The following is a 121,896-nucleotide window of genomic DNA, read 5'->3' as shown; positions in this document are numbered from 1 at the left end:
TATTATAAGTAGGCCTACAATTTCATGCCAATATACTTTTGTACTTTTACTCAAGTAAATTCAGAATCGTGGTATTGGTACTTTTACTTTAAATACAAATCTTGAGTACTTCCACAACCGCTCATTCTCTGCTGTAGTGTAGACTCTACTGACGCAGCGATGTTCCTCCTCCTCCTCGCAACATCTCTCTGTAAGAGCACTGCTTATCATTATGATGAACTACTGTCTGCCATACAAGCTTCAAGCCCTCATCGCACATATACAAGGATAAATAGGCCTTCAACTCTGCAGTATCGCATGGATCTCTTTACAGAGAAAGGGACGCCAAAGAATTAACGAGGAATACATTTTTTAGGCTATTTTACGCACGGGGCTTCGATCGTCAACTAACTTTACATTTATAGGCTACATAATGCAACACTATTTCGCTGTCCACGATAAGACTTGTACGGATTTTTTCTTTTCTTTGAGAAAGCAGAGCCTTTTTTGACCGGACAACTTTAAGAAAAAGAGAGTCAGACTAAACGTCAGAATTGCACATTTACGCGTTTTGTGAAGTTGGAACTTTGATTGGGAAGCATGATGGTTACTGCATTAAGGATAGTGCATCTCACCACGGGTATGGTGATGGCTTTACACTTCATTATCAGCCAGATGGAGATCATGTGTGTTTATGGTAAGTCTCAAAATCGCTCTTTTTTTAATCAGACATGGCATGAGAGGGCAATGTTGATGTGATCAACATTGCAGTCTATATAAGCCTATGGCCCCAGGACACTTCCATAAGAGTAAGGTACTGTAGGCTTCTAAAATGTATTTGATGATGTATTGTAGAGCTACACAATTATTGTGTTCTGGTCCTGTCCATGTTGCACCTCATTCACATCAAGTAAGCCTATCATATAGCATCATATTTCTATCGCATCTTATTTTTTTTGTGGCAAAAATGTTGCAGAGAGTTGAAATTTAACATATATATATATTTTTTTTTTATAAATATCTTTATTATTTTCAGTTAAGATTGACAAGTCAGAGCAGTTAGACATTTTTGAATTGTCTCCCTTTCCCCATCCCTCCCCCCACGTTGTTATCGTTTTCTTACTTTCTTTTCCAAAAAGACAATTAAAAAAAAATTAAGAATAAAATATAATCCAGACAAACAAACATAGGCCTACATGATATCAAGCTAGGTATATTTTGACCGTTAAGTCAATGGTCATATTATTATAAAGTTATTGCGCATAAATGTCATTCCATCATGAGATGACAAAATGTTTACTTTCTCCACCACCGTTTTAACATTAAAACAGTTGTTACTGATGTATAAGATGAAGTATAGAGCATCAGGCCTCATAGAGCCACACTGCTAATAGTGCCACTCCCCCATATCCCTTGTGCTGGGACTGTTGGTGTGAGGAATGTGAGACATTCCTTCACTCTCTGCTGTGAAGGAGAGTCTTAGCACACAGAGTTGTCACTGGAAGGGAGAATGATGGGGTGACCATGTGTGTGTTTGCCACATGGTGATGGTCGGGGATTGTTTTCGTCCCATTGCAGATAGCACCCACGATTGGAAGTGCTGTGTCTTCATCTAGACCGGGGGGTCTTCAACAGAGGGTCCGGGGACCCCTAGGGGGTCCTCAGAGGAGGGAGAGCTAGTGCATCTGCCTCAGAGTTACTACAGGGCCACCAAATCTTTGTGTGATAGGAACGTTTATTTTACATGAACCTCTTGAACCCTACCCTTTTCTATGGAGAACTTCAGCCAAAATAGCAGATCTACAAGCTCACAATGCCTGGCGCTGCGAGGCATTGTGAGCTTGTAGATCGGCATTGTGAGCTTGTAGATCGGCTTGTAGAATCTGCGACACAATTTTATACAATATGTAGTGGGGGTCCCTGCTTCATCTCTCTCTCAGCTAAGGGGTCTTCAAAAACATTGAAGACCCCTGATCTAGAGGATATCTTTGATATAAAGGGGCCTCCGCATTGAATAGGCCATTAAAGATTCCGCCAATTCTACCGCAGAAGCTCAAAAGTCCAGACGGTTTTACGCTTTAGGCAAATTTTGACCCTTAAAAGTTCTCTCAAACACAAAAATCAAGAATGGGTAAAAAACAAAAGAGGTGACTAAGCACTGTTACAAGAACATAGGCCCTCCTTTGTGATCCATAGGAGTCTACCAGCCTGAAACCAAGACACTGGCCCCTCCAGAAGTAGGGACTGACATAAATGAAGAGGGCCCCAAGATGAGGTGGAGGAGATGGGCATCAAGGAACAAGTCTGTGTCCCCTAGTTGGGCCGTTGATAAGAGGGGCCACTACCGAGATCAGCACCAGCTAGAGGAGTCTGACCCTGACCTGCTGACTGAGGAAGGACATGGCAATGCTACACAGATAGTGGTAGGTGAATATTGTTGTACAGTATGGTGCACTATTTATGAGCAGTTAGAGCAGAACTTAAACCCTCTAGACCAGTGATTCTCAAGCTGTGGGGTTGACACTGGTGGGCCGTGAGGATACTGCAAGTGGGCCCCCAAATATTTTGCAAAACAAATTGTAATCACACAAAAAGTCACAAAAAAAGCATTTTTTTTCTTTAAAATTTGAACAATGGACTTCCATAAGTTACTGTCCACCACTGGCTTCAACAATAGCGTTTTCGTTTGACAGGACATTGATCACATCTACTATACATCTAAAATGTACGGCTCAGGAGACCCTGCCAGCAGAGAGCTGTGGGTGGACATTGATGAGATGGAAGAAAGCAACTGGAAGGTCCATGGCTTCCTGTCCACCACCCACAGACAAGCAGCGGTATGGACTCTGTTCATGAGAATAGTTTGAATCATTGCTAGTCTTTATCTTCTGTGTATAAAATGGCCAATGGACGAATACATGAGAAAAGTGAAAATGTATAGAAGGCAAGATTGGAATCGTCGCAATCTTAATTCAGGGAATCGATTTTCTTCCAAACAGAATAGAACTAAAGACACACTGGGTCTGAAGTCTGAACTCAATACTTGTGTGTATTTTCTTATTCTCTTATATGCCTTCCTTTGCTTTCAGAGAGTGAATCTGTCCTTTGACTTTCCTTTCTATGGCCATATACTAAAGGAAATCACCGTGGCAACTGGAGGTAAGTGTTCTACGGCTACGCCACCACTCCATCTTTTGTCTGCAAATTATGAGTGGAGAATTATAAATGACTAAAATGTGTTGAGACATGGAATAAGGTACAGTGCAATATTTATACATTTTTGATCGCAATACTAATATACAGTAGGAAGCTTTAAGAAATTAACCTTTTTGTTTCAGTCCAGAATATCAGATGGAACCATACAATTGTAAGGTCATGAAATGGTTTATATCCAGTGTGTCTTCATGCCCTACAAAATAACTTAAGGTGACCTGTGTGTGTGTGTGTGTGTGTGTGTGTGTGTGTGTGTGTGTGTGTGTGTGTGTGTGTGTGTGTGTGTGTGTGTGTGTGTGTGTGTGTGTGTGTGTGTGTGTGTGTGTGTGTGTGTGTGTGTGTGTGTGTGTGTGTGCTTGTGTGTGTGCTTGTGCTTGTTTGCGTGCTCTCCTTCACAGGTTTCATTTACACAGGAGACATCATCCATAGGATGCTAACAGCCACTCAGTATATTGCTCCTCTGATGGCGAACTTTGACCCCAGCCTATCCCAAAACTCCACTGTGCTTTACTGTGACAACGGTAAGATTAATTTAACACATAAGTTGCTGGGAAGACCAACATTGAAAGCAATCCACCGAAGAAATACATTTGTACTGGAGAGGGTGATGCTGTACACAGTAAAACCGTTGCTTTACGACCTCAGATCAGACGAGACGACCGCTGAATTTAAGCATATTACTAAGTGGAGGAAAAGAAACTAACAAGTATAGGATGCAAAAAAGTGAAAATAGCCGATCTACAAGCTCACAATGCGTCGCAACATTAGATCGTCTATTTTCATTATTTTCAACATTTCCATTCCATTTCCTCAAAAGTTACGGTTTTATGGATCTATGATCTATGCAACGATGTGTACTGATATTGTGTGCATAGGTGGAAAAATTCACTGTAGGTGTGCTATCATTTCATTCATGCCTTTTCAAAGGAAATGTTCGCAAGCATGTTGGACAGTATCAGATGACAATCACACAGGCTGAGCAGCATCAAATGTATTTAACATTTAAACACTGACATTTTGGTCTGTGTGTGTGTGTGTGTGTGTGTGTGTGTGTGTGTGTGTGTGTGTGTGTGTGTGTGTGTGTGTGTGTGTGTGTGTGTGTGTGTGTGTGTGTGTGTGTGTGTGTGTGTGTGTGTGTGTGTGTGTGTGTGTGTGTGTGTGTGTTTAGGCACAGCGTTGGTGGTGCAATGGGACCATGTTCATCTACAGGACAGTTTTAACTTGGGAACCTTTACATTCCAGACCACCCTGCACAGTGACGGCCGTATCATCTTTGCCTACAAAGAGGTGGCACTCCTCTTCATCGTATTACATTACATTACATTACATTACAGGACATTACATTACATTAATTACTGTTATGTTATTTTTTCATAGATCTCCATTGACATCAACAACATCAGTGCAAATAATCACCCTGTTAAAGTGGGCCTCTCAGATGCATTTGTGGTGCTTCATGATTTGGAGCAGATTCCAAGTGAGTATAGCAGAATATAGAGATAAAAACTTTGATAATGTATCACTGCCATCAGAGGGAACCAAATACATTAATTAATCTTTTGAGGGATCAGTTATAAGACTGTTAATTCTGCAATTCTGCTAAATTCAAGGTAGAATTAAATTCAAGGTTCAAGATGTTCTTCTGTCAAAAGTGATGTAATACCAACACTAAGGATCTGCCCACTGTCATATGTTCTTGGTGCAGACGTCAGGAGGAGAACCATCTATGAGTACCACAAAGTAGACATCCTAAAATCCAAGATCTCCAATTCTACAGCCATTGAGATGCTACCTCTACCCAGTAAGTCATCTTTACTAACAGTTTAGAACATGGGTCTTCAACAGGGGGTCCGGGACCCCTAAGGGGTCCTCAGAGTTTCCACAGGGGGGCAACCAAATATTTTGTATTTACATTAACCCTACAGTACATATTAATAGAAAAAATAAACAAAAACTTGAATTTACACAACACTGATGATAGGGCTGTCAGACAAAGTCTATGAGGCTATCAATGAAATATGAAAAAGTTTAAATATGTAGTGGGGGTGCCTTCTTCATCTCTCTATCAGCTAAGGGGTCCTTGGCCAGAAAAACTGTTGAAGAACCATGGTTTAGACGCAAGCTGCACAGCTACTGTACACTATCTTATGCAAGGCTCTGTCCTTCTGCCTCTGACTCTTCTCACTCAGCCCATTGTATTTCTACATTCCCAGCATGTCACCAGTTCTCCAGCTGTGACGCATGTGTCACGTCTCAGATTGGCTTCAACTGCACCTGGTGTAGCCGACTGCAAAGGTACGCAGCAATTGTTTTAAGTTCAAATGCAATCACATATTCAACTCTCTATATCAACCCTGTAATTGTCTGAGATATGTTGCATTTCTATAGCATTAAAAAAGAGAGAGAGAGAGAGAGAGAGAGAGAGAGAGAGAGAGAGAGAGTCGATAGTTGCATGACTATACTTCTGCCACCTTTTGCTGCAAAAGGCTCTGATTATCATATTTCATTTAATTATAATACAAGTTACAACACAATTTATGCCCTGCTAGTTTAGAGAATTGTGTTTGTGTTCTTTAATTTTTCACTACAATAAATGCAATACCTTGTAGTCTTCAAATAATATCTACAATAATACACCAAGCGACACCAATGTCCTCTTCGCAATCATGATATCCTATGGTTTGTGCTTCCTGTTGTCAGATGCTCCAGTGGCTTTGACCGTTATCGACAGGACTGGGTGGACTCAGGCTGCCAAGAGGAGGTGCCCATTATTTTTTCTTAAATTGCATCAGCACTGGCTGTACCTCTCTACAAGAAAATATAATAATATAAATCGGTCCTTCTTTTTGCAGAGACGGGATCCTAGGTGCACCACCCCGGTTATGAACAAGTCACACAACACATTTCACAGCCTTGTGCACGTGACCACTCCCGTCATCTCGACCACGTTGCAGCAGAGGACCACCAGCACCACCTCCCTTCCCCTTACAAAGATCTCCACCACCAGCAGCCCCATCAGCAGCTCTACACCCAACAGATCTGTAGCTACTCCCCAGTCAACTACCAGCACACCTACGGAAGGTTGGTTCTTGTACTTGTAATTGTTACCTTACTGGCACAATGTAACAATTACAAAATAAAAATATGAATGTTATTACCTTCCATTATGCTTACCAATCAAAATGTCTGCAGTGAAATGGATCTGTTTGTCAGCAAAGGAGTCTATTTGTTTTTTCATAAGCATGCACTGCTTTGAAGAAAGTGTTTTTAGACAGTACACACATTCAGTGGTGGAAAGTAATTGCGTACTTACGGCGCGCTCCCACCAAAACATGGTCGGCTAGCGTTAAACGCAGGTTGTGCACGGCCACAGTTTTTTGCAGCCAGCGGATTCTAAAAAACGGGAGTGACGCGCCTGTCACTCACTTTCAGGACCCTCCCCGTAGCCCGCACCGCCTTCTGCCTTGAGCACTATGCTTGAGCACCATGGTGCCTCCTGAGTCTTGGGACGGTGCGCCTTCAACACACCCGATTGGGCAGAGGGGGAAAATCAGCTCCTGCCTCCAGCAAGTCGTGTAGAGCGGATATACGCACGGTCTGCGCGACAGGCGGAAAGATCCGCCTTTGCGTGAATCCACGCATTTACATTGACAAAGCATTGGCAGATTCTGCCCCAGAGGTAAAATAAAAGTGCGGTGGGAGCGCGCCCTTAAGTACAATTTTGGGTTACTTTTACTTTACTGGAGTATTTCCAATTCTCAATACTTTTACTTCTACTCGACTACATCTCTTCCAAAACAGAGGCAAATATTGTACATTTCGGCCATTTGAAAATAGCCGATCTACAAGCTCACAATGCGTCGCATCGCGACGCATTGTGAGCTTGTAGATGTGCTATTTTCAAAATATTTTTACACATTTGAAAACTTGTGAAACGGAACATTCTGCATAGTGAGTACTTTCTACTTTTGGTACTTTAAGTACAATTTGATGCCAATACATTTGTACTTTTACTCAAGTAAATGTAGGACTTTTACTTGTAACAGAGTATTTCTACATTGTAGTATTGATACTTTTACTTAAGTAAAAAATGTGAGTACTTTTTCCACCACTGCACACATTATGGGTATGAAGCTCTTGTGTCTATGGCTACCGCTGCCTTGTACCATTGGCATCACAGAAGTACACAAACCGTAAGCCCAGTAATGACTGCCCTCGCAGGTATTATTGCCGTGATGTTGTGTATGTTGCCTTGAGATCAATGCAATATAGACTCCATGAACTTGCCAAGTGATGCTGAGAATGTGTTGAAGAATGTGCCATAGTTACAGTACTGGACAGACGTGATTTGCTGAGGTTGAAATTAGTTTCTAATAATGTCTTTACCACCACGTAGCAACTCATAATGTAATAAAACTACATTATGAGTGCATAACGTAATAATGGCTTTTCGCATAATGTAATAATGTATTACATTACACATTCATTATTACAGTATGTAAAAGGTCATTACTACATTATGTGCTCATGGTTTTATTATGAGCTTTAATTATATCTTAAGTGTGCAGCAAGTATGAGTTGCTGCACACCAAGCCGGATCATTTTACATTGATGAGTCTCACTGTTTTTGCCCATGTTTATCTGTGCTGTTGTGAGACCATGCAGTCACTTCCTATTCCGGACTATTTCTGCACAGGGTAGGGCTACTGTTATTTATTTTCATCTCGTCAGTAACTGTTTGTTGTCACTGCATGGTATTCTGGCCCAAGTTATTCAGACTCCGTCAGAGGTATGACAGTTTGAGGGTCAAGTGGTCAGCTATTTGCCAGCCCACTGTTAACTCATAGATGAGCATATACAATGTCATGTTAAATACTGCATACTCTGCCCAGTTGCTGAGGGATGACGGTATGGATGTGTATCTGCCTGTGTGGCTGGGGCGGTTTGTTTTGACATGTGCTCTTTCCTGGAAGGAAAAGGTAGAGTTGTTCTTTAGAGTAATCTCAAGGTTAACAGCAGTTCGATGGTGGGTGGAGCATGGCAGGGTTCTGAATGCTACAGGGGGGGGGCATTGATTCTTGGTACTGTATGGCACTGTACCATACAGTGTTATACAGTACCATAGCACTGTACGGCACTGAACTGTACTGTATGGCACTGTGCTGCACTATGAATTATTATTTTTTATATATAAAATGACTACGTCCTCTCTCCTCAATATAACATCAAATTAAAGTCAATTATTATAAATAATTAAAATAACCTTTATGCTGATTAGGATGAGATTTTTGGCCTGTCCATCATTCTACTTCAGCAGGACTTTTAGTTTGTCAATTGTAAGCTAAATGTAAAAATATATATATATTTTTTACATTAAGTATGATCTTATTGGTAAACAGTGTTTTTCATATATCTCCAAAGTATAGATCAGTTTATCAGTGTCCCCATATTTCATGTCATCCCTAGTTACATTCATCAAAAAAACATTGTAAATACAGTTTAGAATTTGTAACATATAAATATAAACAATCATGTATTGCTCATAATATAATCAATATGTACACATAATAATAACGCTTCAAATCAAAGTACACAGCTTTAGCTAACATGTTTAGCAAGTACTGTAATTAGCAAATTAGCTTGAAATTATAAACCCTATTGCAGTCAACCCTGTTTCTTTTCCATAGTAATGCCTTGTAACGGGGTTGACAAAACTAATAAAACATGAATGAAAGAAAGTCATAAACTATGAAATTACACAGCCTGAGACGGCACAATACAATTTATTGTCATTTTAACGTGTGGTTATTCATTACTGTAGCTATTTAAAAAGTGATGATTCAAGTTATTTTACCGATGTATAGGCACCGATGTTGTGCTCCTTGAAATTCCTGTTATTTTAAAAAATCGGCATGGTAGAGTTTATTAATACATTATGTAGTACATCTGCAGTGGTTGGAGGTGGTCTCCCTACTCTTCCATTGAGAAATGTAGACCCTGGTGTCGGGTAGGACATCTAAGTGCAATATCTCTCCTAGCCAAGCAGGGATTCCATCTTGGGAGAACAGCAGAAATTTCGTCTCCCACGCAAGGTTTCGGACAAGACATGAAAATTACAGATTGCAGCTTAAACTCTAAAGCATCTTATGAAGGCCAGCATCCCGAAGAACACTTCAAAGTCACTATACGAGAAACCTGTAAAGTGTGTGAAAGTTCTGCAATGTGGTGGTGAGGTCATCAGACTTTGAATACAGAGATTCCTTGTTTCATTCCCATGCATTCCATGGAAGTTCCTCTCTTAACTACAGGTTCATGTTTTGAAAGTTAACACCAAGAAGTACTCTTCAGCACTAGGAGAACCTGCCTAGAGTGTGAAGTTTCTGTGTGTACAGTGTTGAGGTCCTCAGAACTTGAATACAGAGGTTACTTTTTCGATTTCCACGCCTTCCATGGTTATGCTGGTGAAGGTCCTCTCTTAAATACAGAGCATGTTTTGAAAGTTAATATCCAGAAGTACACTTCAAGAGCACTAGGAGAATCTGTCAAGAGTGTGGCGTTACCATTGGTGCAGTGGTAAGGTCAGGTAACCGCAGCCTCTGCAGGTTAAGCAGGTTCAAGTGCCCCTCTCTCCCAGTGTTTTAGTCTCACAAACCCAGAGAGGTTAAGTTGTGGCAAGAACATGCTCACCCTAATGAGCCTTCTATACTGAGTGATGATGTCAGTATCATGGTCAATATCATGTGACAAGGGCCTGATATCCCATCCCTGTGACAGGGCTGTGACAAGCTGTCAGGCTCTGTCTTAGCCCTGTCACAGGGATGTCAGGATCTGTCACAGCCCTGTCACATCAGGCCCCTCTCAAAGCACTGTGTGACAGGGCTGGTAACATGGTTACATGACAGGGGCCTGTGACAGGGCCATGACAGCCCTGCCATTCAGTGCTGTGAGAGGGGCCTGATGTGACAGGGCCTGATACCCATTTGCAAGTCTACTTTCTCCCTGGGCAGTAGGCTAATAATTGCATAATAATAATCACATCCTAACAGTTCAGTAAAATCTGATAAGTAAATCGATTAGATGTTTTCTACATGATATAAGCATCACAATACACAATAAAGACATGTCTTACATTTTAATTGGGTGTTGGGGGCGGTAAAGGACCTGGATATTGGATAGGGGCACTGGCCCAAAAAAGGTTGAGAAACATTGGTATCTTTTTACAGTGTTCTGTCAAATAAACTTCCACTGTCATAATTCGTCACTCATAAAATAATATGCAATCGATATGGTTATTTGCAAATGAGATTAGATGAAGTTCAGTAAGCAGTGCATTTGAACTGTATCTTCTGTGCCACAGCAACTGAGTTGGACGCCCCGGAGGGCACAGAGGAGCAGCTCCAGACTGGTCTCCTGGTGGGTGTCATCCTGGTGATGGTCATCATGGTGAGCGCCATCCTTCTGACTGTCTACTTGTACAACCACCCCACCTCCAATGTCAGCCTGTTCTTCATGGAGGTCAGTGTGTGTGTGTGTGTGTGTGTGTGTGTGTGTGTGTGAGCGAGTGAAAAAAGAAAAGAAAATGTTTGAAAATGTGTGTTCTATAGTCCAAAATAGGGACGCCAATTTGAAAATGGCTGATGAATGTATGGTTGTCTATATTCTCTATAACGTGTGTGTCACATGTAGACGGACGGCCGTGGATTCTGATGCAGTCGGGGTCCATCTATAATCTGCAAAAATATTCAGAAGTAAAATACTGTATGCTTAAAAGAACTGAATTTGAGGTTAAATGTGAACGCTAGGGGCGGCAGTTGCCATCCCCTGGGACCCCAAATGACGCCCTTGCGCAGAACAGGAACAGTAAGGTTCACGCAGTTAATATTCCCCCCAGGTAATGCATCCAATCTTCCCCTAACTGACCTCTCTATTTACAGTCTCCACCTTTCTCTTTGCCCATTTCCAAACAGAGGCGCCCCACCCGCTGGCCAGTAATGAAGTTCCGTCGGGGTTCAGGGAACCCCTCCTACGCTGAGGTGGAGGCCCCTGGCCAGGAAAAAGACAGCATTGTGGTCATAGACCCCAAACAGTCCTTCATCATATCAGGTAGAAGAGAGAGCGAACAAAAAGAAGGCTTTATCGTTCCTGATCAAAGGGAGCGTTTTCTGGTTTCAGACAACTCCTGACTAGAACTACTGTGTGTATCCCGGGAGTCTTTATGGACAGAGCTGGTTCTCTTTATGCGCTGGAGGCACGGAAGCGTTTCTTCCTTGAATTGGTTGAATGGTTCCTTGAATTGCTTTCTGTTCGTCTATTGCTTGAGTTGAGCTTGAGGACAGAACTGACTCATTGCCAGCCTGCCGGCAATGGTCGGTCAGGGACCAATCAGCAGCCTCAGTCATAAATATCAATACAACTGAAAAACACGTTTTTTCAATGGTAGTGGATGGAGAGAGGATTTTGGTCCAACAGCAACCAGTCGGTGCAAAGAGGGGTGGGACCACGGGCAGGACTTGACAAAGGGTCAATTGGAACTGGAGAAGGTGATGGAAGTAAAATGTGTAACATAAAGGTGGTGTAAGTGATAATTATTTGAGTGTTAAATAGCTCTATACTCCGATAGTAATCATTACTGGAGTGTTCAGTAACAGGGGTCTCCCGTCTCCAGCTCTTTATGAAAGATAATAATCGGGATACCAATTTTATCCAATCAGGAGGAGAGAGAACGTGTTATACAAGTGAAATTGTAAGTGATGAAAAAAAATGAGCAGACAAAATCGGAACTGGAACACTATAAAATATAAACTGATAACTGACCTATCCGTGGTTCTCTCTCTTGATTGAATAAAACGTGTATTTCGACCTGAAAAATGTATCATCTGTTTACTAGAGCTAGAGATATCGGGAGATTACTATCGGAATATAGAGCTTCAACTTTTAAACTAAAAGTTTGTTTTTAAACAAAGAAATATCACATACAACACCTGTAACTCAACATAGGATACATTTTTACTAATTGACTCAGCTACAACAATGTGGCTTCTTTTTTAATGTATTGTATGATTGTATTTGCTTTGAGCCATTACTCCTCCAAGGACTGACTGTGACTAATGAGAGGAAAGTTTTTTCTTTTTTTTTTACAGCATAAATCTGTACTAATGTAAATATTCCTCTGTCTGGTGACAGGTATGTGTGAAGACGTGGATGTCACAGAGTGACAAATCGACTGAAACTAACTTATTGTGTTGTTCTCTGCTCAGGTCATTCACCTGTGTTTACTGCAACATATCCTAAAGGATAGGCTGAAAATTAAAATGTTTTATTATGGTGTATGTTTGCCTCCAAAGACGGCTTGTTATTTTCCAGAATTGTTGTGTGTTGTTCCCACACCTCCTTCAGATTCAGGAATGTCGTACATGGATGCTATATCCTCCTCGTCTCAAAAATACAGACGAAATTCCGCACCTTTTTTCACCCACCTTCATGTACCTTAAAGGAGGCAGTGAAACGGTTTAGGTCCTGTGCTTGCATGACAACTAATGAGAAAATGTTCACCTTCAGTGGAACAAAAGTTTTAAACTTTGTCAAAATATACGTATATATTTGTATTTATTATATTCCAGTATAGTGGGAATAAACTGAAACGATGCAACCAATTTACTGATTGATTTATTGCACACATTAAACATGTACATTTGGAGGCTATAAAGACCAAACAACAGTACAGATTGCTGTGACATATTAAAATTTAAATACATGTATTATTATCTGTAGTCAACAATTACTGTAATCAATAGTTTTCAGTATAACAAGTTATCGATTTAGTATATGATAGTTTTTCCCACATCCTTAATATTCTTGAACTATTCACATTGATGATCTATAAACTGTTAATTTTGCAAACATATAAAATAAGTGCAGTTTTAATCACAGATTTTGTCCAGAGGCTACACAACTGGTTTGGGAAGATAACAGAACCGTACTGTTATAGTACTGAATAAATATGGCTTCTTTCACTAAATTGTTGAAACGTCAACAAACAAAACATGATTGACATCCCATAAGGTGCACACTATAAAAAATGGTAAAATCTTAATTTAAGTATACTATATACTAATTCCCAAACTATTTTCTCTCTGGACATCAATGACTAAGTTGAATAAGTTTCATGTCGGTCAGCCCCATGAAATCAATTCCAAACCCATGAGGAATTCTGAGGAATGTTGAATACTGAAAGTAGCTGAAAGTAAAGACTTTTGTGTCTGAAGATACAACCATATTTAGCAATGCAACATACTGTGCCATAGCTGTGTTCTTTGAGGTGTAGTGTACAGTAGATTAGGGCTGGGCAAAATGGACAAAATCAATTATCACAATATTTTTGACCAAATATGATCGTATTGTGATAAATGTGTTCCTTTGTTATTTGTCAAAAATATTCACATCGTGCCGCGTTGTGAGCTTGTAGATCAGCTATTTTTGAAAAAAGAATTAAGTATAAAATAGGGCTCAAGAGATGAAAAACAGGAAAAGACCACACTTATGCCATGTCACGATATTACAATATCCAAAATCCCAGACAACATCTAGTCACAATATTGATATAACATCAATATTTTGCCCAGCCCTACTTTAGATTTAAGGCAGATAGCACCAGGTCCCACAATGTGACCTACAGTATAAAGTCTGCAGAGTGACAGGGTCGAGGCACTGCTGTGGTTGTACAGTAGATAATGCAGCGGTTGGTTCCCATTTGGTAGGGTCTTGCACATGGCACTGTCTGGGTGTCATCCTAGATTTTCTTGCCTTTGGGACATGGTCAAGTAAAGATACGGTGCATTTGTGTTTCATTGTCTAAATGTCAATTTTTCTCTGGAATATAAAAGTGAGATAAAAATAACAACAACAAATAAACTATGAAGCTATCTCACCTCTGAAAGCTGAAAATGTCTTGGTGAATAGATCAAACTGGTGTAAAATAATTACCTTTCATTGGTGGTGCAGGTAGCCGTCTCCTAAGCTGTCTTGTTGAATCCAGGGTGATTGGCTGCAAGGACAAGCATTAGAAAATGTGACGTCCTTGTCTTAATCCAACACGTAGACATTTCTTACTAGCTTGCAGTTTAATCATAACATATTTTCATACAGTACCATGATTGGAACGGCCTTGGCCTTGGTTAAGCGTGGCCGAGTGTCCACATTTAACCCTGCGTTCTTCAAAGCAGCAATTCTAACCGAGATGTCAGATATCTAGACCACATTTGAGAGGATACATGTTAAAATAGCTGTAAAAGCAGTTATGTACACCAGTAACATTAAAAGCTCAGGGTCTCTTGAGCATTCATAGAAATATATTGTATATGAATGTGTGCAGTGCACACAAAGGGCAAGATAAATGAAGCATAGCGTTAGTTCATGCAGGACACAGAAGTCGTGCACGCCAAAGCTGTAACCAGCGGTCAGTCAGCTGATGTGAACATCAGCTTTCTATTCCCCATTCACACCTCAGCTGGTCATTACGTCACTCACTCATACTCCAATCACAGCTCACACATTAGCAGAAAGGTTCCTTTAAATACGGTTCAAATTCTCTAGGTCTCTGCTGGTCTTGCTGCCTGACCACTTCTGCTAAGCTGCCTCCTCCACCCCAGCCTCCACCTTTTTTGATAATAGTCTGGCATAGGCTAAAATACTGTGATTATCATGTATATCTGCTTGTTTAAAGTCTGTATAGGCTAAAATACTGGTGATTATCATGTATATCTGCTTGTTTAAAGTCTGTATAGGCTAAAATACTGGTGATTATCATGTATATCTGCTAAGTCATCTAATATGTCACAATACTGCTTATTGTTCACATTGTATCCCTATGGGGGATTTGCTTAAGCATTCTCTGAATATATGCTTAGCAGGCTGCTTCGACAAAATTCAGTGAATATTCTCCCAAGAGCGGAGCTTTAACGCCAAGTTTAACTGTATTCCATTTGTGGCAATAAATGGTGATCTTAATCTACTGAGACGAGAGTGTTTCTTATTGAACTGACTATAGGTCTGATCCTTAAACCAGCAAGGTTCCATGTGGTTTGGGGACATGGCCTTGATACCATCTCTGAACACAGTAGTATTAAAGATCACACTCTGGCAAATGCCTTCATCGCCAAAATAACTTATACAGGTAGCAGAATTATGTTATCAGATTAAGCTTGTCCCTACCCACCTGTAGTTCAGACTGTTGAACTTTGGCAGCTGCTGATGCAACCTGTTCTTCCAGGAATGACAACTCCTTGTCAGAAGTGGCATCGCTGACACCCCTGGCACACTCCTCCAGGTCACTCAGCTCTGCCTCCAGGCTGAACACCGTACCTGCAGCCACATACACCTAGAACAATAAGAGGTTAACACAGCTGAAAAGGTTTCTTTACAGAATGAGATGTCTTCCATTTTTAAAGGGTCTACACCATGAATTTTAACTTTTTCTTCATTTTTGTGTGTTTTTGGTCTCCCCCACCTCTCTTCTGTTCCAACAAATACCCGACTTCGAGCATGCAGGCTTTCATAGGCTATCTGTGGTTTTCATGTAAATTGGTCTGAAAACAGTCCGTCAGATTTGTTCCCCCACCCTACGTCACGTCTGGGAACAATTCCTCCCGTTTTTCAGTTCTAACCAAAAAAAAAAAAATCCTCAAAAAAAAAAACATTTTTTTTTTCATTTTTAAATTTTTTTTTTTTTTTTTACTTTTTCCACACAGAACCAGGACATGACATGCATACAAACTGGCTCAATAGCGCCCCGTGCCAAACAGGACAATGTGGTATTGCAGGTGAAAGTGCTTTATAAGCCAAGTTAGTTGGAATGAGTATATCTGAGGCTTGATTTAGACTCAAACCTTTTGAAAAACGTTTGAGGGACATAAACAATATGATATCAAATATTATTATTATTTTTTAAATTCATGGTGTAGCTCCTTTAAAGTATGAGTTATTGCTGATTATACGTAAGTGAAAGTCTTAGAAGGCTCTTTCAATATTAGCAAGTCAACATCAAGTAGCAATACCTTTCTACATTTTAGAATGTGATCCTGCAACAATACCAAGAACTATAGTAGGAATTCAACTGTACAGTATTCTCTTGTTGTGTCTTGTTGTGTCTCTTGTCTCAAAAGAACAGCATCAGTGAAACCCCTAAAATAAAGTATACAGCAATTCGAGTGAAATGGATTGCAAGTGCGACGTGTTCAGCATCCAAATTCTGGGAGCAAGATTTGAGGTAGACAGAAGAAAGCACAAGTACAGTTGCAACTCAGGTCAGTTTCACTAAGAATAGAGGGTTTAAGTGGTTAAACATAAAAGCAAATTATGTTGAATCCCCTCACATTCTCTTCCATCCTGGAGAACTGTTGGTCCAGCTTCTTGGGGTCAGTGTTAGGGGGCAGGGAGAGGATGCAGGGCTGGGTGCTACTGTCCTCTCGGCCCTCCACACCTTGTAGCAGCTCCTCTGTAGCGTTCAACACCTTCAGCACCTCAGTGGTGATACTGCACAGTGACAACGCTGAGTACCTCTGTATAGCACCGCACACATGCATGCATACACACACACACAAGCACATACAGTACAAATTACATTAAGGTACACATGGGGAAAGATCAAATGCCCTCAGAAAAAAAGAGGGCTAATAAGCCAAATATGCCTTAACCCATTGAGACCTGAAGCCGATTCTACATGTCTCCTAAATCTCAACAGTATTCTGAAAAATGTATGTTTCTTTATCAGTGGTGCTCAATATTTTTCATGTCAAGGACCGCCAAAATTATATGTAATTGGCCGCGGACCCCCATCAAAATATCTTGTTCCAGGGACCCCCCCAGAAGCAAAGATTTGAGTTAAAAATGTTCGCTTTAAAAAATATATATATTCAAAGATTTGCACACATTTTCACGATCTAAAAAAAAATAGCAGATCTACAAGCTCGTAGCGCGGCACTCGTGGACAAATGACATCATCAACTTGTGAAGGGCATTGTCCCCAAGCCCCCAGAACCTCTGTAGAACACGTCGCCTGGTGGTCAAATCTGAGATTGCAATACTTCCGCATTTAAAACGCTACAGCGCATGCTTCAATCGTCTGAAACGCTAGTACGCCTGCTCTATATTGGAGCCAATCCAGGAAGTAGAGGTACTTCCAGGCGCTTCATGCGCTTGTTAGCAACTTTCATTGAAATGAATTGGTGGGTGCCGAGCAGTCCGCCCTCTAGATATATTATAACTCTATGGTTGTCCCCTTTGAGTAGAACTATTTCTAAAATAAATAAAATATTTAAGGTATTTTTAATTTTACATTTTAGTTATAGAGGGCAATTATAATGCATTAAGGCATACTTGGCTTATTAGCCAGGGATCCTTTTAAGGTCCTTTCACACTGGAAGCGTGATGAATAAACGATCCGAAAATATTTCACATCAAAGTAATGATTTGGTGATACTCATACAGGTTGCTTTTATGTGCAATGAAAAATGGACCTTGTTTTGAAAAACAATTATAATAATTACATCGCCTTCTCACAGTGTAATATTCACATTCTGTGTGGATGTACCCGTGACACAAACAGCAGTTTAAATTCATTTGATTTATCTCACGAAATAAACGCTCCCAAGTCTAGTAAGAACCTTTACTATTAGCTAAGCAGAGTACTGTAGTGTGTACATTCTCACCTGCACTATCAATGTTGATATAAAGTGTACTGTTTTCACTACTGCTTGGTCTCTATCCTAACAGAGGCAGGAAAAATCAGAGAGGATTAATAGAGAGAGGAGTATAATAGGAGTATGAAGTGAAAAGTGTTAGTCGCTGCTGTTTAATTATTTGTATTGCAGACTTTATGTCTTGAGATCATGATACACAGAGCATCTCTTTAACAACCAAACGATCTGCGTCATCATTGATGCCGTAATCATATAAGCACCTTGTGCCACTCTTTGCCTGTTCTAAGGGTCTTTATCTGGAGAGATTGCTCAGGGTATCACCACCGTGAGAGAAGTCAAAATCCTGCTCTGATTTGCGGTCCTTACATTCTGGATCTCCTGAGGTGACAGGATGCCCTCCTGGTCAGTGGGGACTTCCTCTTCCAGGCCTTCCTCCTCTCTCATCGCGGGTTCTTTTTCCATCTCCTCCGCTGGCTCCTTTGCACGTGGGTCCCCTCCGCATTCCCCGAGAACATCTCCCTCCCACTTTGTCACTGGCTCCTTTGATGGCATTTCCTCTCTTGTCTCCTCCGCTTCCTCCTCCTTTCTGCTCCGTTCCTCCTCTGCAACCTCCTTGTGTGTCTTTTCTTCTCTTGCCTCCACCTCTATGTTTTGTTTGTTCACCCACTTGGGTTCATCCACCTCTTTCTTGTTCGTCACCCTGTCAGGCAGTGTACACTCCTTTGGTTGTGCATCAGTTACACGTTGATATGTCTCTAACTCCTGATGCTCACTTTTGATTGCTTGTAACTCATTCTCGTCTTTTCTACCAATCATTTCTTTACTTTGGACAGTTTCGTTCTTGTTCTCGTTTCTCTCCTCTGGTTCTTTGCTTCTCATCTTCATTTCTGCCGGTCTCTCCATCTCTTTGTGTACATGCATCTCATCCATAGAAAGCATCAGCATGCTACTGATGATTCTGTCAAACTCTGCATCTTCCTCATCACTTTGTGCTCTCTCCCATGTCCCCGTCCTCTCTGTGGATTCTCCTGTCTCTTCTTCCTCTGCCTTCCCCTCTTCCGCCATGACCGTTCCGTCCACAATGCTCTCTTCTTGGAATTCTGTTGCTGTGCTTTGAATCACCATCCTCTCGGCAGCTTTGTTCTCAATTTTCTCTGCGTGAACCTCTGATTTGGATGCTTTCTCCTGTGTGTCCACTGCCTCTTTCCCAGTTTCAACCTCTCTCGACTTCTCTGTCCTCACATCTTCCGTCTTCTCCCTGCTGTCCAGCAGGTCCCCGGTCACTGCTGCTTGCACGTCATCTCCTCTGGTTTCGTCTCCATTCCCGTCTGGCTGCTTCAGTTCGTCCAACACCGCCTCAAACATATTCAAATCCAAGTCAAACCCAATGCTTTCTCTCCTGGACTCAGTGTCGAACTGCGGCTCCTCCCTCTCCACCTCAGCCTCTCCACTGTTGACCTCCTCTCCCCTGCCTCCTTCCTCTCCCTCTCCCACTCTGTCCAGCTCATCCTCGGTGGAGGAGAACTGACAGGCGCTGACTAGACAGGTCAGCGTGTGCACCTGCTTCTCCCTCCTCCACAGGATTCCTTCATCGACCTCCTCATTCCTTTCCGTCGCCTCCTCCGCTCGGCCGAGACTGTCCAACTCATCCTCGGTGGACGAGTACTGGGTGGCGCTGACTTGGTGAGTGAGTCTGCACAGCTTCGACCCCAACTCCTCTCTCTCCTCCCGCTCTTCCTCGCCGAGGCCGATTCTGTCTAGCTCATCCTCTGTGGATGAGAACTGGTTAGCCCCGACCTGGCTCTCTAACACGCGCAGCTGGCAGGTGAGACGCTCTGTCCTCTCCTCCTCCCCTCCGTCCTCCTCTTCTTCCTCTCCCTCCCTCTCTCCCTCACTCAGGCTTACCACTGCCGGTACGCCCTCCATCACATGAATGTCGTCTTCACCCTTTCCCTCCCCTCTTCTCCACTCTCCCTCATAGTCGTCATCGTCCTCCGTTCCTCTGGTGTCCACATGCTCATTCTGATCTCCTTGCCACCCCCCGCACCTCCTCTCATCCCTCACTTCGTCGCTGTCGCTCTGGTCATCAGAGTGGTGGTCGTCTTCTGAGGTGGAGGAGTGGGAGCTGCTAACTTGGTCAGCTAGTTGTTGTAATCTGGAAATCAGTTCCTGACTCATTATGTGACCGCCAGTTACTTCACTCTCAAAGTCCACGGGTTCCGGGGTTGTGGCCCCTGAGGTCAAAGTGTCAGGAGTTGCAGCATTAGAGACCTGTTGGGAGAGGTTGTCCTTTTGCTCTCTGCACATCTGCATTGGTTCGCCTACAAGCACGCTGTTGATATCCTGTGAGTGTAAGAAAAAATAAGTGAAAGAAATCAGTTCAAGAAATGTACCTTTGTGTCAAACTTAAGACACATTAGGAGTTGTCAAATTCTAATATACTGTACATCTTTGGGTATTTCTCTAAAAAGTAGATTCCAGGATTCATTTCTTTATCTGCAGGAAATTACATACATATTTTTTTGCTTTTTGTCTTACCAAAACAGAGGAGGAAGGCAACAAATGCTCTCTCTTCCTACTCTTTCTTTTCTTTCGCGACCTCCTGACCTCTCTCACATCCAGCTCATCGGCCCCGCTGCTCTCCTCCGGGTTAAAGTTCATGTCGATGACGCTGGTCCGTCGTGACGACGAAGGCCGTCTGATCTCCTGGGGTACCTTCCTCTTAAACAGAGCCAGTAGCTTGTGAGGCTTCGCATTCCCCTCTGAGTCAGAAAATAGGCCGTCTCTGCTTCCACGCCGCGCACCGTGCATCTCCGGCGTGTCCTGGAGGCCGTTGTTGGAGCCCATCTTTCGGTGGATCTCCTGCAGGACGGCGCCCCACGAACTGTCGAACTCCACCTTGTCGTTATCAGAGCTCATGCCCTCGTACGCAGAGACCACTCCTGACTCCCTCTCCAGGGCGCTGTAGACCAGACTCTTCCTCTTGGTGAGCAGGCTGGGTCGTGACAGCTGGGCGCTCTGCAGCGCAATCCAGTTCCCGTCTGGGCTCTTCAGCACTGAGGACGACACACACACACACACACACACACACACACACACACACACACACACACACACACACACACACACACACACACACACACACACACAGTATATATACTATAATACAATATTGTTGCTCGGCTGACAAACAACTAAGAAGGACAGACGGAAAGAAGAACTGAGGAGGCAGGCTTCAGTCATGATGCGATCAAATGCTTCAAGCCTGTATTTAAAGCCTTGTCTTGTTATAATCGTTAGTAATGTAGTTATTTGAATAAGAATGCTTTTGTGATGTCTATTGTATGTCTTGTCTAAAAAAAATGTATGCATCATCTGTTGAAAGTAAACTCTTTGTTTGTTTGTCTACAAAAGAAAATAAAGTATGAATCATTAAAAAAAAGCCTGTATTTAAAGCCAAAAACACCTTACTTGAATTGTCTAAACGATCCACACTCTTCCATGTAGACATGGCAGACCCTGCACCTTCTTTCTTTAAACCCTGCAGATCCCGCAGTTGGGACACATCAGGGTTGGGTTCTGGTGGGTCGTTGTCCAGTATGGAGAAGGCAGAGTGTGACCTCTGGGGGAAGCAAATAACAAATCACAATTTACAACTGAAAATGAAATGTAGCTGTTGTTATCATGCTCATCACTTTCACTACCCTGTTGTGGTTCTATGACCATTGCTATCCCAGTTTCACGTTGTAGATTCAAATGTACAATATGTGCATTATACTGTACAGTATGTGGTCATATACTGAATGCTACCGAAATAATAATGCATGATGTTATTTTTAAGCATAGCCACTAGAGGTCAGCATATATCCACCTCATGTGTGAGAGGGGAAATCAAGATTACATGTGTAGTGAAGCATAGGCCTTGGCAGAAAAAAAACATAAACAAACACACACACACACACACACACACACACACACACACACACACACACACACACACACACACACACACACACACACACACACACACACACACACACACACACACACACACACACACACACACACACACACACACACACACACAAATCCTATCCTTATCCTAGATTTTTCAATATCATTTTGGTTATTTTTATTGTTATTTTATTTTTATTTTATTAAATAAATAAATACATCCAAGACACATTCAGGTCCACTTATTGGACTTGGTGATTACGGTGATTGTGCTTGATGTGATTCTTACCCAGAGGCCAGCCTGCGGGTTGAGAGCTCCGTAGGACTGGCTGTAGGGCAGGGTAGTTTGGGTGTCATAAGAGCTAGGAGGCTGGTGGTGGTCTGGGGGCCAATCCTCATCATACTGTTGCCTCATTTCATTCAAGCTTTTCCTCCTCCTGATGATCTGTCATAGACAGATAAAGGATTCTCACTGCATATCAAAGCACATGCAATCATTTGATTGAAATACGTTGATTCATTTCAGCACTTACTTTTTTCACGATAGTTTTGGCCAGTTCCTCAATGAGTTGTCCTTTGTGCTCCCGTAGATAGTGGGCCTCATTTTGCTTCGCCTGACCAGTAAACAACAACAACAACAACAATCAAACACACATGGGCAAATATATCATAGTCACACATGCTAAAAAGCCGATTACTCTTCGAAACATGCTATCCCACAGGGTAGGAATTTCACTGGCTGCCATGGCCCCTCAGTTTGGTCTCCTGCCCCCTTCTGTTTACCTGACAGGAAGTTTCCCTGGGAGGGCATAACGCAAAGGGAAAGGAAAGGTACTGTAGCTTTGTTAGGACCTTTGTAAGTCCGACGGGGGAAATTCCGTTTCAGATTCACCCATCTGATGGTTGCTTAGATGGTTTTGATGAGCACTTGGGGGGAGCATTTAGGGATTATAAGTGTCTTGCTCAGGGACACTTTGGCACAAAGACTAGGAAGGCAGGCCATAAAATGTCATATGTCCCTCATTTTGGGGGCCAAACATTAGAAACATTGATTCAGAGGTAACAGAGAGCACATGGCTAGGCCTAATTCATACTTTCTTGCTAGACGGTGTTGTGTTGAAAATTGCATAAAGTAAGCCTAAAAGCATCTCACCGTATTTTCATTGTCAATCTCAGCCTTGGAGATGGCCTCATCGATGGCTTCTTTTGCCACACGCAGGGCCACTGTCAGCGTCTCTTCCATGCTGTGTTCTGGGAGGGGGGAGATAAAGAACATTTAACATTTAACATTTTACATTTTAACCCGACCCTTAATGGAACCATTTGTAAGGGTCCATTTAGAACCCCCTCAAGGAACCCATGAGAGTCCCTGGACCCCACTTTGAAAACCACTGATCTAGAGCTATAGTATTCATCCTTCCTTCACCATCTATCCATCCATCCATCAATCCATCCATCCTCTCAACTGTCTCTCATGCCATCTGTCCACAAATACATCCATTAATTCATCCTTTCATCCATCTATCCATCATCATCTATTTGGTGGCACACATTGTGTCAATTTATCGGTGGTTCTGATTATATTTAATCACTCAGGAAGTAATAAATCAGAGACATGATTTTCGGAGCTGCAATTAAGTAAAGTGAGCTAGGGGAAATCGGCCATTCAATGAACTCATTCAATACTAATCGTGCTCGGTGTCCACTAACTCATTCATACAGCTACAGCTCTCTCTCTCACTAGGGAAAGAGAGAGAGAGAGAGAGAGAGATAGCGAGAGAGAGAGAGAGAAAGAGAAAGAGAAGAGGTAAGATCAGATCAGTAGAGGTTAATTCATGGCTGTCGTCAATCATCCTGTTAGTGCAATGGACCGAGGGGCAAGAGGGAATGCGTGGGAAAAGTGGGGGTGAGAGAGTGGGGAATGTCTGTGTCCCTTTAATGGCCAAAAGGAGTTCTGTGTCAGGCATGCCCAAAATTTGGAGTCAGGAGTTCCTGACATGGAACTCCATATGGGCATTAAGGGGACACAGACATTCAAATATGGAGTCCAGGCCAGTGTATCACGTCAGTACTATGACGTCATATTGATTACATCAGGTATATATGGGGATCTGCCTATCTATCGATATCTTTGGGAGATCCGCTGACTTCCGCCGACTCCGGAAGTGCAACTTACCACAGCTGGGGCTGGATATATGAACAAACGAAAACAGTTTCTACCATTGGGCTCGACTCATGAGCTTGCGCACAAGCTTGTGCACAGGGTTGCGCACAGAGGTGACACTATTGTGCATGCATCCATAGAAGTGAATGGGCGGGGATTTCCGGTTACCATTCTAATTCTTTTAGAACTCTATGTATCCGACCAACTGGACACCGGGCACCACACTCCCTTGCTTCCTCGGCGAGTTTGAAATCAGTCGGTCGGACAGTTCTCAAGATAGGTTAACCACAGGCACACGCACAGATTTCGCACGTTTCTATATAGGATGATAGTTGTTATTCAGATATATGTTATTTACTCGTTCACAGATGCTATGAACCTAGATGTATATTGTTTGCTTGCTACTGTACGTTAGTCAGATGCTAGGTTTGGTATCAATCTGCTATCCTAGTGACCTTGCAGCACTTATTGTACTTGATTTCTTGGCACTCTATTTTCACCCTGGTGTCAGCTGACTAGGGTTCATGTTGCTTAATCTGACCTTGCACAAGTAGCTCTGGATCTGAAGAGCATCTGCTAAATGCCTAAATTGTAAACTGCACACAGCAGTAGTGATATGTGTGTACAGCGATGCTATGGAGAACAAATCACAGCTGATTGATTCATTGGAAACAGCTCCCGGAGTGAGAGTGCAACAGCAAAGCGATAAGGCCAGCAGCATTCCCTACCACAGGAGACTTTCTTATTAGGTGAGAGTTAAGCACTTACTGGTATTAGCTATATAGTACTGTATGTGTGTCATTTCCTTAAGTGCACTGGAATGTACCAACTTAGTTTAAGCTAACCTGGGGCAGAGCTACTGTACAATAGGCTAGACTGTTAGACAAATGAATCTGGAAATAACAAGATTTAACAAAATCACTGTTGTTGTGTTATTCCTTAGTGGTAATTGTTTTCATTTAGAGGACATCCTCAGTTCTTATAGTTTACCACTGTACATTGTGTTCTCAATTGCCTTTCATAAATAATTGAAGATTATCCCTATAGTGTAGGAGATACAGTGCTCATAGAGTTAGCCGACATCACATGCATCATTTACAGTATATCCCTGCTGTTATTGGCACTGTAGAGAGCTGTGCGCTTTCCATGAACATCAGTGCTCACCTTCACTTTGTCTGTAGAAAGTTGAGTCGCTCCCACAGATGCTGCTCTCATTGCAGAGACTATCCTCATAGGTACTGCCTTCTGCATAAATAACAATAGAGACACACATGAACGCAGCACAGTGTGCATAATATTGTAGATATTTAACTGAACTGAACACACAGTAAAATCTAAAAGTGTTAAAGAGGCATTCTAAAACGGCTAGTCCCATTCCTTGATTCTTCTAATGGTTTCTGGTTTACGTGATAAAACACAATATAATCTACTCCTTAGATCATCTTATATCATTCACAGGTGTGTTATTTGTTTATACAGTGATCCAGCATATCTGTAGATGAAGGGGATTCCTTGTTTTCCTTACAAGCCCCGGCCGTGCAGGGCTTCTAAGCACCACCCATGTGGGACGGCAAGTGACTGAGGGACTTCGGGCGGGGCTTGTACGGAAAACAAGCGCTCCCCATTCCTCGCAAACCATCTGTGCTGGAAGGCTAAGTAGCTAGGCAGTTTACAACAATTGGACGGGGCCAAACGTCCGAACTGCGCTTTTTTCTAGTATTAATTGATGGCCCCAGTTTGACATGCGGACCCCCATTTCTAATATGATTTCTATCTCTGCAGGACTCCAATCTAAACTGTAAAATCTTCTGTGTTAATTTAACGCATTTGTGCACTCTCAGAGTTACAGACCTATAAGGGTCCATTTATTGTATCTGTAAGTATCAATTACTTTGCTTGGGACGCCCTAGAACCCCTCAAGGATCCCTGGGAGTCCCTGGACCCCACGTTGAGAACCACTGCAATATACAGTAGATGGCTATGGTAACTATGTGGTCTCAGCTGTTTTCATGTCATGTACAGTACATGTTTGCTCAACAATATAGCCATTTGTGGTTATGCAAGAGCATTAGAGCAGTCTCGTGTACAGTATTACCAGGGAACCTGATCCATGCACAGCAGACCAGAGTTAAGAAGTGGGCAGGGGATAGAAAACAGGGTCATTGTCTCCGCCAGGAGACTATGTTTTCACTTTCCGTCCCCCCCCCCTCGGCCAAGCTAACATTGGTCAAGCCTCACGTGACACGAGACAATACGTTGAAAGAGTGTGCTCTGATTGGCTAGTGAGACGCATGACGTATAGCGGCCTATAAATAGATGTGTCACTTTGAAAGAGTCTGTGTCTCTTTCAAAGTGAGGTAAGACAGGAATAATCACGAAATGGCTGAGAAATGGCGGAGCAATACATTATGTAGACACACTGGTGTCATCACAATACGTAATATAAATAGCTTAGACAGGATTAATCAATATTTGCTGGCGGAGACTTGTGCTCCGAGGAGCATATTTTCTAGTTTCCTATAATTTCCTACCATCATCCTATCATGGACTGTTCAGAGTTATTTTACCAAGCCTTTTTGTGAGTCAGTACATCCACTTAGGACTTGTGATGCATTCTTGTGATACATTCTAAGATATATTTTGCTTGTTAAGGACACCAGGTAGACAGTGGTAAGAAATTGGGAAACATCATCCGCTGCGTAATTGCAGATACTGATGTTGTAAAAAAAGAAAAGTCAAATAATGACCAACTAAACCTTGTTGTTTAACAAGGCAGATCAGTGTGGTATAGTATGTGTGTAGTATGTGTACTGTACGGTATATGTTTGATTATCCTTTTGAGATGAACTGTTTGGACCAACCAACAGAGCGACAGAGTGGCTTATACTAGTTGCCTGGTCGCAACTAATAACAGTTTTAGGTGTGTTACTGTAGAGACTTACCAGTGAGCTCAGACAGTGCACCGTGCTCTGCTAGATGCTTCTTATAAAGGGTCTTCAACACCTTGGCACTGCCAAATCTCTTGAAGCGATGCTTCACGTTAGTGTAGAACCACTCCAAGGACTGGGTGTTCAACAGCCTTCAACACAAAGACCAGTACAACAAGAATAAGACAGATGGTAGCAGCTGCTTTGAATTCAAATGACAGCTAAAGGCGTTAAGTGTCTTGCTCAGGGATAGTTCAACACATGCATTGAGTGAGCTGGGGATTGAACCAGCAGCCTCTTGTTACCAAGACAGCCTCTTTAGACCAGCACCCCCCCCCCCCCTTTCCCCACCCGCACACACATACACACACACACACACACACACACACACACACACACACACACACACACACACACACACTGTTCACACTGACACAAAGATGCGTGCATGCACAGCACACACAGCTTTTACACAGCTTTTAATTGATTCGGTGTAGTTCAAAGGATCTGATAAGAGAAAGATGTTCATTGATCCAAAGATCAGGAGAGATTAGAGGATCTATTTCCCACAACTGCTTACCACTAACATGATAACAAACGAAGGCCTATCGAGGCAAACACTTACCGCACGTCCATACTGGTTGAGTGGCAGAGCCTTGTTGCTTTTCACAGTCTGTTTTCCCGATTTATTGTAATGCCAATGCCTGTATTCATCAGGTGAATTGACGACAGTGTACAGTACGTAAGGTGAAATGAACCTGATTAAGCAATAAGCATACAATATATCTTCCTATTCTGCCAAAGCTACAGTCCAGCTGTGAAATATATCATTACTATTATTATTATCTCCACCAGGCCGAAGGCAAAGGGGGAGAAGTCTTTTCCCCATGTATGTATGTCTGTCTGTCTGTCTGTCTGTCGGTCGGTCTGTCTGTCTGTCCACGGCTAATCTCACAAACCACTGGAATGGTCAACATCATATTTCTTGGGCGCGCTCCCAGTAGACCAATGCAATAAACACACACTTTTTGTTTTATATATACATATATATGGTACTAGAGTTTCGGGGGGCTACGCCCCCCTCAACCCCAGCCGCGCACGGGGCCCAGCCGTGTGTATATTGGGGGACCCAAATCGCCGGAGTGAAACTGTGGAAAAATTTTTTTGAAAAAGGAAAAAATTTGAAGAAATAATATTTGTTATGTTTCAGGGGGTCCACAGGGGGTCCGCGGACCCCCTGATGGTCCACTGACCCCCTGTGGAGTGTTGGGACGCGCGGGGACACCCCTGGAACATTGCGGACCATTTCGGTGTTTTTTTTTTTTTCATGAAGGTGGTTGCTTGTTTCTGGCGCAGGCTGTGCAAACCTGGCAACCCAGCGCATGCTGCCGCACGTTTAAGTGGCGTAGCGTCATGAGGGTCAGTGGGGCCGTGGCTCGGTCAGTGAAGACCCTGTAGTGCGGATGATATGTGGCATAGAGGGGCAGATTGTAAATCCACAGAGGAAACATCCGTGGGCTACCATTGGTTCAGCGATGTGTGCGGTCGCCCTGCGGCCCCTCCTCCTCCACCAATGTGCAGTATTGAGAGCCCTGACGTCACAACAATTGGAGCGATGGGCACTGCACTGTGGTTGGTTAGGGTACACCTAGGGCCCAGGTAGAAGCCAGTTAAAGCCTGCATGGGCAAACCCAGTTAGGACCCGCCTTGGTCCCACATAAACATGGCTAGTTGGGGCCCACCTAAGGGCCAGGTAGAAGCTACTTATAGCCTGCATGGGCATCGCAGTTGGGACTGAAGTGGATGCCGCTGACATTGCTGACATGGGGTCCATATGGTTTAGCCCACCTTGAAACCATATGGGAACTACGCTGGCATGCTGGCTGTAATGCAAACGCTGCATCATACCTGCAGTGTGTAGTTTGATGTTGTGTGTGTAGCAGATATACCTGCAGTGTGTAGATCAATGTCCATAGGAAAGTCAATGCCCAGCAGTGTTTTTTTTCCCCAGCAGAGTTTCTAGTGTCTCTGTGTCTCTCTGGAAGAGGTTGCACATGAACTCTGCAGCCGCACTGAGGCGCTCCAACACAAACACTCTGACATTAAGCTGCTTCACACAACAAACATCAGCACCACGCTGCTGTTTGTCCAAAAGACACAATATCTGCTGTCCCACCAACGTCATGTGTTCATTTATCGACAGCCGTGCAGACTCCTTGTGACACATTTTACGTCGTTTATCCAGCTGTCACTGACTCTCCACATCGGGCTGTTATTTTGCTGCGATCAAGTCAACGATGTGAGAGATTAGCTATCACAGACGGACGGACAGGGGGTGAAACATAGTGTTGCGCCATGCCTTTCGGCCTGGCGGAGACAATGAAAAACCGAAAGTAAAGGAAATGGCCATTTCTGCAACAGAAGTAGTCAATAAACTATGCTATGAAAACATGGGCCACATTGGCAAAGAATGTAAGAAAGAGGCAATCATGTAGAAAATAGCCGATCTCCAAGCTTACAAAGCCTCTGAACGTGAGGCGTTTCGAGCTTGTAGATCGGCTATTTTCACAATATTTCACAATATTTCCCAGATCAAGTACGTGTATTTGGGGGGGGGGGGGGGGGGGGGGGGGGGCGGCGTGAAAGGGTTGATAAACACTGCTCTAATCGGAGCGAAATTATCTGAAATGACTACATGACCATAATGCAGCCTAACATCTGTTGCACGGGGCGGTCCTGCCATTACGTTAGTTACTGTAGTTGCTGTGGAGCGACATAGTTCTCCAGAAGACACACACAAACATACACCATCTACAATGGACGAACTGAGCAGCAATATAGACATTCACCACACGAACGTGCATTGTTGACAAAGTGATTGCACAGCCGCTGCAGGCATGACAACCAGGTTAGCGTTAGCGACATGGCAGCTATCACAGCGCCCGGTCCGTCGTGCTGCAACTGCCTGTGATGGCTACAGCAGTAACAGCAAGCTGTCTGCGATGCCATTGTCTGGAGACTGCTCTTAGCGTGACACGACCAATGAGAGTGAGCGCTGTAGTTGTTGCTAAGATACGGTGGCGTCTCTGCCCCATAGCTTGTAGATCTCTCACACATGATTGGCGTAGGCTGCGTTGCCAGGTCTGACTTTGTGTCTAAGCAATGGTCGGCTGATTTTGGCGCGCCTTTGGGCTCGTTTGCATTGTGCGCACGGCAGCGCTTGTTTAGCGTACGTCAGCGCGACGTGGCAACGGACGTGGCAACGTGAAAGGTGATTGGCTGGTGAAAAGAAACACCCGACGTTACACCAGAAATGGTGCCTGGAGAAAATGGTGACCAAAAAAAAAGTTTTGAAAAAAAGGAAAAAAACCCCGCAGCGGCTGCGTGCTGTTGTGGTGATGAGGTCGTGCGCACGGTAAACGGTACGAAGCTGCCTCCCCTTCCGTTTTGTCCGACATTTGGTGAGTAGAATTAATTATGTTGCGCGGTGGAAAAGGTGTATTGAGCAGTGAGATGTCCCCTACGCGAGGCGTAAATTCAGCGCGGCCGGCGTGGCGAGTCAGTTGGCGACATGTGGTCTGGCGGTGCGTTGTTTAGTCGATAACAGAGCTGTGGGGTGTGGACACCGAGGGTGCGGAAGTTGGTCGCCATTTATATAGTTAGATAACTGTATATCATTTCTATAACTAGATTATAATAGAAGTCAATAGAGGTCAGTTTGCCTATGGGGATGGCTGACATCATAGATGGTGACACTTCCTGGCGGAGAGGTGTGCTCCACTTTCTATTTACTATTAGTATTATTGCATTATCATCATTATCATCATTAGCCTTCATCTGGACTCAAGTTATGCATTCTAGCCGATGTTAAAATGTCCTTTACTGAGCAGGCTGACTCACATAAACACCAGACGCTGCGTGTCCACCACCCCCCACCACTTACACCCCCCCCCCTCCTCTCATTAGCCCCCTCATTAGGTGCTTAGCAACACATGCTGACAGGAGACTCGGTAAACCTCAAGAACTGATACTGCCGACAACTCGATGAGTGTAGTGTGTGCATGTGTGTGTGTGTGTGTGTGTGTGTGTGTGTGTGTGTGTGTGTGTGTGTGTGTGTGTGTGTGTGTGTGTGTGTGTGTGTGTGTGTGTGTGTGTGTGTGTGTGTGTGTGTGTGTGTGTGTGTGTGTGTGTGTGTGTGTGTGTGTGTGTGTGTGTGTGTGTGTGTGCATGACATGTGCTCCATTTGACCTGTTTTTCACAGATGTGTGCTGCTTCTGTGTGCTCGATGCACAAACATCGAGCACACATATGTCCCGATATATCCTCCAAATGAAGTTGCATAAGCGACCATAACTACAGCATAAGTAATAGAGGATATGCGCATGCTTAAAGTGAATGGCACATCGAGTGGCAAATCGAGTGGCAAAGAAACATGCAAAATGAGTTTAACATTGTTTAATGTTGTTTAATGCAATCAGATATGACTTTTCTGTTTGGATGCATGGGCTGTCAAGGCCAGAAAGTATTTTTTTGACACTCAGTAGGCATTGATGATGATGTCACACGCATATCCTCTATAGACCATGGTGCACATTGCATGGTTGTTTACAAGAACATATAGGGCAACAATCCAATGAATAAAATATGTGCTTAATGAGTGGTTAGATCCAACAGCCAGGTGTCTCTGGGGGTTGCATATGACCTATAACCTATAACTACAACTATACTGTGCACAGCTGACTGATATTAAATTATTTTAACGGTGTGGCTCTATAGGTGTGTGTGTGTGTGTGTGTGTGTGTGTGTGTGTGTGTGTGTGTGTGTGTGTGTGTGTGTGTGTGTGTGTGTGTGTGTGTGTGTGTGTGTGCGTGTGTGCGTCTGTCTGGAGCTAATCTCGCAAACCACTGTACCGATCACTGCCAAATGTCTTGTTCACACAATTAATCCACAGAAGTACATCCAGTATTTATTTAATATAATAATATATTTTTTTTATTTAACTTTCCTTGTATAATGGGGCTCTGAGCAGGCTGAAACCATGCCCACATTTTTCTTTTTGATTATTTTAAAACATTTTAAAATAAATACACAAACTAAATTAATAAATACATTTGGCAGCAAACTCGTAAAACATCATAAATAAATGATATTCCGTGTTAAAAAAAGTAGTACGGAAAAGTAAAAAATGTATCAAGTCCTCTCAATAAACTTTCTCTAAACATTTATAAATATCTTGATTCCTGGTGTCTCTGACTGTTGACAGCAGGTGAAGGTGACACACGCTGACCTCTAGGTGTCAGCGTATCTGTCTGTGTCTCCAGACAGTTCCTTGTCTGCACTGCCTGAGTCGACAGCCAGCGAAGAAGTCCAACATGACATAAATACTACTTTTAAATAAAAGATGGCCAAATTAAAGGCTTTAAGTCACAGTCATTTCATAACACGGTGGCTCTCAATAGTGTTTGCACTTGCATTTTACAATGATCCGAAAGTCTGGGGCTGGCATTTTACAAACGCACGCACACATACACACACACACACACACACACACACACTCACACGTGCGCAAGCACACACGCACACACTCACACACACACACACACACACACACACACACACACACACACACACACACACACACACACACACACACACACACACACACACACACACACACACACACACACACACACACACACACACACACACACACACACACGCCAAAGTCCTAACATTACAGGAACACCTACTCCTACAAAACTGCAATCATGCCGACAGCCCACACCCTCCTCCACCACTAATCCTTTACACCTCCCACAAAAAACCTTCCTCGCCACTCGCCCTCTCCCTCGTCTCTTCCACCGGCTGCTGTGTTGTATAACACACCCAACTAACCATATAACCACTGTCACCCCAAACACCACCACCGCCCGCTCACATGCACTTTTCACCCAGCCCCACCTACAGTATGTAGCTGCATAAAGGGCTAAGCTTGATTTATATTTGGTGTCATTTTGGTGTCACGTTGTAGATTATATATCATATATTATATATATTATATCGTTGTAGATATTTTGGGTGCATGACACCGACACACAACTAAGTATAAATCAAAATCAGGGATAATGCAAACACCCCACACAGTCCAGATGGTGCACAATCCACTCGTGCAAACACACACAGTAACAAGATGGGGTCTAATAACAGCGTGGCTGTCATCAGTACCATGTGGCTCTTGGACTTCATGTGGCTAGTCTATGACATTAGTCACCTATGACCTATCTATGACATATGACTCCATATTTGGGCACGGTTTAAGCCTGATCCAACCACCATTGACTTCCAGTATAAAATCTATGTAAATATATATTTATTTTTTAGAACATTTTGGGGAGAAGTTACTTCCTTTGGTCTACTTAGCCCTGGACAGACAGACAGACAGACATAGACACAGATACATACTGTATAGACTCACAAACCCATTTCTAGATGGTCTCTCTCCTGCAAATCCTCTGCACCGTATCCATCACCAGCATCCAACCACTCAACCTTTAACTCCACCACCACTGCCACCATGGATAGACCCCCCTTTCCCAATGTGAGGCTAATGTCCTAACGCACGTGTGAACAACAAAGTTTTCTCATTCGTTCTATGTGCCCTTGGGTCCATTTGGGTCCATTTTTACACTCTCAGACTGATATCGGTTTGGTTGGCCATTATTAGCCTTTTTTTTAATCAGTATCTGCAATTATGCAGCCGATGATGTTTCCCAATTCTTAACCACTTTGTACCTGGTGTCCCTATTTTGGGCATGTTATTGCAGCCAAAAAATCTTGAAAGTTTAATCTTCAAAAATACCTTGTAGATAAGCTAAGATTTTGGAATAGGACTTAAGTGGTTAAATAAAGTAAAATGAAATTTTTTGTATTTCATTTAACGGAATATCGGCCAAAACATCGGTAATCGGTGGTCTAGGGTTCTCCAAAATCGGGATCGGCATCGGCCCCAAAAATCGGGCAACGGTCGGGCTCTACTCAGAGTTCCAGGATGAACAGTCAGGATTTCACACCCTGCCCCTAGCAGCTTACCGTCTCTTCTGGCAGGCAGAGCAGATCCAGGCTCCATCCTGCTTGCTGTAGATGCAGCAGGCCTTGCACACGTTGTAGCGGCAGCCGCGGCACTGGCGCCTGGGATTGAGCAGGAAGGTGAAGGGAGTACAGCAGCGGATGCAGCAGCGCTGGTTGAACAGGCTCTGACGGGACAGCAGGAGGCAGCGGCTAACCTCCTCATCTAGCTCCTGGCGCAGCTCACTGTGAGGGAGAGAGAGAGTGAGAGAGAGAGGGTGGGATGAGAGAGAGGGAGAGAGAGAGAGAGACAGGTGAGATATTTAGTGGGGTGAGATGTAGGGATGAGAGAGAGATATGGAAACAGAGTGTGAGATGGAGTGGAAAGAGAGGGAGGATAAGATGGGGGTGTAAAAAACGAGACTACTGCTGTGTGTGTGTGTGTGTGTGTGTGTGTGTGTGTGTGTGTGTGTGTGTGTGTGTGTGTGTGGGGGGGGGGGGGGGGGGTCGTGTGACTGTGCATATTGAAGATAGAGATTTCATAGTTTAGCTAAAGTGCCTTAAAGACCCACTGGAAGGCTACAGTACCAAAACAGTAGAATTACCATATTAGTATATTATTATAGTGTGCTTATGACACACACACGCACGCACCCACCCACCCACCCACCCACCCACACCCACACACACACACACACACACACACACACACACACACACACACTACTCTAATTGAAAACAACATGTGAGGCACAGAGGCAGTTATTTGTATTTCCCACGCTGCGTGCTGTGTGTGTGTGTGTGTGTGTGTGTGTGTGTGTGTGTGTGTGTGTGTGTGTGTGTGTGTGTGTGTGTGTGTGTGTGTGTGTGTGTGTGTGTGTGTGTGTGTGTGTGTGTGTGTGTGTGTGAAGGTTAAACTACAGAGACTACAGTGTTGAATAATACATCACTGGGTTTTCTTCAACTGAGCCGGAAGCCTCCCTGTGGCTACTGAGCATGCAGGTATCACTCACTGTTTTAATAGCTCATTTAAGGCACAGTCTTATCAAGACTGACCGATAGTGAAAATAGCGAAATAACAACATCGATTGACCAAAGTATAAAATGTCGCAGAAAACATTTTTCCTAGTGTGTAGTGTCGGGGTGAAATTCATTTTAACCTGTTGTCTGGGTGTCCCTGTTACCCCTGTTGTCATTATAGGGAAATATTTTCAAAAATAGTGAAAATAACAGATGGACTGCATTTACAGTACCTGTATATAGCACCTTTCTGTGAAGCACTTCAGCCATTCACACACTTTCGCACAACGACAGCAGAGGAAACCATGCAGGGCACCAACATGCTCAATGGGAGCAGTTAACCCATTCAATCCGTCATTTTAGATTTTAGCTATAACCGTTATTTTTATACTTTGGCTATTAAATAATAGCAGATCTACAAGCTCATAGCGCGGGATCTACTATTTTTGAAAAATGTTTGCTTCTGGGGGTCCCTGGAACAAAATATTTTGAGGTGGGGGGGTCCATGGCAAAATACATATAATTTTGGGTGGTCCTTGACATGAAAAAAGAACCACTGATATGATATCATAGCAACATATATATATATTTTTTTAAACTGTTAGGATTTAGAAGACATTTGCAGAATCCCCAGAAGCAAAGATTTGAGTTAACGATGGTCGCTTTAAAAATATATATATATTCAAAGATTTACAAAAATGTTCAAGATTTTTCAAATAAATTGTAGATTTACAAGCTCATAGTGTGGCACTCGGTGGGGAACATTTCACACACGTTCATAATTGTCATGGGATGCAACCTACTGTAGGTCTGGCCTGTTTAGTAACAAAGTAATACAACTCATATTCCGTGTTGTCTGAGGCGAACTATTTCCTGTATGAATTGACATGTATAGTATTGATAGTATTTTTGCACATTGACATTCATATGGATGGTATGCATACAGTACCCTACCTACCTCCTAGGCCATACCCTTGACAAATAGGGCTTCCCCAAAGAGTTATGGCGCATTTCGAACACTGGTCAAAAGTATTTTTCAAAAAATACATAAACCAACATAAAAGCAGTACCCTAATGGCCCTGTCTGGCAGAGAGTAGTCTGTCTGACTAGTGCTGGAGCCATTACTGCAGAGTATGTGTGGTACAACACATACAGTATGTACAAACATAGACACGCAGACTCACCCACACAGTGTGTATAAATGCACACCACTATAACAACTAGTTGAGGTAAGATAGCATTTATAGCAAGATAAACGCGCGCGCACACACACACACACACACACACACACACACACACACACACACACACACACACACACACACACACACACACACACACACACACACACACACACACACACACACACACACACACACACACACACACAAACTCCCATTAGGAAGATATGGAGAGAGAGAGAGAGTGAGAGAGAACGAGAGAAAAAACGAGAGAGAGAACGAGAGAGAGAAAGAGAGCTATTTGAGTTTGGTCAGCCTCACTACTCCCCACTCCATCAGCAAGGATTACCACCAGTATGTCATGTGTGTGAGTGTACGTGCGTACATGCGTGTGTGGGCGTGTGTGTGTGTACATACAGGTCTTACTCTACTTGTCAGAACCAAATGTCCCCACAAGTATAGTAGAATTTAGCAAGTTGACATGAAGAAGAAATGGATGGATAAGAAAGATAAAGATAAAGTTAGTGTTAATTATGAAAAAACTCTAGGTTGAGTGTCACTGGGTAAGGTTAGTTTTAGGGGTAGCTTTAAGGGTTGCAAGGTTAAGGTTAGGGTTTGGTTGAGCCAGCATGTTAAGTAAAAATGGCATTTGTAATGAAGTGTCACAACAATTATAGTGTAGTACGACTTCATGAATGCTTGTCTGTGTCAACACTGCTTGTGTGCTCCGGAGGTGCTAGGTGCCAAGTAGTGTGCGCTCACGCCCACCGCACTGTGTCTGGGTGGCACTGCAGAGAAAAACATACCAGCCATCCAATAACTGAGAGAGAATAGGAACCCACTGCTTGTGTCAGTACTGAAAGACAGTTCAGTTCTAGCAGGATTTAGTGTAGTGAAGTTAACTCAGAGCAGTAGCAATGACCGTATATGACGTGATTATAAATATTAGCAAATTGACATTTAGGCATGAATTTGGTCATTGCTTATCAAAACAACAACCACAAGGTGTCTGTGTGTGCTACGTTGTACAATTAATTGAAAATAATTACGTTACTGTGAAACTTTCCACCTTATTTGGTTAGGTATTGCACCTTGCCCTCATCTCCGCACCATGGCACCAGTACACAAAGTTTAATTCAATGTTCTGTGTAATCTGAAAAGTGTGATCGCTAATGCCTTGTTTAAATTATGTTTGCATCACCAGACAATCAAAGGTTACGATTAGAAATGTGTCGGGTTTCTGCTGCCCCACAGCCGCTTTGCAAGTTATTAGCGGTGCCAACCGCTCTAAGCTTGACTTTGTCCGTATGTCCGTCCGTCCGTCCGTCCGGATGAGCACGGCAAAGAAGCAAACAGCTATAACTTCAGTGTGCAGCATGCCACCAAGTCCAAATTTGGTATGTGGACTTAGACCACCAATAGGCACGAGCATGAATTGATGAAGTTATCAAAGAGGGGTCCAGGGACCCCCAGCGCCCGTATGAGCACGGGATGAGCACGGGATTTTAAACAGCTATAACTCCAGTTTGCAGAATGCCACCAAGTCCACATTTGGTATGTGGACTTAGACCACCAATAGGGACCAGCATGAATTGCTGAAGCCCCGCCCCCTCTGTCTTCCCATTGGCTGGCCTTCAAACAGCCATAACTGAAGTTCGCAGCATGCTATGGAGTACAAATTTTGTACATGGACTAAAGGCAGCAATAGGGACTAACTGTCATTACTTAAGCCCCGCCCCCTCTGTCTGCCCATTGGCTGGGCTTTAAACAGCCATCATTCCAGTTTGCAGCATGCTACCATGTACAAATTTGGTAAGTGGACTCAGACCACCAATAGGGACGAACTGAAATGAGTTAAGGCCCGCCCCAAAGGCACCGCTTCCTTCACACAGGGTGTGATTTTTTTCCATGAGAGGAAGTACAGTAAGCACTGCATTGTACCTGACATTACGGCTACAAAAGTTGACAGTTCATAAAAGTGAAAAGTAATGGCATGTAAGGATGAGATGTACACAGCTAGAGTACAGTATATCTGAATGGTGGCATACCATGCCAGGAAAACGTGGAACATGCCAGCATTGTAATTGTCTAGTTAGTAATATAGATCTCATAAGACTGTTATGGGAGAACATCAAAGCTGTGAAAAACGAAAATTCTTTGTCAAATTGAAAAGCTGTGAAAAACAAAATTCTAATTGAAAACACATCTTCTGCCCACATTCCAATAACTGATGGCTAAAGCACAGAAATTATTGTCTCCGCTGAACCTGTGTTAACTCCCTGTCCTTCACTCTGGCCTTTCTAACAGGAGTTAAAACGCTGTCTGTTTTTCAAACTCTACTTAGAAAGGAGTTCTTGCATTTTTATCTCATGCCCTCTCGCCCTCCCCTATGGCTCCTGTTTAAGATGTCCTGATATTTGGGTAGTAGAGTTAGTTCACACATTTGACCAGTTGTGTCTCTGCTCTGTTTACTGCAAAGATTTATTTCTTGTTATTAAATATCCACAAAGACAAGTCAATCAATTTTTATTTACTTCACTCAGACACTTAGGACTATAGTATAGACTATAGTATAGTCTGTCCTGATGAAGGTCTAACGACCGAAACGTCGAAATAAAGAGCTACATTTTTTTGCAAGTTCCAGACGGTGTGTGGGTCCCATTCTTTGACTTAACCATCAGAGATCTCCTCCATAATTTATACTTTTTTGACTTAAGCACCTGTCGCCAACCCTGGAGGTGTGCATCGGCCTCCTTTACAACAGAAAGTGAAAGCATGCATAGTGGAATTTCCACAATACCGAAATAATAATAATAATAAATATTCAAGAACTGAGGTCATTGGCCTGCTGTCAGTGTGCAGACTGTGCACAAGAAAAATGACACTGTTCAGCCCGTTAGTATGCGAGATTAGCTAGCTACGGACGGACGGACGGACGGACGGACACACACACACACACACACACACACACACACACACACACACACACGGGCAAATGCCCGAATGTCCTGGTGGAGATTAATAATCAGGATTATAATTTTAGCATAATTTTGTGCAGCCCTTGTATGCGCGAGAGTGTATTTTGCTTAATTACAATGTCAGTCAAACACTGCGATGTAAAACAAATGGCATACAGACAGAGCAAGGGATAGCTAATTCATAAGTTATGAAGGATGACATTCATTATAAAGTGTGTGTTTGTCTGCATCTGTACATGTACATGCTAGCATGAATGCCATTAATGCAAGAGTTGCATACAACTGTTCAATGTGGCCCACTTTCAGAGATTATAGGCAGCATTGCTCTGCTCCATTCTGTACAGTACATTGCATTCTTCAAGTAATCTCTCACTCCACTGAGGATTACATCAAAAGCTTGGCTGTAAATGCAAGTATAGTTCATCATCATTATCATCATAGGTCTAGTAGGTGTAGTTACTATCAACATTAATTGAATTACCAATATAAAATCTTAGCTTTAATGTCCTGTGTTAAATTCCTTTCTTGGACACTAGGAGATTTAACAGAGAGTTCAGGGTAGTTCAAGGTAATTCCTCTGCTCAACACTGACCCCTGTCAGTCTGTAGTAATAATATAATGTTATATACTGTGTGTATTCATTCATGTTTTAGAATTACTGGAATTATCATGAGAATAATGAATATTCTCATGTGAGTGTATTTACATTGTTCACTATCCAGAACTATTTGTTAATACTTGTTATTTGCAGAATTCATAAAGGCATAGTGCTACTCTAGCTATCCAAGCTATAATGACAGCATCTAGGACAATATTAATTCATGTTAATGTGTGTTATTGCTTAAACATATCCTCCATCTGACACAAGGAGCTTTACAAACTCAGTACCAATATTGCAACATCGTGTTTACTGTGACCTACAATATAACTCATGACCCGATCAGCTACAGCTAATAACATACAGAACAATCTGCAGTCAGACTAACAATTCCATGCACATTAACTGTATGCTGTTTTCCTCTGCATTTATTGTGTTTTTTCTCTGCATTTATCTTTAATCCTCAGCTACGCAGCTCTCTAGGCTATGACCCTGGTCTTTCATTTGTTGCTACAGAATTTGAAATTCTGTGAGGGTGTTTAGGTCCAAGATGTTAACACTAGCTGACGCCCACCTGTGGGGATGACTGCTAGAATTGGAGGAAACAGAAAAGCACCCTGGCTGAATGACATGAGGGTCACTCATTATCACTGATCACTTGGATTCGATAAGAACACTTCATAAACAAGAGAGCTGGGCGGTCTGGATGTATTTAGAAATATTAGGGTGTCATGAATCCTTCCTGATCTCACTCTATTCACAATTCTTTCATTCAGTATTCATTTGTTTTCATGGTCACAAATAGACCCTTTTCACGGCAGCCATATTGGCATGAAATAGTAGTGTAAGGGCACGGTCACACATTATGCTTCAGTTCAGCTCCGGTCAGTTCCATTCTATGGGAGCTAAGGGGTGGAGAGTCCGGTTGCATCGCTTTGACGTGACGCTTTCAACGCTTCTGAACCGTGGAGTTCAACATTGGTGAAGTTTGACTGGGCGGCAACCAGTAGGAAAATAGCACCGTGGTTGACCCCACTTGGCAGGCACTTTACTTGTAGTTTTCTTTCAGTGAGCTAACCAACCACTCCAACATAAGTCAAACAAACTAAACACCACCACAAACCGGCATTGCCAAAATCCGCAAGACAATATGGGAAATTGTCACTTTTGATGCCTCATCACCTGGCCATTTCCCATCTCATTCATTAGTCATTAGTCAGCTCATTCACACCCAAGAATTTGGCACCAGTCAAATGTGACTTGCATACGAGTTAATCATGTTTAAAAGCAATACGGCATGACCTCCATGTCCAATCTTTAGCTATCAATAGCATTGCAAGCTACTGGTTATGCACTTTGTGAAGGAATTAATGCCATATGTGGTGTAAAAGTTAAGCAGCTTTCACATTATAAGCCAGGGATGCAACAAACATTACCTTCAGTACCACTTCCTGGTGTGTATACGATGTCCATACAGTATGTCTGCTGCAGCAGTTCACACCAGGCATGTGGGCACTGTTAAGTTTCTGTTTTGTGACATAGTGCATGTCTACCTTTGTGGGCATACAGACAACCGCTGTTCAAGGTGGCTTGGCCCTCGGTCATGAAAATAAATAATGGCCGAATCCCAATGTCCCCCCTGAACCCTCACAGACGTAATTGATGTCACCTGGTACCGTAAGTGCTGAAGCTAGGAATGGAACAACACTTTGAAGGTGAGTCCTTCATTCATGACCCATTCCATAACTTTTATTTTCCATTCCATGTATTTACTGTATGTGTCTCAGTCAAGAAGACAATGATTACATGGTATGGCTCACAAACAGAATATACAATAGTAACAAAATTATATCACACGGCATGACTTAAGTACAAAACTTAAAACTTAAACAAAAGAAGGGCATTCTTCACAAAAGGCACCTTATTGACAAATACTATTTGGCTTATCTGATTGTAATAACAAAATTAATTTAAACAAATGCGACGTTTGAATTTTGGCTGATGCCTTTCTCTATAATTCATTATGCTTACATTAAAACAAAAATATTATACTCATCTCCCAAATGGGTCATTACAAAGTTTGCAAATCCAGCCCTTTATATCTTCAAATTACCTTGGGAATTCTGGTGTTGGAGGACACAAGCCAGCCTTCACACTACAGCACTCTTATATATCTCAAAGGAATTGTCTGCAATTAATTTAATCTTGGGCGTAGTCAGGTCCGTTAAGTCAGTGTTATCTCAACCACATTCCCAAATTCCAGGGAAGTTCTTGGAAATGCTGCAACTGACATATGTGGACAGAATAACATTTTGTGAGGTAAAGGTCAGCAGCACTGACATTAGCACATGAAACGAGATGAAATGCTACTATGTCTCCACTCATGCATTGTGCAGGACAGTGTACAGTCACTGTGCAGTGATAGAGGATGATGACATAACCATGTTATTCTTGCCCACTGAACAGTTACTTCCTCCTATTTAGGCCAGGAAAGGTGGGAATTATCCTTTCTCACTCTGATCAGACAAGTCCACACACAGCCATAAAAAGCCACTGAAAGTCCTGATGAAGAATTTAGAAGGCATACTGTATTTCCATGGGTTTCTCCTTCCTAGAAGGCTTACTGATTACTAAACTACAGATTATTATTACACATACAGTACTGCCAGATTCTGTTTGGTTCATTGCCAGACATCATTGAACCATTTCTTACATTGAGAGATGCTTCTTATAAGACCAGTGCCAGACGTATTGTTATTTCTTCCAAAGATAATTTTACATCATCACCTTGGCGGTCTGATTGAGGTGCTGTAGATTTGTTGTTGAGGACTTTGCACCTCCCACACAAGGACATCAGTTTGCTCTTAGGAGGAATTATGGGATTTTCTATCATGACACTGTGGAAAATTACCAGTACGCAGTGTAATGAATGATGTCATTTGACTGGCCATGATTGAATCCACCTGCATTACACCCACTGACAATATAATGAGCTTAATCGAACAGGTATTCCACCCTTCTCCACTCTAGAAAATAACAAAAGTCCATCACCATGTCCCATCCATTGACAGTGCTTCAGATCACTTTGCCTTTTCCCCAAAAACAGGGCCTAAAGGGCTTGTTGTATCGATGGTTTGCAGTGTGAAAGTTGGATCATAGTTGAAAATGTATGGAAGTAAAAAAAGATGTTGTTAGACCAACATTCTTCTTGTGAAGCTCTTGTGTACTATACTCTAAGTTAAGTATTTATAAAGATGGTTATTTTTTATTATTATTATTATTCTTGTTTCTTCTAAAATAGTGTGACCAGGGCACATATGTTACCTATAAGTTTGCTTTAGATCTTTCCACCTCAAAGGCTTTTAAATGATAACTCCAATGGCTGACAGTACCTTACCAATCAATCAGTGCAAGTATGAGAGACAGTTCAGTACAGTTCTGCTGAAGGAATACAGCATGTCAAACATGGCCACCAATGTAGCTGAACGAATCTAAGGCTATTTTCTCCTTGCCTTTGAGACTAAATAAAGCAATGGATATGGTAAAAAAATGATCAATCATGACGCAGTGTTCACAAAAAAATAATTTTAAAATATCTTTCAATTTCTGCTTAGCAGCCAGCTAGCTAGGCTTCAACTAATGGTTTTGGTTTCTAGCAGGAGTTATTTACGCGACAGCACAGGTGAAACAGAAGTGGGGAAATGGTGTGACATCCGCTTTATTTTCATTTCCAGATTTTCCAAGTACTGTTAGGCAGAAGCACTTGAAAATTGTGGTAACCAACATGTCTGTCTTGAAAGACTAGGGGTTAAGTGTCTTGCTTAGGAACAAACAGACTGGGCAGCCCGGGGGGTGACCCAGCAAGCTTCCGAATCCCAGACGGCCTCTCTACCCACTCAGCTATGGCCGACCACAATGCATAATGCATATACCACCACAATCATGGTTTTGAGTCCCTGTCTCTGTGCATGTTACATACATAGTCCTCGGATGCCACTGCGGCTTTGACGACCCCACATACTGTACACTACAGGTCTAGAGAGGAAGTGAGTCATAATACAACAGGAAAGGGCAGTCACTTCCTGTCCAGTGTTCTGAGGACACGCCATGCAGAGTGCAGGGGTGGGATGGGAAATCTCCATCGACTTCTAACAATGCCTGGAATGCGAACTGAGCATGCTAGAACACTTATGGCACAAAATATGGCAAGTGTATAACATATAGGTTCTGTATTTATAATGCGCCCCCCATTCAGCTATTACACTGGCCCAGGGCACAGCCCCAAGAAAGAGAAAAGGAGTACAAACAAAACAAACAAACAAACAAGAGAGGGAGGGAGTAGAGAAACTAAATAAACACAATTTTACAACCCATATAAACAATGACAACAACAAGTGAACCAACAGTAGGTGTCACCCAGAGGAGGCAGACTTGATGCTCAAGGGAATAGTCCACTATCTGAGTTTGTTCCACATGTATAAACAGGGATGCACTCAATTATATTTAGTTTACAATGACATGAATAGTAAACGGGCACCTTGAAGGAGTAATGAATAAGTAGTGATCTGCATAAAAGATTATACATGTATTAAACTGGAGCTCTTTGACACTAATGATTCAGAAGGGATTCAGTGAGGATATTTGAACAAAACATAGCTGGAGAAGGCATTGTGGTAACGATGGTATTGCATGGTGTCACTAATCACTACAACACTGAGCCTGACTAATGACTATTGCATTGATTCACCAAGAAGTTCAGAACTCACCTGAGGCGTTCCTCTTCTGTCCTGCGTAACTTCATGTCCCTCTGCACCACCTGCAGCACATGTTCGGCCTCATCGTCAGTAAGTCCAGTCAGATCCAGCTTCCGACCCATCACTGTCTCAGGTTTATTGTTCATTCAAACCCTCTGGCCAGTCGATCCACTGTCTCCTATCACCTGTAAAGAGAGATAAAAATGAGATTCACCATGTACAACAAGGGCACAAACATCACAACAGGTGATAAAAAAATCAGCTTTTAGCACCAAGGAAACAAAAATAAGTTTTGAATTATTTATCAATATGCAAATCTCCTGACTACAGTTCGAAAGTAATATTTCCTAGATCTTTTGACAGTAGGCATAGGCTTACAATGTTATATACCCCTCTGTAGTAACTGATGCTGTTATTTACATAATTGAACACTCATAGACAGTTAATTCTGTCCATGAGAGTGGACTGGTGACTTCATTGTTCTTCGGTTATAGCCTAGTTAAAGCGTCAGATAGTAGGTTATACTTTCAACAATGATAAGCCACTCAAATAAATCAGCCAACACCACCAACAAGGATTTGCATTCCTCCATTTAAGACACTTTAAATGTCTCCCTCTTAAGACTGGTGGCATATATGGCATATGGCCTCAGTTTAGGGTTTTCGGAATGGCATCTACAAGAGCATTTATAATGTTACTAGACTCATTGACTGTGTAGCTAGTTGTGTTAAAAATTATATTGAGCAATTTATGTCCAGATTCAAAACAAGCCTACAAACAATATTGTGAAAACTTTACAACTGAGATATATTTGTATACTAAACAGCAACACCCAATAATAAAGCAGTATCCTCGTTAAAAAAAAGTTAATACAATTTAGACAGTCCAAAGATAAATGAATTAACATTATCCAGCGTTGTAAAGTAACTAAGTACATTTACTCAAGTACTGCACATAAGTGCTTTTTTTTAGGTGGAGTATTTCCAATGTCTTATACTTTTAATCCACTACATCTCAGAGTCAAATATTGTAATTTTTAATCCAACACAATTATTAGAAAACTTAAGTTACTATAGTTACTTTGTATGTTTGGATTATTATTAGGCTACAAAACATATAGCCCTCTTACCCCTCTATATACATTTCGGCCATTTGAAAATAGCAGATTGTGAGCTTGCAGATTATGCTATGAGCTTGTAGATCTGCTATTTTCACAGGATTTTTATATATTTCATAAATTTGAAAACTTGTGAAATGGGACATTCTGCATAATAATGAGTAGGCTACTTTCTACTTTTGGTACTTAAGTACATTTTGATGCCAATACTTTAGAACTTCTCAAGTAAATTTGAATACCGAGCTTTTACTTGTAAAAAGAGTATTTTTTACATTGTGGTATTGATACTTTTACTTAAAGTAAAAAAAAATAGGTCCAGACCGGTCACTCACCTCTGCTTGTCCCGAATGATTGTGTTGCTATTCCTCCACCTATTATCTATATCATTATCATAATCAGAAACACCTGGTTGTGAGGCTGCTAAAAGAAGAAATACTTATAATTCTGAACCTCGTAAAATAACATAAATCTCGTATGGCTCTTATTCTAGCGGATCTACTGTAGGTTATGTGTACCAAAAGTTGCCAAGTACCGATGTACACACAGCACCGTGCGCATGTCGGCTTACACAGAAACTGGTGACCTATGGAACTCTGTGACTCCAAAGACTGCCTTTTTTCCAAGTTGGGCATTTAACATTTTAATGGAAATCATGAATATTTCATTCAGATTTGTATACATTGTGAACTTGTGAAATGTGACATTCTTCATAAAGAGTACTTTCTACTTTTGGTACTTTAAGTACATTTTGATACTTTACTCAAGTAAATATTGAATTCTGGGCATTTACTTGTAACAGCATTTCTACATTGCAGTATTGATACCTTTACTTAAGTTATTGAAAAAAAGGAGAGAGAGTAGGCCTACTTTTTCCAACACTGGCCGTAGCCACCATAGCATAGAGAGGTATAAAAAGAGCCACCTCTGTGGTCACAGAATTCATTGGCTCAGTATTTCTGTGTAACACAGGACGGAGGTTCATCATCTTGCCTGGTGCCGTCTGCCAATCATTGCAATCAAACTGTTTCCAAGAGAAAAGTGAAATTTCTGTTTAATTTGAGTAGTTTTAAGAAGGCTGAAGCATGAATAAATCATCTGTGTTTACGATCACTGTACGGTGGACTCTGCACAGTGCACCTGATGATGGCGAAAGGTCACGAGCAGATGGTGGGAAAAGTACTCACATTTTTTACTTAAGTAAAAGTACCAATACTGCAATGTAGAAATGCTCTAAGTAAAAGTCCGGAATTCAAAATTTACTTGAGTAAAACTAAAGTACAAAAGTATTGGTATCAAAATGTACTTAAAGCACCAAAAGTAGAAAGTACTCGTTATGCATCATTATTTTCAAATGATAAAATGTATTAAAAATAGAGATGTAGTGGAGTAGAAGTAAAAGTATTGGAAATTGGGAAATACTCAAGTAAAGAATAAATACCTAAAAATTGTAAAAGAAAAAAAAAAGAAAGTACAGTTACTTTCCACCACTGTCACTCCATCTCCATCAACCATATCTGCAAATGTAAGTATACACTGAAACTTTCTCATGAATTGTAAGGCTTTATCAAAAACAGTTTTCCACCACTGTGTAGCCTCTAGAATGAGAATTAAGCTCTACAAATCCTCAGGATTTGAGTTTCAAGCCCCTCTCATAAACCCCAAGTAACTTTAAAGCTGTTAGAGTATTAGTGTGTGAAGTACAGGCCTAGTGTATGTATGTTTCTTCACCCCACTGGGCCCACTCCAATATAACCCCCCTTATTCATTTCACTGCATACTGTATATCTATTATGTATGAGTCACTCACTCATACATGTAGTGAAATGTTACAGTGTGACATGATCTGCAGACAATATATATAAGTAAAACAAAACAATATATGATTTAAAAAATATAAGAATTAATTCCATAATCATAGGATGCATTACGAGGGAATGCATGGGGGGCGGGGGTCAGTCAGTATACTGTAGGCTGGTGCCAGTTGTTTTATACAAACTGTTGAAATGTTTACAAGTCTTTTTCAGCCAGGAAGTCGGGAACCTACAGCACCTGTCTAATGTGAACATGTAATTGACAGGGAGGAACTCCCATCCCAGCCAGGGAAATAACCAGGGCTGTGCGTCACCCAGAGGGACCTATGTTGTAATTTAGTTGTTGTTGATGCAGAGATCGAAGTGTGGTGTTGGTAGTAGTGTTTGTGTTTGCTTGCTCGTGTGTGTGTGTGTGTGTGTGTGTGTGTGTGTGTGTGTGTGTGTGTGTGTGTGTGTGTGTGTGTGTGTGTGTGTGTGTGTGTGTGTGTGTGTGTGTGTGTGTGTGTGTGTGTGTGTGTGTGTGTGTGCGCGCGCGCGCGCGCGCGCGCGCGCGTGCGTGCGTGTGTGCGTGCGTGTTTGTGTGTGCGTATGTGTGTGTTTGTGTAAGTGTGTGGTGTGGGGGGCAGTGTCCCCCACACCACACACACACACACACTTACACAAACACAGTTTGTATTTCTCCTGTTATTTGTTCCCCCATCAGTCTCCTCCACATGGAAGTGCTTCTAGCAGCGGGTGTATAAAGGCTGGAGTTGGAACAGCCCAGCTCATCAGAGCATCACACCAACCATGGAGAGGAGGACGTTTCACCTGTTTGTGCTGCAGGCTGCCCTGCTCATCACAGCCCTCACCGCCTCAGAGATAGAGAATGAGGCTGAGCCTCCGACGAAGGTTAACAAACCACTGCAAATCAGCCTGGTAAGAAGAACTCAGGATTTTGTGTTGTGAAAAATAATGTTTCAGTTCAACTTTTGAGAAACTTAAGGAGGAAGAAACTTTCTGCCATTTATCTTTGAGATTGTAATCCTAAATAACATACAATATAGGCTAATTTCTTGGCCAGGTCTCCCTCGAAGGCTCATAAAAAGAGATTCTTAACCTCAGTTGGACTATCCTGGTTAAATAAAGGTTAGATTAAAAATAGACACAACCTGAACAATGCTACTATTTTAGAGGTTGGTGTTTTATGCTGAAAGATCCATGATTGAATCTCGTTTTGATATTAGGAAGAGGAGGAGGCTCCCACACAGAAGGAGCTCACTACAGAAAAAGAAGAACAGAAGACAGGGGTCCAGACGGGGATGAAGGAGATGAACTCGTGTCGTTTCAGACCGGGGGCATGTGGAGTCTTCAACTCGGTAAGAAGAGAACCATTTTTACCTCTCCATTCTGAAGATCAGTGGTTCTCAACCTGTAGGTCGGGACCCCCAGGGGGGTCCCATGATTTTTCTCGCAAAGCGAGGCGTTGTGAGCTTGTAGATCGGTTATTTTCACAATATTTATTTGTGGAACTGAAAATTGAAAGCCTCAACTCCTACATTCCAACTGCTTATCAGGGTGGGGGGTCCCCAGTTCAAATATAATTATTTTGGGGGGTCGCAGGTTGAGAACCTCTGCTGAAGATGACGCAAAAAGAAAAGAACTGTCAACATTTCAACCATTTTAACCACATGAACCACACTGTAGCTTTCCTAATCTGCATGGCTATAATAGGCAAACATTTGGTAAGAAATAGGCAAACATTTGGTGATAACAGCAGCACGTCACAAATTTGCGTAGAGGGAAAAAAGGAGGGGGCCAAGAATAGACCCCTGGGGGACTCAGGCCAATTAAATATATAGGATTTGAGTGTTTAGTTTAGTTTGTTTATTTGTTTTGAGTGTACAGTTTAACAATTCATCAGTTTAAAGTTCTAATAGTTCATAGTAATGACTTGATGTGGTCAAATGTAAGGCATGTACAACATGTGGCATAAAGCCAAGTACTGTAGGTCTGTGAAACCAAATGCAAGTTCACCCACGGCAGTGCTAATATTTTACTGTATGATCACTCTGTTCTCCTGTTTGTAGACTGAATTATACTCTCTCACCCTATCAGGATTCAAGAGCTAAGCGTGAGCTTAACGCACCCGCCCGCAGACGTCCAAAACAGCGCCCGGGAGCGCTGTCCTTCTCCAAAGACAAAGTGCCACCCACTGAGGTAGCATCAATAGTTAGGGTCATTGTTATTATTATTCAACCCTCTACTTATGTCGGCCAGTGTTCTGCTGAGCACGCATGCACGCTTTCAGCATCACATGCATGCTGTCATAGATTCAGTCTGGGGAGCTTCCACTAAACCGCAGCTTTCTGTTTGCCACCAATCCCAGCGCAGTATTTTTGGGGTTAAGTGCTTTGCTCAGCACCATGCTGACAGTAGTCGTTAAGGACTTACAGACCAATGGAAAAATGTTCCTCATTCACTTCCACCGGCCTACGTCATTTTAAACCAATATCCATGTTAATCTATGTATTAACTCTGACTTTCCACCGGCAAGATTATGACCAAAATGAGATAACATGTTAAATTTAAAGTTTGCCATATATAATGCATGTGGGTCTAGTGGTAGAAAAGAAATGATGGAATTGATGGAAATAAAAACAGATTTTTCTTTTCTTTGTTTTCCCTTTCAGCTGGACCCAGAAGTATAGAACGGAGAGGTGACTTGTTTGGGTCGACACCAGGTGAGAGGCCCTTTTGCTACATAAGATATACAAATTGGATATATCTTGACTGACTGACTGACTGACTGACTGTCTGTCATACATGGATATCACAGATTGACTGATTAGTACCCTACTACTGTACCATATCAATAATACTTGTAACTAATTCTTGGATATCAAGAGGTTCCCTGAATGTATTTGGGAATCACTTTATTTCTGCACTGCATTTCACTGATATACATCTGGTATGTTTTTAACAAAAGGTCCAGGATTTGTGAACTGGGGACAGACAGATGAGCCAACATGACTCAGACCGCCAATAACAGCTTCTTTCCTGCAAACAAGCTGCTCTGTTGTTTAAAGATGTTATCATTTTGCTTGTCATCTGACTTCATTTCAGCAGTAAATGTGTACAGCATTGGGTGATTAAGATCAGTTATGTTATCTGTTTATACTTGTATCTGTTTATTTAGTATAGGGCATGGTTTCCGAATGTAACTGTAATGCAAAAAAATAACAGAAAATACAACTTAACATATATAATATATATTATAATGTGGTAAAACAAAAATATTAATACAATTTATTGCTTTTGTTGTACAATATGACCACAAGGTGGCAGCAGTTAGCCATATTTTTAATGGTGTAATATGAGCATGGATAGTGCATTGAATATGGATGATGTTCTTAGAGCATCGTTTTCAGGTGTTAAATATTAATATCCTATGGTACATTAAATTGTATTTTACTTGTGTTTGGTTAACTGAATAAAGGTTTTGAAATAATGACCTAGAAAGGTTCAGTCTTTTCAATATCTTTCTGTGCTGACACATCGAACCTTTTTTGTTTTGTATTGGTTATGCATGAGCAACGACCAAAAGTATTTTGGTCTGACTTTTGAGGATTCAAGAGTAACTAAAAAGGTCGAACGAGGGAAAAAGGGGAATATGCAGAGTTATATTCAGTGCTATTACTGGGTGCTGCAGAAGACTTTCTGGAAGAAACATTTACTTTGAAAGAGTGTTGATCAAATTTAAATGTTTGTAAATGTACAAAATTGCAATTACAAATTGAATGATGTTCCCCCACGTGTTTTGGTAGATTAGAATATTTGTTATACTGTGTACATCTGTTTATTTGTTAATTTGTTTAGCTTAAGTGTGATTTACTGCTGCAAAATTACAGTTCCTTTTTATACGCCATACTGTGTTAATTAGCTTATAGAAATGGGGGCGAGTTACCAGCTTGAATAACCCCAACTCTAAATGAGCTCTATCAAATGACAGACTGTCTAATTATATAGCACACATTACATTTGCCCATTTAAAGCAGTGGTTCTCAACCTGTGGGTCGGGACCCCCAGGGTGTCCCCACATGATTTTTTGGGCGGGGGGGGTCCCCAGATGACAGTGGAGTGACCTTTTTAATACCAAAAAAAGAAAGAAAAGAAAAAATACCATTACTGAATGAAAAGTAATCAACAAACTATAATAAAAACTGGTCAAATATTGGCCAAATTGTCAAATAATATAAGAAATAGGCAAATCGTGAAAATAGCCAATCTACAAGCTCACAACGCCTCGCAACGCGAGGCGTTGTGAGCTTGTAGATCTTTTCACAATATTTATCTGTGGATAAATATATTTATTGTAGTTGAAGCATTACATTTTGAGTTGAAGCATTACATTTTGTTTGTGTATATATACAAACAAAATGTAATGCTTCAACTTCTACAATTCCAAGTGCTTATCAGGATGGGGGGTCCCCAGTTCAAATATGATTCTTTTTGGGGAGCCACAGCCTGAAAAGGTCGAGAACCACTGATTTAAAGCACCCTTTTCTTCTTGCTGCTAAATGTCCTTAGTTGTGTGTCACGGTCACACCCACCCAAGCTGTTGTCAGCTGTTAGGATAAGCATTTCCTCTGTGTGGACTTCACATCATTAAAGTAAACACATTTGCCAAAACAACATAAGTGACCATCTGATGTAAACAACTTGCCGAATACTATGAGGGCCTCTAATTGGGAATGTTGAGTGCCTCTCCCTGTCTAGTTCCCCCCCCCCCTCTCTCTCTCTCTTTCTTTTGTATCCTCTCTTTCTTCCCTCTCATCTTGTCTTAAGCCTTCCTTCCCATAAAGGAACTCTCTCCCCTTCTGAATGCAGCCCAATACATTTCAAGCAGCTGCTGGAAGCGTACCTACTACCCTCCATACTACTCTCTTACAAATGACAACACAGAGGAGGTAAGTCTGATTTCTATATACAGTAGCTACATTAATTGGATTTTGATGTGCTTTGCCGTCCATACCTGTGACAAATACTATTAGCCATTATTTGTCCTTGTTTGTTGTCGGTCACTCAGATGCCATATACTGTCGGCAGTTACTTTACTACACTATGAGCAATATAATTACATTAATCAATTAATTCAATTAATTGTTGCTAGAAAGTATCGAAAATTACAGTACATTATTTTGAAAGTCGATTTAGTATACTTTTGACAACTTTGACAACTTAAAGCAGCACTATGTAACTCTTTTAATGGATAAAATGTCATTTTGTCCAATCTGCATGGTAAAGTATGTTAATACAATATAACTTATATAATTGGGGTGGTTGTATTTTGTCTCCCTGCTCTTCAATTGAGACATTTAGATTGTCTCTGTCACTAAATGTTCCTATGAATTTAATACACAGGACCCCAATGGAAACAAGCCATAGTGCTTTCTTGGGTTCAATCCTTTTAGCATTCTATTTGTATTAAACTGTATTTTCTGTTTTTTTTTTTTGCAAACTGTTAATAAAGTATTCAATCAATGTCAAAGGTCATGTCTCACCTAGACACAGGATCTGACACGAAATTTGACCTGATGGTCAAGATTAAATGTATCCCCTGAGCAAGCAGGCAGGCTCTATTAGCTCAATGGTAAAAATGTCAGCACTTGCACAGGAAACCAGGTTTGAATCCTGGGCAGAAGAGGAAAGTTACATAGTGCAGCTTTAAGTGACACGAAAAATAATCTTTATGCAGTAGATGCACTCACTTGGTACTCAGGTCAGTTCAAACAAACTGAAATATGTTGCATATGGCATATATGTCTGGTTCATTCACAATCATTCATCATTATCAAAAAGGTTATTTATCTATTCTGTGATGTAGATTAATTTAAAAGATAACCACTATGTCATCCAGTCCAAACTACCATGGACTTGAGACAAAACTTTTATATTTTACATTTCCATTAAATGCGACAACAAACCTTCCACATTTTGTTTTGTTTCCCACAGTTTTATGTGCTGAAAGTTCTTCAGATCCGTTATGTTACCTCACGTTGTCTGTAAAATAAACAGGAACCAAAAAAATGTTACCTATGTTGAAGTCAGGTCAGGATGTTCTTACAGCTCATAGTGCATGTTTCATTACTGCCAGATGTTTGAAAATAGTGTACTGCTGTTATTAAAATAATCACTGCTGAGAGAGTGGTGGTGGGCTATACGTCTAAACAGTGGACTGCTTGTTTCAAGGCTGATTATGCTTAATTATTATGTTTTTACACAGTCTGTCCAGCAGAGGTGGCACTTTTAGATGTGCCCACCAATGCTGAATAAAGGAAACACTGCCTTGAGTGGTTCTTCACTCTCAATATGAAATCCTAACCTGCTCACAAACTAAAACACAACCATTGTGCACAAGCAACGCACAACACTTTATTAGAATCCGTTAATCCATCTGTTTCCTCCTTTGCCAGTTTCATAATGACAATGGACGTGTCAGAGGAGGAAGACTACTACTATTACCATGACAACGTGAGTCTGAATTACGAGGACTACGCCACCCTTTGTGAGAAGGGCGACCTCCGATCATTCAGCGGCCTCTTCCTACCCATAGTGTATACGGTGTGTCTAGTGGTGGGGCTGGCTGGAAACGCCTTGGTGGTGGCGGTGTACACATACCACAAGCACTTCAAGACAATGACGGACGTCTTCCTGACTCACCTTGCCGTGGCCGACCTTCTCCTGCTTCTCACTCTCCCCTTTTGGGCCGCTGACGCCGCGAGGGGCTGGGAACTGGGTGAGGCCCTTTGTAAGGTGGTCTCCGCCTGCTACACGGTCAACTTCACCTGCTGCATGCTGCTGCTGGCCTGCATCAGCATGGATCGCCACCTCGCATCGGCCAGAGCGCGGGGGGCCGGAGACAAGGTGGGCCCCTTACAGAGGGTCTTCACCAAGAAGCACTGCTGGAAGGTGTGTCTGTTTGTCTGGGTTATCGCTTGCGTCCTGGGCCTTCCCGATCTGGTGCTCTCTGAAGTGAGAGTGATGACGGTTGATAGGAGCGCCTGTCTGGCCATCTACCCACGCCACATTGCACGGGAGGTCAAAGCCTGCCTGGAGATAGCAGAGGTGCTACTGGGCTTCCTATTGCCTCTGCTGGTTATGGTGTTCTGTTACTCAAAGGTGGGTCAGGCGTTAAAGGGTCTCCCTGCCGAGAGCAGGGGCAAGAAGTGGAAAGCTCTGCGGGTTCTGCTCATAGTGGTGGGGGTGTTTGTTGTCACTCAGCTGCCTTATAACACAGTGAAGATCTATCGAGCAATGGATTCTGTCTACAACTTAGTGACTCACTGCGAGGACAGTAAGGCACTGGACCAGGCTGCTCAGATCACAGAGAGCCTTGCCCTTACCCATAGCTGTCTCAACCCAGTCCTCTACGCTTTTGTGGGCTCATCCTTCCGGCAGCACATGGTGAAAGCAGCCAAGCGATTTGGTGAGAGGAGAAGGGCTGACAGAAGAGGAAGGACAGCACAGAATGATGACCAAGGAATAGAGATGTCATTTAATTCTCATGGTGCATCTCAAGAGACCAACACTTTTTCCATATAAAATAGATACAATGAGCAGTAGCTACACCAGTAGTCTCGAGGCGATAGATTATCTGTGCTATTATCTGTGTAATCTGAGTAATCTCTAATTTATCTCTAACATCTCAACCCCCATACAATCTGTCAAGCTACTTGATATTCCAGTTTGGCATAAACACGCTATGTATTCAATGACAAACAACAAATACAAGTAGTACAGCTGTTTACTTTAAACAATACCTAGAAGACAATGTTTCACAGAGAGCAAGACAATAGAGGAAAGATTAACAAGAAAAATGGCACATGCCTTTTTTTGGATTGCACACAATCAATGTTGAAATATACTGCTCAAAGAAATGTAGGGAACACTTTGATCCCTTCATTATTTTGAGTTTTCATGAACTGTGTACATACTGCTAACAAAAACTGCTCAAAATAATTAAGGGATCAAAGTGTTCCCTTAATTATTTTGAGCAGTACATTATTTTTTTAATTTTAAGATTATTTTTTTAATCTTTGTAAAAGCATCTACAACCTATCTGCTCATCTTGTGTGAAAATATCTTGTTAATGTATTTTATTCCAGATAAATAAATATAACTTTTCACATTAAGAAATACACACGGGTATGTAGTCATTAAATTGTATGGGGACAACTGATATTGCATCTCTGAACACCATACCTCATTTGCTGTCGTGCAGACCCTGATCAAAAGCCAGGGAAGCTTTTGTTATAACAGACCAGTCACAACAACACCGATCTAACTCGGATCTATCCTCCTCCCCTTGCTCACATTTTCCTGCTTGATTAAAAGATGAGGCCTGCTTACAGTTCTGGACTGCTGTTAAAGTCTTGGGCTAAGTACAACTGAATGTCTTTTAAGCAATCATTCCCTTCTGATATGAGAAGCCATGTGTTTATGTGACCTAAATTCCTCAGGACATCTGAAACGCACATTTACAAATGTCTTTGGGCTATCTCAGATTCCCTATGGAGACTAATAAGCAGGAAACAACTGGAAACTCTTCTCGCACACACTGTACAACAACGTATAAGCTTTTTACGGGGTGAGGGCTAAGTGCTGTTGGAAGGGTGATTTATGTATGCACTTTCTTGAGATGAGTCACACTTGATGTTTCTAAAAAGGGAGGCTTTCTTATTTAACTATTCAATAATTTGGTCCCCTATTTTTCCTTTGCTTTTCCTTTCCTCTACACCACATCTCTTTGTCAAATATAGCGATCTACAAGGTCGCAAAACTGTGATGCTTTGTGAGCTTGTAGCTATTTTATTGTTAATTAGGTAATATATGACCAGGATCTATACCAGATCTATTCTTTGACTAAGTTCTGGGGTAGAGTACATTGCCCAGTGCCCACCACCACTGCCTTTGACAAAGCATTTGCTGCCACAACATGGCCATTACTACATTAAGAGACTCCAGAACTCCAGAACATCAACCCTCTTTAACAATTTTATATTGCTGAACATTACTAGCTTGGAGAACATCAATATAACTCCAAACACATGGTCATTGTCTCAAATAGTTTGAACCACATTTATGTCTCTGGTGCATCAACCCAGTAATTCCTCAGTGATGGCAGACATTTACAGTGTTTGTGTCAAATTAGGGTTGAGGTTGTAAATTTCTCAGCCAAATCACAATCATCCTTAACAGTCATCAGACCAACAAATGTTCCATTTTTACCGCCATTTGTCCTTACAAAAAAAAAAATGAAATTCTTTGTTTAAAGGAGTAGTTCACCAAAAGAAATACTTATTTTCTATCAATTACACACCCCATAAAGCCTTGAATTCATGGATTATTTTTTTTGTCGCATTCCTAAGCCAATAATTTGATTGCCGTCTCTTACCGGAAATACATAAGCCAAATTATTGGCTTAGGAATGCGAAAAAATAAATTAAAAAATCCATGAATTCAAGGCTTCATGGGGTGCGCAAATGATAGAAATAAGTAATTTTTGGGGTGAACTACTCCTTTAATATCAATACACAGAATTTCTTAACGCATTTTGGAAATTAATCTCAAATGAGAGTTGAAATTAAAAGACACAAGCTCTCTCAACGCATAATGTCAACACATTGTCTATTCACTGTTTTTCTTCTTTTAGATGTCTCCATTAATGTGCTTTGTCCAATTCTCAGAAGAGGTCATTCATGCTCTGGCATGTACGCCTTAACATGTGGAATCCATTTAACATTGGTTCATTGTTAATCTTTAACAACTGAGGAAAATACAGCTCAGAATCAAATGTAAAGGCTGTTTTGTGTCAACCAGGGCCACAGAGTCATTGTCAGAGCACACCTACAAAGTGCATTAAAAATCTTGTAGATTAGACTGCCAGTTAGTAAGTGGCATGAACAATTTTCTTTAACTATAGAAAGATGAATTAAGTCAGATACACAAGTTATGAAAATCATATAAGAATGAATACCTAATAGTGGGAGGTATTCTTTTTATGACAAGCCAAGTATTTCCTCATATCCACAGCATACTTTATCAGTTCAAATTTTAGCTTGATGTGATTTATCATTTATATTCCCAACGTTCTCATACAAAAAAAATCAAAACCCAGATATTTATTTAAGGGAAAAAAGGCTTTGGTCCCAAGTGTGCAAATAAACAAAATGTCATAGAACAAACTCTTACAATAAAAGAAAACTATAAATATACAAAGTGCTAAACCAAGGCACTTACATTTGGCCCATGAAAACACAGACCAAATAATCTGGTTGATTAGATTATGATTAAGGCAGTCAAACAATTTCAACAAACTAAACAAAATGTTCCTTTAAATTATAATTGTCGATCAAATACATAACTATAAATAGTTATTAATAATAACAAAACCTTGAAACATATTTAAACAAAACTCTGAAGCCAAACATTGGCAGTGTTACGGTCCATGAGGTTAAAGTTAGAAATGCAACCACGATATTTACTTGTTAAACACAATAACACAAGGTTGTGAAATATATATTATTGAGAGATTCTACCGGGTTTATAACAGATTGTGTGTAACACACGCCAAAGAAAATACCAATGTGCTAACATGCTCTTAAATAGAACAACCCTGTTTCATCTGCATTGTTAAATAAATATCATTCATTTCACTTAAATACTGAACAACAGTCTCAAGTTAAGTTATAGAAAAAACTAAACAAAAAAACACTGATGTAGGCCTAAGGTCTAACTATGTGGAAAATGCCTCCACAATCTTGAAATCGAAATTGGGCCTTTAACAAGGCTTCAAGCATGGCATGGAAGAATGCAACAAACACACAAACGTGCACTGGAAGACATACTGTAAAGATTTAGCCTGGATCTTTTCCAGCAAGGCACCTCATTTCTCTGGCATGTTTTAGATTTTCTCTGTGTAAACTATATGGCTCCATTATTCTCAAAGCACCCCAACTAAACTCCCCTGCACATTGGAGGCATCGTGACATGTGGTTACTGCAATAAATAAGCTACAGGCTCATTTATTTAGACACTATGTTTCATCATTGTTTGAGAGCTCAGACTTATTGTTGGCAGGCAGCAATGTACGATAGTATGAAAAAAAGGGGGGGAAAAAGAAATCACAGATGGAAAGGGCTCTTAGGTTGGAAACCATTACTTCTAGGCAGTGCACTTAGGATGATGAGAGAAATAACTTCACTAACATCACTGAAACAGAGAGAAGACTGTATAAACATACAGTAGTGTCATTGTCACCTTCAAGTTCAGTAATTTAGGATCTGCACATCAAAGAGGTCACACACTCCTTCGTTGTCATCCAGGTTGAAGTTGTAGTCCACCCCTTTAGTTGGACCAAAGCAGACCAATGGGAACAAGATGAAATGTATGAGGTGCATGAGGTTGAACATAATAAAGTAAAACATGACAGACAACAAAACTCCTCAACTGAGTCTCAAGTGCTTACCATCAGTGGACATCAGCTCATCAATTAGGTCAACAACTTCTGCAAGACAATTCATAAAAAGTTAACAGTCCGACTATTTCTCAATGAAGGATTGTATGTTTACTTTACTCAGGAATTCCTAGCCTCAAAATGATCCTGTAAACTGCAAGCTTCTCTGGCAAGTAGAAACAGACTGGACTGCTGATCCATGTCCATGTACCTCCCCTCACATTAATATCCTATCGCGTCATTCAAAGTAGTACATGTGTCGTGATCAATGTGAATACAACTCAATAACCACGAAACAAGACTGTGGAACTTTTTGGTAATCTGTGTAATGCACACGTGTATAAAAAAAGTTTTTTGTATCTAATGTCTTTTGTTTTTGTTTGTTGTCAGGAGAAGTGTTAAAAAATATCACTATTTCCATTTCGCAAAGGTGAAAGATGGGTAGCAAGAGGAAGCAAGGAATTCTTAATGAGTTGTTGGGTATATCCACATAATTCTTTACACGTAAATGTACAGTTTGTGGAAGGAAAACATATATACAGTATATAACATTAATACCCAATGATCACTATCTAGCCTCATTATCTATATTAACAGGCCTGTGGCACTGCACCTTTAACACATTACACAAACAATCTAACTCCTTGTTTTGCACAAGCCAAAGTATCACTTATGTAATCAAGAAAAGTAATACATAACCCTCATATAATATGCATGTATACATCTATTTCTATAGTTTGGGACTGGATAACACTGGCCTGACTGTTCCTAGTATTTCTCAGGACAAATGTCAATCCCTATAACTCAACGCCCCTCTTTCTCTCTCCCCCTCTCTCTTACCCTCTCTCTCCACCTTCATGTGGTCTCCAGCTGTGTTGAGTTTCAGCAAGCTGCCTATGTCCAGCATGGACTGGAGGTCGTGGCCGGCCAGCACGGTCTGCTGGGGGCCAGATAGCATCTGCTGCATCAGTGCTGGAGGCGACTGGTAGAGGAACTCTGCAGAGAGCGACAGCACATATGAAGATGGAGTGTATGCGTTTCCTGATAAATTACTAGATTAGATTCAACGCTATAAAACAAATACAATTAGATAAGTCTTTTACCTTCCATTGCAACTTCAACTCACTTTCCCACTACTGCTATCACAATTAAACGTTGGTAGAGGCTTTCTGTTGTGTAGTACTAGTTACATTGCCATGATATAACTCTAAATATTGGCCAGATTACTAGTAGTGCTCTGCAGATTAAACAGAGCAATGTTTATTACAAAACATGACTCAGCGTTTTGGGCAATAAAAATGTCTTATTGTTGATACGACAGTAAGACTTTTTGTTGATGTTACTACTAGAAAGAAGATCTGGAAGGTATGCATCCATGACCGAATCACCATGTTTGTAAGAAACAGCGATAGTACTGTACCTTTATAGTGAATTTGATCATTGTAAACAAAAACTGTGCAATGTAAGTCAATGGGGAGAATCTAGTGGATCATATATTTTCTACAATCTACAAAGCAACTATTGAAGAATTCTGACCAATATTTGGAGTTACATCATGGTAAGGCAATATACTGTACTGTATATATATCACATCTGGTTTGGACATTGTGTTTTGTAATGTGAGATCAACCTCACCCATCTGTGCATCAGGTGGGCTTGAGGATGGTGTCAGCATGCCATCATGCTCCGGTAGTGCCATCTGGTGGTCAGAACAGAAGGAGTTGTCCTGGCTGTAGGTGAAAGAAGAGTCGGTGGTGGCTGATGAGAAGGAGTTGCAGGTGGCTGGTAGGGGGACCCTCTGGAGGCTGGGTGGAGTGCTGGGTGGGGAGGGCATGGCAGAGAAAATGGGGGGCACAGAGAAGACCAAAGGCTTGCAAGACGACGACTCTCTGTTGATGAGCATGACCTGGATGGGTGCCGTATGGCTGCGCAGGTTCACCTGGTACTTCTTCTGTCCGCTCAGCCCCTGAGGAGCAATTAAGGACATGCGTTCATTTAGTTTTACCTCCTGCTCTTACAATGCACTCTCAGTGCATTCAGAGTTGGTGTCTTGCTCTAGGACACGTGGATCTATGTTGACAAAACATCTGCTGTCACATGGTACAATTTACGCAGGGGTTGAAATTCACATACTGAGGATTTTTACAGTGCATGCACCCCGCTGCTTCATCACCAGTTTTCTATGATTGGCTTTAGATGTTGGTCATTTATATTCACAAAATACTTGAAAGGTCCATAGCAAGGCCACATACTACAGCCTTCAGTATATGCAGCTGGTGCTGAGAACATGAAATCTCACTCGAGTCTGGTTTTCATTCCCACATTTGAACTTCACACTGGACAACATCACGTATGAGATCACATGCCTTGTTTGTACAACAGGCTGCTATGGGTCTATGCTTAAAGCAATTGGGAAATGCTACAGATTACAAGGAGGGAAAAAGAGGCAAATCTTTCAAACTCAAGACATGTTAGTGGCTGTGTCCAGAGAAAGTGTTTTTGAGCTGCCAGCACCTTTCTGCATTGCTTTTTTCCTAGTGCCGCACCTCGCATTTCAGAGCTCTCTGTGGCCTGAAATGCCAGGCCATCATTTTTTGGCAGATGGCCCTGGGTGCCTCAAGCAGAGAATAGTTAAACTTCTGGAGGGTAGAGCCACGGGAGCGTGTCTATGTTCCCCGCTGACAACCCTAACTCCTTTGGTAAGCGTTAAACATAGAAACCGGGGAAGATAGGGATGACCCCAGCGCCACTCATTAATGTCACATTTTTCAACCAACAGCCTAACAAAAAGTAGGAAGAGGTGGGAGTAAGTATTAAACTGCCTTCCAATTCGCCTCTCGATACCTCTATACCCAATATGCTTTGGAAACGATCTGCGCATTAAGGTTTTTTAAATATCCAAAGGAAATTAGCTGGAGCATAGAATGAAATGATATGCTTATTTAGAAGAGGGATGACACACCGTTTCAGGTAGTGGTACCTCCAGCTGGGTCCCCGAGGGCGCCACCACAGCCAGCAGAGTTTCCCCACTGAAGGCATTGCAGATGTCCTCATGCGTCACAAACTTATACGTGCGGGGACATTAAGGAAACAGCCAGCAATAGGATTACACAGCGTAGGAAAAGGGAGACAATGAACTGGAAATACAAGACCATGGGAACTGTTGGATCAGCAGAGCCATGATTTCAAATGGGACTGACATGGCAATTATATTTATAATACCCACCCCCTTGTACAGAATTTGCTCCATTCAATCACAAACAATGTGAAAAGGATAAAATAGGAATTTCTCTCTCAAAAGAACAAAAAGTGGGACCCCAGGAAGACTATAATTTTCAGCTTTTGCAGAAAAAGTAGACAGGATCAAGAATAGAAAACTCATTAAGTCCAGTTTTACTGTTCTACTGAAGTGACGTACACTGGGGCTGTTATTGTTAAGTGATAATATATGTAAGATTGACCTTTACATTATTGTCCACTTTTCATCCTAGCTCATTCTAATGCTGAGGTCTTTAGTTTATGTTGTTTTTATGTGCATATAGAAAAATAATTATAAAAAGTGTGTGTGTGTTTGGGGGGGGCAGTGCAGATAATGTAAAAAATATTTTAAAAAAAAGTAGATCAAGCTATCAAGTAGACAGACACACTAATTGTAGCGATAAACAAGGATATGCGCTGGTGATGGGGTCGTGGTTGAGGTGAGAGATGTTCTCCTCCAACCAGGCCTTCTGGTTGTCCAGCTCTCTCTCCTGGACCTCCAGCTCAGAGATCTGAGCCTTCAGAGCCTCCAGCTGCCCCTGCACCTCCTTGCTCTGGCAGCCTGTATTCTCCCCCCTGGAGGAGGAGGTGTAGAAGGAAAAGACAGTGTGTGAACATCTGTACAGTTTAAAGTCACTGTGAATATTAACATCAGTCACCTCCAGGTGAATGCTGGTGAATTTCAGCCCGTCTCCCAGCAATGTTGGCGGGCTGCTAGCCGACATTACCTGTAAAGAGGTTTGTTTTCCCAATTTTGAAAAATCATAAAGACAGCTCTAATCTAAATAAAATGCTTAACACCAACTCCAGTATGATTTTTGATTTATTGAATACTTTATTAGCAGTTTGCAAAAAAAAGCACAGGAAAGTACAGTTCAATACAAGGTCTGGGGATTTTAAACCCAAGAAAGCCTATGGCTTGTTTCCATTGGGGTCCTTTGTGATGGAAGCAGGTTCAAGGCTTTTGCTAAAGGTCATACATACAGATCCCCACCAAAGAACCCCAAGTTGAACGTTCTGAGCATAAAGACAGCAGGAGAGTCAATCATACAAACCTCCACTGGATCATGTTCTTGTTTTTCTTCTCAATCAACCCCACTCCTTCCAGCACGTTAGTGATGTCATAAATCCTCCTCTTCTGCCTCACAGCCAAGCTGTCAGCAGCCTGTCAATTCAAACGGAAGACATTCTTTAGAACAAGGACCCCATAACTCTCAGAGTTACAGGACATTTGGAACCGCCCCCCCCAAGGAACCTTGAGGGTCCCTGGACCCCACTTTGTGAACCACTGTTTTAGAAGAAAGGCAAAAGCTGCCACTCAGTGGCAGCTTTGTACAACAAAGTACGTTGTAGCTGACATATTAAATAGCCACCAGCAGAAAATCTAACTGAAAATTCCTCTGGATGGGTAAAAAAACATTAGAGAAGAAAGGCACACTGAAATGAATCGAAGCCTTTGGCAAATTAAGCTGCGTAAACAACAAAGCAATCGCCTGGTTCACCAGCAGAGTCAGACAATGGTAAGAGAAAGGAGCAAGGAGGCAATGGAGGGGGGCTAAGGAGCCTGCTGTGTAAACATTAACCAGCTTTGGCGGGCAAGTAGGGAGGGAAAACTCCTTATCAGAGAAAAGGTAAATGTAGAGAGAATACATTTGGCATATCTGGTGTGGATACAGACTCAGGTTGTCATGACAGTGAAGGCAGATAGCTGGTCATGGCTGGATGACTGTCAAAAGCTTTGTGTTTGGGTAGAAATTAACTATACTATTTACATTCATTTACAAGAGAAGCGGGTTTCCCTAGATACTAGCAGCAGGTGTGTGTGTGTGTGTGTGTGTGTGTGTGTGTGTGTGTGTGTGTGTGTGTGTGTCAGAGAAGTTTGGAGATGTTTTTACAGGAAGGAGACTTGCAGGAACTAATGCACTGCTGTCAGTGTCACATCTTAATGACATCTTAAAGTGTCCAGGATGGTGGTGATGAGGCATCCCCACTAATGCTGCATGTGTGCAATAATATAACCATTACAACATTTAACTTATCATTACAGACATAGTCCATTGGGTGACACTGTGTCTTTTATGAATGTTACTATATTGTTTGGAAAGAAACATTTTAGAACTTCCATTCTTTTTTATTATCTATTGTTTATCCTAATCGATTATCAAATTGTTTGACTCTCTCTCTCTCTCTCTCTCTCTCTCTCTCTCTCTCTCTCTCTCTCTCTCTCTCTCTCTCTCTCTCTCTCTCTCTCTCTCTCTCTCTCTCTCTCTCTCTCTCTCTCTCTCTCTCTCTCTCTCTCTCTCTCTCTCTCTCTCTCTCTCTCTCTCTCTCTCTCTCTCTCTCTCTCTCTCTCTCAGGAAGGCAATTTGATCCTTTCAATTCATTACATGAGGAACTGGAAGGTTGTTCTCTGTGCTGAACAGAACTCTGAACTAAAGCAGCAAAACATGACGGTAAATCAAAGCAGCAACAGTGGTGGAAGAGGTACTCACATTTACTTCAGTAAAAGTATCAATACTGCAGTGTAGAAATACTCTGTTACAAGTAATAGTCCAGAATTCAATATGTACTTGAGTAAAAGTACCAAGAGTAGAAAGAACTCATTATACAGAATGTTATACAGAAGTTTTCAAATGGATAAATCTTTTGAACCACAATAGCAGATCCACAGAACCACAATAGCAGATCCACAGAGTATCTGTAGATCAGCTATTTTCAAATTGCTGAAATGTAGGGCTGAAGTGGTTACTGTATGTTTTGTAATAATAATCAAAATCTACAAAGTAACTTGTAACTAAAGTTTTAAAATAATTGTAGTGTAGTAAAAGTAAAAGTAAAAATACCTCAAAATTGTACTCAAGTACTGTACTTGAGTAAATGTACTTAGTTACTTCACACCACTGGAATGGACACCTGTTAAATCAATGCACCTGCTTCACTAACATGAGCCCTTTGTTCAGTGTGCTGAAAGGAGCTTTGAACCGAAGCAGCAGAACATGACAGTAAATCAGAGGTGTTAAGTAACTAAGCACAATTACTCAAGTACTGCTGTACTTAAGTACAATTTTGAGGTATTTTTACGTTACTGGAGTATTTCCAATTTTCTGTACTTCTACTCCACTGTCTGCACCTCAGAGGCAAATATTGTACTTGTACTCCACTACAATTATTTGAAAACTTTAGTTGCTACTTACTTTGTAGATTTTGATTATTATTACAAAACATACATCAACCACAGTCATCCCTATATACGACCAAAATAGCAGATCTACAAATTGTGAGCTCTGATATTTTTAAAAGTTATTTTTATTTTTTTTACATTTTATACATTTGAATTTTGAAAACTTGTGAAACGGGGCAGTCTGCATAATTTAGAACTTTTACTTTTGGTACTTAAAAGTACATTTTGATACCAGTAACCTTTACTTAAGAGTACATTTTGAATTCCGGACTTTTACTTGTAACAGAACATTTCTACATTGCAGTTACTGATACTTTTACTTAAGAAATGTGAATACTTTTTCCACCACTGAAGAAACCACAACCACCTCCCTGTGATTTCTTGTCTCATGTTGAGACTTGAATGGACACCTGTGTTCAAATCAATGCACCTGCTTCACCCTTTGTTCTGTGTGCTGAACAGACTGAACCGAAGCAGGCTTTGATTTATACCGTCATGTCATGTTCTGCTGCTTCAAGCAGCAGAACATGACATGACAGTATAAATCAGAGACATGTGTGTGATCACTGACCACTTTGAGGTCCAGGACGCCGTCCTCGGCTCCTTGCAACAGGCTGACGAACTTGACGGTCAGGAGCCCCAAACTTTTCTCGTGTCGGCTCGGCGTCCCGACCGATCCGGATCCTCCGTGCGCGGCGGCCCGCTGCTGCTGGTGGTGGTCCGCGTGCGCGACGACGGACTCCACGGCCATTGTTGTCTCAAACTGATCCATGTTCGACCCAAACATAATCATCCCTCCTTCTTGTTTTTTATTGTGTACACGTCTCGTTTTTCTCGGTTCTTTCTTGTGTGTCGTTGTGTGTAAGATCACACGCCTCCATTCATCTGTGTTGTCACTCGGACGACGGTAAAATCATAGTACGGATTTTTTTTAAACGGATGTTACGTTAGGGTACGGTTGATTGCCATGGTAACCCTGTTGCCCCCCCCAGCCCCCCTCCTGTCAAGCCAAGGTACCCCCTTGTTGACTCCGCCCCCTCCCACCTGCTGCATCATGCCTGGCCTCACTGTCACCACTCAGTTTTCATGTTATTTTAGTTACTAGTGAACAGTGGTGGAAAAAGTACTGCTTTCTTTTCACTTATGGCATGAAAATATACTTATTGTACCAAAGTACCCACATTTTTCTTTCAAAGATAGCATCTACAAGGTTACAACGCGTCACATCACAACGGTTGTGAGCTTGTGGATGGTAGGGATGGGTCAGAAAGAAGAATCGGTCATTCAAATAATATTTTTTTGTATTTTTGCAAAGGCTATACTATCATCCAAAGCCTGCCCATAGTAACTTCATTTTAGAGCAGGGGAGGGGTGGGCAACTTTGATGATGGAGAGGGCCACTAAATTTCCTCCAGGGGGCCACATTTCATATCTGCACTGGATTTTATAAACCCTATCACAAGGGATATTCATTATTATTCAGTATAAAACATATTTAGTTTCAAATGCATTTAGTAATACTTAATCATAATAATACGTTAGTACAATTAGTCATGCATATTAACTTTATTAACTTAAATACAAATACATTGGACACTGGAGTAATTAAAACAGGTAAAATATAACATTAAATGTTATATTTTACGTGCTTTAATTACTCCAGTGTATACTGAATACATTTTATTCAGTAAGTGACACAAATACAATAATATTTGTAGAGTTGTTCTTCCTTGGCTTAAATTCAGTTCAAGTTATTAAATTAATATTCTTTACGAGAGAATGATGTACAATGTACATGATGTGCTAAAATACACGAACAATAATTCACTATTTCGAAAATAGAAACAGATAATAATACATAAAATGACAACCATCTTTCACAGGTTCTCTGTTCATATAAGCTCAACAATTGTGGCACAGACATTTAATAAAGTGACTTGGGACAGAAGTCATTTCACATGTCAAAAGTTTTTAAAACTGTAGTGAGACGTCTCATCTTCTCCTCCATGACTTTCTTATTAGTTTCTGTCTCTTCCAGGAGCTGACGCATCTCCTCTTCAACTTCAAACACCTGAGGAACAGACACACGCGCACATGCACACACACACACACACACACACACACACACACACACACACACACACACACACACACACACACACACACACACACACACACACACACACACACACACACACACACACACACACACACACACACACACACACACACACACACACACTGCTGCAATGAACACATTTCTTGGTGACATTGCATCACATAACAGAACCCAAATAATACTTATGTGTAAGGAAGCCAATATCGTACCCTCTGATTGGCTTGTTCCATCCGTTTCTGTTTCTCATTGGCCAGTTGTAAGAGCTCAGCTTGGTGAGAGGCCTGCACAGACTCCAGCTGTCCACGGAATGCATCGTCCACGCAATGCAACTTCTCCACTGCAACTCTTAAGAGGCACAGGAAAAATAACTCATTTGTGATTTGAACAACAAATAGCATTCAGGGGATGCATTTAGTTCCAGACGGGAAATTCCGTCCCACCTCAGGATGCACCTCTCAGGCAAATCCATAATAAAACCTTTTTTTTTTTATCTAAAAAACATTTTTAATCACATCACATTCACAGTTGATGACCTTGTACTTACTAGCTTTAACCACAAATATGTGTTTAGACAGTATCTGCCATTTAATTCCAGACTAAGGTCAACAAAACACTATCACATACTGGGAATAGGAAAAATATGTGTACCGATTTACGCCTGGTAGCCTCTGCAGTTGAGGCAAATAAAGGCTGTGGCCACTATACGGTATATATACGGTATACTATATACTGTAAACATATATACTGTAAATATTACATAATCAGAGAGTTCTGTAAGCCTACTTGTGTGCTTCCGTGGCTTTGTTCCTTTCCTCTACCAATGAGTGTTCCTTGGAGTCAAAGTTCTCCTTCATGCGCTTCACCTGGCTCTCCAGATGAGTCAACAGCTCTGCCTTCCCCTGCCACTTCTTATTGGAAGCGCTGGGAGGACAGACACACGATATAGAGAGATGGTTATATGAAAGACTTGGAACATGATAGGTATGAAGGTATAGAGTACCGAAGTCTGAAGATGGTTTCCCATTCAAATATCCAATAGACTTTAAATCACGAACTGTTTCACTTACTCATATGTTTACGAAACATCAACCGACGGTGAAAAAGTACAAATTGAGAATAAAATAAAAGGCCGCCTACAAATCGACTACAATTCTCAGCCATAGAATTAACCTTACCACTACATCTCCCATTAGTCATGCATGTGCATGCATCCGGTTCAACTGTGCTGCCAAGTCAATACTGCATAACAATACAGTTATGCACAGAGCTGGTGGGAGACAACGACTGTATGGTTGTCAGTGTAAACTGTGGTAGTGTGTGTCTTGCCTGTAGACCCGGTGGGCCTCCACCAGCTCCAGCTCCTTATCCTCTAGCTGTTGTTTGAGCTCCTCCTTGCGCAAGCTGAGCTGCTCCACCCGCTCCCTGAGCTCAGTCAGCGGCGCAGTCTCCTCCTCCAGCTGCTGACGGAACCTCCTCTGGGCCTGGACAGACTCCTCGCGCAACCTCCGTATCTGCTCGTCACGCTCCTGCAAGGCCTTAAGGAGGGAGAGAGACACCCACACAAAAAGAAAGAGAGAGAGAGAGAGAGACAGACAGACAGACAGACAGACAGACAGACAGACAGACAGACAGACAGACAGACAGACAGACAGACAGACAGGGAGGGAGGGAGACAGACAGGGAGAGAGAGAGAGTAGGTGGAAGGAAGTGGGTGGGCGTATGACGTTGCTGTATTAATTCAATAGTTTGTTGTGAGAGAAAAACACAGTTGCCATGAGGATGTCTCAGTATCTTCAGGATAAAACAAAATGTAAATGTTAAAATTAATTATTCCAAGTAATGATGTCTAGAATAAAAAGTTAACAGTGCCAAGAAAAGGAACTGAGGCAACTTCAAAATAGTGGAGGCATCTCCTTAGAACGGATCACCACTGGAGGGCAGGAGAAATGGGAGTGGGAGAAAAGAAGGAGGTCATGTGAGGTGGACGCAGCAGGTGAGGACGTGGTCGAGACCAGAGATGGACGAAAAAGATCACTGCTTTTACAAAGCAAGTATGACACTGAGTGAAAAATTGCAAACCTAACAGAACCTAACGTGCACTAACTTTTTGCAAGGCATATTGGTTTTCATTCTTTGTAACGTTATAGGCCTGCTACCTCTTTCAGCTTGCGGATGGTCTCTGTCTGGTCGTCAATGATCTTGACTTTGATCCGGAGGCTGTCGTTGTCCCTCTCATTCTGTTTCTTCTGAGTCTCCAGCTCCGTGCACAGAACCTCGATTCTGGCTTCCAGACGACCGCGATCCTGGGCCAGGGACACTCCTGCCAAACAGACAGAATTTTTGGTTATTTCTCACAGGGTTGACATGTCTGTCTGTCTGTCTGTCTGTCTGTCTGTCTGTGTGTCTGTGTGTCTGTGTGTCTGTGTGTCTGTGTGTGTGTGTGTGTGTGTGTGTGTGTGTGTGTGTGTGTGTGTGTGTGGTGTACTCCACATGCCCACTAGATGGCAGCTCTAGCTTTTCCACCCAAGAATCTTGATAATGACACTGCAGTGCAATATCTTAAGATTTTTGCAGTGCTTCGTGGGTGCTCCAATTGCTTGGAAGAAGCTCAGTATGCCTGTGCCAGTGGCCGATATGAAGAGTCCAAATGGCCTGAGCACGGAGCAGTCCATGTGTGTGACCGAGAGAGACAACAAGGTTCTTTGTCTACTGTACCATGATTACAAATTAAGTCGCTTTTACATGTTTATTGTGCTCAAGTATCAGCCTTTTATACATGTCGTCCATATTGTGTTTTATATATTATATCTCAACTCATCTATCAATGCAAGATACATTTTCTATATAAGAAAAAGAGGTTGCGCATCAACAATGGGTTCTCAGTGGAGTTCCAGACCCAAAGTCCAGTATACATATCAAAAAAAGGAATACAAAAAAATGCAAAAGGGTAGCACATCCAAAGATTTCTATTAAATGGAGTACAAATTACTCACATTTCCACTTTTTTATTGGCACACCAATAAAATGAACGCTTTTGATTGCGGTTTGTGATCAATAATGAGACACAGATTTTGACGTTCCAATGTATAATTGTGGGGCACGACATGATTATTATTTGTTTGTTAGTATTTTATTTTTATATACTGTGTATGTATGTATGTATGTATATGTATATATACCCTAACCCTATATATATATATATATATATATATATATATAATTATATATGTATTTCCTCTTAACAGCAACCCCATTCAGGTAGGGTCTAGAAATCCCTACACTACACAGCAGACAGTCAGTTCACATGGAGTCGGTATGTAAAAGAGACATTGCTATTATCCTAGGAGGCAAGCCGTCTGTGCCTGCCTGTCTGTTGGCTAATCTAAAAAAGAACACCACACCGATCAGCACCAAATCTATTTTGCTCACTGGCAGTAGGCCAAGGAAGTAAATCCCAGAATATTTTCCAGTGATTTCTTTTGTGTGTGAATATTTTTCACATTTTGTGAATTGATGAAAGGAGCATCAAAGTTGAGTGCTGTCTATGACACTTTAATTTCTTTCTTTCTTCAAACAGTGTTTTCTATGATGGCATTCTGCCAGCCGAGAATTCACAAGATGAATACAATATTCCTTTTAGATATATTTATTATGAACTCAGATCACTCAGCGTTAACAACAAATACTCGACAGAGAATGACAAAATGGTTAACAGTGTGCTGCACTGTTACATAATCTAATTGAACTCCTTCCATGAAAACAGACAAAGAACTTTCTTCCTAAAATGGCTGACCCTGTCTGGACATTATCAAAGCTGTTCTTCACTCTCTTGAAAACTTGTTTTGGTCACTTGGAAACTGGTTGCGTGTTCTGTGTCAACAGGTCAATAAGGTCATACTTGTACGCACTACGCAGTCTCCCCCAAGTATCCTACATGCTAGATATAAATTGTATATACAATGTATATCTGTCTGTCTGTCTGTGTGCCTGAAAATAATTTTGCAAACTGCTGGACTGATCAGCGCCACATTTCTTGTACACACTGCCAGTAGGCCACAGAAGTACCTCCAGTCCTCCACTAATCCTTTTCTCTGTGTTTAATATGTGTGTATGTGTGTGTGTACACACACACTGTATGTATATATTTCTATATTTAACTATTAACTAAGATTAGTAAGCAGTGTTCATACCTTGCTGAGCAAGCTCCTGACCCCAGATCTTCCTCTCGGCTCGGAGGCCGTCTATGACCGACTCCTGGGCTGTGAGCTGGGTCAGCAAACGCGACTTGTCCTTCTTCAGCAATTCTAGCTGCAGGCTGAGACGGCTATCCTGTGCCGCCGCGGCTTCTAGGGGCCGCAGACGGCCCTGATGAACAGACGGACAGACAGCGGCAAAGATTTACTGAGGTCAATGGCTTACAGATGGACTGTTATTCAAAGGGTCTGAATCTTTTTGCCGGCATGTATTTTAGATATTGAAGAGACTGTAACAGATAGACAAATAAAAACAGATATTGTTGCTGTCGGGTGGAAACCTTGTATGTCCAAAACCATTTAATTACTCTTTTTTTTTTAAATAGTGAAAATAGCCGTGCAAAATGTTGTGAGCTTGGATATCTGCTATTTTCACTACTTTGTGTGACACTCTCGAATGATGAAGTAGGGCATTCATTTATGAAAAAAACATTAAAAGTTAATGTTAATGAAACATGGAGATACCAGGTTTCCACCCGACGGCGACGACATCCAGCACTCTATCTGGGCCTCTTATCTCAGGACATTTTGAAAAGGTTAGTCTTTATAACCAAAGGGTAACACATCTTTGTAGTACTAGAGGTACCGCTAGAAGATATGCAGTCTCGCTATACCTTCAGTTCAGTGACAGCATCTCTCTTAGATTTGATAAGGTCAGCGATGCGGCTCTTCTGCTCTTTGACCATGGCTGTGAGCTCCTGCACCAGGGAGGCAGACTGCGTCTCCCTCTGCTGGGACAAGCCCAGGCCTGTCTTGAGCTCTGACAGCTCAGTGCCCAACTGGTCGCACACCTCCTTCACCTGTACACAGTACAGTGGTGGAAAAACTACTCCCATTTTTTACTTAAGTAAAAGTATCAATACTGCAATGTAGAAATACTCTGTTACAAGTAAAAGTCCGGAATAAAACATTTGATTGAGTGAAAGTACAAAAGTATTGGTATCAAAATGTACTTAAAGTACCAAAAGTACTCCATTTAAGTAAAAAATACCTCAAAATTGTACTTAAGTACAGTAATTGAGTAACTGCGCTTAGTTACTTTACACCACTGACAGTATAGGCGAGAAGTAGGGGTTAACATACACAGTAAAAATAGAGTGTGCAAATGATGTATACACTTTCTGAGTTACAAATATATAAATGAACACTTAATTTAAATATGAGGAATGTACTGTGTACATGGCCACAGAAAAGTTTGAACAAGGAGCAAAGAATCTTTGGTACTGTCAAAAGCGTATCACCCGACCAACAATTTAATCAGTCAGTGTCAAATTTGAGATCCAACAGGATTGTCTAGTTTAATTGGTTTACCGGAGGCAATCTGTAAAAAGCCACATGAATTTGAGTGGCAATCTGTATCTCCTTCACACTCTGCGAGGTTAAAAAGTTAAAGTTAAAGCGCATCAAATTGCTCCGACATTAGCACTGAGGAATGAGATTACAATTCTTGCAGAGTGCAAATTAAATGTGTGAAAGTATCAAGGTAGAACAGACCGATTAAATTCTAATCCTTTTATATAGCAATTGTCCTGTGGCAATGACTGACTTATCCAGTCAAATTATCCTTACTCATAACTCATTCATAGCCCTCACCCATCAGCTGGTTGAAAAAAATATATGGGGAATGAAGTCATTTATCCACAGGATTGCAAAAATAATTTTAACCACTTAAGCCCTCTTAGTCGTTATGACAAACAGCGAAAAAAGCCAATCTACAAGATTGACTATTTTTATTATATTTTTTTCAAATTTTGAAATTGTTGCATATGACATTCCCAAAATAGGGACAATATCGGGTTAATATTGTTGAATGCCATTTGGAAAGGCCATGCCTCAATTATCGACAAAAGTGGTTCTTAAAGTGGGGTCCGAGGATCCCCAGGGATCTATCTATACGCTATTCAAAAACAGTCAACCTACAAGCTCACAGCGCATCGCGATACGAAGCGCTGTGAGCTTGTAGATCCGTTTTACTTTTTTAATTTGAAATAATTTGGCCAAATACATCCGTGCCATGAAAAAGAACCACTGGTCTACAACACAGTCCAAAAGGCAGGCGTCTCTACTATTGTCCAGACCTCAGAGAAGCGAGTAGCCTCGATGGTTAGTGCCATGCGGAACTCGTCCTCCAGGGCGCCATACTGCTTCCTGCCCTCTGCAAGTCTCTCATCCAGCTCTGCTGCCCTGTGGGCATGTCTCTGTTCCACTGACACCACCTCATTCGCCACTGCTTCACGGAACTCTGCCCCGCTAGGTGTTAACCGTGCCTCCAGCGCTTTTCTGTGGAGCCAACAGCAGGGATGGAATGTTCACATCTGGACACTTTGCCAATTTAGAAATTACTGCAGATAAGATTTGAGTGTTATGTATGCCCTCATAAAAGACGTGCAACTAGAATTCCTATTTGATTGTTTAAGTTTAAAAAACAGACCCTGATCCTACTACTTCTTTTTTTTTTTTTTTTTTATATATAATTTTTATCCCACGATTTTGTAACCCACATTTTTTTCACCCAGTGCCAATTGCCTATGTAATCCTGGGCACTACCTACCCTCTGCCAGCCTAGGGAGAGCCCAAGCTGAAGCTCATGCCTCCTTCAATGCATGAGGAGCAAGCAGGCCGCTTCTTATCACCCGACAGGGGGGAGTTTCCCTGGTTGGACATAGCGCGTGGAAGGAACACGTTATTCCAACCAGTTCCCTTCTCCTCCATCAGGCGCCCCGGCTGACCAGGGGGAGGCAGTATAGTGACCAGGATTACTACATGTTTTTGTGAGGGTATTAACTACCCTAGGAGACACGGGGAGAACATGCAAACTCCACACAGAGTAGGCCCTTTCGAATCCTACTACTTCTTACTATAAAATGAAGAAACCCCTGTCTGGAACCTCGTTCTCCTCAGAAACTTGCACACGGGCATCGAAGAGAGTGACGAAGCCAATTGTTCAAATCTAAGCTGTTTATTAGCGTTTATGTGAACGGTCGTCGCAGATTATGGGATCTGTAGGCTTGGTTGCAGTCCCATAGCCCGGATGGACAGTAGGTGGAAATGACGCAAACACCCACCGGATCGTAGTAACGTAACTTGGTGACGCCCCCTTCTGTGATGCACGCCGCTCTCTCACATGAGCGGACTGCGTGTTAAATGTAGGTATTGTAGGGCCAAAACCCCTACAATACCAGATGCTCTCGTGGCGTGCAACGCTAAACAACAGACTACCAATCCACAAGCCTCGGGATCGAATCCCTCCCCCGGCGCTGCTTATTTGGGATTAAAGATAGGTTTAGGCATAGTTTTTGTCACCCCCAGCGAGGCGGACCACTCGGCCCACTTGGTGAGAACAGACTACAGCCCCTAATATTAAGTTGGGAAGTAGTTGGGCAAAAAAACTGTTACAACGATGGAGGTGCGCCGGCTCTAGTCTCTACTTGAGCAACGAGAGGCACCGCCCCAGGCAAGTGAGTGGCCGTGCCAAATGTTGCGAAGCCCACTAGAGCCGACTCAGCGCCGTTCCAGTTATGTACCGATACTAGGGACTGGGGACAGAATCGTAAATTATCCCTCCCCCTCCCCCCCTACCCCTGCCAGCGCCGAGCACTATTTTCCACCATGGAGGAAAAACGGGCAGTGCGATCCTCATGGAATGTGACGCATGACTAGGGGCAAAGCAGTTCCGCGTGCGTCACAGAAGGGGGCGTCTCCAAGGGTATGGACTACTAGTGAATAATGGTTGCGCAGTTTGTTATAAAATGAGATATCGCTCTTGTGAAAAGTGAAACACCTGGTATGAAAAAAATCATAGCATGTGAGTAATAAATACTAGCGACAATTGTTGAAATTATTACCTATCATGAGTGAGTTCCTCACAAAAAGTCATATTTTAGAGAAAGTAATTAATCATACTTTTTAAACCTTGACATCCGACTTTTTTATGTTTACCAGAATGATTGTATATCATTTTGAAGTGCACCTGTGTTCTTGCTCCCTGGATGCCAGCAGTTCATGGACTTGCTGCAGCTTGTCTTTGTGCTGGCGAACAGAGGCTCTCTGAAGATCCACTTCTCTCTTCAGAGCTGATACCCTGTTCCCCAGCTCCTGAGTTCGTTTCATCTGAAAGATCAAAAACATCACCTGTTTTATAATTTCTTTCAACAATTCAGACAGAAAATTGGCATGGGCACATTTACGAAAGGTGATTAATCATAATCACACTGAGCGAACAGTGAGAAAACTAATATCCTTTAAGACATTCAGAGAAAAAGTTGTGGGGGAAAAAAAAGAAAATGACCAAAACAAACTCCAAATAAAACAGAACAGATTCTGATTGACTTCCACCAACTAGTCTTGTACAGTACAGTATCAAAAGCTAATGCTGCTAAGCTAGCTACCTCCTCTGCCTGTTGGCGTGCCCTGAGAGCCTCTCCATGGGAGATGGTGTCCTCCAGGCTGCGCAGTGCCCTCTTGTGTTGGTCCTCATTGTCACGGGCCTGCTCCAACTGCTGGGTCAAGGACTGACACCTACCCTCCATCTCCTCTACACGGGTCTGTAGGCCAGAGTGCTCCGACCTCTCCTTTAGCAACAACTCCTTAAGCCTGGAAGAGTAGAAGGAAAGAATGGGGGGGGTAAATGTGTAGAAACATGAAAATAATTCATGGGCTCCCGACCTAGCACCACGATAAGAAGAGTAGTATCCATGTTAAAAATAAGCAACATTGTAAGGTGTGTGGGAAATAAGAGAATTCTGAAAATTAAGTATTTTCTGAATCGAACATAAACTAAGAGGGGAAGGTTAATAGAATAGAAAAGGATTCTTTTTTTTAAAACAGCTCAAACAAAAAGGGAAAGGTGTGGTGAAGTGGAAAATGAAAGAGTATCGAATGAAAAGAGCAGGATGGAAAGAAACTGAGCGCGCTCATGCCTAATAGGCGTATGGGAACTGTGAGTCAATGACCTCCTCATGCAGTATGACTTAGCTCTTTAAATTTCCCATGAGCCACGAGATAAAGAGTTAACAGCAGCAACCCCTGCTCGATATCATTAGACCACTGCCGCAGGAGTGGCAATTAAGATGGATTCATCTGTCACACATATGGCTGTCACCAACTCTCTAATTGCTATCATGATGACAATTTATCTGAGCGAGGGGGGCAGTGCAAGCAATGACAGAGCACAATACAATACATCTACACACGGCTCCCTGTCTTTATCTGCACAGAGGAGTGACACTTTAGCACTCCAGTCGAGGGGTCTGACATATTTGAGGAAGTGAGATGGTGATATTTGGAGGAACTTAATTATAGATAATCATACCCTGTGGCTTAAATAAAAAGGTACAGGCTCAGCCAGAATGAATAGATGATTAGCCTGTTTTGTGCTAAATATCACGCCTATCACAGGAAACTGCCTTCATGCTTAATTTGTTGGGGTAATGGATGGAAAGTGGACGGCTGATTTTCGAAGGAGTTTTTCGGCAGCGATGGTGAGGAATGTTAATGGCAGGATGGATAGATATTCATTATTCAGAAACAGATGGCGAGCCTCAGCCTCACGAGAGAAATACAAAAGGATGGTGGGGGTAGAAATAGATGAGAATCCATTATAAAGTAAACCTCTATAAAAACAACACAAGAGTAGTTCAATGATTTCCTGTTCCCTTCAAGCATCTACTTCAAATATATGGTCTTAAAACTCTCCTGTGTGTGATCAACGAGTAAATGGTGCATTGCTATAGTGCTTTTCTCCAAAGCGCTACAACGTGAATTACATTCACCCAATCACACACACACACACACACATCAATGCTAGAGGCAGCCATGCAAGGCACCAACCTGCTCATCGAGAGCAGTTAAGGGTTAAGTGTCTTTCTCAAGAACCTTCCAGTTTCCAAGATAGCTAGTCTACTTCCTGAGCCAATGACACTGCGTGTGTGTGTGTGTGTGTGTGTGTGTGTGTGTGTGCGTGTGCGTGTGTGTGTGCGTGTGTGCGTGTGCGTGTGCGTGTGCGCGTGTGTGTGTGTGTGTGTGTGTGTGTGTGTGTACCTGTCTGTGGTGTGCAAGGCCATGCTCTGGAGGTCTTTCTCCTCACTGGCTCTGGTCTGCAGGTTATTCATCTGCTCTGTAAGCTTCCTCACAGCCTGTTCGGCCTTCCAGCGCCTCTCCCTCTCCTGGTCACGCTCCTCTACAATTGTCTAGTGTACACACACAATCACACAATTAGTAAAATACATAAACAAGTACAATTATGTCTTTCTTATGTCCACCTTAACCCTCTTTAATTTGCAGTACTTAAAAGCCTGATTCCAGGAAAACTAAAACCTATAAAACATGAAGGTTCACTGTGGAACCTTCATGGTTGAGATACCAAGTGTGACAATATTGAGAACAATGGACATCATACAGTTTATACTGCTTAGTACCCTGTAGGTTTCCTCCTCCACGGTGGGCTTGGTGCTCCTGGCCCCTGGGGCCCGGCTAACTACCAAGGGGCCCCTCCTTGCTGATCCCGCTGTGTCTAAATGCCCAGGGGCCTCGGTCTTCCTCTTGTGCCCAGCGCACTTTACTCCCTTCTGTTTGTGATTCTCTTGATCACTGCACATAAAACAAACATATTTGAGTCAGCTTAAAAAAAAAGGAAAGAAAAAAATCAGTTATTTAAAAAGAAGTCCTCAGGCAAATGTCTGGGTCTGTGAAGGTCAAGGCTGATAACTTGTTCAATTTCATCATCGCATAAACTTTTACCAACTCCGAATAAAATTTGGGGGCGAATGCCTCACCATCACCTTGATTTTGATGAGGACAGTTGGGAGCTCACTAAAGCTACATTAATGCATCCTAAGCAGGTGTCATAAGTGGCTGATGAAGTAAGATGAGGGGGCAGAGCAAGGCAGCCCAGTCGTTCATCACAGGCTGGGGGGGGGGCTGTAATTTCTGAGAGGAGGAGCGTTTACAACCTCGTTCCAAGAGGAAGATTTATCACCTGGTCCCTTGTGAGGGGGCAGGGGCATTCGCTCTCTCATCAAGGTACTTACTGGGTTGATACATGATACACAACACATAACGATTGGGTTTAATTATTAACAGGTAGACCTTGCCAATTACTGGATTGTAAACATACATGAGCCCACAAACTGTCTCGTGGGTGAATATGAATAGCATGACAGTTCATTTCCAGAACACGTCGCGATGCGTTGTAGATCTGCTATTGTTGTACGACTAAATATAAAATATGGCTTAACCACTAGCGTCCCTATTCTGGGGCGAACTTGCACCGAAATTAGCAAATCTATAAGCTCATAATGCGTTGCAACGCGATGCGTTGTAAGCTTGTAGGTCAGCTATTTTCAGCAAAAACATTTGGTGTAGAGGGAAAAAAGGAGGAGACGCTGTATAGACCCCTGGGGGACACCGGTCCACTATATATGGATTAAGTGGTAGTGGTTAGTCAGAGTCAGACTAATCAGTTAAGTCGATTATAAAAAATATAAATAAACATAATGTTAATATACATTTTATCCAAAAATAATAGAATAATCGCTCAGAAGATAATCGATGTTAAGCCCCTATTTCCAGATAATAGTTTACAATGAATGGTAGATGAAACGTACATCTTCTACTTCTTATCACAAACTCTTATAAATCACCTGTCTGATCTCCTGCCTTTAGTCGCCTTGGTGATTCTCCTGACTGTCGTGGACCGTGTTGGAATTCTGGAGCACCTCTTGTTCTCCTTCCCGCTGTCACACTCACTCTCTGACGTGTGGTCTATGTCCCTCTTGGCCTTCCGTACCATCGCATCAGAGGGGGTGGAGCTACTGGAGATATCTCTTGCAGGGTTCTAGGGGAATATTTCAGAATATTAAAAAAAAATGTTTTAAAGTTATAAAAGTAAACAAACATTAGATCAACAAACACTTCTCTGAAGGAGTTCAAATGGGGGGGGGGTGGGGGGTGGAATAAACAAAATGGCACACTTAATACAATCTTGTACACTGAATGGAAACATAAGGACATGCTTCTAATCAGAGTTAATCAGCCGGTCTAAACACCTGTTGAAACAGCTGGGACACCTGGTGTTCCAGTTTCCTGATGCGGTGCTCGCTGACGGGGTCTGTTGTAATGGCCTTGTCAGCCTGCTGTGGCCGGGAGCGCTGATGTGTGACAGCATCTGTGCCTTCTTCTGAACTGGTCCGCTGACGGAACCGGCTCAGCATCTCGTCTATGCGGGGCGTGTTGCGAGAGCTATCCCCTCTAGCCTGCGATAAACACCACAAATGCATCTTGTACTTCACTAAAAAACAACTTTGTTACAAGTTACAACAGACTCAGATAAATGGGGTTGGGTGAGGGCCACACATACACATGTTCATAACCAGCACTTAGACAAGAATGATGATGAATTGTCATTCCGCTCCAGCTGGCTTTTCCCAATTGATTCAGAGTTTGTTTTTCCTTTCTTTATTTTTTTTGCTTTCTATATATTTTTTTGTCAGCTTTTGCTGTATTCAGATAGGATAGACAGGGAGAGACAGGAGATACGTTTAGGACATAGGACATAAGCTTTTTGCTGTAATTCAGTCTATTGGGGGTTTAAACATGCTTGGTCGAAAAACTTATCAGGATTTTGTGTATCGCTTTAACCCTTCCAATCCAAAACCAATTTCCATACAAAATAAATGGGAACTACCAGTTCAGTGGCACTAGCATCTGACGAGAGGAGGAACTCCACATATTCATCCAGACCCGGAATGTCACCAGGACTGTCCAGCTCTAGAGGTGCTGGATTCCCCAGTCGGTCCAGGCCATCCACGATAGAGACCTGCGGTAATGACTGCATAACCATGTCCCTGTACCCTGCAGTAGAACAGACACACACTTATGGACGCACTGACACGGGTGACCTGCCTAGTGACACTTCATTAATCTGGCCACTTTTAAGTGGGCTCTCATGAATCATGAAAATCACGTAACCAAGGAATTGGCTTAGTGAGTGCTGCTGTCCTACGTACAGTATAGCGGTCAAATTTATGTAGTCAGAAATGCAGAGTCAGAAATATGCGGGAGCAAAGATCAGAAATGTCCTTTGAAATCTCAGAATGCCAATGAAATCCAATGGAGAGGGCGCGAGTGTTTCTGGTCTGGTAGTTTCTACAGTTTCACATCATGTAAGTTTGGTTTGTTAAATTATATTTGCCTTGAGTTTCTTTCCATGACTTAAAGGTAGGGTACTGTAAGTGATATTTTTTGGTATTGTTTTGTTTTTTGTTAAACAGGTTTAAGAACTATATTCTGATAGTAATCATTGCTACAGAGCGTTTTTTCGGTCACAGGGGTCTCTCCAGCTCTTTAGTAAACATAATATAGTACATTTTCAGGTAGGTGACAAAATTTAAGCCAATCAGGAGAGAGCACTGAAAATGCATTTTCTGTTTAATAAGGAACTGGAGAGACATGGGAGACTCCTTTTACTGAACAAACACTCTATGTCTATAGCAATGATTACTATCAGAATATAGAGCTATTTAACACTTATTTTAACCAAAGTAAATCACTTACCCTACTTTTAAATACTTCTATGATTTGTAACCTCCATGTTGATTAGCACTTTGTGAGCAACCCTGTATACAGAAGGTCTTGTTTGTTTAAGCATTGTTTCCTGGTGAACAGCAGTTGCCCACAACATATGGGTGCATGTTTTGAACCATACCTTTCTAAAATAAATTTGTTTTATATATGCTGAAGACACAGTGTCTTGATCTTCTGAAGTTCCAGTTGTCTGACCCCAATATTATAGGTTAATCTCTTGTCATGTATCTACACTTTCTGTGGTAACTCCTGGTTTACAAAAATGTATTTGTCATATATGACTTTACATACTGTATGTCCTATTAAATGCCTGATTTTAGACAACATTTCTTACACTGCATCTACGCAATGTACTAGTGCACAGACATTACAGATGGATAGATTAGATTGTACAAACAACAGGTACCCAGCTTAATCTTGAGTAATTACATCTAGGGGCTTTTTCATTAATAAATAACTGCTGGCAAATCAGCTGTGTAATCAGATTCCAATGCTAGCTATAAAACAAAGTCATAATCGGCGCTACAATTTTATTAAGGGCATTTTGGGGAGTCGGGGGACATCATTTAGAATAGAGTGTGATGAAGCGATGTTTCCACAGAAATAAATGTATAGAACGGACACTTATAGCAACGCTGTGCTTAGCTTAAGAGGAAGTAATCAATCCATGGGGCTCTCAAGTGAGGCATTTATCAAATATGAAGATGCATGGTTATATGGCATCCCTAGCAATAATCTTCATCAGGTCCCCCAGCAAAGTAGGTAGTAGGGTGTTTATAACCTAACCTATGCATACTTTTATATCTACGGATGTTTCAAACACAGCAGAGCCCCTTGCAGGTTACTGAGTGTTGCTGTAACATATGACTACAATAAATCTTTCGGAAAATCGAACATTAGACATGATCTCTAAGCTGCAATGAAACCACCTTCAAGTTGCCTTTCGTAACATCTTTATACCTCACCTGGCAAAGTGCAGAGAGGATTGTCTTTGCCATCCAGGCTCAGAGTGACTTCTCTCAAACTCTGCACTCCCAACAGGCACTGCAGCAGGTGGTTGATGCTGTCCAGGCGGTTGCTATGGAGACTGAGGTGCCTCAGCTTGTATTCCGTCCCATGGAGGTAAAGCAAGCCTAACGTGGGCATAAAGTTGAAAACAACATCACCGATCCGACCTTCATTGGTCTAAAAGTAAATAATAAAAAATAATAAAAAAGCAAACCTTGGTTCAATCGGTATTCAACTCACCCGTGAGGCTGCTTATCTGATTGTAGGACAATTTTAATCTTGTCAGGTTCACAAGGCCATTAAGTCCTTCAGTATTAAAGGCAAGAGGACAAAAACAGCTCATAAAACAGAGACAATTGTATCGAAAGTAAACACAAGACCCCGCTAATGAAGACTAAAAAATGCTCTATCTGTCAGGGCTCAGGAGGCTCACCTTCAACCTTGGTGATTAAGTTGCAAGATAAATTCAAGGTTCTCAAGGACGCCAGAGAGCCGAGACCCTCAATGCGTGAGATGCGATTGGAGGAAAGGTCTAGGTGTCGCAGATGCCAAGCTGTGGTTAGTCCCTCTATCCTTGTAATGCGGTTGCAGTGCAGATTGAGTGAAGTTATAGTGGGAGTAAGAGGAACCTCCAACAGACTAGAGAAAAACAAACAGGGAACCGCCTTTGTAACAGCTGTGGTGAACAAGAAAGATCTAACAGGACAAATCAGTTCATCCACATGAACCCTAGCGTCCCTGTCATAATAAGCAAACCTTTGGAGAAAACAGGCAAACGTTCGGAAAAATCAGGTTGTGAGCTTGCAGCAGATGTGCAAGCTCACAACTTTTCACAACACTAATTTCATTGTGAGCTTGTAGAGCGCCTATTTTCGGTCAAGAGATTTGGTGTAGAATGAAAAAAAGGAGGGACCCCAGTCAATGAAGTACAGTATAGATTTTTAAAGAGATTAAGATGAGTGCAGAACAGCCTTGAAATGAATACACCTCACTAGATATACGTATATTTAATAGGTTTGGTACAGAAATAAAGGGCATAATACAGCAACATCTATTGTAACTCTGTAGTATGGTGATGATTGATGAAAGGTGTCGACAGAAGATGCAATTGTTTACCTTGATATGCTCTTGTCGATCAGACTCAGCTCTCCATCCGCCATAACCTAGTTTACAAAACTGATGTTACTTTACTTTGTTCATGTGTAACTTACATTACCTGTGTAGCAGATGTACCATTTATTGAACAGATACATTCAAAATACTGTTTGCCTCCAGCACCTGCAATACTTCACCACCGTCTATCTGTTTACACCTGCAGCTGCAACATCTTGTAAATTATATGAATTATGCCAATTTGTAAAGTAACTAAGTACATTTACTCAAGTACTGTACTTAAGTACAGTTTTTAGTTATTTTTTACTTAACTGGAGTATTTCCAAATGTCAGTACTTTTACTTCTACTGTACTGTACTGCCCAAGAAATGATCAACCTACAGCAAGTAGTACGATCGGCAGAGCGTATAATGGGAGGCGAGCTCCCAGTGCTCCAAGAACTGTACAAAAAGCGTGTGGTGTGTGGTCAAAGCCAAGCGCATCATCAAGGACAAGCACCACCCAAGTCACAAACTGTTCAAAACCCTACAGCGACCGCGACCGGGCAAGGGGCCCTACCGCAGTATCAAGAGTACCACCACCAGGTTCTGGTGCAGTTTTAATCCGGCTGCTGTCAGACTGCTCAATGTGGCTCTTCTTGAACACACCTATGGATTATACCAGGGACTTGGATTTAGCTCCTCCTTGGACATACCTGTGGACTACACCAGGTACAAGTGACTTTCTTTTTTTGCTCTCCCTCATGGAACTACTTGCGGATTATACCAGGGTCAGTACACCTTATGTGGATTATGCGGTCGCCACGCACTGACTTTTTTGCACCATAATCCCATGTATAACGCACTGACTTTTTTTGTCTTTTTATTGTGCTTTTTCTTTTTTTTCTCTAAGCACTTTAACGTCCATAAGTATATCAAGCACAGTATACATTGCTGCTATGCTCAGGCACCTTAGTCATATTTTTTTTTATCTCAGATACTAGTGTAAATATGTAGATAACTTGTTTGGCCTTTTTGTTGTTCTCTTGTTTGATCTCCTTCCCAATTGCCCCCCACCCCTCTTCTTCCTCCCCCTCTTCTTTCTATGGAAATAACGTTGCGATGGAAACGATATACAAAAATGATTCTTCTGATTCTGACTACACATATTTGAACATTTGAGTTACTAGTAAGGATGTAGATTTTGATTAGTATTACAAAACATACTTACACACTTCAACCATATACATTTCGAACATTTGAAAATAGCCAACAAGCTCACAATGGGTCGCAATGGGAGGGACACAAATCTGCTATTGTCAAGAGATTTTTAAACAGTTCATACATTTGAAAACTTGTGGGGAAAAAAAGTTAAAATACTTTTTCCACCACAGTGTGTGCTATAGTTAAGTTATCTATTAGTGTGGGATCTTACCATCAGATGTCCATACAGAGAGCCAGGGGTGACTTATGTTATTACAACGGATTGTCAACTCCACTAAAAGCTGAATAGCATGAGTTAGCTAACTACGTTTAACTCAGAGAAAGTCCAACCATAAGAAGCGTTAACTCTCAACGATCGTCCCAAAATGCAGTCACAACATCATATGTCATATAAAAAAGGACAATATCGTTCAAAAAAGGGACATATTATTATTTGACAACGACCAGTGAATCATAACTTATTGTTGTTGTTAGACCGCCACATAAGTCGAATTCGCCGCTTCAAGCAGCGTTGCCATATTTTGTGAGAGAAATAAGCAACCAGGTCTAGGAAAACAAGCCCAAAAGAAGCAACTTTAGGCCACATGAGCACTTTTAAACCTATATGCATCTGCTATTTGAACATAGCCAATCTACAAGAACTTGTAGATCTGCTATTTTCAAAAACTCTTCCAATAAAATGTGGAATATTTGGAATATTGTTTGAAACACACAAAAGCTCCCTGGGCACATGAAAGTTCATGAATATATTTGAGAACCACTTGTTTAAATAATAAAAAATAGGAAGCAAAGCCTAAATAAGCAGGTACACTTTAGAAACAAGCCTAAAAACCGCAACAACCAATTTTTACAAGCAACTTTACAGAAAAAGAAGCCCACGGTCGCTTATAATAAGCGGACATGGCAACACTGATTACATTTCCTTGTTTACAATGACGTAGTAACTTCCGGATCTGTCAGCTGTGTGAAATATTGCAAATGTATCAAACTATTTATTTCCCGCAGTAATTCATTACATAGTTTATTACAAGGAATATTTACACAATATTTTTCTCTTTTCTCTTTCGGGGGTAGAGAGTAACGCAAATAGGCCTACACTTTTCAATTGTATGATGAGTTGTAACAGGAGGTGTAAAATTTGCTATTTTGTCCAAAATGTCCAAAGTAATGTAAAGTATAAATGATGTTAACATGCATGGTACATCATTATCAGACTTAATTTTATCCTTCAACTTCTTGTTTATGCCCCAAAATGAGAGGAGGTCTCTGCCTCAGCAAACTGGGAACCCAATCATCGGTAAAAAAGGTAAAACATGTTTTTTTTTCTTCTTTGTTTTTGCCTCTGGGGGCACCACCTATTTTTTTGCGTAGAGAGAGGAACTCGGTTTGGCTCCTCCCCTTTCATAGTCCACTTCCTCAGAGGTGCTGGGTTTATTCCTATTAGTGGTGCTGACAGACTCTGCTGTTAGTAGCCTACAATCTGACTTGAGAGATTTTACTGCCTCAGAAGAACTGCATAGTCCTGCTACAGCTTATGTGTTGTCCTTCTGCTCAAATGTTAAAAACAAAAGTTGACAGTTAATTTCTTTGCAGCATTTGTGAGAACAATACAAACACCCTTTTCACAGTGGCCATTTTGATTGGTTAAACACAGCTGAATGTAGTTACATTTGCAGCTGCATTTATATGTCTTTAGAGTGTTATAGTATCTGCACACTGTTAACACATTGCTCATTATAAATATGGCCTAAGCAGAAATGGATTCTTTGTCAACTATTACCTTAGGTCTGGATCAAAAACGGATCATAAAAGTTTGGTAGTGACAATAATCAAATAGTTCTGGGATTTGCCCTGTCAATGCTACAAACCTATTGGTTTTTAAATAATATTTAAAAAACAATAGGATAATAATATGAGGAGTATACTGTACCTGTTACACTGCAAATCAAAGAATATAACTTTATTATGGCTATCTTTATCATGCCCATTTTAATGTTTGTAGTTTCTGTGTTTGCCAGGAAAATTGAGGTTGGAGTCCTCTTTTACAAGTGTGATCTGGCCAAGACAGTATAAAAGCAGTATAAAAACAACAAGAACAAAACAATAACAGAAATGTGCAACAGATACATAACAAATAAGATAATATACAAATAAAAACAACTGACAGTTGTGGTTATAGTGTCTTAGTTTTTTAATTGTTTGGCTCACCATAAGAAATGATCTTTAATGATAAAAGATCATTTGGGTAAACTTTTATGAACCCTGTTGCCAGGCTAGATTGTGCCATCCTCCTACTTGTTACAAATGTTCTCCTGCTTCTAGAAAAAAATCCCCAAAGCGTTTTTGTCTGAGAAATTCTGGGTACAAGAATGTGCATGAGTGGATATGTGAGCTGTTCCAAAACATGTTGTCTTACCCTTGCTAATGTGTATATATCAGGCTTATATGTCTTTGTCTATGTATGAATATCCTACCTTTGTAGGGTGGGCCTAGCCCTGCCTTAGAACCAAGCCTGCACTCCGAAGAGGACAGTCATTCACAGAGTTCAATGAAGGTTTTCACCATTGTACCACTTACAAAAATTGCAAGAGGAAGGTGTACAGAGTTGGAGAAGGATATTTAATTTCTTCCCAACGTTCCCCAATTTTCAAGATCAGACTCAAGGTTACCGAGATTAGGCATTCACATTAAGACGTACAACAAACTGTGTTGGATTTATGTAAATCCAGTGAGATTATCCCCAAATCTGGGCCACATTAAGTTTTTATTTCATAATCAGTAAATAAAGAACAGCCAGCCGGCACCCTATAGCTCTCAACAGAAGCACACAGGGGCATGGATTTCTTTGTGCATTTTAATTCCAGATTCCTGAGAATTTTCTGTCCAATCAAAAAATATCCAATTTATATCTGAATAACAGATGACAGATGGAGATATTTAGATTCTCTTCCAGCTCGAGTCCTCAAGGACCGCTATAGTGTACTGCTGGTTTTCTATCCTCCCAGAACATCAAATGCAATCACCTACTATAGTGTTCCAAACTTCTCCCCGACTAGAGACACTGAATGAAAATAATTAACTGGATTGAAAACCTGCAGTATAGTACAGGGACTTACAGTATATACAGTATAAGTCCCTGATGAGCAGAATTGAGAACTCCTCTTGCCCTGTGTGCGTAGGGTGTTAGGCTGCCCCAGAAAAAAATATTTATTTATATTAACATTGCAATGTTGTTGAAAACTCTTGGAGTTTTTCCTATACTGTAAGCCCATGTAGATGGTGTGTGTGTGTGTGTGTGTGTGTGTGTGTGTGTGTGTGTGTGTGTGTGTGTGTGTGTGTGTGTGTGTGTGTGTGTGTGTGTGCGTGCGTGCGTGCGTGCGTGCGTGCGTGCGTGCGTGCGTGCGTGCGTGCGCAATGGCAGGATGCACATATATTTGATGTGTGTCCTCCTCCAATCTATTATCAGTTACTCTTTTCCCTCACTGAATGTTGCTTTTCACCAGACAGTAGAGATGCATCTGTGCAATGTTGTTGATTGATGACACCTTTGAGGCAGTTTTATTAAAGTCAGACCCAAGCAAAAAACATTTTCCCAGTCACAAGAAAATACACAATAATTATGCAAAAAGCAGCCAGAAGAATCTACAACACCTGGTCGCCTTGATCAGGTGTGATTTCCCCAGAGGTGTATTTGTGGTTGTCACTATGGTCGTGACAGCTAGATTACCGGCAGAAATTAATCACTGTCTGTCAGTGTCTGCTGTGCAGATCAAAAGAGTATATAATTAACATTTAATTAGATAGGATCTTAATTGCCGTTGTTTTTGGGCCCAAGGAAATTTAGAATGATGTGCATCAGTTTTTTTGTGATGCTGTAGTTGTTGATGGTTTTGAGTTATGACAGGATGGCTTTGCATTGGTTCACATGATTGGTTGAATGATCATTTCTTACTTTCTTTAAATGGTAAACAGCCCAACTCACTCCAAAACCAACTCACTCCAAATCGAGCCCAACTCACTCCAGACATCTCCCTCCACAGCAGAGCCCAACTCACTCCACAAATTTGGCCAACTCCTTCCACAGCAGAGGACAACTCACTCCACAAATTTAAATAATTAGATGTTATTTTACAAGGTGAGGCACATTGCTCTACACAACTTTTGTTTTTTACTTTAACCTCCCGGTATGTTCAAAATGTCCCTCATTTTATTATTTTTTAAATAAAATGAGACACATTTTGAAAGTAGCCGATCTACAAGCTCACTTTATAGGAAGATGAGCACTTACTCCTATTCAATGAAACATCCATTACAATGAGGTGTTGATTAATGGGTCATGAGCCTGCATTATGCAATGACCAGGTGATAGGCAATATGCAGATAAGGTGTTGATGTGAATGGGTCATTTGTATGAAGTCAATTCATTATTCCAAGAATAATGTAAATGGCATGAAATGGGGTAAACACACACACACACACACACACACACACACACACACACACACACACACACACACACACACACACACACACACACACACACACACACACACACAAACACAGGGCTAAAGTGTTTAATGCATGTTTTATAATATTATAATTTATAGCTGCAAAGTAACTAGTAAAACAAATACATTTAGTGGAGTAAAAAAAAATATATTTGGATCCAATATGTAGTGGAGTAGAGGTAAAAACATTGGAAGTTGGGAATACTCAAATAACGCACAAATACCCAACATTGTACTTAAGTACAGTACTTAAGTAAATGTACTTAGTTACTTTACACCACTGACACATTGAACCAATATTACACTGGTGACATTGCATGGAGTGAGTTGGCTTTGGTCCTGGAGGGAGTTGGTCTTTGGTCCTGGAGGGAGTTGTCCGAGCCCTGGAGTGAGTTGGCCGAGCCCTGGAGTGAGTTGGCCGAATATTTCTTAAGTCTTCATCGAGTGAGTTGGGTGGTATTCCTTTAAATGATGTTGTGTCTGCTGTTCAAACTCCAGGTTTTGCATTGTGACTTATAGCTCTTTTTGCCTACAAGAACTAAGCAAACCATGCTATGCCGGGAATCATATCTCACAGGTTCTGGATTTGTTTCCATACGCTATGGCTTGGTTTCACTTGAGGTTCTCAGAACCACGTCATAACTCAGAGGTTATGATGTGTCAATACGTGACAATGCGTTGTGAGCTTGTAGATCGGCTTTTGTATTAGTTTATTTAATGATGTACAGTAACTCCCCCTTCAAAGGTGGTTCTAGTTCTAATGGAAACATAACCAAAACAAAACAAAACAGAACTACACAGGTTATGGAAAGTTTCAGGTTATGGAAGGTTCTGGATTACCCATCGTAATCCAGAACCTATGGGCTATACTGTATCAGCTCTACTCGAACTTGAACTTGAACTGTTCCTGTTCATTTTTGATCCAGTGATGATGTGCAGAGTTGTCAGTGGCATATTATTGGAAGTGTGTGTGTGGTCATACTGTAGGTGTAGGAGATTCCATGTGTCTATCTTTAATTCTGAATACAGGTGTGAAGGGCAAGGATATTGCCTTAGGTTGACATACGCAATATGTCAATGTGGTTGTATTATTAACAATGGCCATTCTGTGTATAAGATTTAGCTTTAAAGGTTGCATTAATGGGGTCATTTACCATATGATTAACAAAAATCACTCATTTATTTCATTCATGTTCTACAACACTATAGTGAATTGACTAACATCTACATGAACATTTGAAGCTGAACATTTTGAAACCACATGCACATCCGAAACTGAGGACAGAGGACTTACATGACATTAAACAAAATGTCAAAAGGTCTGCACAGCACACTATAATGAGTCTGATTCTCAATAAGCAAGCAATGGTATACTGGGATCATAACAGTGTGCAGACTCTGTTGCGTAGGGAAATAAAAGGTTTTGTTTTGCGTCGGAGATATTCATAGGAGATATTCTTTAAGATGTGGAACTATTATGGAACTATTCAAAGAGCAATGAATTAAATATCAAGGCCAGCGTATGCCAGTTTTCCATATCATTAGAGCCTTACAACTACTTATACCACATCTTTCTGTGGCTTTGACTTATATTGAGTAAGGGGCTGCTCATCCAGCTACAGCTAATCACAGATGTATTATTAAGTTCCTGACCCCTATTACCCTCATAATGGTGATTGATTCTGTCCATCACGCATCACACACTGTCCATATTAGAGGCGCTGCATGAATGATCATGGTAGTTACTGGCGGTCAGCCAGGAGAAATAGAACCAATTATACCTGCAGTCCAGCCAGTGGCCCTCCTTAACCTGAGAAAATGATGAGCTGGTGCTAATGAAGTTAGTGAATTAGAGACACCATCTGTTGCTGCCATCACTTCTTACTCTCAGGCCACAGTTTCTCAAGGGCACCACAGTATATACTGTATATCACTGTATACAAAGAATTGATTTCAAGATACTGCTGTACTGTTGGATTATAAAGCATTGAATGGTTTAGGGCCAAAATACATTTCTGATCTAAAAATCATGAACCATCCAGACCTCTCAGGTCTGCTCCAACTCTCAGTTATTTTAGTTCACAGTTTCTGTTTGCAGCTGCCTTTTATTGAGTTTTTAATTATTCTTCTGCACTGTAATTTAACTCTTATTTTTGTTATGTTATGTTTTATTTGTACTTTTTTGTCTCCACCAGGCTATAGGCGTGGCCGAGAGACAATGTTTTCGCCCCTGTCCGTCCGTCCTTGTGTGTGTGTGTGTGTGTGTGTGTGTGTACTTCAGACTACAACGGACTACAACAGACTGGCAGTCTGTTGGCAAAAGTTGGCATTTAGTTCAGAACGGCAATCTTAGCCAATCGGGATTATGAAAAATCAGACAGATGTGAAAAATTTGGGGGAGAGGTTCTGCTCTGGCTCCAGGGAGTGTGTGTGCACAGTTTCACGCTGATTGGTCAAAAGGCAGTTCTCCACCGCACCGATATCAGGCCGACTCTGCAGCAGGAGGCGTTGGAAAGCGTCTCCTGCCGACAACCTGTTGTCGATAGGCCAAGGAAGAATCTCCACCCATTTTCTTATTATGTTATTATTATAGCGCCACCATGAGACGCCACCATGAGACAGATTTTTGCAAAACACATTTTTTGTTAAACCTTACGCAAATACATAATCTCTGCAGTCATGTGATCAAGACGAGTCTGTCACATTTCTCATATTCCTTTCCAATTGGCTCTGATTGGCTTCCAAAGTTTGTGGGGGTGGCCGTTTTGCACAAAATGCCACACACCATGAATGCAGCGCCCCCTTCCTTAAAGCAAGAAGGGCTTTAAAATAGCATTTAGCCCATCCAGTTAATAGACGGGTTTCCTGTTAGTAAACATGAGAGGATGCTGCGAGCGCAAGAGAGGGATTTGCATGCAATTTCTAAAGTGAGCCTATAGAGGGCGCCATTACCCGCAGCAGCTCTGGTCAAATGTCCATTCATAAAAAAATGGTCTTCACCGGGTTTAATGAAAGTAGATTAAATTATGTAGTTTGTAATATCTTGTTTACTCAATAAAAATGATTTGTCGGAAGTTGGATCTGTTTGTATATAATAGCAGCATTATGCCTATTATGCCTATAATAGCAGCATTATGCCTATCTAAATCCCGAACACAACAACAGAGTGAAGGGCGCTTCCGGTTCGTTCTACCCGGGCATGTGCAGATTGCACATTCTACTCTGTGATGACGTCGCGCGGAAACCCGTCTATGTGGGTGTATAGTGATATGGTTTTGGTTTCATCACTTCCAATTTCACTTGTAAATCCTGTATCCTCTTTTCTCTCATGATTTGATAAAATTGGTATACCGACTTGAAAATGCATTTTCTGCTCACTAAAGAGCTTGAGAGACAGCTACAGGGAGAGCCCTGTTACTGAACACTCTTCTATATAGCAATGATTGCTATATGAATACGGAGCTATTTAACACAAAAATATATCATCTACAAATTACTGGATATTCAATGCCATATTCCGCAACCTATTTGGGAGGGACAGATTTATTTCAAAAACAGTTAGCAATTTCACCCATAGCTGTACAACATATGCAATGAATACAAATGACACAGAACACTCACATTTTGAACATGCTGGCCATAAAAATAGTGTTTTTCTACATCTTAACACCCAGGAATTAAAATTTAAAAATGCACTGTTGATTTTCATGTCTAACAGAAATATGACAAATGTACACAACATGTAGACATCATTAAAAACGTGTGAATAATTTATAGTAGCCTGTCTGCCCCAGCTAAATGTAGGAATAAATCAATTCACTCTTCTCTTAGCAGAAAATCAAGCCTCTAAAGCCTGATTTACATTCCCACACACTGAAAACAGGCAATCTATATGCTCACAACGTGTCACACTGCTAAGCCTTGTAGATCGGACTATTTACGGTGTGCGTCAGCGTCGCATGTATAAATTAAGCATAAGAAATTCACATTTTAGCTCTCCCTGCCAGCATCGTGGCTCATGGCAGTTCTTCATACAAGCCTACAGGAAAGGAGCAACATGTTTTGGACGGGATGGAACAGAGGAGAATGTTTCACGCTTCATCTGTTTGTTTATAGAGCTGTATCTTTTCTATGCACAATACAGATCATAATAGATTAAACACACAATGAACCCCCCTTTATGCTTCAAGAAACAAACAGAAGGGAACAGAACAAATATAAACAAAAAATAAAACATAAAATGAGTGCTGTTTGCAACTGATCTCGCTGTAGCTCGCAGAATATGAATCACCAGCATTTTGATGGACCACATGTCAGTAAGCAAATAACAAGGTCTGAAAGAGTCTTAAGCTGACAGCTGTCTCATTATTGGTTTCCTTTTGATTTTCCTTTTAAATTCCTCTTCAAGCAGGGCTGCTGGTATCAGTTCTCCCAACTTAACATGGGTATCCCTCCATCCCCCACCTTTGGAGAAAATGGACAGCCATGATCTGAAATAAATTAGAAAAACTAAACAGCTTTGCCTATGGTTCAAACCATCTTGTAACTAACAGAAGTTTGAGATTATTGCAGAAAACATTTTCTGACAGTACTGCTGTATTTAGCAGTTGCTTTCTAGGTCTGTTGTACACCAGTCCACATGGGCATTTAAGCATGCACAGTATATGTCATGACATTAGCAGTAGAACATGAAAGCACACCTTTAATGTTGTATTTTCTTCCCATATAGGGGTGGTTGAATGAATAGTTTTGTGTGAATGGTATTGCTGGCAATGACCTTAATGAGTCACTTCCAGAGGGGACTACACTGTATGAGGCGATGAGAGGGAATGTCTGCTCTCATCAGCGGGTTACATATAGGTACACTTGTATACCACTAGAAGTTCGGGCCGCTATGCGGCCCGAACGTCTAGCGTGACGCGTCGTTCACTTTGCAGTGCCACCTTACAGGCACCTCACAGTGTGAGAGAGAGTTTTGTGCTCTCCTAAATCCACGGCAGGCTTTGAAAGTACCCACTTCAGAAAGAGGTGACGTGCATCACCTCTCCAATGACCAAAACCCACTATGGAAGCCGTCGAACTGGTGCGATCTGACGGCATCCTAGAATTTATAGGTAGGATGTGATGTCATGCGTGATGTCATGCTGTCGTGAGATTACGTCACACTGGCGTTGTGTCCATATTCGGAGTGATGCAACGTACATACAACATACTGACAAACATACTGACAACCGACATGGCGCAGGATTCAAATTGTATATATAGATCACTATGGAAGCCGTCGAACTGGTGCGATCTGACGGCATCCTAGAATTTATAGGTAGGATGTGATGTCATGTGATGTCATGCTGTCGTGAGATTACGTCACACTGGCGTTGTCATCGTGATGTCAGATTACGTCACACCGTCACACTGGCGTCGCATACGGACAACCGACATGGCGCAGGATTCAAATTGTATATATAGATACGAGGGGGCTTAGAATTCTTGAGTACTGGATCCGTATCAACCATATGCCAATATTATTTAATTGCATTCTCTGTCCATGGATAAGCAAACCACTCTGTTTGTAGAAAGGCATTCGGTTTGTGACAGGCTGAAGAAGTGTGATGATGAGTCACTTTTAATCCAAGACTCTTTATATCCTCTTTGTCTGAAACGATTTTCAAGCTACTTTTGTTTGACATTGAAGTCTTCATAGAGCTACAGATCCGTGGGATTCGATTGAAGTGGGAGACAAGAAGATTTATTTTGAGAGCCATTGAATGATAAGATTCTCCATGGAGAAGCAAGGTTATTCCGCTTCTGTGTTCTGAGAATGTGGCGAGGTTCAATGCATTGTCTATGGTGAGAATCAACCACCGCTTTCCCCACTGCGGCAGGAGACACAGCCAGCAAAAAGCAGAGCAGCAAAGTAGAGTAAATTAAAGTTCTACTTTTTCATTGCCACAGTGTGGCAAGACGGCAGCCAACCTGAAGCACGCTGTGGTCTGAATGAAATAGGCATGAACTAGGCGCACACACAAAGGTGATGTGGGTGTTTCAGTGGTAAAAATCGGTACCGCTGCTAGAACAGACCTTTCCCCTCCATCACCCTCAAATTGCATTAGCTCTGTCTTCTCTGGAAATGACCCATGTGGTCATTGGAAACAATACCATTTACACACAAAACTACTCATCCAACAACATCATAGAGGAAGAAAATACAACATTATGCTGGCAAACATTGGCAAGACCATAAGACCTTGAAAAACTAGATTTTCTAAATACAGTACCATATGGTATCAGAAACAATGTAACATCTAGTACTGTGGTACACTTTGCCAAGGTTAAACATAACACTTCCACTCTCAGATATATGGGAATTGAGTTAATACAACATTCACACAGGGCGAGACATAACCTCTATGCTCCTAAAACATGAGCTCTTCTTTATACACACTGTACATTGGGCCCATAAAGGCCTTAATGAGGATTTGGATTTTAGACCATTCCTGTGAATGAATATCCTGTATCAAGAGCCGTGTTGCTTGAAATGTAAAAATCCTGTTACTGGAAGCATTAACTGGTGTGCAGATTTCACGTACCTGCAAAACCTGGGGTACCTTAAAGTGTACCTTACGCACCCAGGACAAGCCATTAAAGTTTGTCATCATTCTGGTAATCTATTTTCTTAGTGGTGTTATCGGACAGGAGGACAGGGCAGGGACGAAATGACAGCCAAGGAACCCATTTAATCACATTGTTGTTTGTTCATCCACAGGATTTAAAAAAAAGTCAGGGGACATTTAAATGTCATTTGATGGAAAGTGTGGATGAGACAAACTCTACTGGCTGCTCAGACAGTCATCAGTGATAAGTGCACGGAAGCTGCCTCTTCCGTACGCTCGCGCACACAGAGAGAATGACAGGTCATTTAGAAGAACTGTGTAGGATTAGACTGAAAGATGATGATAGCTGTTGCTCTCTCTCGCTCACTCTCTCTTGCTCCTTACTTGAATGTGGAGAACATAAGCCTCAGAACTTGTTTAGTTCCCGATAGACTGTGAAACCCCAGACACCACAGGGAGTAGCAGTGTGTCAGGGTTTTTCTTTTAATGTCTCATTCATCTCATCCAATGCCATGTATGCTTGTCTGGTAAATGGAAAGCAATGGCGCAGACTGTGTCTGCATTCTGGCCATATAATGGTAAAGGTATTGTTTTCCTTCCTGATGGTTAGTGTGTTCATGTAATATTATACAGTAATGTCTAATGTCCGAGAATTCACAATAGCATTTATGTGTTCATCTCATTTTAAGCTTCAATAATTCAACACTGACCTTGCTCAGTTGTCTATGTCCGATATGTGGTTCTCTATCTGAAATGAAAAGGTAAAAAACTGATTATGAAGGTGTCATCAGTTTTTCACACAGGGCTGTGTTGTTCCTCTAATCTAAACATGGATTTTGTGCTTCTGACAGTAGTTTGATAGTAGGCCTACATCTAACATGTTGCTGATTACAGAATAGAATACAGTATCTAGAATTAAGAATGCGTAACTAATTAACCACTTTCAACCTGGTGTCCCTATTTTGGGCATGTCATTATAAGCAAGAATTGTCACGCTCACAACACATCGCATCGCAATGAGTTTGAGCTTGTAGATTGGCTATTTTCATTATTTATCATACAATTAATGATATACTGTAGGATTAAAGTGGGTAGTGACATTTATGAGCCTTTTGTTAACAGCTGTTACATCCAGAATGCATAATTCGTCACATTTTGTAGAAAATGCTCAGTCGCGACAGTCAAAAATGCTGGTGTCTGCATTGCTGGGATATTTACAGTACCACAATAACACAAAACCAGTGGTTATAGGGATTAAGTGGAGGAGGCAACAACAAAAGATGAGCTTGTAGCATTAGAATTATGTCCTCCCTGACAAAGAAAAATAATCCTGTACAGTCATAGGATGTTCATTTTAGACTACCAGAGGGGGTGGGGGATCAGGAAATTAGACGCAGTAATTCCCTTCTCATTGTCACTAGGGGTGCAACAGTTAATCAAACTGATCAAACAGGCGTGAGTAAAGTACTGAATATCTGTACTCTATACTATAAAAAATACTCAAGTAAGTAGATTACCGGCTCAACAATATAACCGAATAAAGAGTCTAAGTAAAAAAGGTACATGAAAAGTACTTGTTCCTTTAAGAAACTACTTTTTTTTTGGTGACACGTTCCCACGCACGCACGCACGCACGCACGCAGTGCTGTTACTGAATCCATTGCCCTTGCATTTGCTTCAGTGATAGCACAGCTGTAAATGGTTACTTGGCCTATTCACCATGTCAGTGGCACCTTCATCTTCAAACTCATCATCGCCACCATCCGTCATTTCGCCCGCCTCCACCTCAGCCAGCCCCTCCCCTTCCTCCTCCGCAGAGAGGTTCGCTTGGTCGTCATGGAGACACTCATACGCCTCCTCCTGTTTTCTTTGCACCTCTGGAAAAAAAACAAGGGAGAGAATGACATGTGTGTGTGTGTGTGTGTGTGTGTGTGTGTGTGTGTGTGTGTGCGCGCGCGTGCGTGTGTGTGTGTGATTGAGAGAGCGAGAGAGGAGAGGAGAGACAGATCTTCAGTCAGTGTCAGAGCACGGTGACCTCAGTGGTCGCTACTCCAAAGAAGATAAAGACTTTTATTCATTGGATGGGTTTCTTTTCCATGCCCAGCATGCACTCTTTCATGTTCTCCTACACCCCAACACCCCTCCCCTGCTCTCATCTCACCAGCATCAGAGCGATGTTGTCTCTCTATCTTCTCCAGACGTCCCAGCAGAGAGTCAATCCTGGTCTTGATCTGCAACAGCTCTTTCTTTATGGTCAGAAGTTGGTCCGTCTTCACTGTGAGCACATGTGGATGAAAGTGAAAGAGCATAAATAATGTCATGTTTACAGAATATTATACATACTAGTGCAAATGTATGCTTATTATACTGTGCATGTTGGGATGTACTACTTAATATGGCTTAACAAAAGTAACAGCAAACGTAACTGGTGCCCAAGCAGAAGTTAAGGTATATTATGATTTGATTTTTTCTTAAATTATTAAAGTGTCATGCTTCCAAGGAAGCCCAGCCCATATGGACTTACAGGACACTTTTACATTTCATTTGACCTAAACAACGAACCAACATAATAATTCACAAACAATGAACAAACAAATAACAAACTAAAACACTCAAGCTTCATACTGTATACAATATATTATTGTATACAGTATGAATACATTCAAACGTCTGTGACTGTAATTCTTGGTCAACACTGACTTAATTATGAGTTTTTATAACTTTGGACAAAATGTAATCAAACAATAAGTCTAAAAATAAAGCCGGGATGATGGTGAATAGACAATGACATGTATTGACATTGGTATGGTTCTTTGATATCAGTCAGACTGCTAACTGAGAAAAGGCAATGGCTTAAAGCAGAGAGGGAGAGAGAGAGAGAGAGAGAGAGAGAGGTGAAACACATATTAAATTAAATTAAGGAGATGAAAGGAATGAACGAGGCAAAGAGAGATGGAGAGAAAGAACGACAGGATAAGAAAAACATACGCTTAGGGCCTGTCACAGGGGACCCAGCACTGAGCGCTCTGGGAGAGGAAGAGGAGGAAGAGGAGGAGGAAGAACAGATCCTGATGGGAAAGGAGGATTTGGCACGGCGTGTGGAGGGCACAACAAGTCGGGAGCGCTTGATTGGGATCACTGCCCGAGTCGGGGGCACCACGCGACCGTGGTACTCAAAGAGTCTGGAGGGACATGGGGAGGGAAAGGTGTCTTAGATGATCCAAAACGCAATCAATAACTTACCTGGGGTTTATCTATTTCTGAAATATAAAAAGAATGATGTCATTTTGTCAACAAAGACGTACTCTAGGTTAGCTCTATCATTCTCAAAAAAGTGCCATCATTTATTCTAATGTTGCGACATAAACCCTTTAAAACTGTTTTTAATAGTATGACAGCTGACACTTTTCCTCTATTCTGGAGATTTTGCGTTGGGAAAGGAAGCCCTTTGTGAGGCTACTCATACTGCAGGCCATTGTTCTCAACATGTCGTCTAGACACACTCAAGCGTCCTTGAGGGGGTTCCAGGGTGTACAAATGGAGACTGTACAAATGGAAACAAATGAACCCGTAATTTGTACACTCTCATCAGAGTTAAATTAACACTGAGGATTGTGCTGTGTTAATGCAGTGTTAAGGGATAAAAATTGTTTAAAATGGGCCTAATGCATTTCAAACAGGAAGTCCTTGAAATTAGAAAGGTTGAGAATCACTACTGTAGGAAAGTATAATATTGCAGCACAGGGGCATACAATACTTCAAGGAAAGCATATCTCTGGCTTCAATTACTGGAAATGGACAGCAAAGCACACTTCACCAAGTTGGTATTCTTTCAATAGCCACTCATATGGTCCTGGTTTTTGCTATTCACCATTTGAACAACAACAAGCTCTTAAAGCTCTTATTACATACACAGCAAAAATGTCTAGGGTTATGGAGGTGTACACTGAATAACAGTATGGTCACACCATCACATTTTGTTCCCAGTTGCCTGAAGCATACCACATTGCAATAACGGCAGTAAAGACTCAGAGCTGAATGATTCGTCTTTCAGGGATACTGCAAAGTGGAGGATGTAACCAAACCAATGTAAATGTCAGAAAGAAGAAGCATTTTCTTCTTCGCTTGCGTAAGCGACTGGTCATGACATTCAGCACCCAAGCATCATTAGCAAACTCAATAGAGAGGAATGAACATTTCCCCCAAATGACATCCATTATGCCTGGATGTGGCAATTTCGCTAAAAATGTCCCTTTCTGTAAGTTGTTAACTTGAAGGGGGGCAGCTAAGGACAAATTATCTGTGACAAGTAACTTAGGGTAAGAAAAGGTTAATGCTGAAAGTATAGGGTATCTGTGCTGTTGTTTACTGTTGACATCAAATATCTTCTAGGTCTGCAACATAAATTATTTGCATAGTCGATTAATCTGTTGTTTATTATTTCAGTTATTCAGTTAATCTATATGATTAATTTATACCAAACATGTGGTAAAGTTATCTACCACTAAACAGATACAGCAGTCAAAATCATGTTTCATTTTGTAATATGGAACAGAGACAAGCACTGACATTTTGTTGAGGTTGTAAATAGCACATACTGTATGGTCCCAAACAAGATAGCTCAAAAACTGTATACTTGCTGGATTACCATGGAATTTTCTGTGCATTTTTATGCCCCCTAGGAGAAGAACCCTACTGATTTTTCATAACTACAAGCCATTCCCTCTAGTGTCACTCTCAGGCAAAAATGTTCACCTGCTCAGAAGCTATATACATTTTTAATGGGCAGATTGTCATGAAACTAGTTGAGTGCTGCTGAACATAACTGATTGTGGTGTCCCCATGGCCTTTCCTCTCGTGCTTTGTTACAGCTGCCAATGAGGTAATGCTTGTTATCTGTCTGTGTGTCTGTAACAGTATCTCCAAACGTTATGTTATATTCTTGTTGATATTGTTTTCTATACTTTAAAAGAAAAGACAGAACTCCTGTACTGTCCTTAGGCTTGCAGTGAACTTTATTTGAGATAAAATGTTTCCTTCCTTAGATCTTCGTCAGGTAAAGCTGATAAAACTTAAACAATCCTGAATCACAGAGATAAGTTGATCCAAACATTTCAAGTAGAAGGTCTGCCCTCTGCAGCTGGGTTCTTCTCCATGTGCAGCAGATTCCAGAATCCTCCAAATTCCATGGGGATTGCAACGGTTTTGTGAAAACAGGCTGTTTTGCGGCTAGCTGGGATTTCAGTTATTTTCTTTTTCTAAGTTCGATGTTTCTTTGCCAATGCTGTTTAACACAGTAGTTGCAGATAAGACAGAGGTTGACAAAACAATTACACTCTTCCCTTTCTGTGTGCAAAAGTGAGGGAGCCAATAAGGGAGGGCTTACCTTCCCATACAGAGAAGTGATTTATTGGGATTCACAAATAGATAAGCGATTCTGAGTGTGATTATATAACTGACAAAATGATTTTCATGGTTTTGTGTAGGTTTTTCAAAACTTCAAGCAATCGACTTGGAAGCCTGTTGTGCAAAGCTTATGTGGTGTAAGGAGCAGCTTGGCCAACGAAAGTGTGTGTGTGTGTGTGTGTGTGTGTGTGTGTGTGTGTGTGTGTGTGTGTGTGTGTGTGTGTGTGTGTGTGTGTGTGTGTGTGTGTGTGTGCGTGTGCGTGCTAACAAAACTTTTAGAGTCTTAAGGAGCTCACACCAGACACAATGTGATATTTTAGTTACAGTAAGTCAATGTACTGTAAAGACGCAACATCAAGATTTCAACAGTATTTGATTTTGTGCCAGGAGTGACGACGTGACTAGAGCAAATCACGCTGGTTGAAAATGTAGAAAATATCGTTCCAAGTCCGGTGTGAATGCAACAGAGCAACGTGTTTCCTGTGAGTCAAACAACATGATTATATGTATTGCTTCCGGTGTGAATGCACCTTTAGTCTTATAATACACCACTATTATTCAATCACTAACATTTTAATTGATACATTTTCTGTCAATCAATGAAATGATTATTCAATTGATCGATTCACCCCTAATACTTTGGTACATACCTGCTGTAGAAGTCATCCCTGTAGTAGTCGTAATCAAATTCATAGCCACTGTGAAAACAATAAGTATGTTTTACTATTGAGGTTCGTGTTAATGCAGTCGCACCTGAAGAAGCAGGACCAAGCATGCAATAGAAGAAGAAAATAATGCTAGCACGGACCATACTCGCCCCCTGCCCATAAATACCCATCCAACAGTATGTGTCTTGATATAGATTCTAAATAGGAACTGTTGAAATGTTTAAGTATTTGTCTGCACTAGCTGTTAGATATTGTGGAATTGTAAAACAAATATTGTATTCTAATGCTTGGCATCTCGCATATTAAATAGTAATTGGTATTCTAAGTTAACTGCACCCTACAGACCTAGATGGCCTGTTTGTAACAGATGTTTAAGTAAACACATTCACCAGGAAGTTAGTGCGGCAAGAAAAATAGAGCAGTATAGTAAAATCAGACTTATGCAGCAACCAACCAACCTGTAGAGAGAAGAGAGAGGCCTCTTGGAGCCAACCTTTGGTCTGTAGGGTTTAGGTTCTCCTGCCATGTTGATGTCTGCAAAAAGAGAATATAAAAATTATAATTCTACTATAAATGCGTGCAATCTATGCACGCATGCATGCAAGTGTATCTATAGTTCACGTATCTCAAGAACTGTCCAACCGATCTAGGGCCCAGATGGCATTTTTGAAGTGGGGGGGTCGAACCTGAAATTCCCTACACCCCTATACCCCTGCCCGTTAGTCTCTGAACTTCAATTCATAGTCTTTTACGTTAGTCACGTTATTACAAGCTCGGTGGCCTTGTGGTTAGAGAGTCCATCCTGAATCTGGGAGATCGGGGTTCAATCCCTGTGCCGGCGTATCACTGATACCCAAGACTATAGAAATGGGACCCACTGCCTCCCTGCTTGGCACTCAGCGTCAAGGGTTGGATTAGGGGCAAGTCCCTGTGACGTACTAGCGTCATGTTCTGGGGGTGTACTTGTGCATCAAGCTGTCTCACGCTGCAGAAACAGGAGACAGGCTCGGCCACATATGGCTCACATGGTTTGGAGATTATTGGCTTGACAATGGTTCTGTCAAGAGAGGAGAGAGAACAAAGAACAAAATAGACCTTCTATCTCTCTTTCTCTGTCTCTCCATCTCTCTTACTCTAAGCCCACCCCGCCCCACACCCATCTGTCTCTCTAATGGACAAGAGCTGTATGGATGCTCTCTGGTACAGAGATACAGACAGTGGTATCACAGTGTGTCCTCAGACAGTAGCCATTAGCGGCCAGTAGGACGTGAGGAATGGTTAGTGCTGTAGAGTGGGTTCTGTTCCAGTCCCCTGCTGAGGTCACTAATGCGAGAGTAGAGCACTGAAAAGCACTCGAAATTAATGTCATTCCACCCCGACAGGGACATACTGTACGGCTGATTAATTACAGTCATTACCCTAATCGTATACAAAATATTGCGTGAGTGTGTGCTCGCGTGCTAAAGTGTGCGTGTGGCTATGTGGCTATTTGTGCATGTCCATAAAATGCCGGGAGATGGAGGATAATGTCTTGCTAAGCGATAGCCAAGAAGAGTTTGATTGATAATGTATATGTCGTGTCGCATTGAGAGTGAACATCAAAAGTAAAGTAACTTTTTCGCTGACGTCATTATGAATAAATAGGTTGCACAAAAACAGCAGCTATTTGGGTTCATTGAGAGCAAAAAGAGATCATGCCAGATATACAGCACCTGGCGTGCTGCACTTGTGCATGACTATGTTATTATTACAGTATATAGGCCAGGCGGGTGAATGTGAGCATAGTAATTTTCCCCACTCTTAATAATTACTGTTTGTGCCTTTGAGAAAGGCACGTGAACCGCAAATGCTCCAGAGTCACCGTTCACGTATGATACACGCGACTCGATTGTCATGAATGTGAAGCGTTTGAACAGTTACTGAAATAGGCCATTGCTACTGTGCAGTAAAATCCTCAGTGTTAATGTATCCGATTGTAAGTCTAAGAGTGTGTAATGTGTACAGATTTTTCTCACAGTTAAATTAACAGGATGTTTTGTATGAGGAAGTTTGTTAGTATGACTGTCAGCTGATGGTTAATTAGTCTCACTCTGTCAGGTGATAGTTAATTAGTCTCACTCTGTCAGGTGATAACTGATTAGTCTCACTCTGTCAGGTGATAGTTAATTAGTCTCACTCTGTCAGGTGATAGTTAATTAGTCTCACTCTGTCAGGTGATAGTTAAATAGTCTCACTCTGTCAGGTGATAGTTAATTAGTCTCACTCTGTCAGGTGATAGTTAATTAGTCTCACTCTGTCAGGTGATAGTTAATTAGTCTCACTCTGTCAGGTGATAGTTAATTAGTCTCACTCTGTCAGGTGATAGTTAATTAGTCTCACTCTGTCAGGTGATAACTGATTAGTCTCACTCTGTCAGGTGATAGTTAATTAGTCTCACTCTGTCGGGTGATAGTTAATTAGTCTCACTCTGTCAGGTGATAGCTGATTAGTCTCACTCTGTCAGGTGATAGCTGATTAGTCTCACTCTGTCAGGTGATAGCTGATTAGTCTCACTCTGTCAGGTGATAGTTAATTAGTCTCACTCTGTCAGGTGATAGTTAATTAGTCTCACTCTGTCAGGTGATAACTGATTAGTCTCACTCTGTCAGGTGATTGTTAATTAGTCTCACTCTGTCAGGTGATAGTTAATTAGTCTCACTCTGTCAGGTGATAACTGATTAGTCTCACTCTGTCAGGTGATAGTTAATTAGTCTCACTCTGTCGGGTGATAGTTAATTAGTCTCACTCTGTCAGGTGATAGCTGATTAGTCTCACTCTGTCAGGTGATAGCTGATTAGTCTCACTCTGTCAGGTGATAGCTGATTAGTCTCACTCTGTCAGGTGATAGCTAATTTGTCTCACTGTGTCAGGTGATAGCTAATTAGTGTCACTGTGTCAGGTGATAGCTTGTAATTAGTCCCACTCTGTCAGGTGATAGTTAATTAGTCTCACTGTGTCAGGTGATAGCTAATTAAAAGGCCTCTCTCTCTCTTCTCTCTGATTTCCTCTTGGCAATTACTTGGCCATAATTACTTAGTGTGTCTACTCTAAATGATTCTTTAGTGTGAGTGTTTAGCTAAATCAGAAATGTAATCAAGTTCTATAGCAGCGTGATCCACACAGTAAACTCCTGAGTGTAGGTGTGTGTGTGTGTGTGTGTGTGTGTGTGTGTGTGTGTGTGTGTGTGTGTGTGTGTGTGTGTGTGTGTGTGTGTGTGTGTGTGTGTGTGTGTGCGTGCGTGCGTGCGTGCGTGCGTGCGTGCGTGCGTGCGTGCGTGCGTGCGTGCCCAATTGCTCCCATGTGTATCTATTTTAGTTAACTACAGCATGTACTTGAGGTGTGGAAGTCAGACTCAGAATCACAGTGGAAGAAACAAAATTACACAAGACACAGACCATGAGAGTTACAAAAGGCTTATGCATGCTTAACCTCACACACACGCACGCACGCACGCACGCGCGCACACACACACACACACACACAGCAGAATTGACTTTCAAATAATTTTAATTTCATATAAAGCACTATATGAGCTGGCCCCAAATTACTGTCCTATCAGGACATTGTAAAACTAAGGGGTTTTGAATACTTTATTAGTCAGACATGTAAACAGCATGAGGTACAGTCTGAATAAAACCGAGTCCCCAGTAGGAGGGCAGTCAGTTTATTTATTTATGTATGTATATATATGTATGTATATTATCTTGTAATGTGTTCACATTCTGTGCAATTTTCATATCTATTCTTTTATCCAGTTTGTTTTCTTCTGTCTTTAACTACCTATGAGCTGTTTTTATTGGTTTGTAATGATTTGTCAGCGCACACCGCACACACACGTGCACGCACGCACGCACGCACGCACGCACGCACGCACGCACGCACGCACGCACGCACGCACGCACACACACACGCACACACACACACACACACACACACACACACAGTTGAACAGTAGATGTGTTCTAAGAGGCTTTGAATGGTCATCTAAATGTGTATCCATGCAGCATTGTTATTCTGCAGAATATTGCCATAGTTACTGCATTCAAACTCAGTTTCCCTCTTGAATTAGTCTTTCTATTTCACATGTTTTTTTTTTCCTGTAGAGGAACTGTAAATTAAAAGAATCCATTAAATTCCCCCAAGATCTTCACTGATACTAAGGAAATATGCAGAGTCTCAGGAGAGTGCTGAACTGAAGGGTTCACCATGATCCCAACTCATCGCAACGAGACGTGTTGTGAGCTTGTAGATCTGCTATTTTCACTATTCATCATACAACAATGTATATAGGACCTAAGAGGTTAAACCTGATCTTGGCAGGCAAGAGGATGTATTGTGGCTGGAACTGTGGTATTACACAGGTTCTGGAGCAAGTGAGCACTATTTGAAAAAGAGATTGTCTAGGTGGGTACCTGTGTGAATACAAATGTGTGTGTGTGTGTGTGTGTGTGTGTGTGTGTGTGTGTGTGTGTGTGTGTGTGCGTGCGTGCGTGCGTGCGTGCGTGCGTGCGTGCGTGCGTGCGTGTGTGTGTGTGTGTGTGCGAGAGAGAGAGAGAGAGAGAGAGAGAGAGAGAGAGAGAGGAGAGAGAGAGATGTGCAGCATGACAGAGGCTGCAGATTGGAACTGTGCCAGTTTTCTGATTTTCTCCTCTCTCATCTCAAGGACATAAGTGGCCTCTCTGTCAGATCTGAGAACAAGTTTTCGCCAGAATGGCAAGAAGAGTGTGTGTGTGTGTGTGTGTGTGTGTATGTGTGTGTGTGTGTGTGTGTGTGTGTGTGTGTGTGTGTGTGTGTGTGTGTGTGTGTGTGTGTGTGTGTGTGTGTGTGTGTGTGTGTGTGTGTGTGTGTGTGTGTGTGTGTGTGTGTGTGTGTGTGTGTGTGTGTGTGTGTGTGTGTGTGTGTGTGTGTGTGTGTGCGTGCGAGAGAGAGAGAGAGAGAGAGAGAGAGAGAGAGAGATAATGACCTCCGGTTCACCCAAGGGAACAAGCTGCCAACCTGTCAGCTTCTAGACATCAGACACTAAAGACTATTCACCTAGCCGCCACTCACGTGCACAGCGCGCAGTCGTACACGCACGCAAACACAGAAAGATCCAGAATGCATAAGGTCCTAGGCTAGCTTACTCTAATCATGGTTACAGAACCTTGAGGTTATAGGAGGAATATCAACATGGATTAATTTGTTCTAGGCTACAGCCCGTCATTCCATAATGAATTCCTCGTACTTCGATCTTTCACCCTTTTAAGGGAAATGGTTATCTGGCACTTGCATACATTTGGCAGCCCCCGCCCCCCAACCTCATGAGCATCTAATAAAAGTATTTTATCAAACGTGCTGAGCAATGGTCCATTAAGGAGAACCGTATGTGAGTTTGCTAATATTTCTCACTGGTTGCGCTCAGCGCATTACAGCAGAAACTGCAATTAAGCTCGGCCACTCAAGCATGCCGTTATCACAACACCATACGCACAGCCCGCACACACACACACGCAGTAGAAGTGTGCTTTGTCTTAGCGTTGGCATGTGTCGTTTGATGTTCATATTAAATCATAATGGGCATACTGCCATAGCCAAGGGCGAAGATGACTGTCTCTTTGATCGCTGCTGGAGTGTTATGTAGTTTCCTTCCTCTCTGTTTTGGTGACGTTTCATGATGTAACCGCATGATGGGTACGTGCAACGCTCTGCAACAGTCTGACCCCTGTGGGCAGTTCCCTCTGAGACATGATGGGTACGTGCAACGCTCTGAAACAGTCTGACCCCTGTGGGTAGTTCCCCCGAAACACACTTGTTGTCCAGCTGTGTTACCAGCCGGCAAGAAAGGCACACAACTGCAGAGTAAAAGCCTCTTCAGTCTCCATGTTCCAACTCTGAGAGCGTACAAATGGATAATGAACACTGAGGACTTTACTGTGTGCCCCCTGCTGAGCCCATTTAACCACATTTAACATGGTGTCCCAGTTTTTGGCATGACATTATAGGTGGGAGATTGTCAAAAAAAAAAGAAGTGATTTGTAGATCTGCTATTTTTGCTATTCGTCTTACAACAAAATCTATAAGGCTTAGGTGGTCATTATAAGCATTAATCTCAGGAACTATCATTCCTGAACCTATCCTTGTAAGATGTGGACTGTTAAGCAGTAGCTATTATAGAAGTAATTCAATTACAATTTTGGCATTTACAGTAGCAGGCGCTCTTATCCAGAGCGTGCCATGATCCCATCATACAGTACACATACATATCTTGCCTCCATCCTGCACAAGAATGGCCCTGCACATATATACATTTCAGGGCAAGAAATTAACATATTTGTTGGTGTGTCCCCAAGCATTATAACTATTTAACTAACTGAAATCATTTCTAGAATAAAATTGCAGATGATGGCTGGTTACCAGCCAAAGCTGCTGTTGCAGTAGATAGACTTACCAGCCACAGGCAAAATTGACCAAGATCCAGCTCCTGTTTATTTCCCAGAGCGAATAGGATGGATTAAAAGGATAAACCATACACCCAACTCCCTTACATAACATCAGCAAATAGTTCTGATTTACAACACGCATTTCTGCCAGGTCATTCCAGGTAAAAGAAAAAAAGAAAAAAGAAAGAAAGAAAAAGAAAAGAAGAAAACAGGACAACCTGAATTCAGAAGTGGAGCACAGCAGGTGGGACTTCAACAGCTACATAATTATCTCAGTGCACACTGAACTGCAAGCAGACTATGCCAAATGTTATGGGTTTGTCTCAGGCCTGATTATTATGATAAAGTAGTGATGTTATCAGTTTTATGTTGAAAACATATTCTTCCTCAGAAACGTCTAATTCTCAATAAAAAGCAACTTCAACTGGATAGAATAAGAAGCAAAAGGTGAACCATTAAAACACTTTAGTTGACATAAATCCATGTAATTAGCCTACTAATTAGATGGATCTGAATTAATTTAGGATAAAAACTCAAAATCTCGGCTGATATAAAAAAGAAGAACACAAAACGATTTTGAAGGGAAAACTACAATAAACAGAACATTATTATTTCCTTTAATGCCCACTGAGCCTTAACAGTCAATCAAAATATGAATCTGGAAATATCTAAATTAACAATATGAAGGCAAACATCATCTAACATCGCCTGGCGATCATCATCGCCCATCGCCCTGGACAGTGATCAAAACGAGCATCATTAATAACAGCACTATACGATTACCTTAAACTATTGTTAACGAAGCGGATGATGATTGACGTCTCATACTTACATCTGTGATTGCGGCGCCTGCCTTTGTACATGGTGATGAGGAGAGAGAGAGAGAGAGACACGGAGGGTGATGATGCTTTGCTGCCTGTTCTCTGCCAAAAATAGACAGCCGGTGTGTCGGGTGTACTTCTACAGCACAGACACAGACTGTACCATCTGTTAAACTACTCCAGGGGGAGCTGTCGACTCGCCAGTGGTGGAAGAAAGAAGCGCTCACATTTTTTACTTAAGTAAAACAAAGTATCAAGCACATCCTATTGTAGAAATCCTCTCCTACAAGTACAAGTCCGGAATTGAAGAATTACTTGAGTAAAAGTACAAAAGTATTGGTATCAAACTGTAGAAAGTTCTCGTTATGCAGAATGTTCCATTTCACAAGTTTTCAAATGTATAAAATCCTTCGGAAATAGCAGATCTAAAAACTCACACAGTGTGAGCGTGTAGATCGACTATTTTGAAATGGCCGAAATGTATATAGGGCTGGGCTGAAGACATGGTTCCTTGACTAAATGTAGCCTACTTAGTTACTTTCCACCACTGTCTGTCGCGTCAACAACTTGGCTATTAGTCAGCTTTCGAAGGTATTACAAATTATAGCCTATAAGGCTAATAAGCGCTGGCAAACGGGGGTTCGTGTGTGGGGGGGCTCACTTTAGATATTAACCAACTTTTAGCAATGCTGTTATGGGTCAGGACCCATTTGTGGGTCGGGACCCATTTTTAAGGGTCGCGACTTGCGAGTAAATATCCCTTTTATTTTTTCCCTCCAAGGTGAGCTTGTTGTAGATCGGCTATTTTCACTAGTTTGGGTCCCGGGAAGACACCAAATCTCATTTTTGGGTCACAAGCTAACCAGTGTTAGCTACTGTCGATCTCTCTCACGCGTGCACGCACGCACACACGCGCGCGCGCGCACACACACACACACACACACACACACACACACACACACACACACACACACACACACACACACACACTATATGGAGTGCAAATCTGCGTATCCAAATAGTTAATTCCCACTGTCTGATCGAGGCCATGTATACCGCAAAATGAAATATTTTGACCCCCACGACATTGTCATTCTATCTGTCCATGATCCTTAAATTGAAAGAGTTGATGGTCTACACACTCTACAGTCTGATTGTGCTGCGCCTGCTGATAAGAAGCTCCGTTCCGTGAGCAACGATAGGACAAGGTTTTATTTTAGCCTTGAAGCCTTTACTTGTAGAGTAGGGTAATTGTTCTATCTAATTACGGAGACTCGGTGCAGCTGTGTCTACAGTGCAGCCACGTTTACAGCGAGAAGCGGTTAGGCGTCTAACAAGAGACTCGTTGAGCATAAAGAGGCTGATTTTATAACGCTTGCGTTGCGTGGTCGGGTATTCTCACAAAATACGTTTCCTCATTGTCTCCTGACTTTTCAGTTGCCTATTATGAAGAAAATGTCAAATAAGATTTTGGGTGCTTACTATTTGCAAGGCAAACGTTATTCTACCCCCTCTAAATCATAAAGTTATTCCAAAAGCCCTCAATCTCTCACCACCCTCCCATCCCATATATCAGCATCTTTCAATGCAAAGCAGGCTAATCCACGGTCCACCTGTAAGCTTTTCTCCAAATCGATCTATCTGACTAATAAACCTGCAGCACAGCGATCCCCAAACAAAATATGGCATAGTCAGTGGTTACGACGAGAGCGTGCCACATGTGTATTGATAATCAATGATAATTATCAGTGGTGGAAAAAGTATTCACATTTTTTACTCAAGTAAAAGTATTCAATACTGCAATGTAGAAATACTCTGCTTGAAGTAAAAGTCCGGAATTCAAAATGCACTTGAGTAAAAGTACAAAAGTATTGGTATCAAAATATACTTATAATGTACCAAAAGTAGAAAGTATTCGTTATGCAGAAGGTCCCATTTCACAACTTTTCAAATGTAGGCTATACAATGTGTACACATATTTTGAAAATAGCAGATCTACAAGCTCACAATGCTTGCACCTGGATGCATTGTGAGCTTGTACATTGGCTATTTTCAAATGGCCGAAATGTATGTGGGGCTGATGGCTGAAGTGGGTAATGTACGTTTTGTAAAAAATAATAAAAATCTACAAACTGGTGACTAAAGTTTTCAATTAATTGTAGTGAAGTAAAAGTATAATATTTGCCTCTGAGATGTAGTGGAGTATAAGTAAAAGTATTGAAAATACTAAAGTAAAAACACCTAAAATAAATAATAAGATAATTATGCAAAACACAGTTCAACAGCCTTGATCAGTGATATTCTGTTGTTCCAGGCATTTGCTGTGCTGCAGCAGCACCATCTAGTGTTCATTCAGGTGGAAAGAAACCATATTAGACAAGACTCCATGAGCAGTCAAGGCAAAACTGAGAGAGCCTCACTAATTCAGAGTGGCACTTCAATGTGAAATGCAATACAAATCTATCATGCTCACAGAAAGCCTGATCTAGATGCTTCAGACTGTCATAATTTGGATACAAGGTGGCATTATGGTTAACAACACTGTTCTGAAATCTGAGTCACAGGTTTGATTTCTACAACTACTAATGAGTCCATAAACAGTCATGGGTCATATACAGGGTGACACTGAAAAATATCCTGCTCTCACTAGTCCCTGAAAGCCCTGAAAATATTAAAGTGAAATGCAGTTTATTTCATGATTCCAACATAATGACAGTAGTTTTACCACTGAAAAAAGTGGACTTTACAATACTATTGGATTTCTTCCTTTCTTTTCTTTAGTGTATAGATATTGAATTGGGAAAGTGAAACAAGACAGTGCACACTTCCCTCAGGAATGCACAAAACAGCTCTCATTCTTGTATCTTAATCATTATATTCACTGTAGATTGACTGAACATATTAATCCATATTCTCACTGTGTAGGCTGAAGTATGACACTACATATATCAGCCTCACATCATATCCACTGTCGATAGTCTACATAAATTCATTGACAATAGATGTGTACTATGTGTATATTACTGCATATTACTGGTGATATATTGTTCATACTTAAAGTGTGCCAATATATTAATAGTTATAAATAATGGTAAATGGCAGATGGCGCATTTATAGCACCTTTCTTCAAAGCGCTTTACAATGTGCATTATATCTATATCTATATCTATATATAAATGTATACATTTATATATACGTATATTCCCGGCCCCAGCTATATGTCATATTGAGTGCTCAATGTGACCGTCTGAGCTGCCATCAGCTGGGTGAAGCTACCGGGCAGGGCTGCTATAACTCCTGAATTTCCCCCAGTACAGACGGATCAATAAAGGTCTATTTATCTATTAAAATGTGCAGTAACTATTTCTCCCCACAGGGAGGCACTCATACTCCATCAGTCAGTACTCCTGGGTTATTACAAGTGGAGAGAGACTACCACAGACACATAATTATGCATACCGTTAACCAATTAAAAGAAGTTCACATCTAATTTATCTGCCTGTACATAATAATCAAGGTGTGCGCTGGAGAAGTGCTGACATTGTCAAATGGGCCCTGAAACCTGTACCCCACTGTTCATCATCACCAGACATCTTCATCAGGACCCAAATAGATCCTGTCTCATCCCAACCACCAGTATGATCGAGTGTCACATCTATTTGCTCGAGCTATTTAGAGTTGTGGCAGCAATCCAGTCATGTCCAAAGGAATTAAATTTAGCACAGTAATTGCCGGTGTGTCAGTACTGTATCTCTCTGCGATTAAATTTACTCAAGCATGGGGCATCCTGATTACTCAGCAGGTTAAGACCAGACCAGTGCCATGTTCTTGTGACTTTACAGGTTAGAATCTCATCTTGTGACCTTTGTCGCGTGTCATACTTTTTCTCTTCCCGGCTCATTCCTGTCACTCTCCACTGTGTAATATATCCAATTAATCATGAATGTCTTTAAAAAATGCCCTTAAAAAAAAGGAAATTAATACATTCACAAGCCTCCTCACCTGTGGTGGCAGTGCTTCTGACATTGTGGCATGACAAAGAAGGCTTATGTTTAAAAGATAAGGTATGGGAACTGCAAGGGCAGAGTTTTGATGGTAGTAGGAGTTCCAGAGTATCACCCTGCTTGGCACCAACAGTTCTTTCCCTGTGTGTGTGTGTGTGTGTGTGTGTGTGTGTGTGTGTGTGTGTGTGTGTGTGTGTGTGTGCGTGCGTGCGTGCGTGCGTGCGCGCGCACGCACGCTCGCGCGCTTGCGTGTGTTTGACTCTGGACAGGCATGGGCAAGGTTGGGAACATTACATTAACTTTGAATGTAATCAGTTTCAGATTACCCTCCTAAATGTATCATTTTTAAGTGATATACTGTAATTATTTCAATCACATCATTAGTACAATGCGATTAAATTACGATTTAAATATGTTTTAATATGATGTGATTACATTACTGTCTAAATACATATTTTAAACCAGTAGAGTAGTGTAGGCTATATGGCCCTCCCACTCTGTCTATCATTGCGTTGTATGTTTATTAGTAGAAATGTGGTGTGAAGCACCATGGTATCATCTTGCCCGGCATTGCCAGGGTTATTGCGCTGACAATGCGTTGCTTTGCGACACATGGTTCAGCGCATTCAGGTACTGGTACTGGTTATTGCGTGGGTGAAATAGGCTCTCTCTCCCTCTCTCTCCCTTTCGTTTTCACAGGGAACTGGGTGGGTGGAGGTGGGGGGGTTCAGTCCTGATGGGATACACCTGTCCTCAGATCTCTGTCACACACACACATACGCACGCACACGCACACGCACACAAACACGCACACGCACACGCACGCGCACGCACACACACACACACACACACACACACACACACACACACACACACACACACACACACACACACACACACACACACACATTCCTTGATAGCTGGGATTGTTTACAGCGTTTAATCATTATTGCCTTCCTGGTCATTAGACATGCAGGCCATGTGGGGACAAAAGTTGATTTCATTTGGTCTGATCATCGTCATCAGATTTCAATTAGCTGCTTTTATTTGTGGCCTGTGGCTATTGTTCATGGCTATTGTTTGGTAAAGGTTTCTGGAAACCACTATTTTGCTTGGATTTACAGTACACTGTTATACACGTTTTACGTTTAACCTCTGCCTTGTTACTTGTGACATTTAATTGCTGTTTGTTCAGGAGTTGTGCTAGGGAAATATTTTGTTTGGTTTCCAGCTATTGTTTTTTTGCTAGAGACATGTTTTTTCCAAGGGTGGGTACATGTTCATCTATTTGTGTGCAACAGCCAGTTTGTCTTTATTGTTGACTGGAGATACAGCTGTCCCTATGTTTTAGCAATGTCTTGCCTTTGGGATTTGCCTATAATCTTTGTGTTATGGCATACCTGGTTAAAGCCAAGCTTGGGAGCACATCCATGTTTTGGGAAAGTTACTGGTTCACTGGTCGTAGAAATTGGGCTTTGGTACAAAAGTACCTGCCCTATAAAGCCAAATGAAGACTAGGGTGGTGTTATATAGGTCAGTATATTTAGGCAGCTTAGTTAGTGGAGATGCTTTCCTGTGAGCTGTCCTGTTTTACCCAGGCTTTCTTTTGCATGTGGGCATTGACACTGTAGTGGTTTCTTGCCCAGCTTGCATTGTGTTATATTAATATGGTCTACACTTGTTTGCAATGACTATGATGGAGGGCTTCATGAATTATACCGAGCTACAGTATTAGGTGAGATACAGTATGGGGCAAGCTACAGAATAGGCTAACGTTTAGCATTTGGTTTAGTCCGATTTCTTTTTATTTGGGCGCTTAAGTGTGGTATGTCTCTTTTGGTGTGTCTCTTTTGGGAATTGCCTAGTGCGTAGTGGGCAACGGAGACGCTTGTTATGTATGGCATCATAGCTATACAGCCTGTTCTGGCTGTGGTACAGTTTGGCACAGGAATTGGCCTGTACATAATCAGAAACTGTTGGCTACTGTATGTCCTGTTTGAACCTGTCATGACATACTTCAACCTGTGTTTGGTTTCTCTGTAGGTTGGCATTGGGACCTGTGTATAATCAAAGACACCTGACTGAGTGGCCCTGTTAGTTATTCTAGTCCAACACTGTTGATTTAATTTTTTTAAGCACCTTTGTTTGTGAAATGCACCTGCATCCTGTTTACTCTTCTGCTGCCAGCTACCTCTTTTTCATACACCCCCTCTCCTTCTCTTAATCTTCTTCCTAGTCACAAGATTGTTGAGGATGGGGGCTGGAGGATGGTGATGCTAGCAGGAAAGAAGGATGCAATGGTTTGGAACAAATTATAGTAGCCTGATGTACACTATCTGTGGTCAACAATACTTTCATAGTGCAATGCCCTAGGCTTAGTATGCCCTAGTATTTAAGTGTCATGGAATGCATGCCCCTTCGGAACAGGCGGTTCTGGAGAACTGATTATCTGATCGACTTCACAACAGAAGACAGGCAGCACTGCTTGCCTGATGCTCCGCTCGCATCTCCGGTGTCTCCTCCTGCCCTCATGTTAAGACCAATTCACACCAGTAGTGTAACGACACTGACATGTTCTGATTGAGCATCGAGTCAGCAAAAAGTTGACGCTAGTGCACTAGCGTCCAACCAATCACCCTCTTCCCCATTTCTCCAACCACCAGAGACAGAATATTATCTACCCAAATTTATGTTTGATATTATATCTCTGCTGTCCGGCAGAAACAAGCTAACTCCAAAATGTAAATTTTTCAGGAAATGAAAAAGTGTGGAGTTAGGAGGTTTTGTTCATCATTGATAAGAACAGCTGAATGGACCTCCAAGCTCACAATGAGGTTGGAGGTCAAAAGGGGGTGGAGCCTGGAGTCAGCAAAACCAGCTAATTCTGCTGGAGTTAGCTGGTTTAGCAGAAAGTTTGAGGATCCAATGGAGTTAGCTGGTTTTGTCAGAAGCGCTTTTTAATGCTTTTCATTGGTTCAATATTTTTGCCAGACCCAGAGGGTCGGCCTACATGAGGCTTTGTCTGTTCCTCTTTCGTCCCTCTTTTGTCCCTCTTTTGTCCATATATGGGCATAAAAGGGACACAGACAGACACATACAGAGATCTCTTTTGTCCCTCTTTCGTCCCTCTTTCGTCCCTCTTTTGTCCATATATGGGTATAAAAGGGACACAGACAGACACATAGAGATCTCTTTTGTCCCTCTTTCATCCCTCTTTTGTCCCTCTTTTCCTTCAACCACTAGGGGTCTTGCAGTACCAGGTCTCCTGGTCCTTGTTTTACCAACACACAGACATAAAGGGTGTTCAATGGCCCTGATTTATGGAAACTAGAACCAGGAGACCTGGTACTGCCAGACCCCTAGTGGTTGAAATCTGAATGGCCGGACTTCGCATGACGTGTGTATCTGTCTGTGTATCTGTCTTCCCATTTATGCCATATATGGAGAGAAGAGGGACAAAAGAGGAAAAGAGGGACAAAAGAGGGATCCGTCTGTCTGTCTGTGTATCTGTCTTCCCATTTATGCCATATATTGAGAAAAGAGGGACAAAAGAGGGACGAAAGAGGGACAGACAAAGCCTCATGTAGGCCGACCCTCTGGGTCGGGCAAAAAATGCAAAAGCGTCAAAATGGAGTTAGCTGGTTTGTGCCGGACAGCAACAATATCATCAACCAAAGAGACAAACAAAATGACAACAAATCATTTGTCAATATCAAAACAGTTAAAACTCTGGCTATCAGTTTCGATCTAGACTCATGAAGCAAATGGTGACACTTGAAAGAATGGTCAAGAAGATGGTAACGTATAATGGAGGTCAGTATCCTTCATTATCCCAGGTCACCTCATAGTCTGGATATTGGGCCTTCAGTTTCTCTGTAGACACAGCATGATTCGCTCTTCCAAATCCTATGGAGTAGCCATAGACATGAATCTTCTTTTCCTGCGGCTCATGACGGATCCTCCCTCCACCGACACACTCACAGTCCAGGAGTCCTCCTTTCTCCAGTTCTACTGACACCTTCTCATAGATGTCAGCATGATACTCTGCCCAGGCATACCCTCGCACAACATCTATCTCTGAGTCATCTTCCTCTTTACTGTGAACTCGTATGAGAACATATTTAAAAACACCCGACGGATCGATGTCTGCTCGCTGAATGTTGGCCATCAATGCTGCAGCCATGGTTTGAGTGCACATTCTACGCTTCTGTCAGCTGCTATGAATGAATATGCTACAAAACCACTGCGTGAAATGGTTTGACACTAATAACCACTTGCTGCTAATTTGGCTAGACTGTACACCTCTATCAGCTCCTCGACCGTCACATTTATGGTTTCACACTCATGTCATTAACATGACATCAGGCATATCCATATTTGGGCATATCTGGGCGCCGACAGAGAGACGCCAGAAGCTACGTCCAATGCCATTGCCAACATTGCCGGAAGTCGGTTCTGGACAACTGCTGATCCAACCAACTTCACACTGGGCGAGCAGATTCAGAGCAGTTATAGATCGTTTTGATTATTACTTGTTTGGTTTAATAGAATGTTGGTTTTATGGGTGAGGCTGTGATGGACCCTCCCACTCAATCTACTCAGTCTACATAAAATAGGACTTGGCTGTTTATTCATACTAAGCATTCAAGTTGTACAGAATGAGCACTGAATAAACCACATAATATATACAGTATATAGCACACACACACACACACACACACACACACACACACACACACACACACACACACACACACACACACACACACACACACACACACACACACACACACACACACACACACACACACACACACACACACACACACACACACACACACACACACACACACACACCCTCAGCCTATGAAATCATGTGATAAATGTTTCTCCTTACTAGTCACTCTTCATGAAGGAATAGCCTAACAGCAACAAGCTACGACCAATGGGATAATACTGTAGCGGGAAGCTGTGACAGTGAGGAATAACCACACAGTATATCAACTGTAGATTATTCTATTGGAAAGAGCCTCCTTTCAAACATTTTTTGCTGAAAATGTCTGAGCATTCTGGGCACAAAATGGAGAGAAAGCACTAACACAATGAGAGGGGTCCCAGAACTGTCAATTCACTTGACTTCCAGTACAATTCCACCCGTGGTTTCGCCCCCAGGTGCACAAAATGAATATCAATCATACAGTCCCTACAATAATGGCCCTCAAGCCCCCTAATTATATAGCACAGCGCCGTGAACATCGCTCAGCCTTGCAGTTTTGCTAATGCCGTACAGAATGGCATGAGCCCAAAATGCATGAAAATGGAATGCTGAGAATGGGATGGAATTTCAGATGTGACCCTGCAGGACTCTTATTCATATTTAATGAGAGCGTAGGCCAGAGAGGACTTGTATTTTCTACAGAGGAGGCACAGAACTGATCAATAAGTAATATAGGAAAGATTTACAGGGATCTGCAGCTGACTGCCCATTTGAGTCCGGCTCGGAAAAGTGTTGTGCCTATTGGTTTTTATTTCTCCACCTCTGGCCACCCGTCTCAAACCCAGTACTTGAGTCAAAGTACTCCTGGTCAACTACAAGTGAAAGGTGCTCAGTCAAATTTGTACTTGTCTTGAGTGCGAGAGTACTTGCATTAAAAATAAAAGTATTCAAAATTACAAATGACAAAGTACACTATCTTTTAAATATCAATGCATTGCCAAAATATTAAAAGATTTTCCAAAAATCTTCAAGAAATATAAATAATAGTGGATTCGTCCTTGAAATTTGTCTTTGAAATGTAATGTGATGAGTGACAGTCTTAAAGGTCTACAGTTGTGTTCATTAACTGTGAGATTTTGATTGTGTAGCCAATATGTGTATCAGAAAAATGCGAATTTGCATCTCAAGCAAAACACACGCTGAATGGTTCCCAAAGCTACTATACTTGCCATGCCCTGGCCTCAGATAAGTGGAAGAAAATATACTGGATGGATGGATGTTCTTTAAATAAGCTAATGTGCCAGGGTTATACCGGGTCAAATCTGATCAAGTTTTTGCTTTGAAGTCTTGAGTCATGTTGAGTCTTCAGTCAAGTCACAAGCAAGTCAAGTCTCACAGCAGAGGAGCCAAACTCAATTCACAATCAGAAGTCCTGATTTTCACAGCTTAAATTAAACTTGTCCAAGTCTAAGTCTCCAGCTAGACATGCCTATGTACAGTATGCACCAATATACACACCCAAGCATTAAATGTGAGCGGCATTATACAGTAGGTCATACACAACTCCAGATACAATAAAGCCATGGTGTTAAGATTACCTAGTGATTGTCCGGCGATGACCCTGGTATTCTCCAAAGTCACGGCGGCACGGGCGTTCCTCTCGCTGACATACTGGACGAAGGCGAAACCCTTGTGGACTGAGCAGCCGACGATCTTTCCGTACTTGGCGAAGAGGGCCTCGATGTCAGCCTTGGTGACGACTGCAGTGTTGAGGTTGCCGATAAAGACACGAGAGTTGAGGGACCGCGGGTCATTCTTGTTGGTCACGTTGCTGGTCTGGGTCTTCCCAGTCATCCTAATCCTACTTCACTGCCTGCTGGGAGAAGACATGACAGACACTGGTTTAGACAGCTACAGTAGGAGGGTGAACACAGAGAGCTTATGGGAAATATGTTGTGATCAGAGGTGAAGAAAGACTTAAGAATACATTACATTGATCATAGCAGAGGTTTGTGTTAAGTTAACAGAAAGTGTAACATATTGGCCAAACTGACTGTTTTGGCCCATTTTTACACTTAATTAATTAACACTGAGGATTTTACTGTGGGGTTGGAATTGGTCACAGCAATATAATGTTGGTCATAAAAACAACTTAACTAACGTATATATTATATACCTATGAATACAGTAAACATGTACCTACTCACTCAAGTCTGCATGTTCTCTCTCTTCCCCTCTCCTGCTCTATCTCTCAGCCATAGAAATGCACTTCCATACTTATTCAACCTGAAAACTATTGCTTACACGAGACAATGGCAATTAGACTGTATATTATATTAAACTGTCTTTACATATCTGTAAGAGACACACACACATACAGCATGTGCATATTTCACCAGATGGTCTTTTATACAGTCTGATGAGTGTACAGTAGGTTCCCATTCACTATGTCCTGCTTGACCTTCCAATACAGTATACGTTTCACTACATCACTCTTCATCGTAACTTACCAGAGGATCCGCTCCTCTAGAGGAACAGAGTATTAGTACAGAATGTTATAAGCGGGATAGGCTCTTGATATGCCCTTGATAGGCCCTTGATTGGCTCTTGATTGGCTCTTGAAAGGCTCTTGATAGGCCCTTGATAGGCCCTTGTCAATCTGACACATCTCAATTCATATGAGAAAACTTGTATGCCTGCAAGTAGCACAATGTACCTGAAAATAACTGTGGAATCCTGAATTGAATTGTGCATACTACTGTGACATTTTACAATTGATAAAAGTAGACTAAACTAGACTCCACTGCAATTCACATAAAAAACATGCATCACTTGAGCAAAATTGACAGAACCTTGTGTGCCCTCTTAGTTGTTTGTAGCGGGAGTGCACCAAAGACAGCTTCATTACTTTGAAATACTGTAGAACGCGTGGGCATCAGGAAGTAATACTGTAGGTTCAGTTGGACCCTTCAGACTGCATGTGTCTCCGGGGACAAGCCCCACAGATCATCTCAAATGAGGCCCGCAATCATCCCTCTCTAAACATCAGAAGCCCTTCATGTGCTTTCTCTCTCCTGTGGAGCCCACATTGTTTGTGCTATTAATGCCACTGCACCCCCGTGGGGATAAAGGAAGTGTCACCATAGCGATCAGTGGTGTGGAATGTGGTGCGTCCAATCAAAGCTGAAGATGAAGGAGGCTCTTCGTAGGTCGCTAGTTCCTGGAATTCCCCGCCTATGATGTGGTTTGTGCCAGGAAGTGATAATGTGGTATTTTTCGACCTAGACTCTGCAGACTGTAGACACATTATGGACTGAGGAGGAGCTCTTTTGAGGCTGTAATAGTATATAACAGTAATAACACACGTATCTACCTTTTTCCTGTGTAGATAGAGGGAGAGGTATGCCAGAATGAAGAGGGGAGGCAGCTGTGAATCTGAAGGTGATAGTTTGACACATCAGCTCAGAAGCAATTGCAAACGCATGAGCACACACGCACTCACGTACGCACCAGCGCGCGCACACACACACACACACACACACACACACACACACACACACACACACACACAGACACAGACACACACACACACACACACACACACACACACACACACACACACACACACACACACACACACACACACACACACACACACACACACACACACACACACACACACACACGCATTGCACACACGCATTGCACACACGAACAAACACAACCTAACAAGCAGAAATGATCTCTCTTCATGTTGCACTTGCACTTATTATCGGCATACTATACAGTGGTATATAGTATAGTAGCTCTTACATTCATACACACTCACTCAGATACAAACAAAACACACACACACACACACGCACACGCACGCGCACGCACACGCACACGCACACGCACACGCACACGCACACGCACACGCACACGCACACGCACACGCACACGCACACGCACACGCACACACACACACACACACACACACACACCTTAAAAATATTGTTCTATTTCTTCCTCTTACACTTACATTACACA

General features: G+C 41.7%; 7 protein-coding genes across 8 annotated transcripts; 3 read left to right on the top strand and 4 right to left on the bottom strand.

The window, feature by feature from the left end:
• Window positions 1–480: 480 nt before the first annotated feature.
• Window positions 481–11,375, top strand: plxdc2a (plexin domain containing 2a; the record flags this gene model as incomplete). Its single annotated transcript, XM_084056811.1, has 13 exons — window positions 481–676; window positions 2,176–2,402; window positions 2,673–2,816; window positions 3,069–3,138; window positions 3,591–3,713; window positions 4,361–4,479; window positions 4,570–4,669; window positions 4,898–4,993; window positions 5,406–5,487; window positions 5,893–5,953; window positions 6,045–6,273; window positions 10,550–10,707; window positions 11,160–11,375. The coding sequence occupies exons 1-13, from the start codon at window positions 580–582 to the stop codon at window positions 11,373–11,375; spliced, it is 1,722 nt and encodes a 573-aa protein (XP_083912937.1). The 5' UTR covers window positions 481–579.
• Window positions 11,376–12,892: 1,517 nt separating this feature from the next.
• Window positions 12,893–46,170, bottom strand: myripa (myosin VIIA and Rab interacting protein a). Its single transcript, XM_084057629.1, has 16 exons — window positions 45,980–46,170; window positions 44,543–44,715; window positions 34,023–34,244; window positions 26,949–27,085; window positions 25,171–25,251; window positions 22,996–23,093; window positions 22,376–22,456; window positions 22,132–22,287; window positions 21,360–21,510; window positions 20,427–20,944; window positions 18,255–20,231; window positions 16,563–16,748; window positions 15,407–15,568; window positions 14,341–14,439; window positions 14,176–14,236; window positions 12,893–13,995 (listed from the first exon to the last, which is right to left on the bottom strand). The coding sequence occupies exons 2-16, from the start codon at window positions 44,650–44,652 to the stop codon at window positions 13,982–13,984; spliced, it is 4,053 nt and encodes a 1,350-aa protein (XP_083913755.1). The 5' UTR covers window positions 44,653–44,715; window positions 45,980–46,170; the 3' UTR covers window positions 12,893–13,981.
• A 2,042-nt stretch (window positions 46,171–48,212) lies between these two features.
• On the top strand, window positions 48,213–50,948 carry LOC311045387 (uncharacterized protein). The gene is made up of 5 exons (XM_084057233.1): window positions 48,213–48,376; window positions 48,685–48,816; window positions 49,556–49,657; window positions 50,131–50,181; window positions 50,427–50,948. The coding sequence occupies exons 1-4, from the start codon at window positions 48,248–48,250 to the stop codon at window positions 50,146–50,148; spliced, it is 381 nt and encodes a 126-aa protein (XP_083913359.1). The 5' UTR covers window positions 48,213–48,247; the 3' UTR covers window positions 50,149–50,181; window positions 50,427–50,948.
• Window positions 50,949–52,328: 1,380 nt separating this feature from the next.
• Window positions 52,329–55,594, top strand: ackr4a (atypical chemokine receptor 4a). The gene is made up of 2 exons (XM_084058832.1): window positions 52,329–52,407; window positions 53,914–55,594. The coding sequence occupies exons 1-2, from the start codon at window positions 52,391–52,393 to the stop codon at window positions 55,040–55,042; spliced, it is 1,146 nt and encodes a 381-aa protein (XP_083914958.1). The 5' UTR covers window positions 52,329–52,390; the 3' UTR covers window positions 55,043–55,594.
• A 2,751-nt stretch (window positions 55,595–58,345) lies between these two features.
• e2f5 (E2F transcription factor 5) lies at window positions 58,346–66,166 on the bottom strand (the record flags this gene model as incomplete). Its single annotated transcript, XM_084056807.1, has 8 exons — window positions 58,346–58,844; window positions 58,968–59,006; window positions 59,796–59,951; window positions 60,591–60,921; window positions 61,918–62,019; window positions 62,621–62,789; window positions 63,269–63,378; window positions 65,966–66,166. The coding sequence occupies 8 exons, from the start codon at window positions 66,164–66,166 to the stop codon at window positions 58,768–58,770; spliced, it is 1,185 nt and encodes a 394-aa protein (XP_083912933.1). The 3' UTR covers window positions 58,346–58,767.
• An 891-nt stretch (window positions 66,167–67,057) lies between these two features.
• On the bottom strand, window positions 67,058–85,165 carry lrrcc1 (leucine rich repeat and coiled-coil centrosomal protein 1). Of its 2 annotated transcripts, XM_084057623.1 has the most exons (20): window positions 84,883–85,165; window positions 83,473–83,519; window positions 82,790–82,995; window positions 82,597–82,662; window positions 82,314–82,481; window positions 80,450–80,616; window positions 79,812–80,018; window positions 79,407–79,600; window positions 78,183–78,354; window positions 77,806–77,954; window positions 76,155–76,359; window positions 75,737–75,876; window positions 73,845–74,046; window positions 72,381–72,566; window positions 71,704–71,878; window positions 69,670–69,833; window positions 68,840–69,048; window positions 68,297–68,434; window positions 67,723–67,858; window positions 67,058–67,465 (listed from the first exon to the last, which is right to left on the bottom strand). In XM_084057623.1, exons 1-20 carry the CDS (start codon window positions 84,883–84,885, stop codon window positions 67,349–67,351), a joined length of 3,051 nt encoding a protein of 1,016 aa, XP_083913749.1. In that variant the 5' UTR covers window positions 84,886–85,165; the 3' UTR covers window positions 67,058–67,348. The 2 variants fall into 2 exon arrangements, with proteins under 2 accessions (XP_083913749.1, XP_083913750.1); XM_084057624.1 differs by lacking the exons at window positions 82,790–82,995; window positions 83,473–83,519; window positions 84,883–85,165 and having other exon boundaries at window positions 82,571–82,608.
• Window positions 85,166–96,505: 11,340 nt separating this feature from the next.
• On the bottom strand, window positions 96,506–119,718 carry LOC311044805 (RNA-binding Raly-like protein; the record flags this gene model as incomplete). Its single annotated transcript, XM_084056614.1, has 7 exons — window positions 96,506–96,538; window positions 97,510–97,667; window positions 97,952–98,065; window positions 98,779–98,972; window positions 101,847–101,894; window positions 102,323–102,398; window positions 119,463–119,718. 7 exons carry the CDS (start codon window positions 119,716–119,718, stop codon window positions 96,506–96,508), a joined length of 879 nt encoding a protein of 292 aa, XP_083912740.1.
• Between the last annotated feature and the right edge of the window lie 2,178 nt (window positions 119,719–121,896).

Source organism: Gymnoscopelus microlampas (assembly GCF_963454915.1).
Source record: "Gymnoscopelus microlampas genome assembly, chromosome: 5".
NCBI lineage: Eukaryota > Metazoa > Chordata > Actinopteri > Myctophiformes > Myctophidae > Gymnoscopelus > Gymnoscopelus microlampas.
The sequence above is the reverse complement of the archived record's forward strand: the minus strand, read 5'-3'. Positions and strand labels throughout refer to the sequence as shown.

What these genes read in the sequence shown, in the direction of transcription:
- lrrcc1 (XM_084057623.1), bottom strand. An exon ending in ATGCTAGTGCCACTGAACTG is followed by an intron (nt 80,019 to 80,449) that starts GTAGTTCCCATT and finishes TGTTTATCGCAG; the next exon opens with GCTAGAGGGGATAGCTCTCG. An exon ending in GCCTTGCACACCACAGACAG is followed by an intron (nt 76,360 to 77,805) that starts GTACACACACAC and finishes CTACTCTTCCAG; the next exon opens with GCTTAAGGAGTTGTTGCTAA.
- myripa (XM_084057629.1), bottom strand. Translation starts at nt 44,652, where the DNA reads ATGGGTCGGAAGCTGGATCTGACTGGACTTACTGACGATGAGGCCGAA. An exon ending in GGATCGTTTAGACAATTCAA is followed by an intron (nt 20,945 to 21,359) that starts GTAAGGTGTTTT and finishes TGTCGTCCTCAG; the next exon opens with TGCTGAAGAGCCCAGACGGG. An exon ending in TTCAACAGTCTGAACTACAG is followed by an intron (nt 14,440 to 15,406) that starts GTGGGTAGGGAC and finishes AATGTGGTCTAG; the next exon opens with ATATCTGACATCTCGGTTAG.
- LOC311045387 (XM_084057233.1), top strand. Translation starts at nt 48,248, where the DNA reads ATGGAGAGGAGGACGTTTCACCTGTTTGTGCTGCAGGCTGCCCTGCTC. An exon ending in AACCACTGCAAATCAGCCTG is followed by an intron (nt 48,377 to 48,684) that starts GTAAGAAGAACT and finishes TTTTGATATTAG; the next exon opens with GAAGAGGAGGAGGCTCCCAC. An exon ending in CATGTGGAGTCTTCAACTCG is followed by an intron (nt 48,817 to 49,555) that starts GTAAGAAGAGAA and finishes TCACCCTATCAG; the next exon opens with GATTCAAGAGCTAAGCGTGA.